Below are 132,781 nucleotides of genomic sequence, written 5' to 3' on the forward strand. Positions count from 1 at the left end.
CATAGAATTTAAATAATAACAATTTCATGTCATTTGTTATTTTTTTATACTGACCCAATTTGTTTCGGGGTCTTGTAGATGTAGCTTCGGTAGGTTCTGGAGCATTTCCACATGCAATGGCGAGGATATTGATTCTTCCTCAGGTTCCCAATTATCAGAGCTTCCCGAGCTAAAATCAGGTTCGCATTTATTTTAAACGTTGCTATTTTTAAATACAGTGAACTCTCGATAATGTGAACATCCAAAACAGTAAACTCTCGACAATGTGAAGTAATTACAAACAAAATTTTGGAACATTGAAGGAAAATAAGCGTGGAGGAAATAGAATTAAGTTGTTGACACCACAAGTTTTAAGTCTGATCGAGTTCTATGTAGAAAGTCAACCTGGAATTACCCTCAAAGCCATAAAAACTAAACTGTTGAGAGAAAATGATATAAATATTCCACAAGCTGCATAGAATATGGATTACGGAAATTAAAAATTACGTTTAAGATGGCCTCTATTGAAATAGAACGAAAGAATGACTTCAGAACATTAGGCTTGAGACAAAAATATGCTCAAGACTTTACAAAATGGATACCGCAACAAGGTAAAAATTAATATTCATTGATGAGTGTGGATTTAATCTTCACATACGAAGAACCCAAGCCCGTTCAAGACAAGGAACAAGAGCACACATTGTGTTGCGTACGGTCAGAGGTCGTCATGTCACTATAATTGCAGCAATAAACAACGCGGGAGTTGTACATCACACAATCGTTTCTAATTCCAGTGTCAATGCAGACAGATTTAAATTATTTATAGAATTTTTTTTTGAGAAAATCAATCCAGAGTTGGAAAATAACGCTCAAATACACAAGCGGCATGACATAAAAAATTTTATCGAATCCAAAAGATGCAACCTTAAATTCTTACCGCTTTTTTCTCCAATGCTAAATCCAATTGAAAATGCATTTTCAAAAATAAAATTATGTCCAAGAGCTGAGCTGTGTGACGTTTCAATGGAACATAACATTGTTGATGTAATCGAGCGAAGTATTCAAAAGCTTACTCGGCAAGATTGTTCTAACTACGTTATGGACATGGTTTTGAAAATCCCACAAGCTGCAAGTCGGGAACCCCTTCATTAAGATAAGCAGTTACCTTATCATCAACAATTTATTAAGTCAAATATGTATTTCGCATTTAGGACCGGGTATTCAATTCTTGTTCTTAAATATTTATTTATTAAAATTTAGTTTTATGTAGTAAAGATATTAAATGAAATCACACAGAATTAAAGAATATTTATGTTAATTACATAGCCATACAACTATATTTGTTAATATTCTTTGATTTAATTTTCAAATATTGGTTTAAAATTACTGCAAATATTATAGTTCCTTAGATAAGAATAAAGGTTTCATTTAATTTGGAAAAAGTTTCATTCTATTTGTAAAAGGTTTCATTTCAATTGGAAAAGGTTTCATTCTATTTGTAAAAGGTTTCATTTCAATTGGAAAAGGTTTCATTTAATTTGGAAAAGGGTTCATTTAATTTGGAAAAGGTTTCATTTAATTTGGAAAAGGTTTCATTTAATTTGGAAAAGGGTTCATTTAATTTGTAAAAGGTTTCATTTAATGTGGAAATGCTATATATGACCCTGGAAAAAATTATTTAAAAAATCCACGCCTTATATATGGGCTCTGGAAAAAATTATTTAAAAATCCACGCCTTATATATGGCCTGTAGAAAAAAATATTTAAAAAATCCACGCCTTATATATGGACTCTAGAAAAAATTATTTAAAAAATTCACGAGTTATATAGAGCCTTTAAAAAAATTATTTAAAAAATCCACGCCTCATATATGACCCTGTAAAAAATATTTAAAAAATCCAGTCCTCATATATGACCCTGGAAAAAATATTTAAAAAATCCACGCCTTAGGTCGTTGAAAAAATATTTAAAAAATCCACGCCTTATATAGGACCATTAAAAAATTATTAAAAAAATCCACGCCTCATATATGACCCTGGAAAAAATATTTAAAAAATCCACGCCTCATATATGACCCTGGAAAAAATATTTAAAAAATCCACGCCTCATATATGACCCTGGAAAAAATATTTAAAAAATCCACGCCTCATATATGACCCTGGAAAAAATATTTAAAAAATCCACGCCTCATATATGACCCTGGAAAAAATATTTAAAAAATCCACGCCTCATATATGACCCTGGAAAAAATATTTAAAAAATCCACGCCTTGTATAGAGCCTCGAACAAAATTATTTAAAAAATCCACGCCTTGTATAGAGCCTCGAACAAAATTATTTAAAAAAACCACGCCTTATATAGAGCCCTTAAAAAAATTATTTAAAAAATCCACGCCTTATATAGAGCCTTTAAAAAAATTATTTAAAAAATCCACGCCTTATATAGAGCCTGTAAAAAAAATATTTAAAAAATCCACGCCTCATATATGACCCTGGAAAAAATATGTAAAAAATCCACGCCTCATATATGACCCTGGAAAAAATATTTAAAAAATTCACGCCTCATATATGACCCTGGAAAAAATATTTAAAAAATCCACACCTTATGTAGAGCCTCGAAAAAAATTATTTAAAAATTCTCCACTTTATTCCAACACGACCTAGTTAGGTCCCCCCCCTCAAAAATCATAATATTTGCCAAGCTAAAATTTAAACATTGGAGAAAACTGAATTTGATGTTTGCCTTCTTTGTCGCATTAACATTGTGGTTAAGTTGAAAACTAGGAGTAGTGGTAGTGGTGACTTTAACCACTACTCTCGCTATCACTCGCTGGAAACTTAAATACCGCACCAAGCTACTGAATGAAGCCTGAAACCAACCACACATTTAAAACAAATATTATGACTTTCTGTATGTGAGTACAACAAAAACAGCAATAAGAAAATAAAAGCCGAGAAAAAACGACAACAACAACAACAATATTCTGTGATATGTATATGTGTATGTTTAACAACAACAATAATAATTTCATATTATCATAAAAATGCATATGTGTTCGTTTATATTCTATACTTACAATGCATTCGCACACACGGCCATATCTATGACTTAGTATATGTATATGTGTACATGTGTATATATATGTGTGTGTGTGTCAGCATGTTTACCAAATGTATATCATAAAATATTGAATACAGAGTAGTATCAAGGTATGATGTTGCATTATATTTGTACAACAAAAACAGCGGCAACAACAACTGCCATAGAGAGGATACTGCTCGCCAGAGCACCATCATCATCATCAGCAGCAGCAGTAGTGGCAGCCGCATTGGCAGTAGCAAGGAAGGCATTAAAATGCAACGATGACTGTTAAAATGTAGGTCACGGTAGGTTGTAAAAAATGGAAAATACCATTCAGAGATCCAAACACATACACACGTTAGCATGTAAAATAAAAAAAACAACAATATTTTACCCCGTTCGGTTGGTCGGTCGGTCGTTGGGTTTGTTTGTTTTTTCATTTATTTGTTATTCTTATTAGTTTGGTATCAGAGCACAACGTTCCGGAAGGTGTTTGGCGAGTGATGCAAGGAAATGGGCCAGGGTGGACCCAAACACACACACACACATGTGTGTTTGAGCGGTAATGCCACACGAAGTTATGACCTCAAAAATGGGTGTTGAAAGTGTTGTTGTAGCCAATGTTTATTGGTTAATAATCATCAAAATAATATGAATTTATGGCCAGAGATATATAAACAAAAAAGGAGAATAAATAGTTTAATGTAAGGCATAAAGACAACACAAGATATTAATGGTAATGGATAGCATTTAAATGACTTCGAAAAAAATATTTAAAAAATCCACGACTTATATAGGACCAAGAAAAAATTATTATAGCATAAACCACACAACATTCTAGACCTATTTCATTACGCTGTGCGAAATTCCGTGCAAATCGAAAGATAAATAGGGACTATGTTGCACCAATTACATAAAATCGGATGAATATATATATATATATATATATAGGAGCCAGGGACGTACGCAGGGGGGCGGCCCGGGGGGCCCGGCCCCCCCCCCCCCCAAATGATTTTTTTCACAGTAAATTTATGTTTGCAACAGCGAATTTTTTCATTTTGTACTAGCGGGCCTTTTCACGAAAATTAACACACATCATTCTAGACCTTATTCATTACGCTGTGCCAAATTTCGTGAAAATCGAAAGATATATAGGGACTTTGGTACACCATTTACCTCAAATCGGACGAAAATATATATGGGAGCGATATCTATATCTGGACCGAGTTTCAAGAAATTGTACACACATCATTCTAGACCTAAGTCAGAATGCTGTGCCAAATTTTGTGCAAATCGGGAGATATATAAGGACATTGGTACACAATATACCTTAAATCGGACGAATATATATATGAGAGCTATATCTAAATCTGAACCGATTTTCCCAACTTCAATATGGTTCGTCCTTTGGCCAAACAAATGAGCTGTGCCAAATTTCATCCAATTCGGATCATAAATGCGACCTGTACTTTGTTTAGAATTTAACATGGACAGACGAACAGACGGACGGACATGCACAAATCGATTCAGAAAATGAATCTATGCATATTCTCTAAAATAACCATGGGTCTATCTCGATTATGTTTGCCTGTTACAAACATATCATAACATAAAGACACAATACCCTGTAGCACAGTGTGGTGAAGGGTATAAAAAACCCAAGCTCTGGAAAAATTATTTAAACCGGTGATCGGAACAGTATAGTCGGACGGGGCCGATCTTATGATAACCTACACAACTTCCACGAAAATCTATCTTTGTGTGGTTCTATATTCTGAGCGTGGGCAATATTTCGCGATATTTGCAGCCTGAGTAATAACTGTAGGCTTCAAAGTTGTTATGGATACAACGTCTTAAGGAAGGATGGTTCAAGAAATGGAGTTGGAGGAATAGCATTCCTATTACACCATTCTGTCCAGTGCAGACCTATCTCGCTTGAGCTTGACTCCAGAGACCCTTACATCGAGTGTATGGGGGCGGCGGTCAGTGGAACCGCCGAGGTAAAGTGCGGAATCACAAATTCAACGGCCACACTGTTTACCACATTGAAAGCGGAGATGAGGCTACCCTTGAATGTACAGGTCGATGGGTCCATAATTCCGACCTCAAATTACCTCAAGGTTCTAGGGGTCACATTCGATAACCCCCACAAGTCGTCCGCGCATGCCACAGCTATTTGCGATAAGGTCAAGAGCAGGAACAAGGTTCTCAAGTCACTAGCCGTGACCCTTGTTGACAACCTACAAAGCAATAGGCCTGTCTGTGGTAAATTATGCGGCTCCAGTGTGGCCGCCAACGTACGTTCTACGCAATGGAAAACTATACAATCCTACCAAAATGCCGCCCTGAGTACTGCAACAAGTTGTCTCCTCATGACTACGATAGACCATTTACGTGGGGAGACGAAGATCCCACCTGTGCGTCATCACGATACGATGTTGTCGATGCAATATCTGATTGGGTGCTGCAGAAGCAGCCATCCTAACCACCACCAAATGGATAGGCACCAACCGTCTAGGCACGCCAGGTAAGATCTTCATGATCTAGAGAGAGAGAGGTCCAGAAGTGTAAAAGAGAGCCTCTAAACCAGCAGGCCTACCAAGCATGATTGAATCGTATTCACTCGAATGCAGCTGAGGAAGCAATTCAAGAATACAGAGTGAATACAATCCTCGGGGTTCACCCGGCATCGATAGCAGCAGAAGAGAAGCAGTTACCGCGACAAACGAGAGTGGTGCTCGTCGTCTCAATTCGTATTGGGCGCGAATTGATAACACAGTGCAGAATATCTGTCCGGCTTGTGGTAATGGTCCACATGACACGCTACACCTATTCAATATTAACCGATCTTTACCAAAAACAATAGGGGTCTTTATTGACCAGAACCGATCCAACATGCAAAATTTCGTAAAGATCGGTCCATAACTGTTACCTGTATCGTGTTTACAAAATATAATGGACAGACGGACGGACGAACACACATGTCTAGATCGACTCAGCTAGTCGAGATATGACTATCGGTATACTTAAAGGTGGACCAATATTTTGCGGCGTTACAAACTTTTGGGGCTGCACAAAGCTATAACACCCTTATAACATAGTTGTGTAGGGTATAAAAACCGAAGCCACCCTAGGACCCTAGACAAATTATTTAAAAAAATCCATGCCTCCTAGAAAAAGAAAATATTAAAAAAAAAAAATAAATAAGGCCCAGCTAAAATTGTTTACAAAGTTCCCACCTTTTTATAGCCTTCACCACACTGTGGTACAGGGTATTATGTCGTTGTGCATATGTTTGTAACCGGCAAAATTGAACGAGATAGGCCCATGGTTCCTTTTGAGAATACATATAGAATCACTTTCTGAGTCGATTTACGCATGTCCGTCTGTCTGTCCGTCTGTCTGTCCGCCAGTCCGTCCACGTATTTTTGTGAACAATGTACAGGTCGCATTTATGATCCGACTTGGATGAAATTTGGCATAGCTCTGTTATTTGGCCCAAGGACGAACCCTATTGAAATTGGGAAAAATCGGTTCAGATTTAGATATAGCTCCCATATATATTTTCGTCCGATTTTAGGTAAATGGTGCACCAAAGTCCCTATATATCTTTCGATTTGCACGAAATTTGACATAGGCTACTGAATTGAGGCTAGAATGATGTTTGTCAAGTTTCGAGAAAATCGATTCAGATTTAGATATAGCTCCCATATATATTTTCGTCCGATTTAATGTATATTGGCCACTAAAGTCCCTATATATCTTTCGATGTGCACGAAATTTTGCATGGTGTACTGAATTGAGGCTAGAATGATGTGTGTCAAGTTTCGAGAAAATTCGGTCGCATTTGGATATAGCTCCCATATATAGTTTTGTCCGATTTTATGTGTGTGGTGCACTAAAGTCCCTATATATCTTTCGATTTGCACAAAATTTGGCACAGCGCAAAGTATTAGGCCAAGAATGCTGTGTGTTAAGTTTCCTGAAAAACGGTTCAGATTTAGATATAGATCCCATATATATTTTCGTCCGATTTAAAGTAAATGGTGCACCAAACTCCCTATATATCTTTCGATTTGCACGAAATGTGTCACAACGTAATGTGCTAATAGGGCACGAAATTAGGTCTAGAATGATGTGTATTAGGTTTCCTGAAAATCGGTTCAGATTTAGATGTAGCTCCCATATACATTTTCGTCCCATTTATTGTAAATGGTGCACCAAAGTCCCTATATATCTTTCGATTTGCACGAAATTTGGCACAGTGTAAAGTATTAGGCCAAGAATGATGTGTGTTAAGTTTCCTGAAAATCGGTTCAGATTTAGATATAGCTCCCACATATATTTTCGTCCGATTTAATGTATATGGTGCACTAAAGTCCCTATATATCTTTCGATTTGCACGAAATTTGGCTCAGTGTAATGACTTAGGTCTAGAATTATATGTGTTAAGTTTCGTGAAAATCGGCTCAGATTTAGATATAGCTCCCGTATATATTTTCATCCGATGTAATGTAAATGGTGCACCAAAGTCCCTATATATCTTTCGATTTGCACGAAATTTGGCACAGCGTAATGAATTAGGTCTAGAATGATGTGTGTTAATTTTCGTGAAAATCGGTTCAGATTTAGATATAGCTTATATATCTGACCAAATGAAAAATTTGTTTACTGGTTTTTAACTCATAATTGTTTGTAAAATGTGTTCGGTTTTTAATTATTTACATTTTCCCAATTGTAGTGCATACTTTCGGGCTGTCATTTTAGCCTAACAGATATTGCATATTTTCAAGTGTCAAAAAATATGTTTCTAATCATTTCATGTTTTGTTTCCTCTAATAATTGTAAACATTATAAATTATTCATAAATATATGACACTGGCATGGCCCCATTTTTATTGGAAATAATAAAACCGCCCCCAAATGTGGTGGCATGCCAACCGAACCGAACCGAACCAAACTTAGCTCAGCTCAACTAAACTAACATTTCTATTTTATTCAAATGACTATTGACCCAAATAATAACCAATCGACCGATATTTAAACACTTGTTTGTTTGCTGACTATGGAGTCTATAGTTTAACCAGAAACGTATGTAAAACTTATGCCATAAATATGTGTCCGTCTGTCTGTCTGTCCCCTATTCTGTTTGACTTTCAACCCAAAACTCAGAGCACGAAAACAAAAACTATTCATGATCCGTGTAGGGAATACTTGGGCAAGCCAACTGAAATGAAAACAAACAAAATAAAAACGTATGTCATAGTAACGGTGAAATCCAAAGGACACCAAAGGATCCCTAGTCATGATGTCAGAATGGAGAGTGTATGTGTGTGTGTGTGGTGGGGGAATGTAAAAGTCATTTTGGTAGTTACAACTGTCACAGTCGCACGTTTCATTGGATTTATGACAACAAAATTAATATTAATGTACAAAGTTTGCTTAACATTGGTGTGCTGCTGCTCCTGCTGCTACCTTTGTTTGCTGTGCCATTTCTAGTAGGGGAGAACCTCCCCATCCCCCCTTTTCACTCGGCTCCACCATTTGCTTTTAATATGTAGAATATTTACTTGCTGTGTTCATACATCGGAAAGTTTGCCATGTGCACACGACTTATAACTAGAATCAAGACCATTATTATTATCACTGCTCGACAATGGCAGTGTATGGACTAGGTCTATGAATTCCGGCTTGTTGCAGGAGAACTTCTCATTGTGTGTTTTTCTTTTACATATTTAACATTGTGTACATAGGAAAAACTTAAAGAAGAGGAGGCACAAAAATGTCTAATAAAATATATGGCACTTCGTATGGTGTTGTTTTAAATAGTACAATGGTTTTTATAGGCAACTAATGTGACATCAATGGATTTAAGGTTATTGCGCTCAGAAGGTCTCTTACACCCTTTAAGTTAATAAAATTTAAAGAATTATTGTAAAGGGTTTACAAATTATTTTTAGCGATTCATATGAGGCTCTGATTTTTTTAATAATGTTTCTAGGGCCATATATGAGGCGTTGATTTTTTTAAATAATTTTTCTAGTGTCCAATAGGTGGCGTGGATTTTGTAAATAATATGTCTAGTGCCCTATAGGTGGCGTTGGTTTATAAACGATTTTCTAGTGTCCTAGTGGAGGCGTCGATGTTTTAAATAATTTTTCCAGTGTCCTATAGAAGGCGAGGATTTCTTAAATAATTTTTCTATGGCCACTAATGTGACAGCAATGGATTTAAGGTTATTGCGCTCAGAAGGTCTCTTACACCCTTTAAGATAATAAAATTTAACGAGGTTTAAAGACTTAAAGAGGATTGTATTTTTTTAAAATACATTTTTGGGGCCTTATAGGAGTCGCAGATTTTTCAAAATAATTTTTTTAGTGTCCTATAGAAGGCATGGATTTTTAACTAATTTTTCTAGGGCCATATATGAGGCGTTGCTTTTACATATAATTTTTCTAGGGCCACATATGAGGCGTCAATTTTTTAAATAATTTTTCTATGGCTTTATAGGAGGCGTGGATTTCTTAAATAATATTTTTGATTTCAATATTTATACCCTACACAACAATGTTGTCGGGGTATTATAGCTTTGTGCAGCACCAAGAGTTTGTAACGCCGCGAAATATTGTTCCTAGACCCACTTTTAAATATACCGATCGTCATATCTCGACTAGCTGAGTCGATCTAGACATGTGTGTCCGTCCGTCTGTCTGTCCATTATAATTTGTAAACACGATACAGGCCACAGTTATGGACCAATATTCTCGAAATTTTGTATATAGGATGGTTTCTGGACAATGTATACCCCTATTGTTTTTGGTATAGATTGGTTAATATTTAGGGGATGAAACGGACCAAATACTAAAATGTTGTCGGTTTTTCTGGTCGCTCCAGAGGCCGCAATTATGGCGCAAACGTCGAGAAATTTTACATGGATTATGAGATCGGGCCCAAGAATAAGCCCGTTTTGATGAAGATCGGTCAATATTTAGCGGGTCAAATGGACCCTGACTTTTGTGTGAAAAATTAAAACAAAAAATATATTCTATGGCGTATATATTAACTCCCGAAGGACATAGACCCGAGAAGTTGATAGTATATCCAAGAGGAGTGGTTGACCTTTAAATTGATTCCCACTATATGGTCGTATGTACTTAGATGTGGCAGCTACACTTAAATATTTACGGGTGCGTACGTAGGGAGATATTATTTAGTAACCCATTACCTCACTAGAGGGCGGAAATATAGCTCTGATCGCTTTGAAATTTTCCATGAAGATCCATGTATGGTCAAGGTCAACGCCTATAATTTTCGGTGATGATCAGATAACAATTTCGGGATGAAGTGGACCGAAAACTTAACTTTGTGTGTGTGTGTGTGTTAATAGCCTTCACCACACTGTGGTACAGGGTATTATGTCTTTGTGCATATGTTTGTAACAGGCAAAAGGAAACGAAATAGACACATGGTTCCTTTTGAGAATATGCATAGAATCACTTTCTGAGTCGATTTATGCATGTCCGTCCGTCCGTCCGTCTGTCGATGTTAAATTGTAAACAAAGTACAGGTCGCTTTTATTATCCGAATTGGATGAAATTTGGCATAAGTCACTTATTTTGCCCAAGGACGAACCCTGTTGAAATTGAGAAAAATTAAGATATATCATCCATATAAATTTTCGTCCGATTTAATGTCATTGGTGTACCAATGTCGCTATATATCTTTCGATTTGAACGAAATTTGGCACAGCGTAATGAATTAGGTCTAGAATGATGTGTGTCAAGTTCCCTGAAAATCGGTTCAGATTTGGATATAGCTCCCATATCAATTTTCGTCCGATTTAAGGTAAATGGTGTTCCAAAGTCTCTATATATATGCACGAAATTTGGCATAGCGTACTGAATTAAGTCTACAACGATGTGTGTTAAATTTCGTGAAAATCGGTTCAGAGTTAGATATAGCTTCTATATATATTATCGTCCGATTTAAGGTAAAGGGGCCTCCAAAGTCCCTATATATCTTTCGATTTGCACGAAATTTGGCACAGCGTACTAAATTACGTCTAGAATGATGTGTGTTAAGTTTCGTGACAATCGGTCCAGATTTAGATATAGCTCCCATATATATTTTCGTCCGATTTTATGTAAATGGTGCACCAAATTCCCTATATACATTTCGATTTGCCTGAAATTTGGCACATCGTACTGAATTAGGTCTAGAATGATGTGTGCTAAGTTTCATGAAAATCGGTCCGGATTTAGATTTAGCTTCCATATATATTTTCGTCCGATTTAAGGGGACGCCCCCATTCTCGGCGTCAAAAATTTTGTTGATATAATTCGAATCTACACTAGTTAATAAATGTCCCTACAAAATTTCAAGTGAAAATCTCAAGAACTCTTGAAGATATAGCCGATTTATTGTGTCAGCATCAAGTGGCGTCTGAAGGTCTTCTCAAACTTTACACGTTTCTCTGTGAGTGTATAGCTATCGTATGAACAAGGATAAAGCCAATCGGTGAAGACCTTAGTTATTTTTTAACGTGGTTTTTGGTCAGAAATTGGCGATTTTCCAAAAATATTTTTTCAAAGGTCCACCATTTTTTTAATTTTAGAGCGAAGTCAATAATCCTAGTTCATACGAGAGCCAGACATGTACTCTTTCTAACACCGTTAGAATTTTCGGATTCCGATGTTCCAGTGCAGAGTTATTATGCCCGCCATCAAAAATAAGGACCTTTCTTCAATTACAAAAAACAACAACAAAACAATAACAAAATTTTTTTGTAAATTATTTTTCTTCCCTTTTAAATTTTCAATTATATATGTGCAAAGTTACAAACCTTAACAAGCATTGGTATTGATTTACCAGCCCATTGAAAATCGTGAATGGTGGGGGGGGTGTTCCCTTAAGGTAAATGGGGTACCAAAGTCTCTATATATATTTCGATTTTCACGAAATTCGGCATACGGTACTGAATTGGGTCCAGAATGATGTGTCCCAAGTTTCGTGGAAATCGTTTCAGATTTAGATATAGCTCCCGTATATATTTTCGTCCGAATTTATTTTTTTTTAATAATTTTTATAGTGCTTTACAGGAGGCGTGGATATGTAAAATAATTTTTCAAGGGTCGTATAAAAGTCGTGGATTTTTTAAATAATAATTTTGATTTCATTATTTTTTAATATGTTATCCTTTTTTAAAAATACTTCAAAGTTCTTTTACCCATTAAATAAAGAACACATTGAATTTGACAGGTTTTCATGAATGTGTACACACAATTACATATTAACTGAAAACTAAAACCCAACACCCTGCAAACTAGTTTCTATAACATCTCCCCAAATTCACTTTTCTATATTTGTTTTTGGTGGGGGGTTACGAATTTGTTTTTCCATGTTTATATAAAAAAAATCGGCAAAATAGAAAAACAAATTTTAAAAAAAGTTACCACGAAAGCGTGAAAGGGAAACAAATACAAAACTTACAAATCTGATCTATTTTTTTGCTTGTTAGCATTGAATAATAAAAATGTTGTATGGCGATGCTGTCGATGTTGTTGTTTTTGTTGCTGTGGGGACCACAAAAATTCTTATATAGCTAGCTATGCAATGACACACGTGAGTATACACCCGTAGCTCATATGTCTGTGTTTACATGCATGTAAATGGCTTAGTTGAAGCGACTGTTTGTAAGCATGCGTGTGTATGTGTGTGATCTTCTAAATACTAAATATACTGCATACAACACATATGTATGCATTTGCCATGCCATGGCATGAAGTACCCATGGCTGGTGCCGGGGCTGCTCCTCCTGCCTGCTCTGCATGGATTCATTTTAGGTTTGGTTTTTCGTTTTTTTTTTCACCAACATAGTTTTACCAACTCGTTAGCATCATTGAATGAAAATAACAAGCAAATAACAAGAATTCAGAGCTCTGTGAAAATAACACTCACTCTTCTGTGTGTGTACAGACACACACACACACACATAAACACTTGCAATTACATAAGCACGCACACATCGACACACACCTCTATTTAAATACCCACATTTCGTTTGTTTAGCACCCCGAGAATTCTGAAACAACAACAACAACAACAACCACAGCAACTATCCCCATATGAAATAACCTCCATAAAGTATGCAATTTCATATGCATCAATGCAAAACGAAGCTAATTTTAAGGCACATCTATTCTAAAAAATAACACCAACACATACATACACACACACATATAAGCATATGTATACTATTTTGAATCACCTTACACACAAATACCAGCTAACATATTTTTTCCATGCCATGGCATCTAAGCAGAAAACGGAAATGACGGCTGCTTGATGTGGTGGAGTTGGTATCAAATTTTAATACATACATATTTACAGATGTAGATATATAAACTCAGATATGAGGGAGGGACAAAATCAGAAATGGAAAAATATCCTTAAAAAAATTATTTACAAAATCCAGGCCTTGATTAGAACCTCGAAAAAATTATTTAAACCAGTGAGCCGAGCAGTATAGTCGAACGGGGCCGACCATATGATACCCTACACAACTTCGACGAAAATCTACCCTTCTATGGTTCCGACTAGATGTCAACAAATATTTCTAATATTCAGTAGACGAGGGCTGTACTTGTCCAGAATTACTTTACCATGGGTTATGTTAAATGCTGGGCTTTCAATTGAGGGCTATAGATCGAATCAAAAAAAAAAAAAAAAATACACACACACACGCAAAGTTAAGTTTTCGGTCCACTTCATCCCAAAATTATTATCTGATCATCACCGAAAATTATAGGCGTTGTCCTTGACCATAACTGGAATCACATGGAAAATGTGATCAAAGCGATCAGCGCTATATTTCTGCCCTCTAGTGTCGTAATGGGTTACTAAATAATATATCAGTACGTAAATATTTAAGTGTAACTCCCACATCCCACGGAGATGCATAGTGTACGTGGTCTTACCCCACGGTGCTGTAAACACCAGTTAATACAAAGCGTCAACCAACCAACCCCCTCACCGAAATGCAGGTACCAATCGATCACACGTATTTGGACGCGATCACCTCCTTGGATGAGGAGCACAGCCCATCTAAAACTCCCGACTTTCTATGGGTTTGGCACCCGGTTGAAATGCAACTCCACATCGAGCCACAGCTCTACCCGCGATTTGGGTTTAAACCACAGCCAGCTCGATGATCCCCGAAGGACAAACACCAAGTGGCAGGCTAGATCCGTAGACCTAGGGGCCCTGACACCCGTGCTACCGAAACCTTCGGTCAGGTTCATAGCCGAAGCTATTACCAGTAGAAAGCCAAACAGTTCGAGACTGGTCACTCACGGACTATAGCCTCGGCCCAGCTTCAAAGCCAAAGCTGCTACCATCAGGACTAACATGCAGGTTCTCTACAATGAAACACATTGCTCAAAGGGGATACAATGCAAAAGTGACCACCAACAGCACACGATATTGGTAGCCAGCATGCATCTCACCCCTCCCAACAATTGTTCCACAAGCCTACTAGTCCGGGAATGGTTAGTCTGTGGGGGACTAACCTCTACATGTTTTCGTAGCCGAAGCTACTACCATATGAACTTATAACTGCAGGCTCTCCACAATGGAATGACCAAATGGAATAGAAAGGTATCCATTTAAAGGTCAACCACTCCTCTAAAACATACTGTCATCTTCTCGGGCCTAGGTCCTCCAGGGGCATATTTGCCGTATATATTTATACGGCATAGAATACAAATTTTGTTATTTTTCACATAAAAGTCAGGGTCTATTTGACCCGCTAAATATTGACCAATCCTTATCAAAACAGGCATGCTTATTCTTTGACTCGAATTCCTTCTCCATGTAAAATTTCGATATTCGGGCCATAGTTGCGGCCTCTGGAGCGACCAGACAAACGGACAAAAATTAAGTATTCGGTCCATTTCATTCCCTAAATATTAACCGATCTTTACCAAAAACAATAGGAGCCTTCATTGGCCAGAAACCATCCTACATGCAAACTTTCGTTAAGATTGGTCCACAACTGTGGTCTGTATCGTATTTACAAATTATAATCGACTCAGCTAGTCGAGATATGACGATCGGTATTCTTAAAGGTGGGTCTAGGACTAATATTTCGTGGCGTTACAAACTCTTGGGGCTGCACAAAGCTATAATAAAAATCCACGCCTTGTATAGAGCTCTAGAAAAAATATTTAAAAAATCCACGCCTTGTATAGAGCTCTAGAAAAAATATTTAAAAAATCCACGCCTTGTATAGAGCTCTAGAAAAAATATTTAAAAAATCCACGCCTTGTATAGAGCTCTAGAAAAAATATTTAAATAATCCTCCTATAAAGCCCTAGAAAAATTATTTTTAAATTCCACGCCTTGTAAAGAGCCTCGGAAAAATGATTAAAAAAATCTACACCTCCTATAAAGCCCTAAAAGATTATTTTAAAAAATCCACGCCTTTCTGGGAACCTTAAAATCGATCATTAAAATTTCCCCACTTAGTATACTCCGTTTTTCTGTTTCACCCAAATATCCCCTAAAATATGCAATGGTTTTAGTTTCAATTTGTTTAAACGCCTCGTGCAGCTGCTTTGCGGTTAGCACATTTCGTTCCTTAGCTCAACCGAACAAAAAAAGTCTGCAACATGGAAAATAGTTTTGTTTTCGTTACTTGAGTAGTGTGTTTTTCTTTTACACCGGTGATTTTCCTCATCTCTTCTTTTACAAGTACTTCTTCGGGTTTTTTTTTCGAGCTCTTCATACCTGCAGCAGTTAACCCCTTTCGTAGGGCTTTCAAAAAAAAATTACACAACTTTCGGTGAAGAATTTCGAAGTTAGTGAGTGTGTTGGAAGTGTATGTATGTGTGTGTGTCGAATAAATGAATATGTTACAGTTTCCATGTAATGCACATATGTGTGCTTTGGTTTTTTCATTTGGGTGATATTGATGTAGTCGCTTCAGATGTTATTCGGAAAATTTGTGTGTTTCTTTAGTTTTTCTTATTTTTTAGTAATTTTCCATGGTCCCATTTTGTTTTGAGCTACGTGTAATTTTCCATGTCTTGCAATGAAAGGAATAGGAGCTTTATATGCCAAATATATAACAAGGTATGCATATTCATATATCGGAACCGAAGTGAAAAGATTTTGTTGCATACCTAAACGGCGTAAGGTGAAGTAATTTGTTTGAGAATAAATTACTTGCATACTTTTTAGGGCACCCATCATCAGAAATAAGAAACTCTATGGGATCGTTATGTATATTTTTTGGAAGTACAAGAAAGTAAATAAGGATAGAAAAGAAAGTGGAGAATAATTAGACCATCGGAATAATGGGTAAATATTTTCAGGTTGGGATTTTTTTTAAACTATTTTTTTGAGAATATATTTAGGTGTGGACTTTTTAAAGAATATATTTATACCCTTTGAGAATATGCATAGAATCACTTTTTAAGTCGATTTATGCATGTCCGTCCATCCATCTGTCTGTCGATGTTAAATTGTAAACAAAGTACAGGTCGCATTTATGATCCGAATTGGATGAAATTTGGCATAGGTCACTTATTTGGCCCACGGACAAATAATATTGAAATTGGAAAACATAGGTTCAGATTTAGATATAGCTCCCATTTTCGTCCGATTTAAGGTAAATGGTGCACCAAAGTCCCTATATATCTTTCGATTTGCACGAAATTTGGCACAGCGTACTGACCTAGGTCTAGACTGATGTGTGCCAAGTTTCCTGAAAATCGGGCCAGATTTAGATATAGCTCCCATATATATTTTCGTCCGATATAAGGTAAATGGTGGACCAAAGTCCCTACATATCTTCCGATTTGCACGAAATTTGGCACAGCATACTGAATTGAGTATTGAATGATGTGTGTAAAGTTTCGTGAAAATCGGGTCAGATTTAGATATAGCTCCCGTATATATTTTCGTCCGATTTCATCTAGGTGCACCAATGTCCCTATTTATCTTACGATTTGCACGAAATTTTGCATAACGTACTTAATTGAACCTAGAGTAATGTCTGCCAAGTTTCGTGAAAATCGGTCCAGATTTAGATATAGCTCCCGTATATAGTTTCGTCCGATTTCATGTAAATGGTGCACCAATGTCCTTATATATCTTTCGATTTGCACGAAATTTGGCATAGCCTATTGAATTGAGCCTAGAATGATATGTGCTAAGTTTCGTGAAAATCGATCCAGATTTAGATATAGCTCCCATACATAGTTCCGTCCGACTTCATGTAAATGGTGCACCAAAGTTCCTAAATATCTTTTGATTTGCACGAAATTCGGCACAGCATTCTGAATTGAGTATAAAATGATGTGTGTTAAGTTTCGTGAAAATCGGTTCAGAATTAGGTATAGCTCCCATATATATTTTCGTCCGATTTCATGTAAATGGTGCACCAAAGACCCTATATATCTTTCGATTTTCACGAAATTTGGCATATCGTACTGAAGTCAGCTTAGACTGATGTGTGTTAAGTTTCGTGAAAATCGGCTCAGATTTTTTAAAGAATATTTTTTGGAGTATATCTTTAGACGTGGATTTTTTGAAGAATAGTTTTGGACTTTACTTCTTTCCTTACTGGCGTGGATTTTTTAAGGAATATTTTTTGGAGTACCTAAAACAAGGCGTGGATTTTTTAAAGAATATTTTTGGAAGGATTATCAGAGCCATAAGCGTAGATTTTAATGAATATTTTTTCAATGCATATCTTTAGGCGTGGATTTTTTAAGGAATATTTTTTGGAGTATATCTTTAGGCGTGTATTTTTTAAGGAATACTTTTTTGGAGTATATCTTTAGGCGTGGATTTTTTAAAGAATATTTTTTGGAGTATATCTTTAGGCGTGGATTTTTTAAAGAATATTTTTTGGAGTATATCTTTAGGCGTGGATTTTTTAAAGAATATTTTTTGGAGTATATCTTTAGGCGTGGATGTTTTTAAAGAATATTTTTTGGAGTATATCTTTAGGCGTGGATTTTTTAAAGAATATTTTTTGGAGTATATCTTTAGGCGTGGATTTTTTAAAGAATATTTTTTGGAGTATACCTTTAGGCGTGGATGTTTTTAAAGAATATTTTTTGGAGTATATCTTTATCCAATATTTTTCACCTATATACGTAAGTTTGTTATATTTTTCTATTAACCTCAAAAAATAAAACGCATGATTTAATATTTATCAAGTTCATTCATCGCAGGAATTGAAACGTAACAACTTTCTCATTTTTTAGGAGAAAATCGAAATTCCACATGTTCAATAGATCGGCTGGAAAATTAAGACATCCACTCCTCAGGTTTTGTTTAGATAATTGTTTTCAAACAAAGTAACTACCAAAATAAACACCTTATTCGAAAATGTGTTAAATATTTAAATACGTTTAGCAACTAGCTTCACCAAATAGAGAAAAAGAATTGGAAGTCATTGGAAAATAAGATGTCAAAATGTTTTTCCCTAAACAATTCGGTAAATATTTACAATGAAGTTAGTTGTTTCCACATTCGCTTTAAGACGTTAAATAAAGAGAAAATATTGACAGAAATATTATTACAGACTTGGGAGTTAGTTTTTTTTTTTGTGTGTTTTTATTTACTTTTTACAACGAACGACAGTCAAGTGTCAGACGAGGCAGTAAATTTGTTTAGCAAGCAGCTGCGCATGCTTAACCATCAACCAGGGCAAACATTGGCTGGTTTTAGGCTCATAAACATGTTGTTTATTGGTAATATACATAGATACTGTATAGCGATGTATGGGACATGAGGGAGATACGTACAGCATAATTGTCAGCAACTTGGTATAGACTTCAGATAGTCGAAGTAAACTGAAGTCATTGGGCCTGTTTTCCTATTTACATTTGAGTAGGTCTGTTGCCCTGGCACATCATCATCAAATATGCAAATATCGAAAATATTAAAAATACACTGTAAAAAATTAAAAAAAATGAGCTTCCACAAGGCGTGCCATAGGCGTGAATTTTTTAAAAATGATTTTTCAAAGGCCTACCATAGGCGTGGATTTTTTAAAAATTATTTTTCAAATGCCTACCATGGGCGTGGATTTTTAAAAAATTATTTTTCAAAGGCCTACCATAGGCGTGGATTTTTTAAAAAGGCGTGGATTTTTCAAAGGCCTACCATAGGCGTGGATTTTTTAAAAATTATTTTTCAAAGGCCTACCATAGGCGTGGATTTTTTAAAAATTATTTTTCAAAGGCCTACCATAGGCGTGGATTTTTTAAAAATTATTTTTCAAAGGCCTACCATGGGCGTGGTTTTTTTAAAAATATTTTTCAAAGGCCTACCATGGGCGTGGATTTTTTAAAAATTATTTTTCAAAGGCCCATAGACAAGGGGTGGATTTTTTAAAAATTATTTTTGAGGACATAGACAAGGGGTGGATTTTTTAAAAATTATTTTTCAAAGGCCTACCATAGTGGATTTTTTAAAAATTATTTTTCAAAGGCCTACCATAGACTGGATTTTTTAAAAATTATTTTTCAAAGGCCTACCATAGGCGTGGATTTTTTAAAAATTATTTTTCAAAGGCCTACCATAGGCGTGGATTTTTTAAAAATTATTTTTCAAAGGCCTACCATAGGCGTGGATTTTTTAAAAATTATTTTTCAAAGGCCTACCATAGGCGTGGATTTTTTAAAAATTATTTTTCAAAGGATTTTTTCCTCACTGTGCATAGTTCGAAGTGACTACACCGGCACACATCAAATTGTTTATTTTGATAATTGTAAAGCAAACAACAACTCAATACTGATGAGTAACAGCAGCAAATGCAACAGCATAAACATGTCAACAACATTCTGTGTGCAGTAGCAACAATATTCAATATTTTTGTATCTAGCACTTGAATAACTTTCAACACTTCCAGGTAATGCTAAAACAAACTTTGGCAATGGGAGTTCAAAAAAACATATGCACTCCTCCAGCAACGTACACAGGATTTCATTTCGGGGGGGCCCGGTAGTACAAAATGAAAAAATTCGCTGTTGCAAACATAAATTTACTGTGAAAAAAATTCATTTCGGGGGGGCCCGGGCCCCCAGGGCCGCCCCCCTGCGTACGTCCCTGCAATAAATCCAGGTCTTGTATGGACCCTTGAAAAATATTCTTTAATAAATCCAGGCCTTGTATGGACCCTTGAAAAATATTCTTTAATAAATCCACGCCTTGGGTAGGCTCTGAAAAAATATTCTTTAATAAATCCACGCCTTGGGTAGGCTCTGAAAAAATATTCTTTAATAAATCCACGCCTTGGGTAGGCTCTGAAAAAATATTCTTTAATAAATCCACGCCTTGGGTAGGCTCTGAAAAAATATTCTTTAATAAATCCACGCCTTGGGTAGGCTCTGAAAAAATATTCTTTAATAAATCCACGCCTTGTATAGACGCACCCTTGCAAAAATATTCTTTAATAAATCCACGCCTTGGGTAGGCTCTGAAAAAATATTCTTTAATAAATCCACGCCTTGGGTAGGCTCTGAAAAAATATTCTTTAATAAATCCACGCCTTGGGTAGGCTCTGAAAAAATATTCTTTAATAAATCCACGCCTTGGGTAGGCTCTGAAAAAATATTCTTTAATAAATCCACGCCTTGGGTAGGCTCTGAAAAAATATTCTTTAATAAATCCACGCCTTGGGTAGGCCTTGAAAAAATATTCTTTAATAAATCCACGCCTTGGGTAGGCCTTGAAAAAATATTCTTTAATAAATCCACGCCTTGGGTAGGCTCTGAAAAAATATTCTTTAATAAATCCACGCCTTGGGTAGGCTCTGAAAAAATATTCTTTAATAAATCCACGCCTTGGGTAGGCCTTGAAAAAATATTCTTTAATAAATCCACGCCTTGGGTAGGCTCTGAAAAAATATTCTTTAATAAATCCACGCCTTGGGTAGGCCTTGAAAAAATATTCTTTAATAAATCCACGCCTTGGGTAGGCTCTGAAAAAATATTCTTTAATAAATCCACGCCTTGGGTAGGCTCTGAAAAAATATTCTTTAATAAATCCACGCCTTGGGTAGGCTCTGAAAAAATATTCTTTAATAAATCCACGCCTTGGGTAGGCTCTGAAAAAATATTCTTTAATAAATCCACGCCTTGGGTAGGCTCTGAAAAAATATTCTTTAATAAATCCCCACGCCTTGGGTAGGCTCTGAAAAAATATTCTTTAATAAATCCACGCCTTGGGTAGGCTCTGAAAAAATATTCTTTAATAAATCCACGCCTTGGGTAGGCTCTGAAAAAATATTCTTTAATAAATCCACGCCTTGGGTAGGCTCTGAAAAAATATTCTTTAATAAATCCACGCCTTGGGTAGGCTCTGAAAAAATATTCTTTAATAAATCCACGCCTTGGGTAGGCTCTGAGAAAAAAATCTTCTTTAATGAAAAAATCCACGCGATTTTTAAAGAGCCATTGAAAAATATTAAGGACCCATTTAATATTTATTTTTATTTCAATTGAAAAACAGCATTTTTGCCACCAAATTAGGTTATCTTAATAATATCACCAACATCCGCAGTTTGAGTTCGAGTTGGTTTTCCCGCAACTATATGTGTGTATATAAAGTACATTACAAAATTGTTCTGTACAGTAAATATTAGAAGAAACGAAGGAAGATGCAGGGATGGAAGGAAACATTTTTCTAAAAGGAAAAGAATCACAGAATGTGGAAATGGAGTGGCAACAAACTTAGAATTTGGGGAACAGCTGAGTGGGACAAAAAGAAGATGAAAGTGCACACACAATTTTTTTAAGTGAAAGCAAAGGATGTGTGCATATTCTACACATAGACATTTCTATAGTCCTTGAAAAAATAATCTTTAAAAAATCCACGCCTTCTATAGTCCTTGAAAAAATAATCTTTAAAAAATCCACGCCTTCTATAGTCCTTGAAAAAATAATCTTTAAAAAATCCACGCCTTCTATAGTCCTTGAAAAAATAATCTTTAAAAAATCCACGCCTTCTATAGTCCTTGAAAAAATAATCTTTAAAAAATCCACGCCTTCTATAGTCCTTGAAAAAAGTATCTTTAAAAAATCCACGCCTTCTATAGTCCTTGAAAAAAGTATCTTTAAAAAATCCACGCCTTCTATAGTCCTTGAAAAAATAATCTTTAAAAAATCCACGCCTTCTATAGTCCTTGAAAAAATAATCTTTAAAAAATCCACGCCTTCTATAGTCCTTGAAAAAATAATCTTTAAAAAATCCACGCCTTCTATAGTCCTTGAAAAAATAATCTTTAAAAAATCCACGCCTTCTATAGTCCTTGAAAAAATAATCTTTAAAAAATCCACGCCTTCTATAGTCCTTGAAAAAATAATCTTTAAAAAATCCACGCCTTCTATAGCCCTTGAAAAAATAATCTTTAAAAAATCCACGCCTTCTATAGTCCTTGAAAAAATAAAATAATCGTAGACCCGAGACCGCAAACTAACCGGAATGTCCCCTCTAGCGCCGCCTAAAAGGAGTCGTAACAGATCTTTAAAAAATCCACGCCTTCTATAGTCCTTGAAAACTAATATTTAAAAATTCACGCCTATTTTAGTGCTTGAACAAATAATTTTTAAAAAATCGGCACTTTCTGTAGTCCTTGAAAAATAATTTTCGAAATTAGTCGGATGAAGTTGTTATCGAATTTTCCCAAAATTACTATTACACAGATTTGCTTTACCAAAAAGTTCTATCAACTAATTTAAAATAGTTCTCCTCCTCTCACCCCAACATACCATATCCTCTTGGTCCACACAACTATTTCAATTAAACAACAACAACAGAAAAAACACAAATAATAAAGTGAAGTTGGCAAACGAAATAAATAAAATTCAATTTTACGCCATAAGTGTCCCGTGCAGTGGTCAGGAAAGCCGAAACAGGAAGGGGAGGTGGATCACAGACCAGTTAGTTAATACAACACAGCCAATTGTTGTTGCCACAAACCAAACACACACTCAGACCATATCCTAAAAACTAATCTGTTGGTATGCCATTGTTGTTTGGTTCAACACTTACACACATCCTGGTTGAGGGTAAATGGGGGACCCTTATATGAAGTGTTTGATTTCAAAGCTATACCCCCTCAAAAAAGGGACTAAATACTTAACCCACATGCCACACATAGCTAAATCAAACAAAACAACAAACCAACAAAAGTCAAATACCATTAGCTTGTTTTCTAACCCCTCCTAACACAAGCTCCCCTTTCCCAAACACCAGCAATGAATGACTAGATGACCATTTATTTGAGATTACTGGTCATAGGACACAATTCAAAAGGAACAAATTTTCTCAAGGATTATCATCTCAAGTCCCTAAAAAGTTTGTTGAAACACGTACTTCAACACAAATTAAATAATTCTTCAAACTATTCCAAGAAATCTTTTTGGCAAAAGCTTTGAAAAATATCTGCTGTAAATCCTTAAGGGTGTTGTTGTTGTATTTGTTTTATGGTTTGACTTTTGGTTGGATTGTTGGTATGTAAACCTCATCCGAATGGAAATGGAAATTAAGAGGTTACAAGAATGTTGACTAAATGCATTTTGGAAAAGGAGAAGGAGGTATGGAATGTGGACATTACACTGATAACGAGATTTTTTAGGGGAGAGGGAAATTAAAAAATATTTTTTTCAGAACAATCCAAGGCATGGATTTTTTAAAGATTATGGATTTTTTAAGTTTAAAGATTTATTTTGTAAGCCTCAGCAAGGCGTCGATTTTTTAAAGATTTATTTTGTAAGCCTCAGCAAGGCGTGGCTTTTTTAAAGATTAATTTTCTAAGCCTCAACAAAGCGTGGATTTTTTAAAGATTCATTTTCCAAGGGTGCTCCCAGGCGTGGATTTTTTAAAGATTCATTTTCCAAAGGTTCTACAAGGCATGGATTTTTTAAAGATTCATTTTCCAGGGGTTCTCCAAAGCGTGGATTTTTTAAAGATTCATTTTCCAAGGGTTCTCCAAGGCTTGGATTTTTTAAAGATTCATTTCCAAGGGTTCTCCAAGGCGTGGATTTTTTAAAGATTCATTTTCCAAGGGTTCTCCAAGGCGTGGATTTTTTAAAGATTCATTTTCCAAGGGTTCTCCAAGGCGTGGATTTTTTAAAGATTCATTTTCCAAGGGTTCTCCAAGGCGTGGATTTTTTAAAGATTCATTTTCCAAGGGTTCTCCAAGGCGTGGATTTTTTAAAGATTCATTTTCCAAAGATTCTCCAAGGCGTGGATTTTTTAAAGATTCATTTTCCAAAGATTCTCCAAGGCGTGGATTTTTTAAAGATTCATTTTCCAAGGGTTCTCCAAGGCGTGGATTTTTTAAACATGCATTTTCCAAGGGTTCTCCCAGGCGTGGATTTTTTAAAGATTCATTTTCCAAGGGTTCTTCAAGGCGTGGATTTTTTAAAGATTCATTTTCCAAGGGTTCTCCAAGGCGTGGATTTTTTAAAGATTCATTTTCCAAGGGTTCTCCAAGGCGTGGATTTTTTAAACATGCATTTTCCAAGGGTTCTCCCAGGCGTGGATTTTTTAAAGATTCATTTTCCAAGGGTTCTCCAAGGCGTGGATTTTTTAAAGATTCATTTTCCAAGGGTTCTCCAAGGCGTGGATTTTTTAAAGATTCATTTTCCAAGGGTTCTCCAAGGCGTGGATTTTTTAAAGATTCATTTTCCAAGGGTTCTCCAAGGCGTGGATTTTTTAAAGATTCATTTTCCAAGGGTTCTCCAAGGCGTGGATTTTTTAAAGATTCATTTTCCAAGGGTTCTCCAAGGCGTGGATTTTTTAAAGATTCATTTTCCAAGGGTTCTCCAAGGCGTGGATTTTTTAAAGTTAAATTTTCCAAGGGTTCTCCAAGGCGTGGATTTTTTAAAGTTAAATTTTCCAAGGGTTCTCCAAGGCGTGGATTTTTTAAAGTTAAATTTTCCAAGGGTTCTCCAAGGCGTGGATTTTTTAAAGTTAAATTTTCCAAGGGTTCTCCAAGGCGTGGATTTTTTAAAGTTAAATTTTCCAAGGGTTCTCCAAGGCGTGGATTTTTTAAAGTTAAATTTTCCAAGGGTTCTCCAAGGCGTGGATTTTTTAAAGTTAAATTTTCCAAGGGTTCTCCAAGGCGTGGATTTTTTAAAGTTAAATTTTCCAAGGGTTCTCCAAGGCGTGGATTTTTTAAAGATTCATTTTCCAAGGGTTCTCCAAGGCGTGGATTTTTTAAAGATTCATTTTCCAAGGGTTCTCCAAGGCGTGGATTTTTTAAAGATTCATTTTCCAAGGGTTCTCCAAGGCGTGGATTTTTTAAAGATACATTTTCCAAGGGTTCTCCAAGGCGTGGATTTTTTAAAGATTCATTTTCCAAGGGTTCTCCAAGGCGTGGATTTTTTAAAGATTCATTTTCCAAGGGTTCTCCAAGGCGTGGATTTTTTAAAGATTCATTTTCCAAGGGTTCTCCAAGGCGTGGATTTTTTAAAGATTCATTTTCCAAGGGTTCTCCAAGGCGTGGATTTTTTAAAGATTCATTTTCCAAGGGTTCTCCAAGGCGTGGATTTTTTAAAGATTCATTTTCCAAGGGTTCTCCAAGGCGTGGATTTTTTTAAAGATTCATTTTCCAAGGGTTCTCCAAGGCGTGGATTTTTTAAAGTTAAATTTTCCAAGGGTTCTCCAAGGCGTGGATTTTTTAAAGTTAAATTTTCCAAGGGTTCTCCAAGGCGTGGATTTTTTAAAGTTAAATTTTCCAAGGGTTCTCCAAGGCGTGGATTTTTTAAAGTTAAATTTTCCAAGGGTTCTCCAAGGCGTGGATTTTTTAAAGAGGGTTCTCCAAGGCGTGGATTTTTTAAAGTTAAATTTTCCAAGGGTTCTCCAAGGCGTGGATTTTTTAAAGTTAAATTTTCCAAGGGTTCTCCAAGGCGTGGATTTTTTAAAGTTAAATTTTCCAAGGGTTCTCCAAGGCGTGGATTTTTTAAAGTTAAATTTTCCAAGGGTTCTCCAAGGCGTGGATTTTTTAAAGTTAAATTTTCCAAGGGTTCTCCAAGGCGTGGATTTTTTAAAGTTAAATTTTCCAAGGGTTCTCCAAGGCGTGGATTTTTTAAAGTTAAATTTTCCAAGGGTTCTCCAAGGCGTGGATTTTTTAAAGTTAAATTTTCCAAGGGTTCTCCAAGGCGTGGATTTTTTAAAGTTAAATTTTCCAAGGGTTCTCCAAGGCGTGGATTTTTTAAATTTAAATTTTCCAAGGGTTCTCCAAGGCGTGGATTTTTTAAAGTTAAATTTTCCAAGGGTTCTCCAAGGCGTGGATTTTTTAAAGTTAAATTTTCCAAGGGTTCTCCAAGGCGTGGATTTTTTAAAGTTAAATTTTCCAAGGGTTCTCCAAGGCGTGGATTTTTTAAAGTTAAATTTTCCAAGGGTTCTCCAAGGCGTGGATTTTTTAAAGATTCATTTCCCAATGCCATTAGAGGTGGGGATTGTTTAAAAAAATATTTTCATAATAAAACATTTATTTTGTCTTTATTGAAAAAATTTCAAACGTCTTTGACAATTTGCATATTTTTCGTTTAAAATTGAACCCCACATTCCAGTAGTGTCAATGTCAAATAAATGGGCCCATGGCAGACGTTGTTGCAGAGCCATAAAAGCAAATCACTTTGTCTCAATTGTCGTTGGCGTTGATGGCGTAGGGAAGTGTCAAGTGTGGCACACTCCTCTAAATTATGTAAAAATTACATTTGACTTTTTTCTTTTTTTTTCGAAAACTTACACACACATACATATCCACTTATAACACCCAAGATATGGACAAGATTTCCTCCAACCGGTATGGAACGATTTTTTTTTTGCTTTCCAAGTAGAATGAATCCTATCATAGAAAGAAATGACGTGACGTTAAAATTTTCCAGTGAAAGTGAGAAAGACATAACAATTTTCCGAGTATTCCAAAGGAGCTGAGAGAGAGAGAGGTGTTCAGGGAGGGGGTGTTACGTCAGGGTACAAAAGGTAAAACAGAAGTAGAAACAATACCATCACCTAGAAAGGCAACAAAAGCCAACAATATTTTGTGTTAACACAACCATTAGTTTTTTCCTTCCGTCATGTAGTCCCTCCTTCCGATCGTCCAACCGTCTGTTCTTTTTTTCTTTCTTTTTCTTACCTTTCCGGTTGTTTGTTTTGCATTGACGGAAACGGAATTCGGAATGCATGATATTTGTAGGTGATGGTGATTATGACGTACACTATGAATGTATGGGGTCCTTAGATGGTTTCAGACACACTTTATCACAAAAATAGTTACACCTACACACACACACATACTCACATGTAACTGCACAACATATTTATGAATGCATAACAACACTTAGTGCAATGTAAAAGTTTATGCATTCTATTGTAAAGTAATTTATGCAAGTAGCAAGTCAAGGTGTTGCGAAGGAGGGTGGTACAATAATGGAGGGGAGGATTAAAAAAACTAATTTCCATAATTTCCCACAGGCGTGGGTTTTTTAAAAATTATTTTTGGCTTGGATTTTTTAAAAATTATTTTTGGCTTGAAGGGTGGCATAGGGGATGACAGATACCAAGCAACGGCTCTGATTGGCTTTACCATGGCGAAGTCCAGGCTTATCTTGGTCCCTCTTTCATCTCAATTGTGGACACTGACCTCCCCGCGGTGTCAACTGGGTTTAGCTATTTTCATCACCCGTTGAAATAGTGAGCTAATATGCGCCGCGAGTTCACCCATAAGAAATATAAAAAATGGGTTGAGGCGTCGGGTTAGTTGCCCACACTCGGAAAACCGAACCTACTATGAAAAAGCAAAGAAAAAGAAAATCAAACCCCCCTAATATTGACGACCCCGGCATACGTATAAAGGACCACGATCTGCGAATCTGCACTTGGAATGTGCGCACGTTGTACAGATCAGGCGCAGTTGTCGCTTTGGCGGATATACTCAAGAAGTACAAAGCCGATATTATTGCCTTACAGGAAATGCGATGGAAAGGGACTGGCGTAAATAAATCAGAAGATTACGCTTTGTATTATAGCTGCCATGAAACGAGACATGCATTTGGTTGAGGATTTATGGTTAACAGGAGAATAAAAGACCTCGTCTCCAGATTCACCCCAGTAGATGAGAGAATTGCTATAATCCGTATAAAAGCGAAGTTCTTCTACATCAGTCTCATTTGAGCCCATGCTCAGACCGAAGATGAACAGACCAAATATATATTTTACGAGCGCCTAGAAACAGCATATGATCGCTGCCCTGGCCATGACATTAAAATTCTGCTAGGAGATTTTAATGCAAAAACCGGAAGAGAAAATATCTTTGGCCACACTGTCGGAAAAGTCAGCCTCCACGAAGAAACGTCAGACAACGGCATGAGGTTGACTGATGCCCTATCCCAGAAGGCATATAAAAGCGAACCAGCTGATGGTTCACGTAGAAGGGGAAGGCCACGAATAAGAAAATTCGACCTCCATGAAGAAAAATCAGACAACGGCATGAGGTTGACTGATTTCGCGGCAGCAAAAAAACATGGTAGTTAGCAGCACCAGATCCAAGCATCTCGATATACACAAGGCCACTTGGATTTCTTCCGATCGAACAACGAGAAATCAAATCGATCATGTTGTGATAGATGGAAAGCATCCATTCAGTGTTTTAGACGTCCGATCGATTCGGGGGGCGAATATCGATTCAGACCACTAACTTGTAGCAGCCAAGGTTCGCACTCGTCTTAATGTAGCAGCAACGGTGCGATCTAATGTAACACGAAAATTTGACGTTGAAAAGCTGCAAACACAATAGATAGCAGAAGCCTACTCCGCTCAACTTACCCAACTGCTTGACGGAAGCACCCCTTGTTTCGATAATAATATAGAAGCACAGTGGCAGAGAATTGCCCACTCCCTACAAACTGCCGCAAAAGTAACACTTGGGTACCAAAGACCACCATCAAGAAATACGTGGTACGATCAGGAGTGTCGTAATGCTACTGATCGGAAAAACGCAGCGTATAGGGCAACCCTGCGGACAGTAGCAACACATATTGCGATGGAGAACTATCGGGAGAAAATGAGAGAGGAGAAACGTATTTTCAGAAAAAAGAAGAAAGAACTAGAAAAACGTGAGCGTGAGCAAATCGAGATGGACAGGAGTCAGAATGAAGTCCGAAAATTCTACCAACGGGTAAAACACCAAACCGAAGGCTTTGGTGCAGGCACATCCTCCTGTAGAGATAAAGAAGGAAACCTGGTGACAGATACAAAGAGCGTGCTGAGGATCTGGAAGGAGCATTTTGAAAAACTTCTGGTATCAAATAGTGGTGGTGAAGTGGATACCCCAGAACCAATAATAGATGACGGTATAGAGTGTATACCTCCTAGCCAAGATGAAGTCAGAATAGCAATCAATCGGCTAAAGAATAATAAAGCAGTACAATGTTTGGAACTATTCAAGACTGGTGGTCAGATGCTTAAGGAGCATGCACCAGCATCCTGTACAAATTGGCTAGATGAACAAAAAAGGAGACAAGACGATATGTGCAAACTATAGAGGAATAAGTCTCCTTCCCATCGCATATAAAGCGATATCCAGCGTACTGTGTGAACGAATGAAACCAATGGTCAATGACATTATTATACCATACCAATGCGGCTTCAGACCTGGAAAATCCACTATTGAGCAGATTTTCACTCTGCGCCAAATCCTCGAAAAGACCAACGAAAAACACATCGAAACATACCACATATTCGTTGACTATAAAACCGCCTTCGACACCCATAACCGTTCAGTGGTGTATGAAGCCATGTCTACGTTCGGCATTCCTGCAAAATTAATACGGCTATGCAGGATAGCTTTAACTGGCACAAGATCAGCGGTTAAAGTCGGAAAGGACCTCTCGGAGCCTTTTAATGCCGAACGAGGATTCAGACAAGGTGACAGTTTGTCGTGTGCCATTTTAAAATATCCTGCTGGAAAAGGTCATATGAGAGGCAAAAGTGGACAGAAATGGCACTCTGTACACTAAACAACACATGTTACTCGCCTTCGCCGATGACATCGATATAATGGGTAGAATATTGCGTGTGGTAAAAGCCACCTTTGAACAAACTGAGAAGGAGTCTGCCAATGTGGGTCTGGCAGTAAATGGCGAGAAGACCAAATTGATGGTATCAACGCGCAAGACGTCCAGTAGACTCGGACCAACTGTGGAACTTGAGGACTACAGCTTCGAGGTAGTTACAAATTTTATATACCTTGGTACCGCCATAAATAAAACAAATGACATCGGTTTTGAAATTCGGAGAAGGATAGTGATGGCCAACAGATACTACTATGGTCTAAGTAAGCAGTTTAGAAACAAGGCCACCTCCCGCCAGACCAAACTCACACTCTACAAGACGCTGATACTATCCGTGCTGTTATATGGATCTGAAACATGGGTGCTTGCGCAAGAAGATGAGGCAGCACTTGGAGTGTTTGAGAGAAAAATTCTCCCAAAGATCTATGGGCCGATCTGCGTTGAACCATGAGTTGTACCAGCAGACATCGACATTGTTAGACGTATTGAGCTGCAGCGACTATGTTGGCTAGGTCATGTTGTGAGAATGGATGAAGATCCCCCAGCCCAGAAGGCATATAAAAGCGAATCAGCTGATGGTGCAAGCAGAAGGGTAAGGCCATGAATAAGATGGAAAGACCAAGGGGAAGACAACATTTGCGAATATGGTCTTTCAAATTGGAAAAACTGCGCAAAAGACCGACGCGCCTGGAAATCCTGTTTAAGCTCGGCTTATGGAACGAAAGTTCTGTCACAAGCCAGCTAAGTGGGTAAGTTTTTGGTTTGGATTTTTAAATATTATTTTTGCTGTTTTCCCACACCTCCCTCGTATCCGCCCAAATAATAGTTCTGAAAGCATAATTCGTTAGTGTTTATTTGGAGCAGAAAAACTGTTATTCCTTAACTACAAAAATGTTCTGCATTTGTAATGCATTCGGATGTGAAACTAAAGGTGAAAATGTTTCGCTTTCTGAACCGAAGACAAAACGTAACTGTAAATGAGCTTGAAGTGTGCATGGAAGGAACTGAAAACTAGCACTAATAGTCGGACCTCTTGCAGGTATTAACCTCGAAGTAAATGTATGCTACAACATATGGATATGCACATCCATAACCTCTTTCGATTCCTCCCTAATGCAAGGTCCTCTCCCCCATTACTATGATGACTGTAAAAAGGAAAGGAAAGTGAACATAGACATAATCCCCCGAACAAATATTAGATTTCACTAGTAGGTTAAAAATGTCAGATTTTTTTTGTAAAACAAATGTTGGCATTCTTGTGGTTTTTAAATTTCCAGGGATTTTTTTCTTGTGTTATACAAAAGGCGTGGGCCATATCCTTTCACTGGGATTTTCAACCTCTTAATTACTTCCTAAGCTTTTGTAAGGCAGGAGCAGATTTGTGTGTGTGATTATTATTCCTCTTAATGACCTTGTTATTCAGACAAATGTTGCAGCTATGTATGTTGGTGTAATTGTGCAATCACTCTTTGGCAATCTTTGCCACTGAAAGGATAGTTTTGGTTATTTAACGAAGGCTCATTGCAGTGATTAGTGGGTTATGAAACCACCTCGGACGATAATTAAGATTGTGTGGATGGTTCAGGACACATGTAAAGTGTATGTAAAATAGTAATTATATGCCGAATTTAAGGTACATGTATAATTGATATACTTTCGATCCATAAGCCGAACTTAAAAAAGACAGGCGCAAAAGACCGAAGCGCCTGTCTTTTGCGCGGTTTTTCCAATTCGAAAGGCCATGTTCGCCACTGTTGTCTTCCACTTGATCTTTCCATTTTATTCGCGGCCTTCCCCTTCTGCGTGAACCATCAGCTGGTTCGCTTTTATATGCCTTCTGGGCTGGGGCATCTTCATCCATTCTCACAACATGACCTAGCCAACGTAGTCGCTGCAGCTCAATACGTCTAACAATGTCGATGTCCGAGAATAGCTGGTACAACTCATGGTTCATTCGACGGCGATATTCACCGTCAACGCAGATCGGCCCATAGATCTTTCAGAGAAATTTTCTCCCAAACCCTCCAAGAGCTGCTTCATCTGCTTGCGTAAGTATCCATGCTTCAGATCCATTTAATTTGGTCTGGCGGGAGGTGGCCTTGCTATTGGGTTGTTTGCTCAGATCATAGTAGCATCGGTTGGTCCTCACTATCCTTCTCCGAATTTCAAAACTGATGTCATTCGTTTTTTTTATGGCTGTACCAAGGTATATAAAATCTTTGACTACCTCGAAGCTGTAGTTTTCAAGCTCCACAGTTGGTCCGAGTCTACTGGACGTCTTGCGTGTTGATACAATCAGCTTGGTCTCCTCGCCGTTTAATGCCATACCCACTTTGGCAGACTCCTTCTCAATTTGTTCAAATGTTCTACCCATTCTGTCGATGTCATCGGCGCAGGCGAATAACATGTGTTGTTTGGTGTGCAGAGTGCCATTTCAGTTCAGTTTTGCCTCTCGTATGACCTTTTCCAGCAGGATGTTAAACAGATCACAAGACAAACTGTCACCTTGTCTGAATCCTCGTTCGGTATTAAAGGGCTCCGTGAGGTCCTTTCCGACTTTAACTGCTGATATTGTACCATTTAAAGTTATCCTGCATAGTCGAATTAATTTTGCAGGAATGCCGAACGCAGACATGACTTTAAACACCTCTGAACGGATAGGGCTGTCGAATGCAGCTTTATAGTCGACGAATAGGTGGAATGTGTTGATTTGTTTTTCGTGGGGTTTTTCCAGGATTTGGCGCAGAGTGAAAATGTGGTCAATGGTGGATTTGCAAGGTCTGAAGCCGCATTGGTCGTTCACAGTACGGACTTATTCCTCTATAGTTGGCACATATCGTCTTGTTTCCTTTTTGTGCACGGGACACAAGATGCTGAGATTCCAATCATTGGGCATGGATTCCTCTATCCGAATTGTACTAATCAGCTGGTACATGCTCCTGACCAGCATCTGACCACCGGTCTTGAATAGTTCGGCTGGTAATCCATCGACACCTGCTGCTTTTTGTGCTTCAGCCGATTAATTGCTACTCAGACCTCATCTTGTCTAGGTGGTATACACTCTATACCGTCATCTATTATTGGTTCTGGGATATCCTCTTCACCGCTACTATTTGATACCAGAAGCTTTTCAAAATGCTCCTTCTAGATCCTCAGCACGCTGTCTGTATCTGTCACCAGGTTTACATCTTTATCTCTACAGGAGGATGTGCCAGAACCAAAACCTTTGGTTTGGTGTTTTACTCGTTGGTAAAATTTCCGGACTTCATTCTGACTCCTGTAAATATCGATTTGCTCACGTTTTTCTTGTTCTTTCTTCTTTTTTCTGAAAATACGTTTCTCCTCTCTCCCTTTCTCCCGATAGTTCTCCATCACATTACGTGTTGCTACTGTCTGCAGGGTTGCTCTATACGCTGCGTTTTCCATATCAGTGGCATTACGACACTCCTGATCGTGCCACGGATTTCTTGATGGTGGTCTTTGGTACCAAAGTGTTGATTTTGCTGCAGTTTGTAGGGAGTGGGCAATTCTTTGCCATTGTGCTTCTATACTATTATCGGGACAAGAAGTGCTTTCGTCAAGCAGGTGGGTAAGTTGAGCGGAATAGGTTTCTGCTATCTGTTGTGTTTGCAACTTTTCGACGTCAAATTTCCGTGTTACATTAGATCGCACCTTCGCTGCTACATTAAGAAGGGTGCGTACCTTTGCTGCCACAAGGTTATGGTCCGAATCGATATTCGCTCCCCGGATCGATCGGACGTCTAAAACACTGGATGAATGCCTTCCGTCTATCACAACATGATCAATTTGATTTCTCGTTGTTCGATAGGGAGAAATCCAGATGGCCTTGTGTATATCGAGATGCTTTAATCTGGTGCTGCTAACTACCATGTTTTTTGCTGCCGCGAAGTCAATCAACCTCATGACGTTGTCTAATGTTTCTTCATGGAGGCTGCATTTTCCGACGGTGGGGCGAAAAATATTTTCCCTTCCGATTTTTGCATTAAAATCTCCTAGCAGAATTTTAATGTCATGGCCAGGGCAGCGGTCATATGCTGTTTCTAGGCGTTCGTAAAAAATGTCTTGGGCCTGCTCATCTTTGTCATCGGCTGGAGCATGGGCGCAAATGAGACTGATATAGAAGAACTTCGCTTTTATACGGATTATAGCAATTCGCTCATCTACTGGAGTGAATCTGGAGACGAGGTCTTTTATTCTCCTGTTAACCACAAATCCGCAGCCAAATTCGTGTCTCGTTTCATGGTAGCTATAATACAGGGCTTAATCGTCTGATTTACTTACGCCAGTCCCTTTCCATCGCATTTCCTGTAAGGCAATAATATTTCGCAGTAATAAATTTGCATCCAAATTCACGTCTCGTTTCATGGCAGCTATAAAACAGTGCGTAATCTTCTGTTTTACTTACGCCAGTCCTTTTCCATTGCATTTCCTGTAAGGCAATAATATCGGCTTTGTACTTCTTGAGTATATTCGCCAAATCGAAAACTACGTCTGTTCTGTACAACGTGCGCACATTCCAAGTGCAGATTCGCAGATCGTGGTCCCCCGTTTGCGGGGGTCGTCAACATTAGGGGGGTTTGGTTTTCTTTTTCTTTGCTTTTTCATAGTAGAGTGGGGTTTTCCGAGAATGGGCAACTAACCCGAGGCCTCAACCCATTTTTTTTATAGGTCTTATGGGTGAACTCGCGGCACATATTAGCTCACTATTACATAGGGTGATGAAAATAGCTACCCCACGTGGCACCACGGGGAGGCCAGTGTCCACAATTGAGATGAAAGAGGGGCTAATATAAGCCTGGACTTCGCCATGTTAAAGCCAATCAGAGCCATTGCTTGGTATTTATCATCCCCTATGCAACCCTGTATAATTGATATAGACATTTAAATAATTTACTTGAAAAATAATTTTTTATCCACGCCAAAAATAATTTTTAAAAAATCCACGCCTATGGGAAATAATTTTTAAAAAATGTACCTCTCTGGCAAATTATGGAACGTTATTTTTCCATTGTAAAAAAAAAATTCTATAAAAAATCTACGTCTGGGTGTAGTCTATCTTTTATCCTGGAATTTATGTTATCCCCTATTGTTGCAATCTGATCCCCGAAATCAATATACCCAACAAACTGCTCCTTCTTAAGTCCTATCCTGCAATGCCTCTATCCCATTTGCATAGCTTAACGAAATACAGGCCAACAGCAAGAAATACAAATCCTGCTTAACAAAAATGTTTGTATTTTAAATGAAACGGATGAATTCACACACAGTCAGGATTCCGAATATGCGAATACACCGGATAAGTCGTTATCCAAGAAAGAAGAAAATGCTAAAATATTTTTCGTTTCATTTTTTAAGAAAATTATTTTCACTTTGAATTGCAAATCGAGCTGAACGTTATAACGTCTTGTAATGCCATTGCATTTGTAGTTAAGCACTCACGCACACACACACATACACAGAGAGGGATCTCTTACTCAGTTCCACTTGAAACGAACGAAAAAAATGCAAATTTAGTATTCCTTTTCATGGTGAAGCCTTACCAAAGAAAGGAAAGTTGAAAAAAAAAACATAAAAGGGAAGGTTAAAATTAATTTAACATAAATTTCATGAAATGCACAAATTCTTGTAAATTGGGAATGAATTTCATTTAATTTTCTTCTGGTGTTCCCTTTCTTCTTCTTCCATTTTTAGGTTTTCGATTGCCGTTATGTGACTACCACGAGCGGAATGTTTGAGGCCATTTGTAATCACATCAAATATGCCACTAACAAGGGAAATTTAAGGTAAGTTAATTCAATTAAGAACAAAAAAAAAATAAATTCAAACAATTCTAAGAAAGGACGGAACAAAAATTTTTGAAAAAAAAATTAAAGAAGATTTTTCTAAGGCCATATAAGGCGTGGATTATTTAAGAAGATTTTTCTAAGGCCATCTAAGGCGTGGATTTTTTAAAGAAGATTTTTCTAAGGCCATCTAAGGCGTGGATTTTTTAAAGAAGATTTTTCTAAGGCCATCTAAGGCGTGGATTTTTTAAAGAAGATTTTTCTAAGGCCATCTAAGGCGTGGATTTTTTAAAGAAGATTTTTCTAAGGCCAGCCAGCCAAGGCGTGGATTTTTTAAAGAAGATTTTTCTAAGGCCAGCCAGCCAAGGCGTGGATTTTTTAAAGAAGATTTTTCTAAGGCCAGCCAGCCAAGGCGTGGATTTTTTAAAGAAGATTTTTCTAAGGCCAGCCAGCCAAGGCGTGGATTTTTTAAAGAAAATTTTTCTAAGGCCAGCCAGCCAAGGCGTGGATTTTTTAAAGAAGATTTTTCTAAGGCCAGCAGCCAAGGCGTGGATTTTTTAAAGAAGATTTTTCTAAGGCCAGACAGCCAAGGTGTGGATTTTTTAAAGAAGATTTTTCTAAGGCCAGACAGCCAAGGTGTGGATTTTTTAAAGAAGATTTTTCTAAGGCCAGCCAGCCAAGGTGTGGATTTTTTAGAGAAGATTTTTTTAAGGCCAGCCAGCCAAGGCGTGGATTTTTTTAAGAATATTTTTCTAAGGCCTCAGCAAGGCGTGGATTTTTTAAAGAAGATTTTTCTAAGGCCTCAGCAAGGCGTGGATTTTTTAAAGAAGATTTTTCTAAGGCCAGCCAGCCAAGGCGTGGATTTTTTAAAGAAGATTTTTCTAAGGCCAGCCAGCCAAGGCGTGGGTTTTTTAAAGAATATTTTTCTAAGGCCTCAGCAAGGCGTGGATTTTTTAAAGAATATTTTTCTAAGGCCAGCCAGCCAAGGCGTGGATTTTTTAAAGAAGATTTTTCTAAGGCCAGCCAGCCAAGGCGTGGATTTTTTAAAGAAGATTTTTCTAAGGCCAGCCAGCCAAGGCGTGGATTTTTTAAAGAAGATTTTTCTAAGGCCAGCCAGCCAAGGCGTGGATTTTTTAAAGAAGATTTTTCTAAGGCCAGCCAGCCAAGGCGTGGATTTTTTAAAGAAGATTTTTCTAAGGCCAGCCAGCCAAGGCGTGGATTTTTTAAAGAAGATTTTTCTAAGGCCAGCCAGCCAAGGCGTGGATTTTTTAAAGAAGATTTTTCTAAGGCCAGCCAGCCAAGGCGTGGATTTTTTAAAGAAGATTTTTCTAAGGCCAGCCAGCCAAGGCGTGGATTTTTTAAAGAAGATTTTTCTAAGGCCAGCCAGCCAAGGCGTGGATTTTTTAAAGAAGATTTTTCTAAGGCCAGCCAGCCAAGGCGTGGATTTTTTAAAGAAGATTTTTCTAAGGCCAGCCAGCCAAGGCGTGGATTTTTTAAAGAAGATTTTTCTAAGGCCAGCCAGCCAAGGCGTGGATTTTTTAAAGAAGATTTTTCTAAGGCCAGCCAGCCAAGGCGTGGATTTTTTAAAGAAGATTTTTCTAAGGCCAGCCAGCCAAGGCGTGGATTTTTTAAAGAAGATTTTTCTAAGGCCAGCCAGCCAAGGCGTGGATTTTTTAAAGAAGATTTTTCTAAGGCCTCAGCAAGGCGTGGATTTTTTAAAGAAGATTTTTCTAAGGCTTCAGTAAGGCGTGGATTTTTTAAAGAAGATTTTTCTAAGGCTTCAGTAAGGCGTGGATTTTTTAAAGAAGATTTTTCTAAGGCCTCAGCAAGGCGTGGATTTTTTAAAGAAGATTTTTCTAAGGCCATCTAAGGCGTGGATTTTTTAAAGACGATTTTTCTAAGGCCATCTAAGGCGTGGATTTTTTAAAGAAGATTTTTCTAAGGCCTCAGCAAGGCGTGGATTTTTTAAAGAAGATTTTTCTAAGGCCTCAGCAAGGCGTGGATTTTTTAAAGAAGATTTTTCTAAGGCCTCAGCAAGGCGTGTATTTTTTAAAGAAGATTTTTCTAAGGCCTCAGCAAGGCGTGGATTTTTTAAAGAAGATTTTTCTAAGGCCATCAGCCAAGGCGTGGATTTTTTAAAGAAGATTTTTCTAAGGCCAGCCAGCCAAGGCGGGGATTTTTTAAAGAATATTTTTCTAAGGCCAGCCAGCCAAGGCGTGGATTTTTTAAAGAAGATTTTTCTAAGGCCAGCCAGCCAAGGCGTGGATTTTTTAATGAAGATTTTTCTAAGGCCAGCCAGCCAAGGCGTGGATTTTTTAAAGAATAGTTTTCTAAGGCCAGCCAGCCAAGGCGTGGATTTTTTAATGAATAGTTTTCTAAGGCCACCTAAGGCGAGAATTTTTTAAAGAAGATTTTTCTAAGGCCACCTAAGGCGAGAATTTTTTAAAGAAGATTTTCCTAAGGCCACCTATGGCGTGGATTTTTTAAAGAAGATTTTCCTAAGGCCACCTATGGCGTGGATTTTTTAAAGAATCTTTTAATGACGGAATTTTAAATCGTGGCAATCGTTCGAATAAATTTCAGGCTCCGATTTTTCTATCATTTAAAAAACGACTTACTAAAAAAATAATGAAATTGAATTTAATTTTGTCCTTTCTCCTTTTTTCGATTTTTTCTTCCATATCTCATCTTGGAATCCTGCAATTTCATTCCTTGGATATTGTGCTCCGTTTGTTCTGGCATCTTTAAAATCAACAACAACAATAAAAATATGATGTGTAAATAAAACAAAAACAACAACACCAATTACAATTGGTCAAACAAACAACACCAGGTCAGCAATAACGATATTTCCACAGCGAACCGATGCCCGTCACGATTATCGCATCTGGAACTCACAGCTTATCTCGTATGCCGGCTACAAGCAGCCGGATGGCAAAATTATTGGCGACCCTATGAATGCAGAATTTACAGAGGTAAATATAATGAAGTTATCTTTGCTATTAACCCGCAGATCACCTACCAAGGCGTAGATTTTTTAAAGGATATTTTGTCAAGGCTCCAACCAAGGCGTAGTTTTTTAAATAATACTTTTTAAAGGGTCCAACCAAGGTGTAGATTAAAAAAAAATTCAAGGGTCCATCCAAGGCGTGGATTCTTTAAAGAATATTTTTTCAAGGCTCCAACCAAGGCGTAGATTTTTTAAAGAATATTTTTTCAAGGGTCCAACCAAGGCGTAGATTTTTTAAAGAATATTTTTTCAAGGCTCCAGCCAAGGCGTAGATTTTTTAAAGAATATTTTTTCAAGGGTCCAACCAAGGCGTAGATTTTTTAAAGAATATTTTTTCAAGGCTCCAACCAAGGCGTAGATTTTTTAAAGAATATTTTTTCAAGGCTCCAGCCAAGGCGTAGATTTTTTAAACATCCAACCAAGGCGTAGATTTCTTAAAAAATATTTTTTTAAGGGTCCAACCAAGGCGTAGATTTCTTAAAGAATATTTTTTCAAGGGTCCCACCAATGCGTAGATTTCTTAAAGAATATTTTTTCAAGGCTCCAGCCAAGGCGTAGATTTTTTAAAGAATATTTTTTTAAGCCTTCAACAAGGCGTAGATTTTTTAAAGAATATTTTTTTAAGCCTTCAACAAGGCGTAGATTTTTTAAAGAATATTTTTTTAAGCCTTCAACAAGGCGTAGATTTTTTAAAGAATTTTTTTCAATGGTCCAGACGTAGATTTTTTAAAGAATTTTTTTTCAATGGTCCAGACGTAGATTTTTTAAAGAATTTTTTTTAATGGTCCAGACGTAGATTTTTTAAAGAATTTTTTTTCAATGGTCCAGACGTAGATTTTTTAAAGAATTTTTTTTCAAGGGTCCAATCAAGGCGTAATTTTTTTTAAAGAATATTTTTTAGGGGTCCAACCAAGGCGGAGATTTTTTAAAGTTTTTTTTTTTGGCCTCTTAAGGGTTAATGTAAAAATGCCTAGCATTGCTTCGTGGAAACCTGTGCAATTTGTAGAGGGAAAGTAGCAAAAGTTTAAATGACTTAATGTGTTCGCACACGTAGTTATCCTTTATTCGGAATGTGAGATATTTAACGAAGACTGTGGCGCACGGAAGCTGTGTAACGAAACAGCAACCAGCTAGTGTGAATAATTAATGTAAGATAAATGAGTTTGCCTTGAAGTTAAATTACTCATTTAATTTAATTGACGAGCGATAGTCAATCGGAGAAAAATATGGGGTTGTGGAGATGAAGGTGTGGAATGTTCAAAAAGGGAGAGAAAAAATATTCTTTAAATAATAAAGATCTTTAAAAAATCCACGCCTTGTATAGACCCTATGGAAAATATTCTTTAAATAAAAATACCTTTAATAGACCTTTAACAAATCCACGCCTTGTATAGACCCTATGGAAAATATTCTTTAAAAAACCACGCCTTGTGTAGACCCCTGAAAATTTTTCTTTAAAAAGTCCTCACCTTGTGTAGACCCCTGAAAAAAATTTTCTTTAAAATATTCTTTAAAAAATCCATGGAAAATATTCTTTAAAAAATCCACGCCTTGAGTAGACCCCATGGAAAATATTCTTTAAAAAATCCATGGAAAATATTCTTTAAAAAATCCACGCCTTGAGTAGACCCCATGGAAAATATTCTTTAAAAAATCCATGGAAAATATTCTTTAAAAAATCCACGCCTTGAGTAGACCCCATGGAAAATATTCTTTAAAAAATCCACGCCTTGATTAGACCCCATGGAAAATATTCTTTAAAAAATCCACGCCTTGAGTAGACCCCATGGAAAATATTCTTTAAAAAATCCACGCCTTGAGTAGACCCCATGGAAAATATTCTTTAAAAAATCCACGCCTTGAGTAGACCCCATGGAAAATATTCTTTAAAAAATCCACGCCTTGAGTAGACCCCATGGAAAATATTCTTTAAAAAATCCACGCCTTGAGTAGACCCCATGGAAAATATTCTTTAAAAAATCCACGCCTTGAGTAGACCCCATGGAAAATATTCTTTAAAAAAAAATCCATGGAAAATATTCTTTAAAAAATCCACGCCTTGAGTAGACCCCATGGAAAATATTCTTTAAAAAATCCACGCCTTGAGTAGACCCCATGGAAAATATTCTTTAAAAAATCCACGCCTTGAGTAGACCCCATGGAAAATATTCTTTAAAAAATCCACGCCTTGAGTAGACCCCATGGAAAATATTCTTTAAAAAATCCACGCCTTGAGTAGACCCCATGGAAAATATTCTTTAAAAAATCCACGCCTTGAGTAGACCCCATGGAAAATATTCTTTAAAAAATCCACGCCTTGAGTAGACCCCATGGAAAATATTCTTTAAAAAATCCACGCCTTGAGTAGACCCCATGGAAAATATTCTTTAAAAAATCCACGCCTTGAGTAGACCCCATGGAAAATATTCTTTGAAAAATCCACGCCCTGTTGTAGACCCCATGGAAAATATTCTTTAAAAAATCCACGCCTTGTGTAGGTTTTAGAAAAATATTCTTTAAAAATCTAAGCCTTTTTATCCTTATCCTAAATATCCTTATATGTTAGTCTCTCAAATCCTTAATTATTTGTTTTATTCATTTCTATATCTGTTTCCTCATTTTTTTTCTCTTTTAGGTCTGCCTCAAACTCGGCTGGAAGGGAAAAGGCACCGAATGGGATATTTTGCCATTGGTCGTCTCAGCCAATGGTCATGATCCAGACTATTTCGATTATCCACCGGAATTAATTTTGGAAGTTCCATTAAGTCATCCAAAGTAAGTTTGGTAATAATATTACACACAAACGCATGCACACACACTCTTGGTCCTACACAAATACATCTAATGAAATAACTAAAGGACAAAACAAATCACACACACGTATACCCCATACATGAGTATGTGTGGGTTACCTGAGGATTATCATAGAGAGAGAAAGAGATTAGAAATACTACAGGTGTTACGATATTAAAATCACCCCGGGATTGGATGGTTGTCCTTCGGCCAATTGTGGATATTTATTGGGGGGAAGTGGGGGTGGTGGTTAGTTGTGTAGGTGTCCGTGTGTCATTTACTTTTGTCAGTCAGTTGATGTCGACATTGGTATTTGAATGGTTTCAATTCGATTTTTATTGAATTTTGTGGTTTGTGAGAAGATATTAGAGATGACGCCAGCAGAATCTGTTTAGTTCAACGGACTGGGGTCTGGGTATGAGGGGAAGGGTAGTGGAGAATAGTTGTGGAGGTCTAATGGGATACAGGGGGAACACACATAAGCTTATGCATTAATATTTTTGTACATTACATGTCGATGGAATGGAATTAGTTACTGTTGAAATAAAGGAAAATTCCCAAGAGGGATTTACAGTGGAGATCAAAAGTTAGAGACTATTTTTCAAAAGACCAAGAGGCGTAGATTTTTTAAAGAATATTTTTTCAAGGGCTATTAGTAAATTTTTAAAGAATATTTGTTCAAAGGCCACCAAAGGTGTCGATTATTAAGAGAATATTTTTTCAAGTGCTATCCAAGGCGTGGATTTTTAAAGAATATTTTTTCAAGGGCTATCCTATGCGTGGATTTTTAAAGAATATTTTTTCAAAGTCTATCCACCAAAGGTGGATATTTTTTAAAGAATTTTTTTTTTCAATCATCCATACAAGGCACGGATTTTTGGAGAATATTTTTTTTGAGCATCCTAAAGAGGATTTTTAAAGACTGGATTTTAAAGACTATTTTTAAAAGGATCCATACAAGGCACGGATTTTTGGAGAATATTTTTAAAAGGATCCATACAAGGCACGGATTTTTGGAGAATATTTTAAAAAGGATCCATCCATGTAGCATTCACAACAGGTGTGGATTCCAAAAAAAAAAAAAAAAAATATATATATATATATATATGTATATATATATTTTTTCGAGGGTCCGCCAGCACTCTTCCGTGTCCACCCTTCTCATTCCCAGTGTATTGAATACTGAAATCATATCAATACCAGACATTGTGTGCTACATACATGTGTAAAATTTCGTTATTAAATGAATTTTGATTGTATTAGAAATTATCATTTTGATAGTTTATATTTGCCCCCTACCCCCTTTTATTTCGCAATATGGAACACCTTTACCAATTTTTGTTCCCTTTTTCCGGGTTCTTTTCTTTGTGGCATTAGAAAAATCTTCTTTAAAAAATCCACGCCTTATGTGGCATTAGAAAAATCTTCTTTAAAAAATCCACGCCTTATGTGGCATTAGAAAAATCTTCTTTAAAAAATCCACGCCTTATGTGGCATTAGAAAAATCTTCTTTAAAAAATCCACGCCTTATGTGGCATTAGAAAAATCTTCTTTAAAAAATCCACGCCTTATGTGGCATTAGAAAAATCTTCTTTAAAAAATCCACGCCTTATGTGGCATTAGAAAAATCTTCTTTAAAAAATCCACGCCTTATGTGGCATTAGAAAAATCTTCTTTAAAAAATCCACGCCTTGGCTGGCTGGCCTTAGAAAAATCTTCTTTAAAAAATCCACGCCTTGGCTGGCTGGCCTTAGAAAAATCTTCTTTAAAAAATCCACGCCTTGGCTGGCTGGCCTTAGAAAAATCTTCTTTAAAAAATCCACGCCTTGGCTGGCTGGCCTTAGAAAAATCTTCTTTAAAAAATCCACTCCTGGCTGGCCTTAGAAAAATCTTCTTTAAAAAATCCACGCCTTGGCTGGCTGGCCTTAGAAAAATCTTCTTTAAAAAATCCACGCCTTGGCTGGCTGGCCTTAGAAAAATCTTCTTTAAAAAATCCACGCCTTGGCTGGCTGGCCTTAGAAAAATCTTCTTTAAAAAATCCACGCCTTGGCTGGCTGGCCTTAGAAAAATCTTCTTTAAAAAATCCACGCCTTGGCTGGCTGGCCTTAGAAAAATCTTCTTTAAAAAATCCACGCCTTTTCTGGCTGGCCTTAGAAAAATCTTCTTTAAAAAATCCACGCCTTGGCTGGCTGGCCTTAGAAAAATCTTCTTTAAAAAATCCACGCCTTGGCTGGCTGGCCTTAGAAAAATCTTCTTTAAAAAATCCACGCCTTGGCTGGCTGGCCTTAGAAAAATCTTCTTTAAAAAATCCACGCCTTGGCTGGCTGGCCTTAGAAAAATCTTCTTTAAAAAATCCACGCCTTGGCTGGCTGGCCTTAGAAAAATCTTCTTTAAAAAATCCACGCCTTGGCTGGCTGGCCTTAGAAAAATCTTCTTTAAAAAATCCACGCCTTGGCTGGCTGGCCTTAGAAAAATCTTCTTTAAAAAATCCACGCCTTGGCTGGCTGGCTGGCCTTAGAAAAATCTTCTTTAAAAAATCCACGCCTTGGCTGGCTGGCCTTAGAAAAATCTTCTTTAAAAAATCCACGCCTTGGCTGGCTGGCCTTAGAAAAATCTTCTTTAAAAAATCCACGCCTTGGCTGGCTGGCCTTAGAAAAATCTTCTTTAAAAAATCCACGCCTTGGCTGGCTGGCCTTAGAAAAATCTTCTTTAAAAAATCCACGCCTTGGCTGGCTGGCCTTAGAAAAATCTTCTTTAAAAAATCCACGCCTTGGCTGGCTGGCCTTAGAAAAATCTTCTTTAAAAAATCCACGCCTTGGCTGGCTGGCCTTAGAAAAATCTTCTTTAAAAAATCCACGCCTTGGCTGGCTGGCCTTAGAAAAATCTTCTTTAAAAAATCCACGCCTTGGCTGGCTGGCCTTAGAAAAATCTTCTTTAAAAAATCCACGCCTTGGCTGGCTGGCCTTAGAAAAATCTTCTTTAAAAAATCCACGCCTTGGCTGGCTGGCTGGCCTTAGAAAAATCTTCTTTAAAAAATCCACGCCTTGGCTGGCTGGCCTTAGAAAAATCTTCTTTAAAAAATCCACGCCTTGGCTGGCTGGCCTTAGAAAAATCTTCTTTAAAAAATCCACGCCTTGGCTGGCTGGCCTTAGAAAAATCTTCTTTAAAAATCCACGCATAAGGCTCTGCTAGTCCTTAGAAAAATCTTCTTTAAAAAATCCACGCCTTGGCTGGCTGGCCTTAGAAAAATCTTCTTTAAAAAATCCACGCCTTGGCTGGCTGGCCTTAGAAAAATCTTCTTTAAAAAATCCACGCCTTGGCTGGCTGGCCTTAGAAAAATCTTCTTTAAAAAATCCACGCCTTGGCTGGCTGGCCTTAGAAAAATCTTCTTTAAAAAATCCACGCCTTGGCTGGCTGGCCTTAGAAAAATCTTCTTTAAAAAATCCACGCCTCGCTGAGGCTTAGAAAAATATTAAAAAATCGTTGCCTCTTTACTGTTTTCAAATTGAAGAAGATTGATGTCTTTATATGCCTGTCATCCCAACTCAAATAGAATGACATATTCTAAACCCTTAACATGTCCAACAATTTAACTTCAATTATGAAAAACCAACAACAACAAAAAAAAAATAATTTTGAAACATTTAAAAACCATTAACGACCATTTCCACAGACAACAAACAAGTACCATAAAATTTATTGACCCAAACTAACCCAAACCACCGCACCACGGAATGGAATTTCAATTCCATTATTTAACAGCCATAAAATTGAATTTCAAATAATTTTGGCTAACTGATTTCCTTGCTATTTCAATATTTTATAGAGAACAGCTCTTTTGTTGTTGCCACCATTGTTTTCTCATTTTCCCATGTTTTTTTCCTCAGTGGCTGGTACATGTCCACCGAGATTGGTTGTCGGAATTTGTGCGATGTTAATCGGCGAAATATTTTAGAGGTAAGTGAAAGAAGGGGTATCTCCCTCGAGGTTCGGACAGACAGACAAACCCGCCAAACAAATGTTGAACATAAAAAATTTTGATGGCCATTATGATGATCATTGTTGTTGTTGCTGTAGTTGTTTACATGAAATGACTTGACTCTCCACCCCCCATTACCAGTTGATTAACATCCATTTAGGGATTTGTTTTATATTTTTTGCGAATGAATTGGAATCATATTTCATGCTGACTTAGAGCCACCAGAATCAGTGATGCACAGCAGCAGCCGCACGCCATGCTGGCTGGATGGCTGGCTGTATGTCTGTCTGGCTGACATGATGAATTGTTGGAATGTTTTTTTTTTCAATTTTTCTGTTTTTTTTTCTCAACTCTCCTTACAGACTGTGGCATTGAAAATGAATTTGGATACCCGCACCCCAACCTCCCTGTGGAAGGACAAGGCCTTGGTCGAAGTCAACATTGCTGTGCTGCACTCATTCCAAAGTCGCAACGTGACCATTGTCGATCATCATACGGCCAGTGAGAGTTTCATGAAACACTTTGAAAATGAATCGAAATTGCGGTAAGTCAATGGTCTCTATAGACCTTAAGGAATTTGGGAAACGTGTGTTGAAAAAGGGATGTAAAAGGACGGAGAAAAATATACTAGCCTCCTTTGGGCAAGTGTTACGAGACATATTGATTTTAATGGCATCATCTTCAATGGGATATGGTCAGGGACCAGGGGAAGAGGAATCATATATTTCAAGGACATCAATATGAGTGGACTTCTTAAAGAATATTTCTTCAGGGACTTCAATAGGCGTAGATTTTTTAAAGAATATTTTTTAAGGGACTAACAGAGGCGTGGATTTTTAAAAGAATATTTTTTCAGGGACTAACAGAGGGGCGAATTTTTTGAAGAATATTTTTTCAGGGACTAACAGAGGCGTGGATTTTTTAAAGAATATTTTTTTTAGGGACTAACAGAGGCATGGCTTTTTAAAAGGCTTATCTTGGTCCCTTTTTCATCTCAATTGTGGACACTTACCTCCCCGCGGTGTCAGCTGGGGTGCCTATTTTGATCACCCGTTGAAATAGTGAGCTGATATGTGCCGCGAGTTTATCCATAAGAACTATAAAAAATGGGTTGAGGCGTCGGGTTAGTTGCCCACACACGGGAAACCCCTTCAACTTTGAAAAAGCAAAGAAAAAGAAAACCGAGCCCCACTAATGTTGACGACACCCGCAAACGTATAAAGGACCACGATCTGCGAATCTGCACTTGGAATGTGCGCACGTTGAACAGAACAGACGTAGTTTTCGCTTTGGCGGATGTACTCAAGAAGTACAAAGCCGATATTATTGCCTTACAGGAAATGCGATGGAAAGGGACAGGCGTAAGTAAATCAGACGATTACGCCCTGTATTATAGGTGCCATGAAACGAGACATGAATTTGGCTGTGGATTTATAACATGAGAATAAAATGCCTCGTCTCCAGATTCACTCCAGTAGATGAGCGAATTGCTATAAACCGTATAAAAGCGAAGTTCTTCTACATCAGTCTCATTTGCGCCCATGCTCCGACCGAAGACAAAGATGCGCAGACCAAAGACATATTTTACGAACGCCTAGAAACAGCATATGACCGCTGCCCTGGCCATGACATTAAAATTCTGCTAGGAGATTTTAATGCAAAAATCGGAAGGGAAAATATTTTTGGTCCCATGAGGTTGATTGACTTCGCCGCAGCAAAAAACATGGTAGTCAGCAGCACCAGGTTCAAGCATCTCGATATACACAAGGCCACCTGGATTTATCCTGATCAAGCAACGAGAAATCAAATTGATCATGTTGTGAAAGGCGGAAGGCATTCGTCCAGTGTACTAGACGTTCGATCGATCCGAAGAGCGAACATCGATTCGGACCACTACCTTGTAGCAGCCAAGGTTCGCACTCGTCTTAACGTCTAACATAACATAGAAATTCGACGTCGAAAAGCTGCAAACGCAACTGGTAGACGAGGCCTACTTCGCTCAACTTACCCACCTGCTTGACGAAAGCTTTTCTTGTCCCGATAATAATATAGAGTGACAGAGAATTGCCCACTTCCTACAAATGGCAGAAAAAGCATCACTTGGGTACCAAAAATCACCATAAAAAAGCCCATGGTACGATCAGGAGTGTCGTAATGCTACCGATGTGAAAAACGCAGTGTATAGGGCAACCCTGCAGACAGTAGCAAAACCTAATATGATGGAGAATTATCGCGATAAAAGGAGAGAGGAGAAACATATTTTCAGAAAAAAGCAGAAAGAACAAGAAAAACGTGAGAGTGAGCAAATCGAGATGTACAGGAGTCAGAATGAATTCCGGAAATTTTACCAACGGGTAAAACACCAAACCGAAGGCTTTGGTGCAGGCACATCCTCCTGTGAGATGAAGAAGGAAACCTGGTGACAGATACAGACAGCATGTTGAGGATCTGGAAGGAGCATTTTGAAAAACTTCTGGTATCAAATAGTAGCGGTGAAGAGGATGCCCCAGAACTAATAATAGATGACGGTATAGAGTGTATACCACCTTGCCAAGATGAGATGAGAATAGCAATTAATCCGCTTAAGAACAATAAAACAGCGTGATCTGATGGGATACAAGCCGGACTATTCAAGACTGGTGGTCAAATGCTGGTCAGGAGCATGCACCAGCTGATTAGTACAATTTGAATAGAGGAATGCATGCCCAATGATTGGAACCTCAGCATCCCGTGTCCCGTGCACAAAAAGGAGACAATGACGAGAAGACCAAGCTGATGGTATCCACGCGCCAGACATCCAGTAGTCTAGGACCAACTGTGGAACTTGAGAACTACCGCTTCAAAGTAGTCAAAGATTTTATATATCTTGGTACCACCATAAATAAAACGAATAACATTAACCGAATAACAGATGCTACTATGGTCTAAGTAAACAGTTTAGAAACAAGGCCACCTCCCGCCAGACCAAACTCACACTTTACAAGACGCTGATAATACCCGTGCTGTTAAATGGGTCTGAAGCATGGGTAGTTGCTCAAGCATACGAGGCAGCTCTTGGGTTGTTTGAGAGAAAATTTCTCCGAAAGAGCTACCGGACCGATCTGCTTGGACGGTGAATATTGTCATCGAATGAACCATGAGTTGTACCAGCTATTCTCGGACATCGACATTGTTAGACGTATTGGGCTGCAGCGACTACGTTGGCTAGGTCATTTTTTGAGAATGGATGAAGATGCCCCAGCCCAGAAGTCATATAAAAGCGAACCAGCTAATAGTTCACGTAGAATGTGAAGGCCACGAATAAGATAGAAAGACCAAGTGGAAGACAACATTGCCGAATATGGTCTTTCAAATTGGAAAAACTGCGCAAAAGACCGACGCGCCTGGAAATATTTTTCAAGCTCGGCTTATGGAACAACCGTTCTGTAACAAGCCAGCTAAGTAAGCAATAAAAAGTATTTTTTAAAAATCCACGCCTGTTTTGGATGTTGGAAAAAATATTCTTTAAAAAATTTTGACGTCCTTTTCAAAAATATTCCACTCCTCCAGTCCACTCCACTCTTTAAAAAACTCCTCTCATTTGTAATCCTTCGAACAGTTTTCTCCATTGTTTAAATGGTTTTATGGCTTCATTCACTTGTAGTGAAGTCAATTGCTCCTTTGAGGCCAACTGTTCCGATGTATATGTGTGTTAGCTTGTGAGCGTTAAGCATATCGCATGTTGTACGATTTGCTTGATTTGAGGAATGGAGTAAATCGTATTTGTTCATCGACGGATGTGAGTAGTAATTTTCCTGGGTAATTTATGTGTAAACATGTTTTATTTGACATTAGGTTTATGTTCGGACACTTAATGCCTGTATTGTTGTGGAGTTTTATGCAATTGGTCGTAGTGGTGGTGGTAGTGTTTTGAAAATGAGGAAACAAATAAGAAAAATTGAAAGCCACATCCATAAAGAAGGAGGTTAGTAGAACCACTAATCTGGATTTTTATTTATATGAAGATAGAGGATTTTAAAGGATTTTTTGGACAGGAGGATTTTTTGGAGAGTCTTAAAGGACTCTCGGAGGTTTAAGTGTGAATTATTTAAAAAAAATTTGGAAGGCCTTAAGTTTTAAATTTTGAAGGATTTTTTCGGTGGATAATTTTTGATATTTTAATCAATATTTGTGTGGATTAGTGTGTGCTTCAATTTTTGAAAATTATGAAGGAAGGTCAATAATTAAAAAAATATCTTTTGAGGTTCAATAGATAAGGTAGACCTTCAAATATTTTTATAAAAATTCTTGAATAAAAAAATTGTTTATAGGTCAGATATGTCGATGTTCTTAATACCCGTATCCTGTAACCTATAAATATTTTCAGACCCATTGGTCTTACTTATATAAATTAAACATTAAGTTTTCGTCCTCCGTCTGTTATCGAAATTGTTCCTTTTTCCATTTCATATCGAATTTCTTTGGCATATCCTTGTAAAACAAATTGATGATTTGCCATACATTGTGATCACCAATCGATGTTTATTTAGTTTTCAATGGCCCAATGACGAATGATTACTACAACGTGACTGTGTATGTATATTCCGCTCACATATGCCACTTGTTTAGATATGTGTGTGCATGTTATGCCTTTTCTTTCCGGTCGGTCAGTTCAATAAGTTATTCATCGTTTTTATTGGCCAACCGGTGCCACCATTCCTACCTTCCTCCGTAAAGGTAAATTTCCGTTTTGATAAATGTTCGCCGTATGTCCGGAACGTCAGGATATTTATTGTTGTGTTGTAAATTGATGTCCAAACAAATGGTTTGTTTGTAAATAAATTTGTGGCAATTTTTGTAATAAATGGAAAAAAATAAATGATTGCGGGCAAAATAAATTTTCACATTCGATTATGTGCGGAATTGGATTGGAATGAATTGAGAGTAGGCATATGTCTATTTGATTTAGGTTTTATGTGATAAATGTAGTCGCTGCAGCTCAATACGTCTAACAATGTCGATGTCCGAAAATAGCTGGTACAACTCATGGTTCATTCGACGGCGATATTCACCGTCAACGCAGATAGGCTCATAGATCTTTCGGAGAATTTTTCTCTCAAACACTTCAAGAGCTGCCTCGTCTGCTTGCGTAAGTACCCATGCTGCAGATCCATAGAACAGCATGGGTAGTATCAGCGTATTGTAGAGTGTGAGTTTGGTCTTGCGGGAGGTGGCCTTGTTTCTAAACTGCTTGCGCAAGTACCCATGCTGCAGATCCATAGAACAGCATGGGTAGTATCAGCATCTTGTAGAGTGTGAGTTTGGTCTGGCGGGAGGTGGCCTTGCTTTTGAGTTGTTTGCTCAGACCATAGTAGCATCGGTTGGCCATCACTATCCTTCTCCGAATTTCAAAACTGATGTCATTCGTTTTGTTTATGGCGGAACCAAGATCCATAAAATCTTTGACTTAATTAAAGCTGTACTTCTCAAGTTCCACAGTTGGTCCGAGTCTACTAGACGTTGATACCATCAGCTTGGTCTTCTCGCCGTTTACTGCCAGACCCACTTTAGCAGACTCCTTTTCAATTTGTTCTAAGGTGGCTGTTGCCGCTCTCAGTTTTCGAACAATTATGTCGATGTCATCGGCGTTGGCGAGTAACATGTGTTGCTTGGTGTACAGAGTGTCATTTCTGTTCACTTTTGCCTCTCGTATGACCTTTTCCAGCAGGATGTTTAAAAGATCACACGACAAAATATCACCTTGTCTGAATCCTCGTTCGGTATTGAAGGTCTCCGAGAGTTCCTTTCCGACTTTAACTGATATTGTGTCTGTTAAAGTTATCCTGCATAGCCGAATTAATTTTTCAGGAATGCCGAACGCAGACATGACTTTAAACACCTCTGAACGGATAGGGCTGTCGAATGCGCCTTTATAGTCGATGAATAGATGGAATGTGTCGATGTGTTTTTCGTGGTTTTTCCAGGATTTGGCGCAGATTGAAAATCTGGTCAATGGTGGATTTGCCAGGACTGAAGCCGCATTAATATGGTCCAATAATGTCATTGACCATTGACTTCAGTCGTTCACACAGCACACTGAATAGCACTTTATATGCGATGGGAAGGAGACTTATTCCTCTATAGTTGGTACATATCGTCTTGTCTCCTTTTTTGTGCACGGGTCACAGGATGCTGAGGTTCCAATCATTTGGCATGCATTCTTCTATCCAAATTGTACTACTCAGCTGGTGCATGCTCCTTACCAGCATCTGACCACCAGTCTTGAATAGTTCGGTTGGTAACCCATCGGATCCTGCTGTTTTATTGTTCTTCAGTCGATTGATTGCTATTCTGACTTCATCTTGGCAAGGTGGTATACACTCTATACCGTCATTTATTATTGGTTCCACTTCACCGCCACTATTTGATACCAGAAGTTTTCAAAATGCTCCTTCCAGATCCTCAGCACGCTGTCTGTATCTGTCACAAGGTTTCCTTTTTTATCTCTACAGGAGGATGTGCCTGTACCAAAGCCATCGGTTTGGTGTTTTACACGTTGGTGGAATTTTCGGACTTCATTCTGTCTCCTGTACACCTCGATTTGTTCACGCTCTTTCTTCTGAAAATACGCTTCTCCTCCCTCCTTTTCTCCCGATAGTTTTCCATCGCATTACGTTTTGCTACTGTCCGCTGCGTTTTTCATATCAGTAGCATTACGATACTCCTGATCGTATCACGGATTTCTTGGTGGTGGTCTTTGGTACCCAAGTGTTGCTTTTGCTGCAGTTTGTAGGAAGTTGGCAATTCTCTGCCATTGTGCTTCTATTATTATTATTATCGGGACAAGGGGTGCTTTCGTCAAGCAGTTGGGTAAGTTGAGCCGAGTAGGCTTCTGCTATCTGTTGTATTTGCAACTTTTCGACGTCAAATTTCCTTGTTACATTAGATCGCACCTTTGCTGCTACATTAAGACGGGTCCGTACCTTTGCTGCCACAAGGTAATGGTCCGAATCGATATTCGCTCCTCGGATCGATCGGACGTCTAACACACTGGACGAATTCCTTCCGTCTATAACAACATGATCGATTTGATTTCTCGTTGTTCGATCGGGAGAAATCCAAGTGGCCTTGTGTATATCGAGATGCTTGAATCTGGTGCTGCTAATTACCATGTTTTATTTTGCTGCCGCGAAGTCAATCAACCTCATGCCGTTGTCTGATGTTTCTTCATGGAGGCTGAATTTTCCGACAGTGGGACCAAAAATATTTTCCTTCCGATTTTGGCATTAAAATCTCCTAGCAGAATTTTAATGTCATGGGCAGGGCAACGGTCGTATGCTGTTTCTAGGCGTTCGTAAAATATGTCTTTGGTCTGCTCATCTTTGTCTTCGGTCGGGGCATGGGTGCAAATGAGACTGATGAAGACAAACTTCGCTTTTATACGGATTTTAGCAATTCGCTCATCTACTGGAGTGAATCTGTAGATGAGGTACAGAGCCGTTGCTTGGTATCTATCATCCCCTACGCCACCCATGTGATAAATGTTAAAGAATATTGTTCTAAGGTCTGTCAAGGCGTAGATTTTTTTAAAGAATATTTTTCTAAGGCCATTCCAAGGCGTGGATTTTTTAAAGAATATTTTTTCTAAGGCCATTCCAAGGCGTGGATTTTTTAAAGAATATTTTTCTAAGGCCATTCCAAGGCGTGGATTTTTTAAAGAATATTTTCCAAATGTCTAAGCTCTACCTTTGATTTCTTTATTAAAGGTTACTCACACGCTCTCCTGCTCTCGAAGTGATCCTACCCTTTCAATCCAGTAATTAAAAATATTCAAGTTACCATCCCATAGAGTTTATGTTTTAAAAGCAATGACTAGATAAAATCGTCCCTCCCTCTTTTATCCTGCTATTATTTCCTACCACATATCCTCAATTTTTATTTCCGCAATTGTCATTGTTATTACCTCAACCCTAATTCCCGAGGTAAAAACATTCAAAACAACATTTCAAATCTTCCGTTTTACAATTTTTTTTATTAGCCAATTGTCAATTTGTTTTTATTTTAATCGTTCTTCCCTTTATTCTCTCTCTATTTTTCCAGCAATGGCTGTCCCGCCGATTGGATATGGATTGTCCCACCAATGTCAGCATCGATAACACCCGTCTTTCATCAGGAAATGTCGCTGTACTATTTACGGCCATCCTTTGAATATCAGGATCCTGCATGGCGCACCCACATCTGGAAGAAGGGACGCGGCGAGGGCAAGAGCAAGAAGCCACGACGTAAATTTAATTTCAAACAAATTGCCAGGTAAGTTTCACTCAATAGATAATGTCGATGCGAGGATGTCAGTGATGATGTCGATGTCGATAAGGACGATGTCAATGATAGCACATTTGATTTGCTACATTGGCAAGGATAATGCCAGGATGATGTAAGTGTGCGTGAAGAGTAAAATGGCATGGAGGAAGGTAGTAGCTTAAAAGGGAAGCGTAATGGAAGCATGTCTGTGGTGGATCCCCATAAAAATAACAATTGTGATTTTCTAACAGATTGCGTTACCGCTATTAAACTGATGTAGATTAGAAGAAGATAACTACCGCATTCAATGTGATGATTATAGGGGATTTTGAGGAGGGATACATTTTACATAAAAATGGAGACTGTGGTTTGAGGGGATTAACTATAGAAGATTTTTCTACAAATATATATTTTTAAAAATATTTTTCTTTTTCGAGGTCCTTATATAGGAGTAGCTCTTTATACCCTACACATCTATATTGTCAGGGTATTATAGCTTTGTGCAGCCCCAAGAGTTTGTAAGGCCGTGATATATTGTTCCTAGACCCACCTTTAAGTATACCGATCGTCATATCTCGACTAGCTGAGTCGATCTAGATATGTGTGTCTGTCCGTTTGTCCGTCTGTCCATTATAATTTGTAAACACGATACAGGCCACAGTTATGGATCAATCTTCACGAAATTTTGCATGTAGGATGGATTCTGACCCATAAAGACGGTAAAGATCGGTTAATATTTAGGGGATGAAATGGACCAAAAATTTTATTTTTGTCTGATTTTCTTGTCGCTTCAGAGGCCTTAATAATGGCCCAAACATCTCGATTTTTTGTATAGAGAAGGGGATCGGGCCAAAGAATAAGCATGCCTGTTTTGATAAAGATCGGTCAATATTTAGCGGGCCAAATGGATCCTATCTTTTGTGTGATAAATTACAAAATTTATATTCTCAGGCGTAAGCATTTACTCCTGAAGGACATAGACCCGAGAAGTCGATAGTATATCACCTAAGTATTTACTGGTGCTTACGTATTCAGATATTATTTAGTAATCCATTACCACAATAGAGTGCGGAAATATAGCCCTGATTGCTTTCAAAATTTCCATGTGGTTCCAGTTGTGGTCAAGTAGAAGGCCTATAATTTTCGGTGATGATCAGATAATAATATTGGGATGTAGTGGACCAAAAACATAAATGTTTGTGTTTTTTCCGATCTATAGACCACAATTATAAGCCGAATATCACAACACAACCCACCGCGGAGGGAATCTGGAAATGTAATTAGAAGCTCTGTACTGAATAGTATAAATATTCGGAAAATATGTCAGTATAAAGAAGAGGTGCTGTTGACCTTTAATCGGGCAAGAGGGTGTAAATATCACGAAATATTGCCCAGGCTCGGACGTCCGCAGAAAGTTAGAGTTCCGTGGTATCTACAATATTTTTTCCAGGCTATAAAAAAACAGTGAATTTTTTTTAAATATATGTTTTTACCATACAAAAACCTTGATTGGATTTGTTTTTATGTAATTGTCAGTCTATAAATCTGCCTGTACTTCGGGAGTGAATGATTTTAAAAATATTTTTAGTCAGGAACATTTGTAACAAATTCACGCTTTTATGTGGACTTTGAAAAAATAATTGTAAAATATCAAAGCCAATACGAGAACTACATAACATATTTTGAAAAATCCACGTCTATGAACGTGAGCTGGAAAAAATAGTCCAAGCTTTTTTCTGTGCCCTTGAGTGATCCCTGAAAATGTATTCTTTACAAAATCGACGCCTGTTTGGTTCCTTGAAAAACTTTTCTTTTAGAAGTCCACGCCTGTTTGGGTCCTTGAAAAAATATTATTTTAAAAGTCCACGCCTTAGATAGGCCTTGAAAAAATATACTTTAATAAATCCATGTCTGTTTGAGTCCTTGAAAAAATATTCTTTAAAAAATCCATGTCTGTTTGAGTCCTTGAAAAAATATTCTTTAAAAAATCCACGCCTGTTTGAGTCCTTGAAAAAATATTCCTTGAAAAATCCACGCCTGTTTGAGTCCTTGAAAAAATATTCTTTAAAAAACCCACGCCTGTTTGAGTCCTTGAAAAATTATTCTTTAAAAAATCCACGCATAGGGTAGTCCTTGAAAAAATATTCTTTAAAAAATTCACGCCTTGGGTAGTTCATGAAAAAAATATTCTTTAAAAAATCCACGCCTTGGGTAGTCCATGAAAAAAATATTCTTTAAAAAATCCACGCCTTGGGTAGTCCATGAAAAAAATATTCTTTAAAAAATCCACGACTTGGGTAGTCCTTGAAAAAAATATTCTTTAAAAAATCCACGCCTTGGATAGTCCTTGAAAAAAATATTCTTTAAAAAATCCACGCCTTGGGTAGTCCTTGAAAAAATATTCTTTAAAAAATCCACGCCTTGGGTAGTCCTTGAAAAAATATTCTTTAAAAAATCCACGCCTTGGGTAGTCCTTGAAAAAAATATTCTTTAAAAAATCCACGCCTTGGGTAGTCCTTGAAAAAAATATTCTTTAAAAAATCCACGCCTTGGGTAGTCCTTGAAAAAATATTCTTTAAACAATTCTAGCCTTAGATGGTGTAGACAAAATATCATTTAAATTCTTTTCCTTGACATGTATTAAATATCCTTTTGAATCCCTTTTGTTATCCTAACCGCTTTAAGTTCATCCACTGTTTGCCAAATGTGTAACAAATTTCTAATAAATATCCTTATTTTTACCTGTTTCTGCAACTAATTTAAATTCACCACAAATACCAATCATTGGAAGTCATGTGTGTAATTTATAAAACACCCACGGATACAGACACACACATACAACGACTTATGGTTGTACATTTGTGCGGGGAGCGGGGTAAAATCTTTTGTTTGTTTTTGAATTAATGTACTTCTTCGCTTGTCTGTCTGTCTCTCTATCGATGTCTAACTAGGCTTCTTTCCGTCTTACTAAGCTTCTGGGTGTATAAGAATCCATATGGGTATTCATATCCTTGCAAATGTGTAAGTATGTGTGTGGATGTTTGTATAAATTGTATCATGATAGGTTTAGTTAGTTTTTTTCCTTGATCTACTTGTGGGTTTTGTTCTTGTGGCTTTTGTGTAGCATATTGATACCATGTGCATATACACACATACATGTATTTGTGTGTGTGGGTTCATACAAAAAGGATTATCCTTTAAGTGGATTACAAGGGTATACAAATGTTTTGTTTACTTTTTTATATTCTTAGGCCAGCCATTATTGGCCGTATTGCGCCCTACGTATTTATGTGCAGTTCAAGATAGTGAGTGCAAAAGGATATATGTCCTGGTCCTGACACGAACTCGCACACCCACAGAGACATAGTTTCTAGAGAATGAAGATAACGATTAGGGGGTAATCTTAAGAAACTGGTGGGCTGACTGGTTCCTTGGTTGGTTGATTGACGTATCGTACACATATGTAATGTTTTCATTATCCTTTTCCCTTTTGCCATTTAAGGGGCGAGAGAGCAGATTGGAAGAGGAGGAGGCCAGCGGCGTGTATATGGATATAAATGTAATGTTTAAATTGTCCTGTTTGCAGCAGTTCAGTATCAGTTTAACTTTTTATTGCTTCAAAGTTTCTAAAACGATTTGCTTGATTGTGAGAGTGTGTGTGTTTACAAGGATATGTGTGGGTGAATGTGTGTGTTTTAGGAAAAGGAAATTGTTATTTTCCGCAAAATAAAAACTTTGATTGAATATATATTTTGTTGTTACTGTTTGAAGACAATAGCAAACAATAAAGGAAGCTTAAACAAATACCACACCCACACACAAAAACATACTCAGTGTTCAATGTATGTATGTGCCGCTTAAGCTTCTTCTATTTACGTATGCAAATCACTTAATTTTATTTCAAACAAAATTTTAAATGCTAGGAAAATCATTTCGCTGACTTTAATTTAAATTTTCCCAAAATACTCTCCCTCATATCCCGTGTTAAGCTGTCTTTTCCAATTTTCCTCATCATAATTTTCCACTTTAAGAATTTAATACGACTTCGTTAGGATTTTCATTTTTGATTTCAATTTTTCCGATTTGAAGCTTAAACGATTCTCGATGTGTTTAACAACGTCTATGCCTTTGACAGGATATGTTGGTTGTTTGTTTTTGTAATTTGATTTGATTTAATTAAATTTCCTAATAAATGATGTGCAAAGTAATTGTTTTGACTGGCAGAGGAAGCCGAAGACAGGATGCAGAAAAGCATGAAAGCGATAAGATTTATTTGATGACAAAGGATGTTGTTCTTGTTGTTATTTTGATATTTCATCTTCAATAGAATGGGAATTGGTAATGCTTTAAGTCACAAATGTCACAAAAGGTTAGAAGGAAAGACAATGGATATTGAATAGAAAATATTTAAATAACATTTAATATTCATTTTATTTGAATTTTAAAGAATCAGTATTTTTTCAAGAATATTTCTTGAACGAAGACATGGATTTTTTAAAGAATATTTTTTCAATTTTTTTAAAAATACTTTTTTCGAGACCTAAAAGAGGGCGTGGGTTTTTTAAATAACAATTTTCAGGGACCCAAGGTAGGCGTCGATTTTTTCAAGGACCCGAGACAGGCGTTGTGTTTTTTAAAGATGAACTTTTCAAGGACCTAAACAGGCGTGGATTTTTTAAAGATACATTTTTCAAGGACCTAAACAGGTTTGGATTTTTTAAAGATCATTTTTCAAGGACTTAAACAGGCGTGGATTTTTTAAAGATCATTTTTCAAGGACTTAAACAGGCGTGGATTTTTTAAAGATCATTTTTCAAGGACTTAAACAGGCGTGGATTTTTTTAAAGGTCATTTTTCAAGGACTTAAACAGGCGTGGATTTTTTAAAGGTCATTTTTCAAGGACTTAAACAGGCGTGGATTTTTTAAAGATCATTTTTCAAGGACTTAAACAGGCGTGGATTTTTTAAAGATCATTTTTCAAGGACTTAAACAGGCGTGGATTTTTTAAAGATCATTTTTCAAGGACTTAAACAGGCGTGGATTTTTTAAAGATCATTTTTCAAGGACTTAAACAGGCGTGGATTTTTTAAAAATTAATTTTTCAAGGACTTAAACAGGCGTGGATTTTTTAAAAATTAATTTTTCAAGGACCTAAACAGGCGTGGATTTTTTAAAAATTAATTTTTTAAGGACCTAAACAGGCGTGGATTTTTTAAAAATTAATTTTTCAAGGACCTAAAGAGGCGTGGATTTTTTAAAGATTAATTTTTCAAGGACCTAAACAGGCGTGGATTTTTTAAAGATTCATTTTTCAAGGACCTAAACAGGCGTGGATTTTTTAAAGATTAATTTTGCAAGGACCTAAACAGGCGTGGATTTTTTAAAGATTCATTTTTCAAGGACCTAAACAGGCGTGGTTTTTTTAAAAATTAATTTTTTAAGGAACTAAACAGGCGTGGATTTTTTAAAAATTAATTTTTCAAGGACCTAAACAGGCGTGGATTTTTTAAAAATTAATTTTTCAAGGACCTAAACAGGCGTGGATTTTTTAAAGATCATTTTTCAAGGACTTAAACAGGCGTGGATTTTTTAAAGATTAATTTTTCAAGGACCTAAACAGGCGTGGTTTTTTTTTTAAATTAATTTTTCAAGGACCTAAACAGGCGTGGATTTTTTAAAAATTAATTTTTCAAGGACCTAAACAGGCGTGGATTTTTTAAAAATTAATTTTTCAAGGACCTAAACAGGCGTGGATTTTGTAAAGATTAATTTTTCAAGGACCTAAACAGGCCTGGATTTTTTAAAAATTAATTTTTCAAGGACCTAAAAAGGCGTGGATTTTTTAAAAATTAATTTTTCAAGGACCTAAACAGGCGTGGATTTTTTAAAGATTAATTTTTCAGGGACCTAAACAGAGGGTCTACACCTGGCGTGGATTTTTTTAAAAATATTTTTTTAAGGACGTAAACAGTCGTGGATTATTTTGAACATTTTTTAAGGGTCCATCTAAGCGAAGATTATTTTTATAGACCCACCGTCCATCAGTCCATTATAATTTGTAAACACGATACAGGTCACAGTTATGGACCAATCTTCACGAAATTTTGCATGTAGGATGGGTTTTGGCCAATAAAGACCCCTATTGTTGGTAAAGATCGGTTAATGTTTAGGGGATGAAATGGACCAAATACTTAATTTTTGTCCGTTTTTCTAGTCGTCCCAGAGGCCGCAGTTATGGTCCGAACGTCGTGAAATTTTACATGGAGAAGGGAATCGGGCCCAAGAATAAGCATGCCTGTTTTGATAAATCGTCGGTCAATATTTAACAATTCAAATGGACCCTGATTACAAAATGTGCGTATATACTTGCTCCTGAAGGACATATACCCGAGAAGTTGATGGTATATCCAAGAGGATTTGTTGACCTACAAATTAATACCAATTATATGGCTGTATGTACTTTGATGTGGGAGTTATACGTAATTAGGTAAAGGTGACTGTATGCATAGTATTACTATTGCTCTATTAGAGGACGGAAATGTCTCGCTGATCGCTTTGAAATTGTACATGTAGTTCCGATTATGGTCAAGGACGACGCCTATATTTTTCGGTGAAGTTGAGATTTCATTCAGTCGATCTAGAGCCAATTATTATATGCAGAACATAACATATTTTGCAAAGTAAAGGAGATCCTACCAAATACTTAGATCGACGGTTTAGATGATGATCGGTCAATATTCCGAGGGTCAAATCAACCAAAACCTAAAGTGACCAATTTTTTTATTTTATGGCGTAAAAATTCACTTCAAGAAAACAATTTTTGGAAAATATGCCAAGGTTTGAAAGTGGAGTTATTGATCTTTAATCGGTAAATGTGTGCAAATATCACGAAATTTTGCACAGGCTCAGAATATAGAACCACAGAAATTTAACTTTTCGTGGTAGTTGTGTAGGGTATCATATGGTCGGCCCCGTCCGACTATACTGCTCCGCTTACTGGTTTTATATTTCTTATTTTATATTTCTTCTCCTTACATTTTCAATCAATTAAATTTCCAATCCCTTATTTTTTATTAATATTTTTAATCACATCTTCATATTATTTACATATGGAGTGCTTTAATTGTAATTCCTTTATTTGTTTTCTTCGAAATATGTTTTTCTTTTGTCAATAAGAAAAAGGAAAATCACTTAAAGCTATTCAAAATCTGCATTGAAGTGGAAAATATTGTGTTCGTCTGTGTGCTCTTATACATTCACGCTTTTTAACAAATAAATGTAATTAAAATTGATTAAAAAGTAAATTCGCCATCACCGTCATCGTCATCAACACTACCACAAATAAACATATCACACCGACCACAGAGGCTGAGTCTAACACACCGACACATTTACACACACGCACTTGTCATAATCCGCAAACAAGTAAACAACAATTTAAAGTCACAAGTGGTTGTAATGAACACAGCAGCTTTTGAGAGGCGGAATTGAAAGGACGAAATATGCAGGCTATTCAGAACTTCCACCAAGGTTACACGGCACCACGGCCAGCTTTAACGAATTGTAAAAAATATTTTAAAAAAAGCAACAACAACACCGGCATCATCATATTTAACACTTATTTAAAAAGCAATTAAATTTAATTGTCATGCGTTTGACTTACTTCTTGTTTGCCCGCTATAATAAAATTTAATTTCACTCAATTTTCCACTCCCATACAGCAGCGAATGTGAATGCGAAGTTCTTCTTGCCTTGCTGGCTTGCTTTCACGCTTCACTACGCTTGCAAATGTTGTAGAACACAGAAGCAGTAACACAAAAAATGTAGCGACAGAGTCAGTAAAAATTTAATTTATTAACACAACATTTTATAAAAATGAAGGGGAGGAGAGACATTGTATGATGAAGAGGGAAGGTAGATGCAGGAAACAAGTGTAGAATTTCCATGAAAGAATCATCATCCTCACAATATCGTCCAGACTCACTCAAACCTTTATACAAATATATTCCTGCATTTTTTTTCATTTGATGTGTGACGATATCAAAGAACAAAAAAAAAAACGACAACAACAACAATAAAATCATGGACCATATTATATTCCATACATATGTAATTTTATAAGTGAATATGTGTGTGTGTAATGTTTGCCCCCTCAAGCTATATGTATGTAAGTGTGTGCTAAACAAACCAGACGGACGAAAAAGGAAACCCTGGTACCCATAGTACCACATACCTTCATATCCTTCGTCTGAGAAAAAAGAAAAAATATATATGAATACGATATGATGGTGGGAAACAAACGGTTGTTGACGATGATGATGTTCATTCATAATATTCCATGGACACATGGCACACACACTCACATTTACAGACAGTTATATTATAATTTGTTGTGTGTGTTTGTTACGTTAAAAAAAATCATCACAGACATTATTAAATATGTCCATTATAAATGTGTTACGACACAATATAAAAAAAGTGACAGGTCGCAACTATGATCTAGTAACAATTCATCATAGGGAATAAAAAAGAAAAAATGATTTTGTTTTCGATGTGATTGTATGGGTATCATTGTCATATTTGCTACGTGGACATATTATACCTTTGAAAATATGACATATATATGGTCTAAATTTTTCCTGAAGGTGGATTTTTAAAGATTATTCTTTCAAGGACCAATCAACACAGACTTGGATTTGTATACCCTACGCCATAATGTGGATTCTAAGTCGATTTAAGCATGTCTTTATGTATAAATCGCGATAGAGATCGCAATATTTAAGATAGAGCACTGGAATTTTGCGCAGACATTGCTAATACTCCTAACATGTTAGGTATTACAAATGACATATATCGATCCACGTCTTGGTGTAGCCCCATCTAACGGTACCCCCAAAATTTTGGTATTTGGCGGATTTTGGTCACGATTTCCAACCGAATTGGCTGTAATTTGGTATTTTGGGTTCTCATGGTATAAAACACTTTCATACCAAAAATTATTAATATTGGCCCAAATTTCAGGGTAGGCTTCATATTCGGTATTTTGGGCACGTTTTCCAACCTAATTTGCTCTTATTTGGTATTTTGGCTTCTCATTGAATAACACATATCCGTACTAAAAATTTGTAATTTCAACCAAATTGGCTCTAATTTGGTATTTTGGGTTCTCATAACGGTATCACCACATCCCCGCACTAAAAATTATTAATATTGACCCATGTCAGTATTTATAGAATTTTTGAAACGGGGTTTAATCGAATTTACTGAAATTTAGTATTTTGTATTCTCATTGGCTGTCAAATGTGACTACCAAAAATATCAACAAACGTATTTTTCGGTATGTTAGGGTCCTATCATAACATGAGTTTTCTCCTAGGAGATCCCATTAATTTTAAATATTTTGATTGTCATCCTCTTTTATTTGTTTAAAGAATATTTTTGAAATGAACCATAGGCCTAGGCGTAAATTTTTTAAAGAATATTTCTCAAAGAACCCGGAATTTTTAAAGATTAATTTTTTAAAAATCCATTAGCCTAGGCTTGGATTTTTTATATATATTAAAATGGATATATTAAAAAATACTTTTTAGGATTCAGTATAGGAATGAAATAAAAAATACTTTTTTTATACCCTCTGAAATATTGGTTTTAGACCCCATTATTCTCTGGACCAAATCCGTTTCAGACAATTTGGAGTCGATTTACAAATGTCCGTCCGTCTGTCTGTCTGGGAAGCTGGGGCGTACGATAACTCTCGAAGTAATAATATTTCATCCAAACTTCATTATGTTCGAAAATAGGGAATATCGGTGCACTCGTTCAGGTATCTCCCCCACTAATTGTGCTAAAAATAAATTTTATAATATCATGGGAACGCAATATAAAATTTGAATAAAATTTTGTACAATTTATTATTTTAGATCAGGTCCGAAGATGGAATCCATTGGTCCACCCCTTCTAGTACTTCCCCCGTCAAAATGTTTAATATTTATAAATTCAATATCAGGCGATTGGATTCCGATTTTAACTAATCTTTACACAGCCTTTAATCTTTACCAAACCTAGAACAGGTACGAAGATGGGACCCGTTAATCCGCTACCTCTGGTACCGTCCCCACAAATGGTCAATCTATACTAATAAAAGAGTAAAGTGATTGGTCCTGAGGGGTCAGAGGGGGTTGGTTTTTGGCACGAAAGGTACTAAATGTGGTGGCATGTGCATTTGTATTTGGTTGAGAAGTAGGGTCGATATAAGGAGGTGGTTTTGAAAGAGCGTACTCATGTATACGAAAAGTACTATAGGGTCCTATATTTGGTACAATTTATAATTGGAGGTACAAATGGAGCTGGAATCCTGAAATTTGAAATATACATTACTGCCAGAGAGTAGAATTGGAATATGTATGTCGTTTTGGAAATTTTGTACTTATGTGTACGAAAAGTACTAAATCGTACTATAACGATACATTTTGGATTTGGTTGAACCAATCCTGAAATGTGGACTTATTATCATTGTTGGTGTGTAGAATTAGGTATGTAAAGAATTTTAAAAATTCGTATAATGAAGTATCAAATTTAGGTTTGGGTGAACCAATACAGTTGGAATTCTGAAATTTGGAGTTAGGGTTATTGTTGGGGTGTAGAATTGGGATATATTGAAAATTTTGGAAATGTGTACTAATGTTTACCAAATGTGGATTTGGGTGAACCGATTGCGCTGGAATCTTGAAATTTAATGTTAGGATCACTGTTGGGGTGTAATATTGGGATTTGTAGAAAGTTTTGGATATTTCGTACTAATGTGTACTAAATTTTGTACAATTTAAATTTTGGGTAAACCAATACAGCTGTACTTCTGACATTTAGAGTTAGGGTTATTGTCTGGGTGTAGGATTAGGATACATAGAGCATTTTGGAAAATTGTACTAATGTGTACCAAATGGTATTAAATGTGGATTTGGGTGAACCGATATAGCTGGAACACTGTTGGAGTGTAAGATTGGGGTATGGTTGTAGTTTTGGAGATTCATTCTTATGGGTACTAAATTGTACTAAATTGGGTACAATTTGAATTTTGGGCGAACTGATAGAGCTGGGATCCTGAATTTTGGAGTTAAGATCATTGTTGTTTTGTAGGATTGGGGCATGTAGTAAGTTATGGATTTCAGTGAACCGAGAGAGCTAGAATCTTGAAATTTGATGTTATAATCACAGGATTCCGCTATGTAGAACGTTTTGGAAATACCTACTAATATGTACTAAATGGTGGTTAGAATAACTATTGAGGTGTTGATTTGGAGTATGTAGGAAGTTTTGGAAATGTCTACTAATGTGTACTTAATGACACTAAATTTGGTACAATTTAGATTAAGAGTGAACCGATAGAGCTGGAATCCTGAAATTATGTAATAGGATTTCCACTGTATTGCATGATGTTGGTAGTAATAGAAATTTGTACTTATGTGTTCTAAGTGGTACTGAATGTGATACAAATTGGACTTAGATGAACCGATAGAATCATGAAATTTGGAATTAAGATTGGGGTTATGATTGTTAAAGTAGGTAGTTGTGGAAATTTATATTAATGTGTACTAACTGGTACATAATTTGAATTTGGGTGAGCTATATTAGAACTTTTTTTAAGTATTACAAGAGTAAAAATGGTAAAAATGACATCAAATTTTGTATATAGGTAGATTTCTGTTGCGGTAAGAATTGGTGTGTAGGGTTGAGATATAGAGGTACTTTTGAAAAACGTTCTATAATAGAACAAAGGTACTAAATGGACCTCAAATGTTAATAGTGGCCGGTATTGGGTTTTAAATACTTCCCAAATTCGCTAACGAAGTAGCAAGTATATGCAAGTTTTTATAAACTTTTAAATTTAATTTGAAGCGAATTGAAATCCGAAACCTTTTTGATAAAAACATATACTTTATATAAAGCGAATACAAAAAAAAAATGTGAGTAATTCCGAAACCATCCGAAAACCCTACGCTGATACTTTTTTACTTGTTTTTTAATGTCTATCAAAATGTAGATTTTTTAGAATATTATTTTTGTTAATGTTTTTATCCGTGGATTTTTTGTTTAATTTCTCAGAAAGTTTAACCCCAGTGATAGTTGTTGATTTCGATTGACCATCTTAAGGGGACTCCCATTCTTGATTTTAAAAAATCTCACTTTTTTTAATTTAAACCTTTAATTGCTCGAGAATGTCTCTTAAAAGTTTCAATAGAAATTTTCAGATGTTTCTAATCACGTAACCGTAAATCCAATCGGATTTTATTTATCTCTTCAAGATAAAAAAATCTTCTAAATTTTGTATATTTGAATCTTTTACATAGTGTGGTAACGGCATCATTAACAAAAACTGATGCTTTACCAAGAGTATGTGCCCTGCCCTACGATTATGAGACTCGAATCGAAAACGATAACTCGACCAACGTCTGTTACCTTAGCCCAAAAGGGATGCTACAACGGTCCCAAATCAGTGAACATGGATTTTTTTCCGTATCCAAGAATTCTTCCGATCTGGCTCCTATGAACCATTTCCTTTTCTGAATTTATTCTAAATTTATTTTGATTTCATTACATTTATTGTAGGTATTATTTTCTTGATTTTTAATTTTAAAAAATGTGTGTATATATAAAGTAAATTTGATTAAAAATAAAAAAATGAATCACACTAGCAGAGCAAGGTTTCGATCCTCTGGGTTATGGGCCTCTGGGTTATGGGCCCAGCACGCTTCCACTGCACCACTCTGCTTGTTAGCGTAACGTTAACACACCACTCCATTCAATAGCAACACGGGATATTGTTAAAATTGGATACTCTATCAACTTATAGACCAGATTATGTTCTTAAGCAATATATACGCCATAGAATACAAATTTCGTCTGTATATACATTTACTTTAACAAAAAGTTTTCAACAACAGTTCCCAAACATATTTACAAATATTTTTGATGGTATTATTTCAACGTTGTTTTCTGCATTTTGCATTAAATATGTTAGAAAATATACTAACAAAATCTGACAGCATCGTCCGATCGATGGATGCATGCATGTTAATGGAACTCCATTTGACATACGCTAATTTGCATTAGTTTGACAGTGTAAGAATGTGTACGTGCAGCCATCAGAATAACTAAAAAATGATATCAAACTCGAAATTAATTTAAGAGCATTTTTTAATAACAACACTCAATATTCAGTTCAATAAGAGCTCTTAAAATTAAATTTCCCCAAAGTCTTATTTTTTAATATATTTAGTGTTTTTTTTTTTTTAACGGCAAAAATATGACAAGTAAATCACTTCCCTGTCATTCACTCATGACACACTTCACTCACCTCCTTTCATATTCCTATTTATGTGACTATCACAAAATTTGGAGATTTTTTTGTTTTCATATTTTTTTATTACCAACTAAATTGGACCACCGATATTAAAACGTGGTTGAGTTTAGTAGTCTAGAGCTAGAGGTAAACGAATATTTTCACAGATTTACAGTTTTGACATAAACTTTTGTTATTGAAAAATTCAGCACTCACGTGTCACATATCACACACACTTGTTTCTGTGTTGTGGAATGTCGTCATAAGTTTTTATGTTATCCTCAGAGAAAAATATGACACAAGTCATATGTCTGAAGAGGTGGCTTTGATGGAGAGGTTGATACACAACGCACATATTAAGCAGTTGGCCCTTGAAAAAAAAAAATATTCTAAATATATATTTTTTAAATTTTCGAAAAAATATCACGCCTAAAATTATAAAATCCCTTGAAAATTTTATAAATTTTTTACGAAAAAAATATTTTTTAAACAATCCACGCCTGTTGAAGGCCCTTAAAAATATTCTTTAATAAATCCACGCCTCAGTTGGCCCTTAAAAAATATTCTTTAATAAATCCACGCCTCAGTTGGCCCTTGAAAAATATTCTTTAATAAATCCACGCCTCAGTTGGCCCTTAAAAATATTGTTGAAAAATATTCTTTAATAAATCCACGCCTCAGTTGGCCCTTGAAAAATATTCTTTAATAAATCCACGCCTCAGTTGGCCTTGAAAAATATTCTTTAATAAATCCACGCCTCAGTTGGCCCTTGAAAAATATTCTTTAATAAATCAACTCCTCAGTTGGCCCTTGAAAAATATTCTTTAATAAATACACGCCTCAGAAGGCCCTTGAAAAATATTCTTGAAGGTCCTTAAAAAATATAAATCCACGCCTGTTGAAGGTCCTTAAAAATATTCAGTTGGCCCTTGAAGGAAAAATATTCTTTAATAAATCCACGCCTGTTGAAGGCCCTTGAAAAATACGCCTGTTCTTTAATAAATCCACGCCTCCAGTTGGCCCTTGAAGGAAAAATATTCTTTAATAAATCCACGCCTCAGTTGAAGGTCCTTGAAAAATATTCTTTAATAAATCCACGCCTCAGTTGAAGGTCCTTGAAAAATATTCTTTAAATAAATCCATTCTTTAAACAATCCACGCCTGTTGAAGGTCCTTAAAAATATTCTTTAAACAATCCACGCCTCAGTTGAAGGTCCTTAAAAATATTCTTTAACGCCTGTTAAATCCACGCCTCACGCCTGTTGAAGGTCCTTAAAAATATTCTTTAAACAATCCACGCCTGTTGAAGGTCCCTTTAAAAATACGCCTGTTGAAGGTCCTTAAAAATATACTTTAAACAATTCACGCCTATTGAAAGTCCCTAAAAATATTCCTTAAAATATCCACGCCTAGTGGAGGTCCTTAAAAATATTCTTTAATAAATCCACGCCTCAGTTGGCCCTTTAAAAATATTCTTTAATAAATCCACGCCTCAGTTGGCCCTTTAAAAATATTCTTTAATAAATCCACGCCTCAGTTGGCCCTTGAAAAAATATTCTTTAATAAATCCACGCCTGTGAAGGCTTAAAAATATTCTCACGCCTGTTGAAGGTCCTTAAAAATATTCTTTAAACAATCCACGCCCTAAAAATATTCTTTAAAAAATCCACGCCTTGTAGTGAAGGTCCTTAAAAATATTCTTTAAACAATCCACGCCTGTTGAAGGTCCTTAAAAATATTCTTTAAACAATCCACGCCTGTTGAAGGTCCTTAAAAATATTCTTTAAACAATCCACGCCTGTTGAAGGTCCTTAAAAATATTCTTTAAACAATCCACGCCTCAGTTGGCCCTTTAAAAATATTCTTTAATAAATCCACGCCCCACGTGGCCCTTGAAAAAATATTCTTTAAGAAAATCCACGCCTGTTGAAGGTCCTTAAAAATATTCCTCAGCCTTTGTGAGTCCTTGGAAAAATATTCTTTAATAAATCCACGCCTCAGTTGAGTCCTTGAAAAAATATTCTTTAATAAATCCACGCCTCAGTTGCCTCCTTGAAAAAATATTCTTTAATAAATCCACGCCTCAGATAGTCCTTGAAAAAATATTCTTTAATAAATCCACGCCTTAGGGAGTCCTTGAAAAAATATTCTTTAATAAATCCACGCCTTAGGGAGTCCTTGAAAAAATATTCTTTAATAAATCCTCGCCTTAGGGAGTCTTCGAAAAAATATTCTTTAATAAATCCACGCCTTAGGGAGTCCTTGAAAAAATATTCTTTAATAAATCCACGCCTTTGGTAGGACCTTGAAAAAATATCCTTTAAAAAATCCACGCATTTGTGAGTCTTTGAAAAAATGTTCTTTAAAAAACAACGCATAAAAAATTAAATTTCATTGACTAAAAAATATGGCCTCAATAAACATTTCTGTTTAAAATTAGCTCCATTACTGCCCTGCAGGACATTTGTCCCTACTCGAACCACTTAACTGTTTACTAGGCCATAAAAATAAAAACAATGTCCTATTTTAGATGAGTGTTTCGAGAGAGGCAACAAAGCAACACAACAACAATGAATTGGCGGCACAACATGCTGTCACTTGTGTCGTTCACATGAACGTCATACACGAATGACGACAGACGGTGTTTTTGTTTAGACACGAGTGGAGAGCGAAAAAATAAACCATATACGCCACAGTGTTTCATTGAATTGGCAGGACTCTGTGGCAGTGTGTAGATGTGAGTTTGTGGCTGTATATCTGTGTGTGTGTCCCTTATCATTGCGACTCTGTTAAACTGCTGCTGGGACGACTGTTGTTACATCGTCTGTTGTTGTTGCTGCTGCTGTTTGGAGGTTTGCAAATGACATGTTGTTGATGTTCTTGTAATTGTTTTGCAACAACAAAGCAAAGTTCAGCTTAGGGTAGTTCATTTTTATTTTTCGGCTGTCGGGTTTTGTTGGCGGATTTTCGTTTTGTTTTTTCTCCTTTGCTTTGCTATTTATTTTTACCCTCTAAATGGCGGACACAAAAGTCAACAGCAAACATCGACCTCGTCGTCAGTGTCGACAACAACAGCAGCAGCAGGAGTAACAACAAAAAAAACCAAACCTGAAACACTGAGGAAATGCCATCATAAATGCTCGCTGTGATGATGATGACGATGACAGATATTTTGGTTGTTGGTATTTTGTTGGTGCCACAGGGAGTTAAACTGATAGGGAAAGTGTGGAAATAGGTGACCGGGGAATTGTGGACGATTTCATGAAAATTAGTTGTAAATCTGTGTTTGTGGTGGGCGAAGGCAGATTAAAAAGTGACTTGATGTAAACCATGTCGTGGAAATAAATAGCCACAGTCTTTGTTGTAATGTTGGACCGTTTTTCTTTATTTCCACTATTCACAGGGACATTTGGCCAAATGTCCTTGTTATCATAGCAGAATCTTTAAATTCAATTAAAAATTATTTTTTGTCAAGGGGAAGTTAGTTTAACACAGAAATTAATTAAACTAATACTAATTAGTAAAGACTGCAAGTCTCCTATACAATGGGGAACCATTAGAATAATTTTTAAGGACCTTCAACAGGCGTGGATTTTTTAAAGAAAATTTTTTCCAGGACCTTCAACAGGCGTGGATTTTTTAAAGAAAATTTTTACCAGGACCTTCAACAGGCGTGGATTTTTTAAAGAATATTTTTTAAGGACCTTCAACAGTCGTGGATTTTTTAAAGAATAATTCTTAAGGACCTTCAACAGTCGTGGATTTTTTAAAGTATCATTTTAAGGAGCTTTAACAGGCGTGGATTTTTAAAAAATAATTTTTAAGGACCTTCAACAGGCGTAGGTTTTTTAAACAATAATTTTTAAGGACCTTCAACAGGCGTAGATTTTTTAAACAATAATTTTTAAGGACCTTCAACAGGCGTAGATTTTTTAAAGAATAATTTTTAAGGACCTTCAACAGGCGTGGATTTTTTAAAGAATAATTTTTTCAAAAATCCACTCCCAGTGAGAGTCCTTGAATATATATACTTGAAAAGTCCACGCCCTGTGTCCTTGAATATATATATATATATATGGCCACGCCTTAGAAATTTTTTTCTTTTGCGTGAACCATCAGCTAGTTCGCTTTTATATGGCTTCTGGGCTGGGGCATCTTTTCTCATCATCATTCTCAAAGCTCAATACGTCTAGAATAGCTGGTACAACTCATGATTCATTCGACGGCGATATTCACCGTCAACATAGATGGGCCCATAGATCTTTCGGAGAATTTTTCTCTCAAATACTCCAAGAGCTGTTCCATCTGCTTGCGTAAGTACCCATGCTTCAGATCCATATAATAGCACAGGTAGTATGATCTTGTGCAAGTTAAAGTTATCCTGCATAGCCGAATTAATTTTGCAGGAATGCGGCTTTATAGTCGACGAATATTTGGAATGTGCCGATGTGTTTTTCGTGGGTTTTTTTCAGAATTTGGCGCAGAGTGAAAATCTGGTCAATGGTGGACTTGCCAGGTCTGAAGCCGCATTTGTATGGTCCAATAATGTCATTGACCATTGGTAACAGTCGTTCACACAGCACGCTGGATAGCACTTTATATGCGAAGGGAAGGAAGCTTATTCCTCTATAATTGGCACATATCGTCTTGTCTCACGGGACACAGGATGCTGAGTTTCCAATCATTGGGCATGCATCCCTCTAGCCAAATTGTACTAATCAGCTGGTACATGCTCTTTACCAGCATCTGATCACCAGTCTTGAATAGTTCGGATTGTAGTCCATTGGTACCTGCTGCTACAGCCGATTGATTGATTCTGACTTCATATTGGCTAGGTGGTATACACTCTATACCGTCATCTCTTAGTGGTTCTGAGGTATCTTCTTCGCCGCCACTATTGGATACCAGAAGCTTTTCAAAATGGACTCGCGGCACATATTAGCTCACTATTTAATCGGGTGATGAGAATAGCTCCCCAAGTGGCACCGCGGGGAGGTCAGTGTCCACAATTGAGATGAAAGAGGGACCAAGATAAGCCTGGACTACGCCATGTTAAAGGCAATCAGAGCCGTTGCTTGGTATCTATCATCCCCTACGCCACCCCGTTATTTTTTGTAAAGGAATATTTTGTCAAGGACCTCCAATAGGCGTGGATTTTTTAAAGAATATTTTGTCAAGGACTCGCGAAGTAGTGGATTTTTTAAAGAACATGTCTTCAAGGACTCCCTAATGCGTAGATGTGTTAATGAATATTTTTTCAAGGACTCCCTAATGCGTAGATGTGTTAATGAATATTTTTTCAAGGGCTCCCTAAGGCGTAGATTTGTTTTAAGAATATTTTTTCAAGGACTCCCTTAGGCGTAGATTTTTTAAAGAATATTTACATGCACAGTGAGTGTCCTTGAATAGATATTCTTGAAAAGTCCACGCCGTGTTGGGTCCTTGAATAGATATTCACGAAAAAGTCCACGCCGTGGTGGGTCCTTAGAAAAATATTCTTGAAAAGTCCAAGCCTTGGTGGGTCCTTAGAAAAATATTCTTGAAAAGTCCACGCCTTGGTGGGTCCTTAGAAAAATATTCTTTAAAAAATCCACTCCTTGCTGAGGCTTAGAAAAATATTCTTTGAAAAATCCACGCCTTGGCTGGCCTTAGAAAAATATTCTTTAGAAAATCTACTCCTTAAATGGCCTTAGAAAAATATTCCTTAGAAAATCTACGCCTTGAAATGGCCTGAGAAAAATATTCTTTAGAAAAGCTACGCCCTGGAATGGCCTTAGAAAAATATTATTTAATAAATCTACGCCTTAGATGACTTTAGAAATATTATTCTTTAAAACATCCACGCTTTGCTGACGCTTAGAAAAATATTCTTTAAAAAATCCGTGCCTTGAACGGCCTTAGAAAAATATTCTTTAAGAATTCTATTTTTTACTGTTGTAAATATTTTTGTTAAAGTATTTATTTTATTTATTCCTCTTTATTTCTGTTTCAGGGCTGTGAAATTTACATCGAAACTATTTGGACGTGCTTTATCGAAACGTATCAAAGCAACCGTTCTGTATGCAACCGAAACAGGAAAATCGGAACAGTATGCCAAGCAATTGTGCGAATTATTGGGGCATGCATTCAATGCTCAGGTGAGTGAAAAAAAAACAAACACTTTGGGATTTAAAAAAAAAAAAAACCTGTTGAATTATTGGTCATATAAAAAGCATGGGCAATCACGAGGAAATATTATTAAGGGCTATTGAATTAAATGTTTTTTTTTGAACCTCTGAATCTGAATGTTTTCCAAATAAAACTCAATTCATAATCGATAAAGTCAATCAGGCAAAAAATATTATTTCTCCAATGCATTGTATAGTCAAATTTTTGCCACTCAGTAGATCATGGTGGCGTATGATTTATTTGCTGTTAAGTGACTGTCTATTTTTCATACGCCCTGATGTATGCACATCAGCCCTTGTCATGTCGCAGAGTTTTTTTTAACATTCCCACAGTAATTATCAAATAATAAAAAAATATTCTTCATCACTATCTAAAATCTACCTTCCCTCCTCCCCTTAAGCTCATAAACTCATAGACCCCCCTGATGACATATGGTACATATCTAACATCAAATTATAAACAATTGTCTCGACACCAAGTGGGAAAAAGTCTCTCCTCCCCATTCCCCCATTAAATTTGCCAACAAACACTTCTGGATGATGAATGGCAATATGTTGTTGGCTTCTATTATTGTCACACATTTTGTGTGATTTGTGATACCAGATATTAAAGAGCGGGGACTGGGGAGGCTGTGAAGTAGAATCCGAACTTATTGTTGCTGTTAAACATAAAAGCCAAAAACGAACAGCAACAACAACAACAAAAAAGTTTGTCCAGTTTTCCAAAAGATATATTTAGTAAGATTTGTATCGTTGACTCAGCAGGTCTTCAGGGGATTCAAATTAATAAATTGACTTATGTCAGACATGGTTATTATTATCTGTAATATATTTTCATGGAGGGAAAGAGGGGGAGAGGGTGTACGATGTCCTGTTGAGTATTGTCGTCCAAAAATATATAAATTGGCTTTGTTATGAAATACTTATATTTGTGTAGAAATATTGGATTTGGCTTTGTTTGTGCCAGGCTTTTTGAGGGGGCATATTTCAAATTAGTATGATGTGTAGATGGAAATTTATTAGAAAAATTAAAGATGTTGAAATTCAGGGTCTTTATAAGGATACTTAATGAAAATAAATGTATTAAATGCACATTGGAAGGTAGATCAAGGGCAATATTTACTGTTGCATTGAAATATATTCGGTTTAGGCATAATTTCGAGAGGACAGTTCTTTATGCGAAGAAAAACGGGGCAAACTTTTAAGAGGCCTTAATAAAATGTTGCAAAATAGCTTAAATTAAAATCAATTTTATAACTTCGCCATTTTATACCCTTCACCACACTGTGGTACAGGGTATTATGTCTTTGTAACAGGCAAAAGGAATTGAGATAGACCCATGGTTCCTTTTGAGAATATGCATAGAATCACTTTCTGAGTCGATTTATGCATGTCCGCCCGTCCGTCTGTTGATGTTAAATGGTAAACAAAGTACAGGTCGCATTTATGATCCGATTTGGATGAAATTTGTCACAGCTCACTTTTTTGGCCCAAGGACGAACCCTATTGAAATTGGGAAAAATCGGTTCAGATTTAGATATAGCTCACATATATATTTTCGTTCGATTTCAGGTAAATGGTGTACCAAAGTCCCTATATATCCATCGATTTGCACGAACTTTGGTATGGCGTACTTAATTAAGTCTAGGATGATGTGTGCTAAGTTTCGTGGAAATCGTTCAGATTTAGATATAGCTCCCATATATAGTTTCGACCGATTTTAGGTAAATGGTGCACCAAAGTCCCTGAAAATCATTTGAGTTGCACGAATTTTGGCATAACGTATTGAATTTAGTCTAGAATGGCGTGTGCTAAGTTTCGTGAAAATCGGTTCAGATTTAGATATAGCTCCGATATATAGTTTCGCCCGATTTTAGGTAAATGTTGCACCAAAGTCCATGCAAATCTTTTGATGAGCAAGAATTTTGTGCATAGCGTAGAAAATTAAGTATAGAATGATGTGTTCACCTCCTATATATATTTTCGTCCGGTTTTAAGTAAATTGTGCACTAAAGATCCATAGCTAGGCCGATTGACACAACGTACTGAAGTTAATATAAATTAATCACTGGCAGGTTTGCTTGATTTGGTTTGCATCCAAATTGGTGAGAGTATCATATAGTCGGCCCAGTCCGACTTTACTACTTACATTTCCTGGTTCCATATACGTCAGTTAAAATAGATAAAGCTTCGAAATTTTGCACATAGGATGTTTGGTAGAGATAATGTGATCTACGTTTAGGTATATCGATATTTTGGGGATTTTGTACACATTCTTCAATTGCCCGTAATTCTGGTTCTCATTGGGTAGAAATTTGTCAATGTTGGTCCATTTTTTGAGAAGTCCCACTACAAGAAAATGGCTTTAGTTAATATGTTGGATTCTCATGGGTAAAGTGGGCAATCCTCCTACCAAAAGCCATTGGTATTTATCTAAGTTTCGAGATATGCAGACCCCATTATTCGGTATTTTGGGGATTTTTGGATAGGTTTTTCAATCGAATTGGTTATAGTTTGATATATTAAATCCTCATTTCGGTTTCAAATATTCCTACCAATCAATTACTATAACAAAGGGGCCAGTAAACATTCCGAACTATTTTAGGTATTTTGAATACTAACTTCATGGTAGGGGCTATAAAGACTAACGACTGTTTGTGTATTTGCTGGGGCGACAACTCTTGGTCGGAAAATTGTTCTTCCGAGTCAATCCGGTACATAGAACCGGCAGCGGCGGCATTAAATTTTGATAACTCCGAAACTGTTTAACCTCTGGAATTCCACGCCCACCGGACTGAGATCATTACGTACACAAGTGATTTTACGATAATGGAGTCTGGGCCAATAACTTATGGTATCTGTCTCATGGATATGGTCGAAAAATAGGGAAAAAATGAGACCATAAGAGGACCTGCGAACCATACGACGTTTTTACTTGTACTTGCTGGGACGGCAGCCCTTGGTAAGAAAATTATTCTTCCGAGTCAATTCGGTTATACGATAATGGCGTCTGGCCAAAAAATTGTTGGCATCTGCCACATGTTGAACAAATATCTCAAGGACGTAGCAGAGTTTTTCCAGGCGAGGAATATGGAAAAGTCGATCACTAAGTTAAAGGCCACAGAATAAAGAGTTCGGCCCAACGAACCTACCGACGTTTTTACTTCTATTTGCTGGGTTGAAACCCCATAGTCGGAAAATTGTTCTTCAAGGTCAAGGAGGAATGATTTCTGCGAAATTGCCTTACCTCCAACTTTCGCGAATTCGAAGCCCACCCGACGTTATTTAGATCATTTAATACGGAGGTGATTATTACATCATGTCGTCTATGCCCAAATTGATGACATCAGCGACAGATGGAAAACCTATCTTATGAACATAGCAGAGTTTTCCAAGCGAGGAATATGGAAAATTCTGCAACTAGTTTAAAAGCCACAGGAGGTTATAAAGAGTTTGGCCTGTCGAACCAAACGATATTTTTATTTTTTTGTTTGAGACGACAGTCCTTGGTTGGAATATTGTTCTTCTGAGTCAAATCGTTACATCGAACCATTTGCCCAGACGCAGACGGGTCTGGCGTCTGGGCCAATAATGTGTGGCATCTGCGATAAGTTTTAAAACTTACTCAAGAACATAACAGAGTTTTTCCAGGCGAGAAATACGAAAAAATCTGCCACTATATCAATGGACACACTGTGTAACACAGCGAGCGGATATGCGACTACCCCTGAATGTTCAGAACGATGGGTTCATAATTCCGGCCAATAATTATCCAAAGATTCTAGGGGTCAAATTATATAGCCTGTATAAATCTTGTGTGTGCCAACCCAACAAGATGTTGTCGATGTAATATATGTTTGAGTGTTACAAGATCACCAATCAGGAAACATCACCTCATGTATAGGTATTCACCACACAGGCATGTCAGGAAGGGTCTTCATGATCTGGAGAGAGAAGTACAAAAGATAGCCTTTAGATCAAAACGACTATCAAAAAGGATTGAATTACATTCACACTGATATACAGGATTAATACAATTCCCTGAGAACTCCCGGTCCCAATAGCAGCAACATCTACCGCGACCAACCCGGGATGTTTTGGCACAAATGAGATTTGGGTGGTGTAGTCACCTCAGTTCGTATTGGGCACGAGTTAATTGCCAGCCTAAACACCTAACCCCATCTTCACTATGAACACAAACTTTACACTTTGAAGCATTTTTTATTGTTTTTGAACCTGGACATTTGAGCAGAAAAAATCACAGCAGTAATCACTGCTTCAGTATCTTTTTAACCTGTTTGTTTTAGAATAGGTTACGTCGCCCGCTAGTCCACTTTATACCCTACGCCAATTATTTACAATATATAGCTATTCTCCATATAGAAGAGGCAATCTTACACTACATACTGTTAAGAGGCCTCAAAATAGGAATTTTTGATTATTCCGTGGGTCTTATAATTATAAAATAATTATAAGGCCCACTGCCTTTTTGCAGTCTCATATAAAAGGAGGATATTCAAAATATGTCACATAACTCCATATAGAAGATTCTTAAGGGGTATGACATGAAATAAACATAATTAAGTACGATCGAGGTGAATTTTTCCTACCATCCACGATGAGGAATAAAAAAAATCGAATAGTACATTTACTGCTAAAAATGGCATAACTTCATATATTGCTGTCAGGTTTATGGATCTATTCAAAGTCTAATAGTTCCATCATCCTAAATTTCCAATCATTGGCATTGCTATGAATATACCCTTTAAATAATCTCAAAAGCAGTGAGATCATGTTTGGGGATTATTTCAAAATATGGATCAATATAGAGACGTTTCTTCGAGGTGATGTTTTATACCCGAAGATACCGAAGTAACAAATTACAACCACCTTCTTTTGTCCTTATCCCTTTGACATGTGCAGACTATTTCAAAACATGGGTCAATATTAACAGTTTTAAGAGAGGATATATTTTATCCTCTGAGAATCCGAAATTACAAATTACAACCATTTCAGTTGATCTTTAAAATATATAAAATGAATGACGCTTATATGGACGTTATTTCGAAATACTGGAAACGTACATGGAAACATTTCCAGTGAAATAAAATCCGTCAAACCTTGCAAGTTATGTCGAAGCATGTATCGATATATTATTTGCATTAGCATTAGCTTTCGAGTTATTATTGAACTTCAGACGATGTTCGATAAATAAAACACATTTCTAAGTTTCACCATTGAAGGTCAATGGTCAGCAATCACGTTAACCCCTAAATACGTACTTAGCAGTTGTTGCTGTAACAGTCAATCACATTAACCTATTAACATCAACGTTAATCGTTTTCTTAACTCCTTGGATAATGTTGCTGCCATTTTCATTATTTTATTTGAGATTAGTTGTGGGCAGTGTTAAATGTAGCCCTCTAAACCCTCTTTGAGGGTATTGTAATATGGTTACCAGCATTAATTAAATGACTAATGATACACACAAAAAGAAAAAAACTTAATGTGCGAACGTATTTATCATTTCAGCTCTATTGCATGGCTGATTACGACGTTTCATCGATTGAACACGAGGCTCTGCTAATTGTGGTGGCCTCCACATTTGGCAATGGTGACCCACCGGAAAATGGAGAGGTAAGTTTGTTTGATTGATTGGTGTTAATTGAATTTCAATTATTATTATTGTATAAGTGCGGGAGGGCATTTGGTCTCTAAGGGGACTAAGAGGAATAGTAAGAAAGAAAAACTATTCTTTAAAAATCCTACACCTATGAAAGTTCTTTGAAAAATTCTTTAATAATGTTCCCGAAAAAATATTCTTTAATAAATCCACGCCTTGTATAGTCCCCGAAAAAATATTCTTTAATAAATCCACGCCTTGTATAGTCCCCGAAAAAATATTCTTTAATAAATCCACGCCTTGTATAGTCCCCGAAAAAAATATTCTTTAATAAATCCACGCCTTGTATAGTCCCCGAAAAAATATTCTTTAATAAATCCACGCCTTGTATAGTCCCCGAAAAAATATTCTTTAATAAATCCACGCCTTGTATAGTCCCCGAAAAAATATTCTTTAATAAATCCACGCCTTGTATAGTCCCCGAAAAAATATTCTTTAATAAATCCACGCCTTGTATAGTCCCCGAAAAAATATTCTTTAATAAATCCACGCCTTGTATAGTCCCCGAAAAAATATTCTTTAATAAATCCACGCCTTGTATAGTCCCCGAAAAAATATTCTTTAATAAATCCACGCCTTGTATAGTCCCCGAAAAAATATTCTTTAATAAATCCACGCCTTGTATAGTCCCCGAAAAAATATTCTTTAATAAATCCACGCCTTGTATAGTCCCCGAAAAAATATTCTTTAAAAAATCCACGCCTTGTATAGTCCCCGAAAAAATATTCTTTAAAAAATCCACGCCTTGTATAGTCCCCGAAAAAATATTCTTTAAAAAATCCACGCCTTGTATAGTCCCCGAAAAAATATTCTTTAAAAAATCCACGCCTTGTATAGTCCCCGAAAAAATATTCTTTAATAAATCCACGCCTTGTATAGACCCCGAAAAAAATATTATTTAATAAATCCACGCCTTGTATAGACGTTGAAAAAGTATTCTTTAATAAATCCACGCCTTGTATAGACCCCGAAAAAAATATTATTTAATAAATCCACGCCTTGTATAGACGTTGAAAAAGTATTCTTTAATAAATCCACGCCTTGTATAGACCTTGAAAAAATATTCTTTAATAAATCCACGCCTTGTATAGACCTTGAAAAAATATTCTTTAATAAATCCACGCCTTGTATAGACCTTGAAAAAAATATTCTTTAATAAATCCACGCCTTGTATAGACCCTGAAAAATATTATTTAATAAATCCACGCCTTGTATAGACCTTGAAAAAATATTCTTTAATAAATCCACGCCTTGTATAGACCTTGAAAAAATATTCTTTAATAAAATATTCATGGATAGGCCTTGGGTAGGCCTTGAAAAAATATTCTTTAATAAAATTATTCTTTAAAAAATCCACGCCTTGTATAGACCCCGAAAAAATATTCTTTAAAAAATCCACGCCTTGTATAGACCCCGAAAAAAATATTCTTTAAAAAAAACACGCCTTGTAAAGACCCCGAAAAAATATTCTTTAAAAAATCCACGCCTTGTATAGACCCCGAAAAAATATTCTTTAAAAAATCCACGCCTTGTATGGACCCCGAAAAAATATTATTTAAAAAATCCACGCCTTGTATAGACCTTGAAAAAATATTCTTTAAAAAATCCACGCCTTGTATAGACCTTGAAAAAATATTCTTTAAAAAATCCACGCCTTGTATAGACCTTGAAAAAATATTCTTTAAAAAATCCACGCCTTGTATAGACCTTGAAAAAATATTCTTTAAAAAATCCACGCCTTGTATAGACCTTGAAAAAATATTCTTTAATAAATCCACGCCTTGTATAGACCCTTGAAAAAATATTCTTTAATAAATCCACGCCTTGTATAGACCCTTGAAAAAATATTCTTTAATAAATCCACGCCTCAGTTGGCCCTTGAAAAATATTCTTTAATAAATCCACGCCTTGTTGATGGTTCCGAAAAATATTCTTTAATAAATCCACGCCTTGTATAGACCTTGAAAAAATATTCTTTAATAAATCCACGCCTTGTATAGACCTTGAAAAAATATTCTTTAATAAATCCACGCCTTGTATAGACCTTGAAAAAATATTCTTTAATAAATCCACGCCTTGTATAGACCCTTGAAAAATTAACCTTTAATAAATCCACGCCTTGTATAGCCCTTGAAAAAAATATTCTTTAAAAAATCCACGCCTTGGATAGACCTTGAAAAAATATTCTTTAAAAAATCCACGCCTTGGATAGACCTTGAAAAATATTCTTTAATAAATCCACGCCTCAGTTGGCCCTTGAAAAATATTCTTTAATAAATCCACGCCTTTAATAAATCCACGCCTTGTATGGCCCTTGAAAAAAGTATTCTTTAATAAATCCACGCCTTGTATGGCCCTTGAAAAAAATTCTTTAATAAATCCACGCCTCAGTTGGCCCTTGAAAAATATTCTTTAATAAATCCACGCCTCAGTTGGACCTTGAAAAATATTCTTTAATAAATCCACGCCTCAGTTGGCCCTTGAAAAATATTCTTTAATAAATCCACGCCTCAGTTGGCCCTTGAAAAATATTCTTTAATAAATCCACGCCTCAGTTGGACCTTGAAAAATATTCTTTAATAAATCCACGCCTCAGTTGGCCCTTGAAAAATATTCTTTAATAAATCCACGCCTCAGTTGGCCCTTGAAAAATATTCTTTAATAAATCCACTTGAAAAATATTCTTTAATAAATCCACGCCTTGTATAGAGAAAAATATTCTTGTAAAAATATTCTTTAATAAATCCACGCCCTGTATAGACCTGAAAAAATATTCGTTAATAAATCCACGCCCTGTATAGACCTTGAAAAATATTCTTTAATAAATCCACGCCTTGTATAGACCTGAAAAAATATTCTTTAATAAATCCACGCCTTGTATAGACCCCGAAAAAAATATTCTTTAAAAAATCCACGCCTTGTATAGACCCCGAAAAAATATTCTTTAAAAAATCCACGCCTTGTATAGACCCCGAAAAAATATTCTTTAATAAATCCACGCCTTGTATAGACCCCAAACATATATTCTTTAATAAATCCACGCCTTGTATAGACCTTGAAAAAATATTCTTTAATAAATCCACGCCTTGTATAGACCTTGAAAAAATATTCTTTAAAAAATCCACGCCTTGTATAGACCTTGAAAAAATATTCTTTAAAAAATCCACGCCTTGTATAGACCTTGAAAAAATATTCTTTAATAAATCCACGCCTTGTATAGACCCCGAAAAAATATTCTTTAATAAATCCACGCCTTGTATAGACCCCAAGCATATATTCTTTAATAAATCCACGCCTTGTATAGACCTTGAAAAATATTCTTTAATAAATCCACGCCTCAGTTGGCCCTTGAATAATATTCTTTAATAAATCCACGCCTTGTATAGACCTTGAAAAAATATTCTTTAATAAATCCACGCCTTGTATAGACCCCGAAAAAAATATTCTTTAATAAATCCACGCCTTATATAGGACCTGAAAAATATTCTTTAATAAACCCACGCCTTGTATTGGTCCTTAAAAAAATATTCTTTAATAAATCCACGCCTTGTATAGATCCCGAAAAAATATTCTTTAATAAACCCACGCCTTGTATAGACCCTGGAAAAAGTATTCTTTAATAAATGCACGCCTTGTATAGACCCCGAAAAATATATTCTTTAATAAATCCACGCCTTGTATAAACCCTGAAAAAATATTCTTTAAAAATGTTTCTCTCTTTTTCAGCTCTTCTCCCAAGATTTATATGCTATGCGAGTTCAAGAATCAGGAGAAAGTGGTCAGGATTCCAGGTAAGTTGGAATTCACATTTCTATCACATTCCATTCGGCATATTTTTTAATATAAACATTTTCCATTTGTATATCTCATATGAAAATACCATCTCCCACATCCCATATTAAATTCATTTAAATTTGTATTCCAAATATTGACAAAATTAATTGGAAAACTTCTCCAGAATTTTGTCATGGCCTTGAATTACCAATTAAAGAAATTATATTCCCACAATCATCATCATCGGCTTTCTTTCTTCGTTTGTAATTCTAGACAAAAAGTTAGCGCAGCGATTTAAAATTCAAGGCGACAAGTCATACTTTCCAATTATACTCAAATAATAAAATGAAATCATTCATCCTTCCACCACCACCATGGAAAGGAGAATTTCGGAATTCGAAAGAAATAGTTTGACTGCAATCGTGAGCCATCGAATGTAATCGAACAAAAATATTTCAACAAAATTCGTCTGATTGTAAAACGATTACATGGCACAAAAGGACAGAGTCACTTTGCTCAGACATTTTCGTAGTTGGATGGAAGGGTTGCCAAATAAGGATTAAAATGAATAATTTCTTTATTTATTTTTTTTTTAATTCACACCTTTTTTGATCGTAGAAAAATAAAATCCATCCCTTCCAAAGTCCTTGAAAAAATGTTTTTATTATCGGTCCATTTTTGAAATCTGACCAATTAAAAAAAAAAAAAATAATAATACCCACAGAGGAATCTCTTCATTTAAATCACAGTTAGAATGAAAGTGCCGAAAACTAACTTCAAATATTTGCCAATAACTTTGAAAATTCATTATCAGTATTGTGTATGCGAAGAAGAAGACACTTAGGTTGTGCTTTGAGGGAATGGCCAATTACAATTACTTTAAGAATTTTGTTAATAACTTTTTTTTGTTGCCTACAAAACTTTTGAAAATGAAACGAACGAATGACGTGGACAAAGTCAATGAACATTGAACAAATCCGAACAAGAAAGGCAATGACTAACCAGAAACAGAGTTACAACAACTTGTAAATGTTTCATCTTTCTCTTTTTTGTTTCTTTATTGGTGTTAGTGGCTACTTTCAAAAAGATGTTAACAATGAAAGAAACAATATTGCAAGTGACTTGAAGTTTTATAATTTTTTCCTCCGTCCACAGAGAGCAAATAACGAGTTGAAGTTCCATCAAATTGATGGAATAGTTATTTGCACAAATCAAGTGGAGGCGAATTGATTTTGGGGGAAATTGAAAATTAAATGGAAAAGAAAAACGTTAAGATGATGTTTAAAGAGACTGAGGACTTTATGGAATATTTTTATACCCTCCACCATAGTATGGAGGGTATATTAGTTTTGTTTTTCCGTTTGTAACGCATCGAAATAATCATTTCCGACCATATAAAGTATATATATTCTTGATCAGCGTAAAATTCTATGACGATCTAAGCATGTCCGTCTGTCCGTCTGTCTGTCTGTCTGTTGTAATCACTCTAGCGTCTAAACGAATTGAGATAGATTGTCAAAATTTTGTCTGCAGGCAGGTCAAGTTCGACGTTTAGGCATAGCTCCCATATAAGGGTACCCCCAAATTTTCCGTATTTTGGGGTTCTTGAGCGCGTTTTTCAACCGAATTCGCTGAAATTTGGTATATTGAGTCGCTATTGGGTTCTCAATTTCTCTACAAAAAATTATGCATATAGGTCCATTTTTTCTGGTAGCCCCCATATAACGGTACCCTCTAATTTTCAGTATTTTGGGGGTTTTAATCGTAGTTTTCACCCGAATTGGCTGTAATTTAGTACTTTGAGTTCTTATTGGGTAGCAAATCTCTCCACTAAAAATTATAAACATAGGTCCATTTTTTCTGGTAGTCCCCATATAAGGGTACCCCCAAATGTCGGTATTTTGGGGTTCTTGAGCGAGTTTGTCAAGCGAATTCGCTGAAATATGGCACATTTGGTTCTTATTGGGTTCCAAATATCTCCATCAAAAATTATAAATATAGGTCCAATTTTTCTGGTAGCCCCCATACAAGGGTACCCCCCAAATGTCGGTATTTTGGGGTTCTTGAGCGCGTTTTTCAACCGAATTCGCTGAAATTTGGTACATTTGGTTCTTATTGAGTTCCAAATATCTCCACCAAAAATTATAAATATAGGTCCAATTTTTCTGGTAGCCCCCATATAAGGGTACCCCCAATTTTCGCTATTTTTAGGTTCTTGAGCACGTTTTTCAACCGAATTCGCTGAAATTTTGTATTTTGTAGTCGTTTATGGTAAAAAATTTCCCTACAAAAAATTATTAACATGCAGCCCCTTTTTGGGGTAGTCCCCATTTAACCCCCTTTTTTATATTAAAATAGTTATGGAATTTGTTCCGCTTTTGGGTTTGGTTCTAAGACTCTGTTGTAACTATATCACCTGTGGAGGATATCGAGAGAAACGTAACGTAAGGTTCGATAACGAACTATATATGAACTATAACCCGTATTTAAATCTAGCCCCTGTGTGGGAGGTACCAGAAGGAGTGGACCGATATTCCCCATCTTCGAATTTGAACTAAGTTTGGAAGAAATGAAAAGATTGGCAAAGTTTGGATGAAATATAAATTTTCTCACCCTCCTTAGCCATAAGGCTGAGGGTATAATTATCCATTAAAAATTTCTGAAATTTGTATTATAGTTTACATAGAAATGTCGGTATAGGTCCACTTTTTGGTATGTTCCCTATATTTTCATTTCTAGTACCTGTCAGTATATCTATGGTGGAGGGTATCCAAAGTTCGGCCCGGCCAAACTTAACGCTTATTCACTTGTTTTGTTATAATTTTGTGGTTAAAAATCGGACAAACCTCCTATTTTTAGAAGTACACGATTGCAGAGACATACTAATTAAATAATGAGTTCTTGACAAAGGGTCCTGGGAGAATTAAATTGTTGTACCATGATAGAGATCCTTCTCCTACATTGTCGATTGGTCACGATTTTTCAGAGATTTTATTGTGGTCCCTTGGATTCTACCTTCACCAAAAAAATGGAGGGTATATTTGTTGTTGTCATAGCAACATCTAGAAATATTCATATTGATCCATTTCCTAAACCAAGTGGAAAAACGCTGACAGTCTTTAGGGACCGCAGTTGGCAAAAAATACATTATATGTTCCTCTTTCGGAATATCGCTAATATAAAGACACCTTGCGATTTTTGAATATTTTTAAGGTAAATACCATATTTATCGGTTTCCCTATAGTAATAAATCAGGGGAATAATTAAAATACAACATAGTATTCTATACCTAAATTATATATGAAAATTTGCATCCGTGAAAAGTATAGTGTCTATTTAAGTTCGGTGAAAGATATTTTTTTGGATTGGAGTTTCTAAACAAGGCTCAGGTAGGGTATTCCATTTATAGAAGATTTGCGATAGGTCTTCAGACATTATATTTATAGAAAACCTGCCACATTTCGACCTTCTATTCTTCACCAAGTAAGGAGTTTATGCCTTTTTAGAGCGAAAGATCATGCACGTAATGTTCTTATTTATTCTTATTTAGATGAGCAATGAAAATAAAATCCAGATTGAAACCACATTTTCAAAGGTCGTTACTTGATATGTTGTATTTATATCGAATTTTGTTGCGAAATTGCATTTGCGAAATTAATTTAACCGTGTCAAGGTTCAGACATTTGTCATCACACCAGAATATCCCGTTTTCAGTGCAGATTTTCCTTGTAGTGGCGGACATTTTTCCATATAATCTACAATATTATCTTCCATGGTATACAACTGTTTATTGTGCAACTTTGAAAGTTAAGGAGATGGAGATTCTGGTGTTCTATTATAAGAACTTCGGCAATTACGTTATGACCTTCTATGAGAACATCTGTTATGATAAAAATTTCTAACATGGTCTTCTATGATAATTTTGTAATAGCAGGACCTATATTCTTCTATAATAAGTAGAAATGTCATCAAATTCGGCCAGGCGGACTTTTTATACCATACACCACGTGAGGTGCATTTAAAATTCCTTTGGTCGATCGGGACATTTATATAGGGTCTATGTTATGATGTTATGTGGTACTAGGTTGTTCAAGTTATACAGCCTCGTTGGTTGAAAAAATGCGGCTAAACTCTTCAAAATACCGAAAATGGGATGGTACCGTCCTATGGAAGCTATACTAAACCGTAAACCTACATAGCTAATTTTTGGTAGGAGAATTTTACACAAAATTGGTGTACAATTTTATGGGGGCTACCCGGAAATTTGGGTCACTATTGATCATTTTTGGTAGGGCGATTTTCTACTCAATGAGAACCCTAAATATTAAATTACAGATAATATGGTTGAAGCAAATGTCCAAGCTTCACAAGAGCACACATGCTCAAGCTCCACAAAAGACCGATCATTGGGGTGTAGCGTTATATGGGGGCTTCCCTAAAAGGTGGGCCAATATAGATATTTTTAGTTGGTAGTTTAACTACCGTACCACAAACCGAAACAACTATTTACAACCAATTAGGTAGAACACGTGCCCTAAAATATCGAATATTGGAAAGTACCGTTGCTACCCCGAAACAAGAGCCAATATTTATAATTTTTCGTACGCAGATCTCATAACCAACGTGAACGCATAATACCAATTTACAGCAGATTTGGTTGGAAAAAGTGTCTAAAGACCCCCCCCCCCCACCAAAAAAAAAAAAAAAAACAGTGAGCGGAGCAGTGGGACGGGGCCGACCATATGATACCCTACACAACTACCACGAAAAGCACACTTTGGGCGGTTCTATATTCTGAGCCTGGGCAATATTTCGTGATATATGCACCCCTTTTTACGGATTATAGATCAACAACTCCTCTTAATAAGTCTTGCATATTTTCCAACTGTTTTTTTCTTGTGAATTTTTACGCAATAAAATAAAAAATTGGTTACTTTAGGTTTTGGTTGATTTTATCCCTCGGAAAATTGACCGATCATCATCTAAACAGCCGCTCTAAGTATTTGGTCAGATCCCTTTCACCTTGTAAAATATGTGATGTTCTGCATATAATAATTGCCTCTAGAGCGACTAGAAAATCTGACAAAATTAAAGTTTTCCGTTCATTGCACCCCCTGAATGAAATCTCAACTTCCCCGAAAACTATAGGCGTCGTCCTTGACCATAATCGGAACTTCATGTACAATTTCAAAGCGATCAGCGCGACATTTCCGTCATCCAATGGAGTAATAGTAGTAATATGCACATAGTCACCTTTACGTAATTACGTATAACTCCCACATCAGAGTACATACAGCCATATAATTGGTATCAATTTGAAGGTCAACAACTCATCTTGGACAAACTATCAACATCTCGAGTATATGTCCTTCAGGAGCAAGTATATACGCCCCAGAAATTTTGTAATTTTTCACACAAAAGTCAGGGTCCATTTGACCCGCTAAATATTGACCGATCTTTATCAAAACAGGCATGCATATTCTTAGGCCCGATCCCCTTCTCCATGTAAAATTTCACGATGTTCGGACCATAACTGCGGCCTCTGGAGCGGCCAGAAAAACTGACAAAAATTTAGTATTTGGTCCATTTCATCCCCATATATTATTCGATCTTTACCAAAAACAATAGGGGTCTTCATTGGCCAGAACCCATCCTACATGCAAATTATAATGGACAAACGGACGGACGGACGGACACACATGTCTAGATCGACTCAGCTAGTCGAGGTATGACGATCGGTATACTTAAAGGTGGGTGTAGGACCAATATTTCGCGGCGTTACAAACTTTTGGGGCTGCACAAAGCTATAATACCCTGACAACATAGTTGTGTAGGGTATAAAAAAATCGAATAATATGGGGACTAACCTAAAAACTGTGCCAATATTTATCATTTCATCAATACACAATTTCAAAACTCTATCTAAAATATTGTGATATCAATCGTGATTTCAAGAGACAGACGTAAAATTTTATTCCGATCAAGAATATCTATACTTTATGGGGTCTCCGGTGAATACTTCGATGTGTTGCAAACGGAATAGCAAATTTAAAATACGCTCTACTTTATGACGGAGGGTATAAAAAGACATACTACTTTCTCCTTTTGATATTATATAAGACTTTTTTTGTAGACACCCTCTCGGGGTTTTTGTTGTCTCACAATCCACTCTCTGCTGCTCATTGGAAACATTTTTTAAACATCCTAGTCTATAGCTCTGCTGGCCCTTATAAAAAAGTATTTTAAACATCCACGCCTAAAGCTCTGCTGGTCCTTGGAAAAAGTTATTTTAAAAATCCACGCCAATAGCTCTGCTTCTCGTTGGAAAAAAATATTTTAAAAATTTAAGCCTGTAGCTCTGCTGGTTCTTCGAAAAAGTTTTTTTTTTTTTAAATTGAACGTCAGTAGCTCTGTTGGTCCTTCCAAAAAATTATTTTAAAAATCCACGCCTATGGCTCTGACATATTTTTATTTTTTTAGTCCTTCGAAATTATTAACTTATAAATCCCCACTTATTGCTAGGGTAATCCTTCAAAATGTGTTTTAATACACCTCTAGATCGGATAGTCCTTTTAAAAATTCACACCTATAGCTTCGGTAGCTCTTGCAGAAAATTGCCGATTCCTAGACATCCTCTTGGGGTTCTAGCTATCTGACAAGTCTTTTATGTATCTGAGATATGTTATTAGTATTGAAAATACATTTTCGAAGAAATTCTACATATCAAAACCTCTCATCCTTTTATAAGGCTTTCATAAGGACTACATATAAAACAGACCGGACAGATCTCTATTATTCTTCCACAAGTTTCTTATATATTAGTGCATTTTTGGGACAGCGTTTATTTAAAAACTATTTTTTTCAATTGGGCGGAAGTGCTACTTGACAAAAATGGTTTTTTTGTCCACCTTCTGCCGAATACCCTCTGTAGCATCGATTTGGTAACCATTGTAAAAGGAAAGGAATGGGAGGCTTTCCAAAAATGTCGAGCTTATGTATAAGCTTATATTCCATAAAACGGGAAAACCCCGAGTTTAAATATCGAAATCACATTTCCCATCGAATTGCCATATCGGTTTATATATGGATTATATCGTATTTTGTTTTATTTAAAAGTATTCCTCGTCTCTTATATTTGTAATGATTAATGATCCTTTGACATGTTACATAGGCCTCACAAAGGTTCGTCTTTGTTCATCCACACACAAAATATTTAACAAGCCAAACACATTCTATATGGACAACAAAAACAGCAATAACCTATATTTTATTGCGAAGTCTAATTAGATTGATGATGACTAATGAAAATCTCACTTAAAGTGGTTAGGTCATGACACTTGGTGAGAGATTTCCAATGAAAATCTCCGTTATAGACAACACAAGAAGAAAAAAAAGGATAATAAGAAATGATGAAAGTGAAAAAAAACAAAACAAAAATATGCTAACACACGCATTGGGAAATAGAGAAAAGTTTATGGCCGCAACACGCACAAAAGTCGTCAAAATAAAATAAACTTTTTTCGTTTTTGCTTATTTCTCGTTTTGGTTTGTTTTGTGTTTTAACATTTGTTTTTGCTTGTCCATCATAATTTTTTGTTTTATTTCTTTATTGCGGTTTTTACTATTTGCTATTTGTTGTTTTAGGTTTTTTTTTTTGTTTTATGTTGTTGTTGCCGCTGTTGTTATGTGGAGATTTTCTACGCCATTACAAATGTCAGTCATTTAATAGCGTCTTTCAAATAATTGATGATGTTCGAACAGATGTTAAATTTTACGCAATGAGATGTAGAGAACATAGAGCGGAAGTTTTTGTGAAGTATGAGTTCAAAGGTCGTAAGACATTCTCACATACAATTTTTTTAAATTCTAAAAAAAACATTGGAAGGTCTTGCAAAATTCTATAGGCTTTGAAAGAAAACCTTCAAGCCTATCGTTCTGATAGTTATTTAAAAATCCACGCCTATGGATGTAATAGTATTTGGAAAAATTATCTAAAAATCATCCATAGGTTTTGAAATCCTTGACTTTTTTTTTTAAATCCTATAGCTGTCTGGTATTTGGAAAAGTATTTTAAAAGTCATTACAAAAAAATATTTTAAAAATCCAGCCCTATGAATCCGATAGTCCTTAGAAATTTTTTTTTTTTAAAAATCCACACCTACGGCTCTGATAGTCCTTGGAAATTATTTAAAAATCTACACATCTGATAGTCTTTTGAAAAAATCTTTACGGAAAATAGGTCTATGACTCTGAGAGCCCTTGGAAAAAAATTATTTAAAAAATCGACGCCTATGGCTCTTATAGTGCTTGAAAAAATCTTTTAAAAATCGTCACATAGAGCTCGGATAAATCACCGCCTATAGCCCTTATAATTCCTTAGATAAAATTATTTAAAAAATCCACGCTTCTGGCTCTGATGGTCTTTCGAAAAAACGTTTTAAAAATCTACGCATATAGTCCAGATAGTCCTTGGAAAAAATAACATAAAAATCCACACCTAACGCTTTGATAGTCCTTGGAAAATTTCTTTTACAAATCTACGTCTATAGAACCGTTAGTCCTTGGACAAAATTTTTTTAAAAATCCAGCCATATAGATCTGTTTTTCCTTGGAAAAAGGTTTAAAAAATTTACGCTTGTGGCACTCTCTTAAACATCCACGACTATAGACCTCATAGTCACGCGAAAAAACATTTTAAAAATCTTCACCTAATTCTCAGATAGTCCTTGAAAAAAACAATTTTAAAAATCCACGCCTATAGATCTGATAGGAAAAAACTGTCACAAAAATTCATGTCCATGGTTCTTATAGTCTTTGGAAAAATATTTAAAAATCCTCGGCTAAAGCTCTTATAGTCCTTGCAAATATTATAAAAATCCACGCTTATTGCTTTGATAATTTTTGGATAAAAATATTTTAAAAATGCATGCTTCTGACAGTGGTAGTTCTTGGAAAAAATCTTTTCAAATCCATGAGCTTGGCTCTAATAGTCCTTGAAAAAAATTCTTTTAAAATCAATGTGTCATTCCACGGTTTTTTTTTTAATCCATCCAATTGCTATGATAATCCATCGACATGTTTTTTTTTTCAAAATCCACCCCTATAGATCGGATAGTCCTTGGACCAAATTCTTTTAAAAATTCACGCCTATAGCTCTGATAACTCTTTTAGAAAATTGCTTTAAAAACAAAAAATGCGAATTTCCAAATTGCCTATAAAATTTAAGATTTTCCATGAAAGCGGAATAACAAATTGAGAATTTGGAAACAAATAATAATGGGTATGAAACATATTTCTTTGTGACACCTTATACAACAAAATCCTTTCAATGACAGATAACATCTCCTTCTTTTAATAGCTTACCCATTAGTCCCCATTTCATATGAAGAAGACAATCCGCTCCATACATCAGAAATATGGAATCCACCTTTACCGTTTTTATGATTACCATCATTTATTTGTATTGTTGTTATTGTAGCTGTCGTGACATATGATTCGTGAAATTTTCCATCATTAACATGATAATAGCGAAGAAAAATTCCGTTGTTGGGGGTAAGGGGAGGAGATGCTTTTATTGAACCACAACAGTAGAAAATTAAACCGAAATATATTCGTTAAAGGAAATTGGGGAAACACGTTAAACCATAACAACAATGTGTGTGTGATAAGGGAGGTGAGGTAGGATAAACAATGTAGACAATGTTATTTGAATTTTCCATACCTATGTTTTTTTGGCTATGCCAAATAGGCATATCAAATCATTCATTGACAAAGTTGTTAATGGTAATTTGTCTTTTCCAAGAAAAAACACTTCCCGTCACGCCTTACACAGTAACAATATATTCAAATAGAATATTTTGTGATTGGGGATTGTTTGGTGTTTTGATGTCACATTCAGTTTTTTCGTGGAAAATAAATAATACTGTTGTCTACACTTTTTTAAATCTTAAAATTTAGATCAATACTTAAATACAAATATTTAATAAAAAACATTATGTAAAAATCCCCGCCTAAAGGTGATTGTCCTTGGAAAAAATTATTTAAAAAATCCACGCCTATAGCTCTGATAGTCCTTGGAAAAAATTATTTAAAAAATCCACGCCTATGCCTCTGATAGTCCATGGAAAAATTATTTAAAAATCCACGCCTATGGTCCTTGGAAAAAAATATTTTAAAGATCAAAGATTATTTAAAAAAATCCACGCCAATGGTCCTTGGAACAAATTATTTAAAAAAATCCATGTCTATGGTCCTTGGAAAAAATTATTTAAAAAAATCCATGTCTGGAAAAAAAATTATTTAAAAAATCCTAAGGTCCATGGAAAAATTATAAAAAATCACACATGGTCCTTGGAAAAAATTATTTAAAAAAATCCATGTCTATGGTCCTTGGAAAAAATTATTTAAAAAAATCCATGTCTATGGTCCTTGGAAAAAATTATTTAAAAAAATCCACGCCTAGTTGGTCCTTGGAAAATATTATTTAATAAATACACGCCTTAGTTGGTCCTTGGAAAAAATTATTTAAAAAAATCCACGCCTATGGCTCTGATAGTCCTTGGAAAAAATTATTTAAAAAAATCCACGCCTATGGCTCTGATAGTCCTTGGAAAAAATTATTTAAAAAATCCACGCCTATGGCTCTGATAGTCCTTGGAAAAATTTATTTAAAAAATCCACGCCTATGGCCCTGATAGTCCTTGAAAAAATTCTTTTAAAAATCCACGCCTATGGCTCTGATAGTCCTTGGAAAAAAATATTTTAAAAATCCACGCCTATGGTCCTTGGAAAAATTATTTAAAAACCCACGCCTATGGTCCTTGGAAAAATTATTTAAAAATCCACGCCTATGGCTCTGGTAGTCCTTGGAAAAAATTATTTAAAAAATCCACGCCTATGGCTCTGGTAGTCCTTGGAAAAAATTATTTAAAAAATCCACGCCTAAGGTCTGATAGTTCTTGAAAAAAAAAATATATATATATATATATATAAAAAATCCACGCCTAAGGTCTGATAGTTCTTGAAAAAAAAATATATATATATTTAAAAAATCCACGCCTATGGCTCTGATAGTCCTTGTATAACTCATGCTTCATGTCAGCATTGACAGTTAACTGTTCCGCATAAACAGGATATTGGTAATTGGTGTGTCATTTCCATTACGACATGTTGACATCCTTCTTCATTGATATGCAGTATAGAAAATAAGACAAATTTGTTTTAGAAAATAAAACATATGTGCATACAAACGTATATTAAAGGTTTGGAATGAATAATATTGCCAATCCTTTTTTGGGGATGGAATAAAAAATGTTCTTGAATATATCTGGAAATTTTCGAATATTCCTTGAAAACTACACGCTTTTAAAGGCTATTTAAAACATTCTTTAAAAAAATCCACGCCATTGGAAGTCCTTGAAAAATATTCTTTAGGAAGTCCTTGAAAAATATTCTTTAGGAAGTCCTTGAAAAATATTCTTTACAAAATCCACGCCTTCGGTGGCCTTAGAAAACTAGTCTTGAAAAAAATCCACCCCTATTGTAGAGTGTGAAAAATTATTCTTTAAAGAATCCACGCTTATTTGAGAGGCTTGAAAAATTATTATTCAAAAAATCCACGCCTATTTTAGAGGCTTGAAAAAATATTCTTTAACTAGCCACGCTTATTAATGGTCCTCCAAAGAATATTCTTCTCAAAATCCACGCCTCTCTGGGGCGCTTGATAAATATTCGTTAGATAAACCACGCGCTCATTCTGGGTACTTGAAATAATATTCTTTAAAAAATCCACGCCTCTTTATGGACCTCGAAAAAATTATGGTTCTTAAAAAATCTACACTTTTCATGGTTATCTCCATCCATTCTTTCATCGCTAATTGCTGTTATGTTAAATAATTTTATGTCAAATTAAAATTCCTTGAATACCTGGAAACAAATTGACAAATATTACCTTTTAACCAAGAAAACAAACATGTCAATTTTCATTTCAAATCAAGGTCTTCAAAATAAACAAAGCAAAGCTGGCAGTCGCATTACAACTCAACAACTTTCGTTGATTAATGGCTTTCTGGCAACCTCAAATTTTCACAAAAATTTTACACAATTAAATGTCAATGAAGATGACGGTGAAGATGACATTTAGGTTGATATGTGGTGTGTGCGTGTGTGTTACATCAATTCACAAATTCTCAGATGGATATGCTTCACATCCATTCGCGTACCTCAAACATTTCATCACGGTGGCCTGCTTCTTCGAAGCGCGGTTGGTTGACTGTGTTTAGATAAAGTGGCTAAGATTGCTCACTTGTCGTTGTTAGGTGGAATTTTAAAACTCACATGCATGTGTGTGTGAGTGAGTGACTGTGTGTGTTTCATAAGGACAATTCAACGTGAAAACCCAAAAACAACATTGACTACTATTTAGCCAACAACAAGCCTTGTTAATGCCTGACACACCTGTTCCACATACACACACTTATTCACTCGCACACACATACATATGTTTGTTGAGGATCCATTCATCTTCGCTTTATTGCTTGATTTCACATATGTGCCCACCACACCCACCATTCCGACTCCTTGGAGTGCCACTTAAAATGTTACCAAGAGTAACAATTGGTCGATTTATGTTAAGTGACTGACGGTGGTTGTTGACTTTCATCGGATTCGGGTTTTGTACATTTGAAAGGTAAATCGCATTGTAAATTTTATAAAAGTCCCAGCAGGAGTAGAACAGAGGGGGTGAACTGTGAAATTTGTAATTTCATGTCGTCGACAATAATTTGCAATTAGGCAGTAGAGTATTTATTTAATATCGTCATGTGTGGTTGTCAAAGAACATCTAAGGAATTTTATTAAATACTATTGAGAGCGGTAGTAATAATTGTACAAATAATTTTGGAAAATTTTAATAAAATTCTGAATTAATGAATACTGATTAAAAAAAGAAATATTTTTTTAAGGAATATGTTTAAAAGTTTTAAAAATAATTTTTAATTTGTCAAATAATTTTCTCCAAGGACTATCAGGTCTATAGGCGTGGATTTTTAAAATATTTTTTTCCAAGGACTATCGGGTCTATATGCGTGAATTTTTAAAATATTTTTTTCAAAGGACTATCAGTTCTATAGGCGTGGATTTTTAAAATAATTTTTTCCAAAGACTATCAGGTCTATAGGCGTGGATTTTTAAAATAATTTTTTCCAAGGACTATCAGGTCTATAGGCGTGGATTTTTAAAATAATTTTTTCCAAGGACTATCAGGTCTATAGGCGTGGATTTTTAAAATAAATTTCTCCAAGGACTCGCAAGTCTATAGGCGTGGATTTTTAAAATAAATTTCTCCAAGGACTCGCAAGTCTATAGGCGTGGATTTTTAAAATAAATTTCTCCAAGGACTAGCAGGTCTATAGGCGTGGATTCAGGATCAGAGCTATGTCCTTTTGTCTTCTTTTCTTCGAAAAAGGACTTCATTCCATAAAATAGTGATGCAGGTGGGAGTTGCATCAACAAAACCTTGTCCATCACACCACTTATTTATCTGCAGCTTAAAAGTGTTTTCACTGCTATGTAAAGAGTTGCTTCGTTGTGTTGGAAGTATTCTCACTAAACGGTGTTACGACAAGTAGTTGAGGGCTATTAGAGGATTTATTTAGAGCAGACAGAAACAACAACATCAACAGCAGCTTTGAAACTACATTGAAAGGCTGTGCAACAACAATTAGAAGTGCAGTTATTTACCACTTCTACCACTAACACAAGGATAATAGTACTTGGAGACTTACTGCTGATCCACAGACAGTGGAACAATCTTGATAAGGAGTCGATTTTTTTTTTTTTTTTGAGGGAACAATTTCTCTTTCACTTGAGTTTTAAGTGTTCTTTAAAAACATATTTTTAAATAAAGGATCTTTATTTCAAAATTACTCAAAAAATAACTCACTGTTGCAATGCCTTTAATAACGGTAATTTAGCTGAAGTTCTACACTAAACAATGAAATCAATCCCACAGATAGCAAGGACAAAGAAGCAAACAATTTGTTTTCCAAAGGCTTAAGTAACATCATGACATGCAGTCGGTCATAGAATTTTTCTAAAGCGACAATTGTTGCTGCAAAACAATATTTCAATGGATGCAAGGTGAAAGTAATCTCACATAAAAGAGGAAGGTAATTTAGCATATATACGAAGCGAGAATGCAAATATTTAAAACTATTTTCTAAAGGGGAGGCTTAATTTATATATGGTTCTTTTTCAGAATGAAATCTAAATTTTTAAAATCCTAGTTTCAATTTTATGAATCCTTGCTTCTTGCAAGTCTTCTCCAAAAATGTCCTTTAAATAATTTATCCAATACGAAAGAAATATTTGTTAAAAAGCTACGCCTGTCTGGGTCCCAAGAAAAATTAATCTCTAAAACATTTAAGGGGACCCCCCCCCATTCTCGGGGTCAAAATTTTTGTTGATATAATTCGAATGTACACTGATTAAAGAATGTCTCTACAAAATTTCAAGTGAAAATCTCAAGAACTGTTGAAGATATATCCGATTTAGTGTGTCAGCATCAAGTGACGGCTAAAGGGTTTCTCAAACTTTAAACGCGTTTTTCTCTAAACATTTTTTTGCGAATGGCGGGCACGATAACTCAAAAACTAATAATCCAATCGGTTCCAAATTTTGCATCGTTTCTCTGGGAGTGTATAGCTCTCGTATGAACTAGGATAAAGCCAATCGGTGAAGATCTTCCTTATTTTTTAATTTGGTTTTTGGTCAAAAATCGGCGATTTTCCAAAAATATTTTTTCAAAGGTCCACCATTTTGTTAATTTTAGAGCGAAGTCAATAATCCTAGTTCATACGAGAGCCAGACATGTACTCTTTCTAACACCGTTGGAATTTTCGGATTCCGATGTTCCATGTTATCATGCCCGCCATCAAAAATAAGGACTTTTCTTTAATTACAAAAAACAACAACAAAACAATAACAAAAATTGTTTGTAAATTATTTTTCTTCTTTTTTAAATCTTCAATTATATATGTGCAAAGTTACAAACCTTAACAAGCATTGGTATTGATTTACCAGCCCATTGAAAATCTTAAAAAATTCAAATCGAGAATGGGGTGGGGGGGGGTTCCCTTAAACCTGCCTGGGCCCCAAGAAATAATAATATTTACAAAATCTTAAAATATCTACGCCGGTTTTAGTCCTTGAAAAAATATTGTTTACAAAATCTACCCCTGTCTTAGTCATTGAAAAATATTCTTTACAAAATCTACGCCCATTTTAGCCCTTGAAAATATATTCTTTAAAAATCCTTACTTTTGTTGGACCCGTGAAAATATTCTTTATAAAGTCCACACCTTTCAATTACTTACTTACGTACTTAGCTGGCCTGTGACAGAACTTTCGTTCCATAAGCAGCCGAATTCATGTCTCGTTTCATGACAGCTATAATACAGGGCGTAATCATCTGATTTACTTACACCAGTCCCTTTCCATCGCATTTCCTGTAAGGTAATAATATCGGCTTTGTACTTCTTGAGTAGATCCGCCAAAGCGACTGTTATGTACAACGTGCGCACATTCCAAGCAAATTCGCAGATCGTGGTCCTTTATACGTTTGCGGGGGTCGTCAACATTAGGGGGGTTTGGTTTTCTTGGTTTTCTTTTTCTTTGCTTTTTCATGGTAGGTTGGGTTTTCCGAGAGTGGACAACTAACCCGACGCCTCAACCCATTTTTTATAGTTCTTATGGGTGTAATCGCGGCACATATTAGCTCACTATTTCATCGGGTGATGAAAATAGCTGTACCAGGTGACACCGCGGGGAGGTCTGAGATGAAAGAGGGATCAAGATAAGCCTGGACTTCGCCATGTTAAAGCCAATCAGAGCCGTTGGTTGGTATCTATCCTTTTGATTGTCCTTGAAAAATCCACGCCGTATGATGTCCTTGAAAAATCCACCCCCATTGATGTCCATGAAAAATCCACGCCTTTTGATGTCCTTGAAAAATCCACGCCTATTGATGTCTCTGAAAAATCCATGCCTATTGATGTCATTGAAAAATCCACTCCTATTGATGTCCTTGAAAAATCCACGCCTATTAATGTCCTTGAAAAATCCACGCCTATTGATGTCCTTGAAAAATCCACGCCCATTAATGTCCTTGAAAAACATTCTTTAAAAAATCCAAGCCTATTGATGTCCTTGAAAAATATTCTTTAAAAAATCTACGCCTATTGACGGTCCTTGAAAAATATTCTTAAAAAATGTACACCTATTGATGGGCCTTGAAAAATATTCTTAGAAAATGGTCGTCCTTGAAAAATATTCCTTAATAAACCCACGCCTATTGATGACCTTTGAAAAATATTTTTTAAAAAATACAAAAACACTATTATCGATTATCCCTGACAAATATTCTTTAAAAAATCAAATTTGACATACATATGTGTTTATTTGTCATCTTACGCCATAAAAGGAACATGATAAAGTTATTTTTCTTATTTCCGTTATTGACATACGAATATCTACTCTTTGGAATCAAAATCGAAAAATCCTTGCTACTCCTTGTAACTTTATGTTTGTTGTTGTTTATTTACTCCACATCTACATATATCTTTTTTCATTTGAAGTTATGCTATTTCCTGTTTATTTGAAGTTTATGACACAATCTGAACACTTTTCCCTCATCTTCTTCTTCTCTTTTGCAGCATTGTAACCTCATCGAAATCCTTTATGAAGGCAAGCTCAAGACAAGATTTCATCAAATTGCCACTGCAACAAGTGAAGAAAATCGATAGATGGGATTCATTGCGTGGTTCAACATCCGATACCTTTACCGAAGAGAATTTTGGACCGTTATCGAATGTGAGGTAAGTAAAAAGGAAGCAAATGCAATGAAATCATATTGATATGAAATAAATATAATAAAACGGAAAAAGTCATGTTCGCATGATTTTTAAAGGATACTTGTGTTTTATTTGCAGTTGAAATAGGAGGGATATATCAGAATGGATATAGTGATATTTGGAGAAATATAGTTGCTTTATTTTTTTGTTGCCTTTTTTTATATATGTGCTTCTTGTATTTATTTGCACTTTTTGTGACCTATGACTGGGAGAACAGATTTACTTTGGTGTTTTCACAAAGGCTTTAACAAAATGGGGAGAAAATGATTGTTTTATGTGGGATCAAGGATCTTGATATATATCTAATAAAAAATAAGAGCTAGACATTGATAATCAACTTTACCTTTTGTCATAATCAAAAAAAAATCTGAAAGGTAGTTTAAAACAAAACAATTTGTCCTTTGTGAGCATTCAAATATCTCTTCGTATTCAAAAGTTATGAGCAATCCAATTTTATATTCATATCCTCTAGTTTTTGCAACCCTGGCAATAACACATCGTAAGCGCCATCTGTAGAGCAAGTGGTAAATTTAAAGGTTTTTTTACCCATAACTTTGAAACCCCTTAAGATTTAGAAAGTAATTAGGTGTCACAGGAATTGTGAGAAAGTTGGCTTCTTTACGGGACAAAGGGTCACAAATGGGTAAATAGTTTATTTTACATTTTACACTATTTTTGGGCGGGACAATATATAATTTAAATATTAGAATTAAAGAGGGAGTTTGTATAGATATCTTCCCGATCATTATTTATAATTTAGAGCGGTGGCTTAGTGGCTAGACGAAATGTACTCAAAATGTTTTTTCAGAAGCCAGAAGAGGAGTGGATTTATTAAAAATAACTTTTGCAGAAGCCAGAAGAGGTGTGGATTTTTTTCAGAAACTTAAAAAGGTCTGGCTTTATTAGCAATATTTTTTTCACAAGCCAGAAGAGGCCTGGTTTTATTAAGTATAATATTTTCAGAAGATAGAAGAGGTGTTGATTTATTCAAAATAATTTTTCCTTGGACCAGAAGAGGCGTGGATTTATTCAAAATATTTTTTTGTCAATACCTAAAATAGGCGTGGATTTATTCACAATAATTTCTTTCAGAAGCTAAAATAGGCGTGGATTTATTCACAAAAAAATTTTTCAGGTCCTAAAATAGGCGTGGATTTATTCAATATAATTTTTTGTCAGGACCTAAAAAAGGCCTGGATTTATTTAAAATATTTTTTTTCTGGACCTAAAATAGGCGTGGATTTATTCCAAAATAATTTTTTGTCGGGACCTAAAATAGGCGTGGATTTATTCAAAATAATTTTTTGTCGGGACCTAAAATAGGCGTGGATTTATTCAAAATAATTTTTTGTCGGGACCTAAAATAGGCGTGGATTTATTCAAAATAATTTTTTGTCGGGACCTAAAATAGGCGTGGATTTATTCAAAATAATTTTTTGTCGGGACCTAAAATAGGCGTGGATTTATTCAAAATAATTTTTTGTCGGGACCTAAAATAGGCGTGGATTTATTCAAAATAATTTTTTGTCGGGACCTAAAATAGGCGTGGATTTATTCAAAATAATTTTTTGTCGGGACCTAAAATAGGCGTGGATTTATTCAAAATAATTTTTTGTCGGGACCTAAAATAGGCGTGGATTTATTCAAAATAATTTTTTGTCGGGACCTAAAATAGGCGTGGATTTATTCAAAATAATTTTTTGTCGGGACCTAAAATAGGCGTGGATTTATTCAAAATAATTTTTGTCGGGACCTAAAATAGGCGTGGATTTATTAAAAATAATTTTTTTCAGGACCTAAAATAGGCGTGGATTTATTAAAAATATTTTTTTTCAGGACCTAAAATAGTCGTGGATTTATTCAAAATAATTTTTTTAGGAACTAAAATAAGCGTGGATTTATTCAAAATAATTTTTTTTTCAGGACTTAAAATAGTCTTGGATTTATTCAAAATATTTTTTTTGTCAGGACGTAAAATAAGCGTGGATTTATTCAAAATATTTTTTTGTCAGGACGTAAAATAAGCGTGGATTTATTCAAAATATTTTTTTTTTGTCAGGACGTAAAATAAGCGTGGATTTATTTAAACTATTTTTTTGAGGAGCTAGAGAAGACGTGTTCAATTATTATTTGTGGTGGCTGCACAGCCTACCCAAATCGACTATACTGCTTTGTTTACATTTATGAAAAATATTAGCCGATATTTTAAATATCTTTCAACATTCACATAATGCTAATTTTCTCTTATATAACATAAATTTATATATGCATTTCTAATATGGAATAACACTTTAGATCTCCCTCGAACCATTGCTGCAAAATTTATCAAAATCGGTTAATTATTCGCTGAGTTATTTGCATTTGAATTCAACGATGGTCCGAAATATCCCTGCTGTCCGGTGCTGGGCGCCTATTACCTGAAAATGAAAAATGCACCAAAAATTGATTTTTAAAAACGGGTCATTTTTCGTTCATGATGGCTGTTGTTTTGTAAAGGAAATTAATTAAAGCATACTTTTAGGTCAATGACAGTCTATATGTATGCAAACCGATTATTAGTTGATTGTTTTAAACACAAATCGAATGTAAATATAACTTTACATGCAAAGTACAAAAGTTGGTTGGAGACGTCTGTGTGATACCCTACACCATTTTGGGAATATATAAACAAGAGAGAGATGTTCCTACGATTGTTATTTTAACCCCTGCAGTAATGTTTATTTATATCGATTAAACCCGTCCTCAACAAATTGTACTTTTTTCTAATATTTTTGGTTGTATGTGTACTATATCCTGTCGATTGCCCAGCCGTAACATCTTTGAGGGTTCTGCCCCCATTGACAGATATCGGAAGATGTTAAATATGTGATCTATACTTACATATATACGAACCGAATTCAATCAATCCATACAACTGTCATTCGGCAATCAATGTTAAATTTCCTGTCAATCTGGCAGACATAGGGCCTTTGGTGTACCACAGCTAAGTAATCGGACAAAATATATATGAGAGCTATATATAAATCCTGATTGATTTATAGCATATTTGTCACAGGCTATTCGATATGCTCTGCAGCACTTAGTTGTCTTCCATTGACTGTAACTTTTTAACAAATTGCTCGATTAACACAAATTAGGTGTCATATTGAAGGGCAAATATTTGTCTTTGTTATAGAATCGGCAAAATGCATTTCAGGTTATTATTTCATATTGTAACTTTCTAACTCATTTTTTCACAAACAACATTACATATATATGAAAACTGTAAATAGATCTCAAAATTGCCAGACTTCTTAGCTTTCATATGACACCAAATTTATTCAAATATCGCCAGTAGTTCAAAAGTTATGGCCTGGAGTCATCAAATTTTCATTTTCGCCATTTCATGCTACTGCATCAATAGATGGCGCTGCGGTCGCAAACGTGTCAGGTCGTTACGGAAAATTAAGGTAATAGTAAAATTGAAATAACTTTTGAATGGATTGTGCGATTTGGATAATTTAAACGGTTGTGTGGAGCTTAAAACACACCGCTTATATGTCTACAAAAACAAACTTTAGATATCGATCACTATTTGGTAAATAATGCTACCAAATAATGGCAAGGCTTAATAGGAAGATTTCTATGAGAGTTATTTAAACAATATAGGTGTTTATAAATAGGGGACTTTTTAAACTGTACATAACCGTTTAAATTTTCTGAATATTACAATCCATAAAATATTATTTCAATTTGAACTAAACCTTGATTTTCACAAACCATTTCAAATTTTTTGAAGATTTGAAGTGGTTTTGGAATTGCTGGACTTCTTAGTTTTCATATGACACCAAATTTATTCGAATACCCCCAGTAGTTCAAAAGTTATGGCACAAAACCTGGAGTCACAAAATTTTCATTTTCGCCATTTCAATCTACTGCACCAATAGATGGCGCTGCGGTCGCAAAAGTGTCAGGTCGTTACGGAAAATCAAGGTAATAGTAAAATTGAAATAACTTTTGAATGGATTGTGCGATTTGGTTAATTTAAACGATTATGTGCAGCTTAAAACTCACCAATTATCTGAGTGCTAAAACATATTTGAAATGTCGATCATAACTGGGTGAAAAGTACCAGAAAATAATGTGAAGCGTTAATAGAGAACTTTCTATGCGATTTGTTCTAACGAAATAATTACGTATGTATGGAGGATTAAAGCTGTACATGGCCGTTTAAATTATAAAAATCGCACAATCCGTTCAAAAGTTATTTCAATTTTACCATAACCTTGATTTTCCCTAACGACCTGACACTTTTGCGACCGCAGCGCCATCTATTGGTGCAGTAGATTGAAATGGCAAAAATGAAAAATTTGAGGCCATGGGTTTTCTGCCATAACTTTTGAACTACTGGCGGTATTCGAATAAAATTGGTGTCATACGAAAGCTGAGAATTCTGTCTTTTTCGGAATCTATTCGTATATATACAAAACTTTAAATGTTGTATGAAAATTAGGGTTTTGTTAATATTGAAATAAATTTTGAACGGTTGGTAATATTTGGAGAATGCAAACGATTGTGAGCAGCTTAAAGGGTTCCCTATTAATGAACCCTTATTTCCTCCAAACAACTCGCACAGAAAGTTATCTAATAAGGCTTGAGTTTATTTTGTTGCACTATTTACCAAATAGTGATCGATCTCTTAAATTTGTTTTACTACACATATAACCGGTATGTTTTCAGCTACACATAACCGTTTAATTTATTCAAATATCACAATTCGTTCAAAAGTTATATCAAATTTACCATTACCTTAATTTTCCATAACGACCTGACACTTCTGCGACCGCAGCGCCATCTATTGATGCAGTAGCATGAAATGGCGAAAATGAAAATTTGATGACTCCAGGTTTTTCTGCCATAACTTTTGAACTACTGGCGGTATTTTAATAAAATTTGTGTCATACGAAAGCCAAGATGTCTGGCTATTTCGAGATCTATTCATAATTTCATAAATATGAAATGTCGTATGTGAACAATGAGTTTGAAAGTAATATTACGAAATTATCACCTGAAATAAGTTTTCGAAAATTAGTTTACCGATTCTATAACAAAGGCGAGTATTAGCCTTTCAATATGACACCTAATTTGTGTTAATCGAGTAATTTATTAAAAAGTTACAGCCAGTGCTGCAGAGCATAACGAATGGCCTGTGTCAAATTTGCTTTAAATCGGTCAAGATTTACACATATAGCTCTCATATATTTTTTTTGTCCGATTTATTAGATTTGATACATCGAAGATCCTATGTCTGCCAGATTGACAGGAAATTTAACATAGATTGCCGAATGACATTTGTATAGATTGATTGAATTCGGTTCGTATATATGTAAGTATAGATCACATATTTAATATCTTCCGATTTCTGTCAATGGTCCTTCTACCTCCAAAGATGGTCCTTCTGCTTCCAAAGATTGGCAATCGACAGGATATAGTACACATAAAACCAAAAATATTAGAAAGTACAATTTTTTGAGAACGTGTTTAATCGATATAAACATTACTGTGGGGGTCAAAATATGGATCGTAGGAACATCTTTTGTGTATATATATTCCAAAATGGTGTAGGGTATCATATATACTCGACTCCAATCAACTTTTCCACAGTGTATGTATGTAATGTTATATATTACATTAGATTTGTTCATAAAACCAATCACCTATTAAATTAATAATCGGATTACATACATATAGACTGTGATTGACCTAAAAGTATGCTTTAATTTTCTTTACAAAACAGCAGCCATCATGAACGAAAAATGACCCGTTTTTAAAAATCCATTTTTGTGTGGTTTTTCATTTTTGGGTAATAGGCGCCCAGCACCGGACAGCAGGGATATTTCGGAACATCGTTGAATTCAAATGCAAATAACTCAGCGACTACTTAACCGATTTTTATAAATTTTGCAGCAATGGTTAGGGGGAATTTTATAGTTTTATAAGAGAAAAATAGGATTATGTGAAAGTTCACAGATATTAAAATATCGATGAATTATACCCTCAGACGTAGAGGTAATAAATGTATATACACTGTGCTACAGTAAAAATGAGCCTTATAGAAATATTTTAGACAATTTGGAGTCGTTTTACAAAGGTCCGTTCGTCTGTCTGGCCGGCTGGTGTGTACGATAAATTTCTAAGGGAGTAACAGATTTCATTCAAACTCGTAATATTTTTTCCAAACTTTAATTATGTTCGAAGATAGGGAATATCGACCCATTCCTTCTGTTATCTCCCTCGCAAAATGGTCAACATTTTGCTGAATTTTGTTATATCATGTGAACGGACTATCCAATTTGAACCAAACTTTGCAAAACCTAATATTTGAATAATGCCTCTTTTATATATGAAGATGGGGGGATATCGTTCCACTCCCACTAGTACCTCGCCTACAAAGGGTAAAAATTCTAAAAACATGTCCATCTCATAATAAACGAACGGAATATCCATTTTCATCGAAAATTTACACATCTTCAAATATTTATCTCACAAAGATCAAGTTAGAAAATATGACCCGTCGGTCCATTTCGTCTGGTACCTCTAATTTTCTTTACAAAACAGCAGACATCATGCACGAAAATTTATCTGTTTTAAAAAATCAAATTTTGGTACGTTTTTCATTTTCAGGTAATAGGCGCCCAGCACCGGACAGTAGGGATATTTTGGAGCATCGTTGAATTCAAATGCAAATAACTCAGCGGCTACTTAACCGATTTTTATAAATTTATCAGCAATGGTTAGGGGAAATTTTAAAGTTTTATAAAAGAAAATTAGGATTATGGAAAGTTCAATGATATTTAAAATATCGACGAATTATACCCCCAGACGTATGGGTAATTAGTGTACATACACTTTGCTACGGCAACAATGTGCCTCATAGAAATATTTCAGAAATTTTCGAGTTCTTTTACAAATGTCCGCCAGTTCGTCTATCTGGCCGGCTGGTGCGCACACGATAACTCTCGAAGGGTCTAAGCGATTTCATTTAAATAATATTTCTTCAAAATTTAAATCATGTTCCAAATGCTGAATTTGGTTATATCATGTGAACGGGCTATCCAATTTGAACCAAACTTTGCGAAACCGAATATTTTACCAATGCCTCTGTTGTGTTGGAAGATGAGGAATATTGGCCCACTTCTGCTAGTACCTCGCCTACAAAGGGTAAAAATTCTAAAATCATGTTCATCTCATAATAAACGTCATCGCCAAATATTTAGCTGATCCTGTATATTTAATTTGAAGCGAATTGATTAACCAATTTAATCCTACTATAAATACGAAGATTGGCTCTATAGGTGTATAATTCAGTAGAATTATTACAAAATATGACCCGTCGGTCCATGCCTTCCGGCACCTCCTCCTCAATGGCTGATCCTGTATATTTAATTTGAAGCGAATTGATTAACCGATTTAATCCATTGTTTGCACATCGTAATGGTTTACCAAACCTACTTTAAAGCCGAAGATTGGGTCTATAGGTGTATAATTCAGTAGACCACCTCCGCAAAATATAGGCTGAGTGTATATGTCTGTCGGCAACACCAAACGGACACGTTTTTACATTTTTTGTAAAACATTTCTCTTTAAAGATTACTAGAGCAGTCGTAGTGGATTTTTATAGAAATCCTCTTTCTTCAAGGCCTACCAAAGCAATTACGATGAAGTATTAGAGATCTATTTCCTGATATGAACCCCACATTTGCTCTGAAATTCAGTCCTGGTACATGTTTCGAATCTGAGAGCCCGCAATTAGTCTATTTACCTAACTACCATTTCTGGATGCCTGGTATGTTTGAGCAATATGCGAAGGAAAATACCCACACCAAACGTTAAGGCCTGATGTCATGTATCCTTCTTTCCTACACACTACTACTACTATTATATTAAATACTTTTAAGTTAGTAGTTAATTTTTCCCTATAGGGACTTAATTGATTGTTTATTGAAATAAACCAAATAAACAGATTTTAAAACAAATACCAAAAACGTTTTTTTATTTATTTATGGCTGTCCAAAAAATCTGTTAGTGGGTGGGTTCAATTTTAGTTTTTTAGTAATATTACCGCTATTCAGCATTTAATTGTGAAACAGTAAAGTCCCATGTCTATCTATCCTGGCTTTTCTAAAGAATTACAAAAAAAAATCCAAAAATTTTGTTCACTTTTGGGCAAATTTCACAAAAATACCAGGCGCCCAGAAATAATAGCAAGCTGCCCGCCAAAAAAAAAATCAAAAATTTTTGCTCTGGCAAATCTCTACCCGCGAAAAAAAAATCGGGCGCCTAAAATTATGCTACAATTTTGGTAATTTCTAAGTACGGCATTGCCAGATGCAATTTTTTCATCATTTTTTTTTTGGCGGGCTACTTTCTATTTTGTTCTGGGTGCCTGGTATTTTTGTGAAATTTGCCCAAAAAATGCACAAAACCAGGTGATAGAAAAATTGTGACGTCATCACAAAAAATATATGGAGCACGCTTAGGGGCAGGTGTATACTTACCATATTTTGTATCCGTAAATAAAAACAAACAATATTTTTAGTAAATTCGTTTTTTTATTAAATATTATTTTTAAAAATGTATACATACATTTTTTAAAAATACATAAAATATTAATTTTAATAAATACGCTACTTGACAACTAAACCGACTTATATGGTCTGTATTGTACACCAATCCTCTGCTTGTCGAAAAAGATAATTTCTGTCCTTGAGAGTACAGGATAATTCCACAATATATATATATATATATATATCGTTAAAGGCCGGACCGGCTTGTAATATTTGCAACATATTTGTAGATCCTTTTCGATTGTCATCGTACGGAATGAAATCCGTGGATATACAATTCACAACAACCTGAAATGAAAAAAAAAAAAAATAAATAAAGATAGATTAGAACACTATACAAGACATGGGCGATTTGAACTTGCAAATAATGTTAATTTTGTCATACATAACATAAATTGTCAAAAAAAAAAAGACTTTTCAGGGTCTGAAATTGACACAAATTTATTAAAAATATTTATTCTGTGGCTAGAACAGGCGTGGACTTATTAAAAATAATATTTTAACGGGATAGAAGAGGCGTGGGTTTATAAAAAATAATATTTTAACGGTATAGAAGAGGGGTGGATTTATTCAAAACATCTTTTCAGTGGCTAGAAGAGACGTGGATTTATTCAAAATATTTTTTGAGGGGATTGAAGAGGATGCGTGGATTTATTCAAAACATTTTTGAAGGGCTTGAAGAGGAGGCATGGATTTATTCAAAGAAATTTTTGAGGGGTTTGTAGAGGCAGCGATTTATTCAAAGAATTGTTTGGGGGTTTTGAAGAAGCCTGGATTTATTCAAAGAATTTTTGGAGGGGTTTGAAGAGGCGTGTACTCACACGAAACCATATTTGGTACAAATTTAATTTGGAGATTCAAATCGAGTTGCAATCCAGAAATTTGAAATTAACATTACCGTCAGAGTGCAGGATTGGAAAATGTACTATAATTGATACAATTTGGATTTGGGTGAACCGATTGAGCGGGAATAATGAAATTGATTCAGTTTAAGCAAATATTACTTATGGGTATTAAATGGTACTAAATTTGATGCAATTTGAATTTTAGGTGAACCAATAGAGCTAGAATCATGAAATTTGCAGTCATGACCACTGTTGAGGTGTAAGATCGAGATATGTAGGAAGTTTTAAAAATTGTACTAAATTTTGTACAATTTGAAATGTGTACCGATAGAGTTGGAATCCTGAAACTTGGATTTAGGATCACTGTGGGAGTGTAGGATTGGGGTATGTAGGAAGTTTCGGAAATTGGTACTGCTGTCTACTAAATTTGGTACAATTTGAATTGTGGGTGGACAGTTAAATCCTGGAATCCTGAAACTTGGATTCGGGATCACTGTTGGGTGTAGGATTGGGGTATGTAGGAAGTTTTGAAAGTTCGTACTATTGTGTAGAAAATTTTGTACAATTTGAATTGTGGGTGGACCGATAGAGTTGGAATCCTGCAACTTATATTTAGAATCACTGTGGGGGTGAATATTTGGGTTAAGTAGCAGGACTGGGTATGTAGGAAGTTTTGGAAATTCGTACTACTGTGTACTAAATTTGGTATAATTTGAATTGTTGGTGAACCGATAAAATTTTAATCCTGAAACTTAGATTAAAATCACTGTGAGGGTGTAGGTTTAGTGTATGTAGGAAGTTTTGGAATTGGTACTAATGTGTACAAGATTTTGTACAATTTGAATTGTTGGTGAACCGATAGAGTTCGAATCCTGAAACTTGGATTTAGGATCACTGTGGGGGGTGAAGGTTTAGGGTAAGAAGGAGGTTTTGGAAATTCGTACTACTGTGTACTGAATTTGGTACAATTTAAATTGTGGGTGAAGCGATAGAGTTGGAATCCGGAAACTTGGATTTAGGATCAATGTGGGGGTGTTGGGTTGGGGCATGTAGGAAGTTTTGGAAATTGGTACTACCATGTACTAAATTTAGTACAATTTGAATTGTGGGTGGACCGATAGAGTTGGAATCCTGCATCTTATATTTAGGATCACTGTGGGGGTGAAGATTTGGTTTAAGTAGGAAGTTTTGGAAATTGGTAACACTATGTACTAAATTTAGTACAATTTGATTTGTGGGTAAAACAATAGAGTTGGAATCCTGAAATTTTGATTAAGGATCACTGTGGAAGTGTAAGATTATGGTATGTAGGAAGTTTTGGAATTGGTACTACTGTGTACAAAATTTTGTCCAATTTGAATTGAGGGTGAACCGATAGAGTTGGAATTCTGAAACTTGGATTTAGGACCACTGTGGGGGAGATGGTTTAGGGTAAGAAGTAGGTTTTGGAAATTCGTACTACTATGTACTAAATTTGGTACATTTTGAATTGTGGGTGAACCGATAGAATTGGAATCCTGAAACTTGAATTTAGGATCACTGTGGGGTGTAGATTTGGGTTAAGTAGGAAGATTTGGAAATTTGTGCTACTGTGTACTAAATTTGGTACAATTTGAATTGTTGGTGAACCGATAGAATTGTAATGCTGAAAGATTTAAATCACAATTTGAATTGAAATTGGTACTACAGTGTACTAAATTTAGTACAATTTGAAATGTGGGTGAACCGATAGCGTTGGAATCTGGAAACTTGGATTTAGGATCACTGTGGGGTTGATGGTTTAGGGTAAGAGGTAGGTTTTTGAAATTTATACTAAATTTGGTCCATTTTGAATTGTGGGCGAACCGATAGAATTGGAATTCTGAAACTTGGGTTTAGGTTAACTGTGGGTTTGGGTTATGTAGGAAATATTGGAAATTCGTACTATTGTGTACTAAATTTAATACAATTTAAATTGTGGGTGAATTGTGAACTTGGAATCCTGAAATTTGAACTTGGAATCATTGTGAGGTTGTAGTATGATGGTATGCAGGAAGTTTTGTTGGATGGTTGAGATGGGTACTCTTGAAAATAATGTGTGCTAAATTTGGTACAATTTGAATTTGGGTGAACCGGTAGAGCTCGAATCATGAACTTTGGTACTAAATGGTACTCAAATTTAATTTATGGTCGATATTAATGTGTGGATAGCTTAGTTTTTCTGACATATGCAGTTTTCTGTAAAAATAAAATAATATGTTAATACATTTTTAAATATATACCACATTTACTAACGAAGTAGCGGGCATAGCGGCTATAAGTGGCGTGGATTTATTAAAAATATTTTTTCAGTGGCTATAAGAGGCGTGGATTTATTAAAAATATTTTTTCAGGGGCGGGTAGAGGCGTGGATTCATTCAACATATTTTTTCAGGGGCGGGTAGAGGCGTGGATTCATTCAACATATTTTTTCAGGGGCTAGAATACGAGGGAATATAAAAGTCGTGCACATTTTTGAGACATTCTTGAAGGGACTACAAAAGGTGCAAATAGTGCACATTTACGGAATGTTTGTAAGGGACTAGAAAAGATCTGAACTATTGTATTGGAAAATCTATAAGGAGTGGCTTTTTAAACCAGGAAACTTAAAATTATGTGTTTTTTTTTAACTGATTTTCTGGTGTCGAGTTAACCGTTAGTCTGCTGAAATCACGATAGAGTTCGAAAGATTGACCTTTAAAAATTTGCTCATGTATTGCTCCTTCTACTATGATGTTCGGTATTGAAATTTGGATATATAAGTCCATTATAAGCCCCCACATACCTCGATATAATGGGACAACTGAATATTCGTTTTTTTTGGGCAAGTTTTTTCAACCGAATATGGTAAATTATAAATATTCTTCGATTTATTTGGGGTAGCCACCATATAACTGTATTCGTTTCGGTATTTGGGGTCCGTTATCTAATAATGTAGCCTGTAATTTTACATTTTGAATTATTATGGGATAGAACATCTCCTTACCAAAAATAATGAATATTGACTTGGCATGACTCCGAATGGTTTTATGTATTTTAAATATCCACCTCGGAATAAAAAAATAGGTGCGATGTATATTTTTCGGTGACAATAATTTTTTTTTTTTGAATTCTTTAAGATATATTTTTCAGTTTTTCAATGCTTTGTCCGTCTTCAGTATTTTTTAGGAAATAGGAGAAGGCTTTGTCTGTATATTTCTTTTATTTATTTCTTTTTTGGTTTGCTTTATTTTAATTTTATTTCTTTCTTGCTTCTAGGAAATTAAGGTAGGTATCTGTAGTTTTTTATTTTTGTGTTTGGCTCCTTAGAAGGGATTTTTAGACTAGCTATTAATTTTGTGTGGGAAAAAATTGTAATTAATACAAACAATTGGTAATATAAACTAACAAAAAATCAATCCTTTCCTTAATATCCTCTCCTGAAACCTTTGCCAGTTATTAGTGATTAATAATCTGATCTATTTTTATTGTTTCAGATTTGCCGTGTTCGCTTTAGGCTCTTCGGCATATCCAAATTTCTGTGCATTCGGCCAATATATTGACAATGTTTTGGGAGAATTGGGCGGAGAGAGGTTACTCAAAGTCACCTATGGCGATGAAATGTGTGGCCAGGAACAATCGTTTCGTAAATGGGCTCCTGAAGTGTTTAAGGTGGCGTGTGAAACATTTTGTCTGGATCCGGATGAAAGTTTGTCGGAAGCCTCTATGGCTTTGCAAAATGATTCGTTGACCGTGAACACAGTACGTTTGGTACCGGCCAAAACTAAGGGAACCATGGAACAATTGCTCTCGAAATATCACAACAAAAAGGTGACCTGTTGTCAGATCAAAGCACATCCTCACAATTTGACAAATAGTGGTAATGGAGAGAAGACCACAATTTTGCTGGAAATCTCGGCACCTGGTATTGATTATGAGCCGGGAGATCATGTTGGCATATTCCCATCAAATCGACCTGAAATTGTTGAGGGTTTACTGAAACGTCTAACCGGTTTTGAGGACCCCGATGAATTGTTGCAGCTGCAGTTGCTGAAAGAGAAACAGACCTCCAATGGAATTTTCAAATGTTGGGAGTCTCATGATAAAATACCCGCTGAGAGTATGCGTACCCTTTTGACGAAATTCTTTGATATCACTACCCCACCCTCAAGACAAATGTTAACCCTCCTCTCGGGATTCTGTGAAGATAATCATGACACGGAAAGATTACAGTTACTCGTCAATGATTCCTCAGCCTATGAAGATTGGCGCCATTGGCGTTTACCCCATCTGTTGGATGTCCTTGAAGAGTTCCCCTCGTGTAAGCCTCCCGCATCATTGGTGCTGGCCAATCTGATGCCACTGCAGTCACGTTTCTATTCCATTTCATCGTCACCGAGAAAAGTCAACAATGAGATTCATTTGACAGTGGCCATTGTTAAGTATCACAGTCAGGATGGTGAGGGTGATGAACGGTTTGGGGTCTGTTCCAATTATTTGGCCAGCCTAAATGCCAAGGATGATGTTTATTTGTTTGTACGTAGTGCTCCAGGCTTTCATTTACCTTCGGATACGACGAGGCCAATCATATTAATTGGTCCGGGTACTGGTATAGCACCGTTCCGTTCATTTTGGCAAGAATTTGAAATGATGCGAGAGATGAATGGTGAATGTGAGCTGCCCAAGGTGTGGTTGTTCTTTGGATGCCGCAGCCATAGTGTGGATTTATATGCGGAAGAAAAGAAGCGCCTGGTAGAGGAGAAAATATTGGATCGGGTATTTTTGGCACTATCACGAGAGCCGGATATGAAAAAGGTGAGTGGGGTTTTTTTTGGGGATAATTTAGATTTTCTGTGAATGAGGTGGGGAGAGTCAATAGGGGCTTAGGGAAAAATGTGAGGATTTCAACAAATGTGAATTTCAAGGACCTTCAATAATCTTGAATTTATTATAGAATATATTTTCCAGGACCTTTAATAGGACCTTTAATATTTTCAAGGACCTTCATTAGGCGTGGATTTTTTAAAGAATCGGGTCAGGATTTTCAAGGGACTTCATTAGGAGTGGATTTTTTTAAAGAATTGGGTAAGGTTTTTAAAGGATCTTCAATAGGCGTGGATTTTTAAAAGAATGGGTCAGGTTTTTCAACGACTTTCAATAGGAGTGATTTTTTTTAATGAATATTTTTCAAGGAGCTTCATTAGGCGTGGATTTTTTAAAGAATATTTTTTCAAGGACTTTCAATAGGCATGGATTTTTTAAAGAATATTTTTCAAGGACCTTCAATACGTGTGTATATTTTCTTCAATAGGTGCGGACCTTTTTAAAGAATATTTTTTCAAGGACCTTCAATACGTGTTGATATTTTTTAAGGACCTTCAATAGACACGAATTTATTTAAAGAATATTTTTTCAAGGACCTTAAATATTTTTTTTCAAGAACCTATAGGCGTGGATTTTCTTAAAAATATTTTTTGGCTTGGATTTTTAAAAACATTTTTTGAAGCACCCAAAGTATATTTTTAAAAATACCCACCCATACTTTTTTCTTTACTTCAGATGATTTTCTGTACATAGATGACCTTAAAAGGAAATTTGGGGTATTGAAGGCTATCTGCAAATGTCCTTTATGCAATTTCCCTTCCTTAGAAAATCCTCTGCCTGCAAAAAATTTTTAGGATATTTATTATCCTTAAAATATGTTATTATCCCTAAAAATGATTTGCTTCTCCATATATCATACTTGACTAGCTTAAAACATCATATCCTCTTGTTCTACTTGTCACATTTCCCCTGCAAATCCTTTCAAATCTCTTTAAACTTTTCAAACTGCATTCCAATATTGTGCTAACGATTATTAAAAGTGTCATTAATTCATTTTGACATTATAAAAGTTTCTCAATATTATAATAGTCATGTTCTATCCTGTCTGTGTGGACAAAGTTGTCTCAATAAATCCTCTATTTAAACATCAATTTTCATAGAAATTTATTATGTTGTTTTCTTCCAACTCGATGATGACAATATCCATTCCGCAATATCCCGCTCTTTGTGTTCGTTCAATGTATTGTGTCAGTCGGATACTGTGTTGTATCGTATCGTTTTAATGTTTCTCGTTTGTCTTTTGTAAAAACTATTTTCAATATCATTTCCAAATCCTTGTGTTTATGTGTGGAGGAGAGTACGGGAATGGGAATGAGGGGAGTGGTTAGGGAATGAGTGGAGAAAAGCTTTTTGAGAAATCATTACTTTAGCTATTATTTTATCCTTCCGTCATATAAATTCTACTAGCAATATTGCTAGCATTACAAAGGAGGGGGAAGAGATAAACGAAGAAGAGGAAGAAGATTTCACAAAAGTCGTAGAATAAATATTTTGTTCCCACAATATGTCCTGTATTTCTCTCACACCCACTCCTCCCTCACTACGAAATACGGAAGAGATATTTATGGTGTTGCACAAAGAGTTTGTTAAGAGAAATTTGCTGGGCTTGAGCAGGGGGTCGGTGGACAATACGGAAAAGGATACAAATGTAAGTGAATCGAATGAAAACAACTAGCATTCTTCCTTTGTAGTTCCTTTTTGTCTATTGTTATCGATAAGATACGTTCAATTGCGACAAACAACACATAAGAGGAGGCGATTCCAATACAATTACGATACGAGGGTCGTTTAAATATAGGCAGAATTTATTTGTAAGTAATTATGGCAATAACAAATAATGTGAAGGGGATATATTGAAAATAATTATCAAATTTGTCCATGAACTAATGGGTCTGGTTTCTAAAATAATATTTTCTCAAGAAGAATCAAATTCATTCAAGAACTTTTTGTCTTTGTGCATATTTTTGTAACAGGCAAAAAGAAGCGAGATAGACACATGGTTCCTTTTGAGAATATGTATATATATAGAATCACTTTCTGAGCTGATTTATGCATGTCCGTCTGTCCTCGTATTTTTATGAACAAAATACAGGTCGCATTTATAATCTAAGTGGTGCACCAAAATGCCAATAATTGTCCGATTGAGACACACTTTTGCAAGGCGTACTGAATTAAGTACAGTTTGATCGGTGTAAGTTTTAGTTCAAATCGTTTCAGATTTAAATATAGCTCCCATATATATTTTCGTCCAATTTTATGCAAATGGTGCACCTATGAAATTTATTAAATTTGATGATATCGGTTAGGATTTAGATAAAGCTTCCATATATATTATCTATGCAGATCACAAATTTTATTTCATCCGATTCCATTTCAATGGTCCTCCAAAGATGATATGTCTGGTCTATACAGCTATTGAGCTTTACTTACTGCTTTCTTAATGACTATTGTATCGATAGGCATGGGTTTATCCAGAACTATTTTACCTATCATGTGTTCTAGGACTATTAGAACTATAGTCTAAAATAATATATTCTCAAAGGTCGGGACTTTTTTCAAATATTGGCAAGGAGTATTACACAATAAACTTGTTTTTAAAGAATATTTCCTTAAGGTTGGCACATTTTTTTTTCAAGGACTATTAGACGCATATACGTGTTTTTTTTTTTAATTTGTTATCAGTTTTTTTTATTTTATCAATAGGCGTGTATTTTTCTAGTGTAAGACTATTAGTTCATTAGGATTGGATTTGTTACAAATATTGATAGAGATAGATTATTTTAGAATTTTTCGTAGATTTAGAAACATCTAGAAGTTTGTTTTTGGGGTTTGTTGTCCAATTTAGAGACTACATTTAGAAAAATAGATTTTTGGCCAGAAACATAGAATATTCTTTTAAAAATCTACGCTTCAAATTGATCCTGAAAAAATATTCTTTTAAAAATCTACGCTTCAAATTGATCCCGAAAACATATTCTTTTAAAAATCTACGCATCATACTTTTGTCTACAGAATAACCTTAGAAGGTCTTCCATCTATGGACAATCCCCATAAATTATTCCTTCTAATGGAAATCATCAGAAAGTTTCAGGGCTGTAGAATATGTTTAAATGCTATCCAGTTTATTCATTCAGAATAACATAGGTCTATTGAAAACCCAGACATCTTCGACAGTCTCTCAAAGAATTTCCATCTATGTAAGACCTGCAGAAGGCATTCTTTCTGTAGAATTCTCTCTGTCCATAGAAAACCATTGGAAGTCCTTCTGTCCTGGCAGGACCCCATAAGGCATCATGCATATATAAGGTCCACATAAGGCTTCGGTCTATAGACATAAGTTCTACTGTCTATTAAAAACTATCAAAAGATACCTTGTACACTGAAAACTGTCAAAGCGTCTTTAGACTGCAGAGAACGAATAGAAAATACCGCTATCGATAATTTCTGATACGGATATTTGTAACCTAATGGGAACTCAAAGTTCCAAATCACAATTAATTCGGTAAACAATTAGCCCAAACATCCCAAAATACCGCTGTTATCTGGTGGTTGTCTTAAAAAGTGGGCCGATATCCATAATTTTTGGAATGGAGATTTTCTATCCAATGATAATTTAAAATAAAAATTAGACCGATACCGGATATTTTCGTTGAGGAGATTTGCTGTACAATAGGAACCAAGCAATTTACAGCCAATTCGGTTAAAGCACTTTGAGTTCTCATTGGGTGGTAAATTTTCCTAGGAAAATTGCAAATATCGGTCGATTCGTTGAGGAGATTTGCTATACAATAGGAACCAACCAATTTACAGCCAATTCGGTTACAGCATTTTGAGCTCTCATTGAGTTCTCACATGGTGGTTTCCCAGGAAAATTGCAAATATCGTTCGATTTTTGGTGCATATCCCTATAAAATGGTTCAGCCTTTTATAAGTGTTTCCATGGTCTTAGACATATTTTACAACCGAATTTCTTTTTTTACAGAAGTTTCTATATATAAGTCCATGTGTAGTTAGCCTTATACAAAGGTCATGGATCATTTTCAATATAGCCCGGAAATTATTGGTCCTAGACCCACCTTTTAGTATATCGATCGTTATATATCGACTAGGGATAAGTAAATCGACTTTCGACTAATCGACTTTTTGTATTAAAATATCTAAAATTCGAAGTCGACTTTTGATCTTTGAGGAAGTCGCAAATTCGTCTATTCAAAATCGACTTTCGATTTTCTTCATAAATACTTGGTTTATTATCACAAAGTCCAAATTGCCCAAAAATTACACATTCCAGAATTTTATTTTTTCTGTTGACGACAATACATACTTTGTAGTCATAGGCCAAAATCGAAAAGTCTAAAAATTAGCTTTTTGGTCAGAGGTAAAAATCGTACAGTCAACTTTTGCTTCTTCTATTGTTTTCGGTAATGATCGGCTCATATTTAGGACATGAATTGAACCAAAAACGTTATTTTTGTCTTTTTTTCTGTTCGATATAAAGGTCACAATTATGATTAGAACACTAAACATTTTACACGGGGATCTGACCATGGGATAAGTGTTGATTTTTTATGAGTGTTGACTTTTGTGCGAAAAATGGAAAATATGTGAAAAATTGACATAGTCAGGAGTAGTTTGTATTATATCCAAAGGGAGCTGTTGACCCTTAATATATTTAATAGTGATCGGTCAATATTTAGCGGGTCAAATGAATCAGGACTTATGTGTGTAAAAACCAAAATATGAATCTTGGAATACAGATCCGCAAAAAATTATGCCCGTCCGACTGCTCCGCTCAGTAGTTTTTATATAGGCGCTTTTTTCTGGCATTTTAAATGTCCTTGATTTAGTAAAAACTTGTAAATCCTTCCCTTACTTCTTATATAAAATGTTTTATATCCTCAACTGATATCTCCCCCACCCTCGTTCAAAAGCAACAGGAATTCCTGTATCAATAATAACCAGAAACAACTCAATTCAATACAGATTCGAATGAATAGAGAAATGGTCAATAAATACATTTTCCGGTATGTTTTTTTCTTTTCTCCTTTTTCATTTTATTTATTTCCGATTGCATTTGCTTTCCATTACTGGATGCTGTTGATATATCATCACAATAACAACTACAACAACTACCCAATGGCTACTCTACAATTACTTGAAAACAACATGGATGGAATTCATCTTTGGTTCTACTTCCATCAACAATTCTGGTTAAAACACTAAAACCAACGTCTCTTTTTGTGATGTATGAATGGTCGGCCAACCATCGATGATGTTGGGGTTCTATGCATTGGAATTTGTTGTGGCTATCTTTGTATCTCTGGCGGTGAACAACTTGTCAACGTCATGTCATTTTTGTCCGACAACTACAACATCAACATCGTCGTCTTATCGCATCACATCTGCCATTGGTTATTGGTTATATATTTATATGTGTGCCTGGCCTGTGTGTGCATCAATTGCTGTTTCATCTCCATCTCCTGTACATCTTTATTCTTTGATTTACTGGACATTCGTAATGAATGCTACAATAACGACGATGATGCTGCTGCTGCTGTTACTACCTCTTATCCTTGTGGTTCCTGCAATTTTCTAATAACACCAATAACTCAACCATTTCGTCCCGACCATCATCATCGGCATCATCATCACATCATCCTCAGACTTATGTCCAAGATTTGATTGAACTGGAATTTGATTCATTGTACAATTTGATTGTGGAGCAACGTGGCCATATCTATGTATGTGGAGATGTCACAATGGCTGAGCATGTCTATCAGACAATACGGTAAGTAAACGAAGAAGAAGAAGTGAACTCAAAAGTGATTGAAATGCGTACATATTAAGTTTTATATCCAGTCAATTGGTAAGTATCTTAGAATAGATGATGGATTTCAAGAAGAAGAGGCTATCTCTATGTGACAGTGGGTATTAGTGGTGAATTGCGATTGTGGTAATTTAGATAAGAAACAAAAAACGATAACACATATAAAGGATTGGAATAAAGGTACCTACTTCGAAAAAGCTTCCAAGGATGATATAGGGTTTAATATGACACTAAAAGAATCTAAAGAGCATACACAGTCTACATATGACCTAAGGATGGAATCTACAAAACGTTTAGAAACTTTCCTGTCTGTAATAAAGCTTTAGTTGGAGTTCGATCATTAGAAGACCTCTCGAATATTGCTTATCCATAGATCTAATTGAGAAGTTCTTCTGTCTATATAAAACATATAGAAGGTCCATAAAACAGATAATCTACAAAAGACCTATGGAAGTCTTCCTTCTATTACACTGTGCGACAAAATAGAGGTCATGTTCTGATTGTGGAAAATTCCTATTGGGACTATAAGACCTTGGTGAGTATATGAAAACCTCAGAAGGAAAAAAATCACCATAGATCAAAGTTCGGTGACCCTATATTAATACTATTATTGAGATTACATTTCTGCAATAAAATCGGATGAGGATTTTTTTCTTTCTAACTCGATTCCTTGTGTGTCCTTTTTGTCCTTAATTTAATGAACCGGACTCCAACGATCACAAGATGCGATTTTTCATCCTAAACCGGGTTTATTATCTGAATATCCGGTTCAAAAATTTAGGAACCCGGTTATTTTTTCCTCGAAATTTATTTTTCCTTACATATTTGGCACCGGTATAGATGTTTTTACAAAATAACTCGGGAAATCAACAATTCGTAAGGAATGTATACTGAATTTATTGAAAAACATACATATCGTGTCAAGAAACGGGAAAATTTGAGAATTGACTAATATAACGGCAAAATATCAATATATCGTGTGAGGGGAGACCACAAAATATATTGTGAGCAAAATTTTTGTAGTATATTGCGAGGTTAAGTAATCGCATCTTGTAAAAATTTAATAAATTTAACCGGTTTCGAATTAGAGGAACGAAATTCCATCATTCTATAGGTACAAAAAAGATGCTATATCTCATTGTGTAATAGGGTCGCCAGGAAAAAAAAGATCCCGCCATATCTCCGAACTTGAGGTTTTCTTATACTCACCAAGGTCTTTCATCCCTAATTTGAATTTCCATCTCCCCAAAATCTTGTCGCTCAGTGTTATAAACCCTTTGGTAGGTTTTCTGTCTGTTTGCTTTAGAACGTCTTCTGTTTATAATATTCTTTCTGAATATAACCTCAAAACATATTTTTTTGGCTTGATGAAACTTTATTATGACCCTTGATATCCATAGAGGGAATTTAGAAGGTATGCTCAGAAAATAAGGACCATAAATGAACCTCTCGCCATTTCTACTGACACCCCTAAAAGAAAGTCTATAGAAGACGTTTAGAAGTTCAGGTTACTGTTGACGTTATTCAGAAAGTATTCTTCTTCTTCCCAGAATATAAGCTCTAAACCTATTCTATGGATTGAAGAACTTCTATTACGATCCTTGACTATTAGTTCATAGAAAGGCATTAAAGGGTCTATTCAGAGAAGAAGGCCCAAAGGTGAACGTCTTACAATCTTTACAGAACCCCCTAAACATGTGTACTCGAAAACCTTTAGACCCTTGAATTATATATGAAGTTTGTCAACAGTTGACCTTTAGAAGATCCTGTGTCTATAGAATAACTTTAGAATTCTTCACACGGACTTCTGTCTACAGAATACCTTTAGAAGTTCAGATGACTTCTGTGTATAAAATTGACGAAATCCAGGGTCTTTCTTATGGCCCTTGACTATCAATTCATAGAAAGGAATTGGAAGTTATATTCAGAGAAGAAGGTCCAATAATGAACCTCTCACAATCTCTACAGAAATGTCTACTCAGAGGCCTTTAAAGGGTCTATAGAAAACGTTCAGAGCCTTTTTGAATATGAATTTATTCGAATATATTATTTATATTGAAGACTAAGAATTCTCTTCTATGAATAGGTGATCGACTGTTAACAGCTGACCTTCAGAAGCTCTTGTGTCAATAGAATAACTATTGAATGGCCCCCGTGTTACTGAGACATTTCATTTCTGATACATTTTTTCTATTATACAAAATTTCGACCTGGGCTTCGAGATCTTATATATTAAAAAATCATTGAACTGTCTATCTGGCCGGTTGGAGCGCAAGATAACTCTTGAAGAGAGTTATCGATTTCATCCAAACTTTATACACCGTAATATTTCTTCCAAACTTAGTTCAAGTTCGAAGATGGAAAACATCGTTCCACTCCACTCCATTGCTAAAAATTAATTTTATAATATCATGCGAACGGACTATCCAATTTGGACCAAACTTTGTACAAACTATTATCTTTACTAAGCCTATAATATAATTACAATATTTATAAATGCAATAATAGGCGAATGAAATGTCAGTTTTACCAAGTCTAAATCAATTGATTTAGACTGAAGATGGGACCCATTAGGTACCTCCCCCACATATAGTAAAACTTTTCAATATATAATAGAGAATAGAATTTCCGATTTGAATCAACCTTTGCATAACCTATTGTCTTTACCAAGCCTAGACCAAGATGAGACCCATTGGTCCTCTCCATTGGGAAACTCCCCCACAAAGGGGCAACTTTTTCAATATTTATAAATCCAATATCAGTCGACAACCGATTATCTTTTCCAAGATGAAGACTTATGGGACCCAACATTTTCAACAGTTTTAAATCCAATAACAGGCATATGTTCGATATGAACCAAACTTTGCATAACTTATTATATAGCAATCCTAGAACCAATCAGAAGATTAAGCCCATTGGTCTACTCCTTCTGTACCTCCCCACAAAGGGTCAAAATTTTCAAATGATCAAAATTTTTAAATCAAATATCAGGTGAATTAAATGTCCGATTTCAACCAAACTTTTTACAACCTATTATCTTTACCAAGTCTGGATAAAGTCCGAAAATGGGTCCTATCCACTAATATTTTTATTGGATATTATTTCCTATCCTGCCTTTTCTATTTAGGGCCTTTAAAATACCTAAAATTAGGCGGAACTGTAAAATAATGGTTATATTTAACTATTTATCCGGTTCCATCTTTCAGTTCTCATTTATTTTAATTCAAAATAGTTAACGATGCCAATTCGCACAAAAGTTAATTTATATGCTAACGCTGACAAACTTTACAAAAAAATCAGGTTCTTCATAAAAAAAGAGAAGAAGGTAAAAGGACACAAAAACTGCATATTTCGGAACAGAATATATAGTTTACTGCTAATTCTAGGTTTTGCCTCACATTGGATATAACGAACTTCTTCTACAACGAACTAATTTGCTTGGTCCCTGCTAGTTCGCTATAACCGTACTTTACTGTATTTCTGAAGTAAAAACTACAGGTCATATTTTTATATCTACAGAAAACATCTTTTATCTCTATAGAAAATATTTACCGGCTTTCGCATATATTTTTCACATTAAAGACCTCAAAATGTATTTTTTTTTACAAAAAACTTACAGACCTTAGTTCTTAACTAACTTAACTTCCTTTGAATACAATTAACATCATATACATATATACGTTATGTACTTGCAGGCCTCAGGATTTAGTTTTAGAATCATTTGTTTATATAGAATAAAATACACACATCAGGAGTTATTAAAAAAATTCAGACCTATGGATGTATTTTTTATCTGCCGAAACATTACAGATCTCAGGATATATTTCAACCGAAGAATCCACCTACGATTTTGCGATTTTTTTCTATAAACAGATCTTTAGACTTCAAGATACATAGACTTCAGGATGTATTTTTATCTATAAATAAATTTTATGACCTTTGTTCTGAGGTGTTGAAAAGGCTATATATCTATATCTATCTACCTTCACCACTGTCTTCAAGTATTAATAAATATCCCTATAAGTAATTTATGTCCTGTCTTGTCCATCAACAGGTCACTATCCCTTTGTATTACTTCTCAATCATATACAATAATTCAGTGTATGTGTGTGTGTGTGCGGATGTATGTGTTTCCAATAAGAGTTATAACATACTTGTATTAAACAACAGGAAATATGCTATACGCATTTTTGTCTCTTACCAAATGAACAATTCAACAAAAGGACATCAAGTTATTGGAGACAGAGGAGAATAAGATGAAGTAGGAGTGGGAGCTGGGAAAGCTATATAAATTCTAAATAACTTCATTTCATTGATCTCAAAAATAATAAACTAAAGCACCTCAAATGTTTGCAAGGATATTTCATAAATTGTTGTGGGTAGTACTAGAACATTAGAAGATATTCTCCTTTGTGATAAAGGAAACAAATATCCAATTGGTATTTCTTGGTATGACTATTTGTTCTATTCATATTTACATGGATTTACAAGGAGTTTTGAAGAATACTTGGAGATGTTTTACATAGTCTATAATTATCAGATTTCAATAGAGTAAATGTGTCTGAAATTTGGTTGTGTTTACATGTATGTGTGTGGTCGATTTTGGTAATTACATAATAGAGAGCATATTAGGTTCAGGAATTGCAAAAATTGTTTAGTACATCCAAAATAGCATTAAGCATCCCAAAATAGGTATGGACTTGTTTAAAGAATATTTTTTCAAGCATCAAAGATAGGCGTGGATTTATAAAGAATAGTTTTTCAAGCATGCAAAATAGGCATGGATTTATTAAAGTCAAAGTCAGATTTAAGCAACAAAAAAATTTCACTGGGCATAAAACCACATATAAACACCCATACAGCACACCGTATTTCCCCTCATCCTTTCCCTCTCGCTTTGGTTACTATTTGGTAAATATGTTAACGCCTGTTGTTTTTGTTTCACGGCCATTGTTTGCCATTTTTCACTGGCCATTATTATGGCGGCTGCCATCATTACTTCCGCTACTGAAACGGAAGTTGGTAAATCGTGTTACATCCTGGCAGCAGGATGCATGTTTGCATATTTACGCACTCACTGCAAAATAAAAATATCCTTAATTATTGTTGCTAGTTTTTGGGTTAGTTAACAGCTTTTCGTTCACTTTATGTAAAGTTTTTTTTTTGTGTAAAGTTGTGTTTGTTTTTAAAAATTAGAAGAGAATTGGAAATTGTTGCTGATGTTTTAAATAGAAGTACATTAAATAAGGATGTATTAAGAGAATTGAAAGGATTTAAAAATTAAAGGGAACATTCTATATGGAGTCTGACAAAATATTTATAAAAAAACAACGCCTATAAATGGTCCTGGAAAAAATATTTTTAAAAATTTATTTCGGGTACCTAAAATAAAAAAAAACAATTTTTTATATTTTTAATTAAAATGTTTTTATAAAAAGATTAGACACTACATCACTTGTTCCCTGAAATTGTGGATCTTTTTTACCTAATTATACCCTACACAACTATGTTGTCAGGGTATTATAGCTTTGTGCAGCCCCAAAAGTTTGTAACGCCGCGAAATATTGGTCCTAGACCCACCTTTAAGTATACCGATCGCCATATCTCGACTAGCTGAGTCGATCTAGACATGTGTTTCCGTCCGTCTGTCCATTATAATTTGTAAACACGATACAGGCCACAGTTATGGACCAATCTTCACGAAATTTTGCATGTAGGATGGATTCTGGCCAATGAAGACCCCTATTGTTTCTGGTAAAGATCGGTTAATATTTAGGGGATGAAATGGACCAAATACTTAATTTTTGTCGGTTTTGTCGATCCAGAGGTCGCAATTATGGTCCGAAATTTTACATGGAGAATGGGATCGGGCCAAAGATTGAGCATGCCTGTTTTGATAAAGATCAGTCAATATTTAGCGGGTAAAATGGACCCTGACTTTTGTGTGAAAAATTACAAAATTTGGATTCTATGGCGTATATATTTACTCCTAAAGGATATAGACCCCGATAAGTTGATAGTATATCCCAGAGGAGTGCCTGACCTTTAAATTGATACCAATTATATTGTCGTATGTTCTCGGATGTGGGAGTTACACTTGAATATTTACAGGTGCTTACATATTCAGATATTATTTAGTAACCCATTACCACACTAGAGGGCGGAAATAAAACGCTGATCGATTTGAAATTGTTTATGGGGTTCCAGTTATGGTCAAGGATAGCGCTTATAATTCTCGTTGATGATCAGATAATAATTTTGGGATGAAGTGGACCGAAAACTTATTTTTTTGCAATTTTTCGAATCGATCTATCACCATACAACACCGAAGTCAATCTGGACAAGTAATAAGAAGGGCTGTACTGAATATTTGTAATATTCGGAAAATATGTCAGTGTATGGAAGATGTGCTGTTGACCTCTAACCGGGCAAGAGGGTGCAAATGTCACGAAATATTTCCCAGGCTCGGAATAAACTTCCTTAAAAAGTTAGAACTCTTTCGTAGTTGTGTAGGGTGTCGTATGGTCGACCCCGTCCGACTATACTGCTCCGCTCACTGTTTTTTTTTTATCCTTTTAAAGTTTATATCAAATTATTTTTTGTTATATCCTGAATAACCTTCAATTGACACATGTGAAGCCAAAAACACACACAGACACAACTAGATATTGAATTTCAATAATGTCTAGCACTTTGTTATTATAAAAAACATATCAACAAATAACACAAATGACCAGACAGTATTGTACTATTCTTTGCTATTTCAATAGAAATGCTTTGGTTTTTATTTAACTTCCAATTATTTTTATATTCTGAAATATGAGAATTTAATATAATTTTTTTTTTTATTTTTTAAACACAGTCAAAATTGGTAATTAGTAAATGTTATAGAAACTCTCTTATTCCGACCTCTGTGAATTTTTTAAATCTGATGTTTAATAAAAATAAAAAAGTGCAAAGGAATGAGGTAAGGTCTGAAGGGTACTACTATATTAAAACCCACACCATAATTGGTATACGAAATAGGTGGGGTTTAAAAAAAAAATATTTTTCAATGGTCATTATAGGCGGGGATTTAAAAAAATCTAGGGTCATAATAGACGTGAATTTTGAAAAATATTTTTTTCTAGGGTCACTATAAGCGTGGATTTTTAAAAATATATTTTTTCTATGGTCATAGGATGGATTTAAAAAAAAAAAATTTCTAGGGTCTTAATAGACAAGGATTTAAAAAAACAAAAAAAAAAAATATCCGTGGATTTTTAACAAAAAAATATTTTATTTAGGGTCTTCATAGGCGAGGATTTTTAAGAAGATTTTTCTATAGAAAAAATAATTTTATAGAAAAAAAAAACACGTACCGAGGTCTGTGATTTTTTTTTTTATAAAAAAACACATGGTTTGTGTTTTTTTCTACAGAAAAACAACAGATCCAAAAAAAAAACATGGTTTGTGTTTGTTGCGCAGAAAGGTTTTTGTATTTTTCCCGAAAAGAAAAACGCGTTTGCTTTTTAATTTAAAAGTTCACAAAAATTTATTGTTGATTGAGGGTGCCGGCTAAATGTCAACTAAAAAACATAATTGCATTCCCTTCTTGTAGGGCCACAGACAAAACAGAAGAAACAAAACGAAATTGAAACAAAAATAATAAGCGATCAAAACAAAACAAACGACAGTTATTAATAAATATGTTACATACATACATATAAAACTGTCAACAATGCAGCCAACGACTGATCACTGCATTGTGGTTGTTTTGTGTTGACGACGATGAAATAGGAAAGCAGTAACAAGCAAATATTCAAACAATATTTGAATATTGTTGTTGTTGCTTTCCTAACAAGACGAACGACAAAAAAGGGCGACACAAAAGGGAACGCAAAACACATTAGAGTGGGCCGATTATTAAAATGAACAAACGACATTAAGGTGGGCCGAACAAAATGTGAAATTAAAATAAATTAATTAAAATGGAAAACAATACAATAAACGTAAAAACATATACATTGATCTCCTCCAACATCCTCCCCCCGTTGAAATGCCAAAATTTCAAGGATCTTCAGGGCTTGGTAAAGGGGCTATTTTATGGATCGGGCGACACGATATTCCATTTTTAGTTTTCAACTCGACCACTCGGATCTTTCCATCACGACCGGGTATTGTTTTCGTAATTCTAGCCAAGAGCCACTGCTGAGGGGGTGTGTTGTCCTCGTGGATGATGACCAATTGTCCTTCATTGATATTCTTCTCGTCGGTGAACCACTTTGACCTTTGCTGGAGAGACAGAAGGTAATCCCTGGACCACATTTGCCAAAATTGTTGTTTCAGGTACGAAATACGTTGCCATCTGTTTAGCAACGATGGCTTGGTAACATCAGAATGTTGTTCAGGTATTGCCACCAGAGATGAACCAATAAGGAGATGACCTGGTGTCAACGCCTCACCGTCGTTGGGATCGTCTGACATGGGAGCAATTGGACGAGAGTTCAATATTGCTTCTACTTCGACTACCAGGGTCTGCAACTCTTCAAATGTAAGATACGACTCTGTTATGTTCTTGTTGAGCAACGTTTTTGTGGATTTTACCGCTGCCTCCCACAATCCACCGAAGTGTGGGGCGCGTGGGGGTATGAAATTGAATCCAAGACCCATTTGACAGCAAATCGATTTCATTTTTTGGACAACTTCATCATTAAAAAATGATTCCTTGAGCTCTTTCAATTTGTTACAAGCTCCTACGAAATTAGTTGCGTTGTCACAAAAGAGTTTCTGGGGAATTCCACGTCCTCCCACGAATCGTTTGAGACACAATATAAAGTTGTTTGCTGACAAATCCGATACGAGTTCCAAATGGGTAGCTTTGGAACTGAAGCAAACGAAAACTGCGATGTAGGTTTTGTAGGGTGACTTCCCTCGAATTCTGTATGACGTCATGAAAGGGCCACAAAAGTCAACTCCAGTTACCAAGAATGGACGTTGAGCTCGAAGACGATCAACTGGCAAATTTCCCATTATTTGCCCCAACAATTTTGGCTTGTAGTGAAAACAATGCACGCAATTTCGAACAATCTTTCGAACTACTTCTCTGGCATTGATTATCCATATCTTCTGGCGTAAAATGCTCAACAACACCTTTGGACCGGCGTGCAAATGAATTCGGTGCAAATGCTCGACAAACAAAATGACGAATCGATGGTCTTTGGGCAACAAGGCAGGAAATCTTGCATCATACGGAATCGGAGCATTTGTTAAACGTCCGCCAACTCGAAGAACATTGATCTCTTCATTTTCCACTTTCATTTTGTGCAAAAATGGGGTTAATTTTTGCAGAGATGGATGAGCGACGGTTCCACTTTCAATTGCTTGTATGTCCGATGAGTAACATGACCGCTGGACCAGTGAGATTACCTTCCAAAAGGTGTCTTCAAGTTCCTTAGGAGCTATGTGGACAACATCTTTGACTTTCAAAGAACGACTTATGGGATACCTGTTGAAAATACGAAAAACATAAGCAATTATTCGAATAAATTTATAATATGAAGATTGCTTATCCAGAATGTCATTAATGACATTGTTTTCACAGGCTGTGTTTTTAAAGACGGCGGCTTTTCTGCGTTCTGGGACTTCAATTGTCATCTCGTCTTCAGCTCCTGGCCAATTTGAGACATCTTCTTCTAGAAACGATGGGCCACGAAACCAGATGGTATTCGACAATTCTTGAGCACAACAACCACGAGATACGATATCAGCTGGGTTACTTTTCGTTGGGACATGTCTCCAAATGATGTTTCGAGTTTCTTCTTGAAGTTCAGAGACACGATTTGCCACGAAACAATTCAAAGTTGACGAATGCATTTTGAGCCATTGGAGTACTATTTTCGAATCTGTCCAAAAGTACAACGATGAGACGAAATTTTCAATTTTAGACTTGATTTTGAGCCACGTTTTACTGAGTAACACTGCAGCACACAATTCGAGACGAGGTAGAGATTGGGCTTTGATAGGAGCTACTTTCGATTTGGCAATCAGTAATGTGGTTTTGTACATACCATTTTCTGAGACACGATAATAAATACAACAACCATATGCACGTTGAGAAGCATCTGCGAAACCATGTATTTCTCCATGTCGATTGGACAACGTAAGTACATATCTTGGGACTTCTACTTGATGGATGTACGATAAATCTTCTTTGATTTGGAGCCACAAAGCCTTGAGATGATCGTTTAGAGGATCATCCCATCCAATGTTTTGAACCCATAATTCTTGAAGAAGAATTTTGCAACGGATAACGATTGGGCTCAAAATTCCAAGCAAATCGTAGATTTTGGATACGATCGACAAAATTGATCTTTTAGTTGGATTTGTGACATCGGGCAACTCGAATCTATAAAGGAAGACATCTTGATGAGGTTTCCAGGACATACCTAATGTTTTAGTTATGTCGTTATCCGATGTTTTAATGATGATTTCTTCATCATTATTCGAAGTGAGCGACGCATGGTTGCTATTCCATTTAGCCAATTCTATTCCATGCCATTTCAATATTTGGATCAACTCGTCTCTTTTAAGAGCCAGAGTCTCAATGTTATCGGCGCCTGTAAGTACGTCATCGACGTAAAGATCTTGTCGTAAGACCTCCGAACCATGAGGATGAGTTGTGTTGTATTTATCTGCAATGAGAAACAAACTACGAATTGCCAAAAAAGGGGCGGCCGATAAGCCATAAGTTACTGTGTTCAATTGGAATACCTTGAGTTCATCATTTTTGTCAGTTCTCCACAATATGAGTTGATATCTTCTATCTCTTTCATCTATGCGAAACTGCCGATACATTTTTGAAATATCTGCAGTGAGAGCGTATTTGTGCAACCGAAACGAGAAAAGTGTGGTGATCAGATCCTGCTGAATTGTTGGACCGACCATCAATATATCATTCAAGGACTGATTCGATGAGCTACGAGCTGATGCATCAAATACGACACGAATTTTTGTAGTAGCACTTTGGGGCTTGAGAACACAATGATGAGGTATAATATAGTGCGAATCATTCAACGATTGGGTGTAGGGTGACATATGGCCAAGAGACACATATTCAGACATAGGAGATTTCTTAAATGGAAGTCGAACTTGTACTCTTCCCTCAGAGTCAAAACCACTATTTTCGATAAAATGACCTTCACATGCTTGTTCTTCTTCTGTATATGGGTTGGGTGACTTGGAATACTCCTCAACTTCCCAAAAACGTTTCAACATTTCATCAATTTTTTCTTCATGTGTACTTACGGTTAAGTTACATGTTAATGAAGTTGAATTTGGACGACTGGGCGACGAACCTCCAACTATCCAACCAAAAACTGTATTCGTGAGACACGGCAATCCATTTCCCAATGAAATTCTACCATCTAGCAGCAAATCAAAAAATACTTCGGCACTTAGAAGCACATCGATACGTTGGGGTTTGTAGAAAAGCGGATCTGCTAATTCTATGTTTTGGGGAATCTTCCATTGTGATGTGTTCATCAATTCACCAGGTTGACGTGACGAAATACTTTTGGTAACAGCAAAACATGAGGACCATTCAAATGAGCTACTTCTAGATTTTATTGTAGTTTCTACTGAAAACTTTATTGCTGTTCGAACTTCTCCAATTCCAGAGATTTCTTGAGAAAACGGTCTAAATTTTAGTTTGAGCCTCTTAGCAGTTTCCTCAGAAATAAAATTTAATTCAGAACATGAATCGAGCAATGCTCTTACCGTTTGAAATGAGCCACAGTTGTCCTTAATCAGAATTACAGCAGTCGGAATTATCGCTCTTTTAAATGAACGTGCAACGAGAGATACTGGATTTGAGCTGGTTGATGTCTGCGACGAATTAATGTTCGATGTTGAGGTACTTGGTTGTTCTGGGCTACTAAATATATGAAGCAGCGTGTGATGTGCAGAATCACAAACTCTGCATCGAGATTTTGAGGGACACTTCGATACCATATGTCCTTTTCTAAGGCAGTTAATGCAATGCCCACTACGTTTTACGAATTTAAAACGTTCCGAAACGACGATGTTTGCGAATGACGAACAATTTGAAATGTTATGTTCACTTGAGCTACAATATGAACAAATCGAATTTGAGTTGACAAATGTATGAGCAGACCGGTTGAATTTAGGATTTGGTTTGGGCTTTTGAGCAACAACTCTGTCAGACACTTCAGTTCTTTTTCGATGGCTTTCGAGAAATTGGCAACGACGACTTAAAAGTTCATAACACAAATCCCAAGAGGGCAACGATTTAAAGTCTTGTTTTTCATCATAATTCTCCTTTGTATCACCGTCTACTTTTGATAACACCATGTGAACTAAAATTGCGTTCATTACATCTGCTTCTGTACCGAGCGACAGCAATGAACCACGAACTGCAGAAACTGTATCAATAAGATGACGCAATGAGACACTGTCACTTTTTTGCATTTTTGGAACGTTAAACAACGACTCGATTTGTTCCAAAAATATTAACACTTTATTGTCATATCGTTCTTGCAGTCTGTCTAATGCCTTTTCATAATTTTCTTCACAGATTTGATATGGTTCCACAACGGCTAATGCTGCACCAGAGAGACAGTTCAACAAATAATTAAATTTCTCAATAATATTTATTGATGGATTTTCATGCACCATGTTGTTAAATGCTGTAATGAATCTTTTGTATTCACTATATTTT

At 35.7% G+C, this 132,781-nt stretch overlaps 3 protein-coding genes across 3 annotated transcripts in view; 1 reads left to right on the top strand and 2 right to left on the bottom strand.

Moving 5' to 3' along the window:
- The window catches only part of LOC133321858 (discoidin domain-containing receptor tyrosine kinase B-like), a gene marked incomplete at its 3' end in the record, with an annotated part of 11,536 nt that extends 6,381 nt beyond the window's left edge, over nucleotides 1-5,155 (bottom strand). Inside the window, exon 1 of the mRNA XM_061530934.1 lies at nucleotides 5,022-5,155. Within this exon, the coding sequence (XP_061386918.1) occupies nucleotides 5,022-5,155 (134 nt within the window). The remainder of the gene's footprint in view (nucleotides 1-5,021) is intronic.
- Nucleotides 5,156-35,876: 30,721 nt separating this feature from the next.
- Nucleotides 35,877-120,028, top strand: LOC133321867 (nitric oxide synthase). The gene is made up of 12 exons (XM_061530944.1): nucleotides 35,877-35,968; nucleotides 38,802-38,943; nucleotides 41,614-41,753; nucleotides 45,659-45,728; nucleotides 46,113-46,294; nucleotides 53,830-54,039; nucleotides 73,363-73,507; nucleotides 79,070-79,174; nucleotides 82,947-83,011; nucleotides 99,707-99,868; nucleotides 112,850-114,167; nucleotides 119,900-120,028. The coding sequence occupies exons 1-12, from the start codon at nucleotides 35,913-35,915 to the stop codon at nucleotides 120,026-120,028; spliced, it is 2,724 nt and encodes a 907-aa protein (XP_061386928.1). The 5' UTR covers nucleotides 35,877-35,912.
- Nucleotides 120,029-128,112: 8,084 nt separating this feature from the next.
- LOC133321878 (uncharacterized) lies at nucleotides 128,113-132,738 on the bottom strand. The gene has a single exon (XM_061530955.1). The coding sequence runs from the start codon at nucleotides 132,736-132,738 to the stop codon at nucleotides 128,113-128,115; it is 4,626 nt and encodes a 1,541-aa protein (XP_061386939.1).
- Between the last annotated feature and the right edge of the window lie 43 nt (nucleotides 132,739-132,781).

The sequence above is a fragment of the Musca vetustissima genome, unplaced genomic scaffold (assembly GCF_032173495.1).
Source record: "Musca vetustissima isolate MV318-11 ecotype Yass unplaced genomic scaffold, APGP_CSIRO_Mvet_v1 utg22312, whole genome shotgun sequence".
Classification (NCBI taxonomy): Eukaryota; Metazoa; Arthropoda; class Insecta; order Diptera; family Muscidae; genus Musca; species Musca vetustissima.

Coding starts and splice junctions, on each gene's coding strand:
- LOC133321878 (XM_061530955.1), bottom strand. CDS start 132,738: ATGGTGCATGAAAATCCATCAATAAATATTATTGAGAAATTTAATTAT.
- LOC133321867 (XM_061530944.1), top strand. CDS start 35,913: ATGTTTGAGGCCATTTGTAATCACATCAAATATGCCACTAACAAGGGA. Junction 54,040..73,362: donor AATTTCAAACAAATTGCCAG/GTAAGTTTCACT, acceptor TTTCTGTTTCAG/GGCTGTGAAATTTACATCGA. Junction 99,869..112,849: donor GGACCGTTATCGAATGTGAG/GTAAGTAAAAAG, acceptor TTATTGTTTCAG/ATTTGCCGTGTTCGCTTTAG.